The sequence below is a fragment of the Cebidichthys violaceus genome, unplaced genomic scaffold, assembly GCF_023349555.1.
Source record: "Cebidichthys violaceus isolate CVI_PGR_0920_01 unplaced genomic scaffold, fCebVio1.0.p SCAF_17, whole genome shotgun sequence".
Classification (NCBI taxonomy): Eukaryota; Metazoa; Chordata; class Actinopteri; order Perciformes; family Stichaeidae; genus Cebidichthys; species Cebidichthys violaceus.
This window is the reverse complement of record NW_027176340.1, coordinates 4,790,429-4,912,485: the sequence shown is the minus strand read 5'-3', so window position 1 is coordinate 4,912,485 and position 122,057 is coordinate 4,790,429. Positions and strand designations below refer to the sequence as shown.

The following is a 122,057-nucleotide window of genomic DNA, read 5'->3' as shown; positions in this document are numbered from 1 at the left end:
AATTATCTGTATGTTCATCGACCCCTTTCACATTGTCATGTCATTTGATACTATGATGAAAAACATCGTTCACATCTGCTCTGATTTTTTTTTTTTTTTGTCTTACTCTAACCCTGCTGCACGACATCGTCTTTTCATTTCTTAATCGCTGTGCAGATTCAATTTCATTTCTACTTTAGACAATGTTTCAAATCACCATTTCCAGCAGCAGGTACAAACTGCAGCAGGAGAGAAGACTAACTCAGAGATCACAGATAACTCGCCTGATGAGTCACAGACCTGAGGATGACAGATGAGACCTATCGGTTCACTTTGGGATGTAACACGACACCACCGCAGGAGAGTTCACTCACACACACACACACACACGCACACAGTCAAACATGACTGATATTAAGTCAGATAGTAAAAGCTTTCTGCAGCATTACTCATGTCCATTTTAAATCCAGTGGAACATCATTTAATCGGTTGCACATATTCCGGCTGATGCAATTCACAAACTACATTACATTACATTACATTACAGTCATTTAGCAGACGCTTTTATCCAAAGCGACTTACAATAAGTGCATTCAACATTGGTAATCAAAAGAACTACTAGTCACCAGAAGTCATAAGTACATTTCCTTTTCCAAACAAGCATCTAAGAGCATGAAGCAGAGCATAACTCAGAGCCAAAGTACAGTGCAGAAAAGAACTACAAACTAAGAACTACAAAATAGTTTCTTTCTTCTGTTAAGCACTGAGATCTTAAGAATTATATCTGAATATGTTTGTGTACTATGATCACAATGATGTTCCTTAACAGATGATTAAACATCTCCAACGATGTGCATTGTATGCGCAAGATAACAACTGAGCACATTGTATTCAACTTTGTGCAGGTCTGACATTGGTTGTACGACACACACTGTTCTTCTCTTTGGTCCATAATGTCAGCAGACTTTACACAGCCGTGACAACCTGGATTTCTAAACACTGTGCATTTGCTCAACCTGAAAGATAACCGAAATCAATCGTTACACCGATGTCAAAATGTCAAGGTCCTCTGTCATTCTATCGCTCACTTCTCCCCCCACTCCAACTTTCTGCCCAAACAGTCTGAATAAATCATGCAACATTTCCGACACTTAAAATAGTAACTCGACTTTTTGCGTGACAACTGTGTGCAAGTCAGCTGTTTGCCAATCCCTTTTCATGTCATTTCATAACACAGCACGAGCCTCCAGAACAGGGTGACACACTTTTCTCTTTTGTACTCTTGATTATTGAACAGAGCTCTCATACATTTCCAACTGCTTCAAGCTTGTGAGGTCCTGCTATCAGTCATTCACTGCTGTGTAAGTAGGAGAGCAGACTGACAGAGATGAAGCCAAACACTCTTGTCCCTGATGTGAACTGTAAATGGTTTTTAGAGCCGCAGGTTAGTCAACCCAGAGTGCAAACATCAATGTTCCGGTCCTTGGACAGTGCCAACACAGTTCTGAGAATCGGGTTAATTTGTAGGCACTTTTTGTTGAATTGTAGTTAAGTTTTCTCTCAGCTGTGTACAGTAAAATGTTGCAGCATGGATAAACCTCCACAGAGAAGTGTGATCAAGTTTAAGCACTTGTGGATATGAAACAAAGGATCTACATAAAACAATGCACAATAATGTATCCCAATGTTTATATATCCCTGCACATGTGAATGTATGTACAAATACAAGTTGCAACACACTTGTGAGCAACACACACACACACACACACACACACACAGGCCGAAGACACGAAGTAGAACAAGTTATACTGCTGGAAGGAGGGAGGATGAATCCTTTATTTAACCCTTCATGGTGCGGTAAAACACCTTCACACTGCAAGTGTTCAGACTGTGATAAGACGCACAAGCGTTTCTGCATGATGTAGTGAACTGAGGAATGTTGCCACCACCACAGCTGGTTCAACCCTGACCAGCCGCCCCCATCGTCGTTCAACAGAATCTCGTCGTTCCCACATTTCCTCCAGCATCACTGCCATAAAGCTGATCAAGACAGATGTCCGGCAGCACAGCTTAGCTCTCTGCTCCCTGGCTGCACGGCTGTCCTCACTCTGCACGGAGAGGCTGGCTAATAATTTGTCAGCCCCTGTGGGGTAAGAGGCCAGCATGTCAACAACGGGCCCAGTGTTTCTCAGGCCAGCGATGGAGATTAGAGAGCGGGGCTTATCCGGCCACTGTGCAGGCAAGGGGGGGGGTGAAAGGAAGCAAGGGAGAGAGGGTGGTATTCCTGGGTCTCTCTCTGGGAGGGAATCTAGCTCAGTGTTTTGCAACAGTCACAGCCATTTGGGACTGACAGAGGAAGTACTGGTGGCATATTATGTTTGCCGGCTACAGAACATAACACATGCACAAAATACCCATACGTGAGCGAGTATCTATTTCTTCATATCGCACATGGTGCTCCCTTGATGCAAAGAACCTCTGTGTTTTCTCGATCCGAGAGGTGTTGTGCAACAATGTTCCCTTCTTTGCAGGTCATAGAGCTAACCAATGAAAATCTACTGACAAACAGGCTCACAGCATGGAACATATGTCTTCAGACTCATTAGTGACCCAAAACATAGCAGAACCAAGAAAATAATGTCAGCCTTAACGCAGGTTGACTCCACTCCGTTATCAGTTGTTCAAACAGCCCTTTGCTACACAATGTACCTGCTGTCCACACAGCTACAGGAAGCATCACTTTCACCTCCATCACAAGCAACACAATATGCCTCGTTCTGAGTTTTCTCACCAGTTCCTCATGACTTAAATATTCCCCATCTGTATGTACAAGTAAAGTGCCAGATTTCACCAGCCCTAAAGGACAGACAATATGAGTCCAGGGGGAGGAGATAATATAATACACACACATGACATCTAGTGGTTGAGCTATATAAATGTACACACTCAGGGAGTGGGGGACTTATCATAAGCTTCACAATATCAAGGCAACCAGAGGACTAAATGTAAGTGTGAACCCCCTTTTTAGAGGATCAGTTCATCCAAGTTATGGACAGACATATTTTCTCACTTTCAATTCAATTTATTTTTGCAAAGCCCAAAATCACAAATGACAAATTTGCGTCAGAGAGCTTTACAATCTGTACACATGGAACATCCTCTGTCCCGGGACCCTCACATCGGTACAGGAAAAACTCCACCAAAAAAAAACCTTTAACAGGGTTGAAAAAATGGAAGAAACCTTAGGGAGAGCAACAGAGGAGGGATCCCTCTCCCAGAAGTGCAATAGATGTCATGTGTACAGAATGAACAACACAACAGAGTTACAACACATTAAATACATGTGACAGAAATGATTCATATAATGAGAGTAGTAAGCATAATAATGCTGGACAAAAAAGAAAGAACTGGCGAGAAAGCACTCCGGGGAAGAAGCAAAGCTAGTAACGTGCATTAATGGGACATGAATTCGTACAGAAGGAGAGAGTGGTGTGGTCAAGTTGCATTATGGGTAATGTATACAGCTACCACGTTTTCACAAGAAAGAAAAATGCAGAAAATAAGTGCAGCGCTAAATCGGTGGTGTAATCTTTTAATTAATTACAAGAGAAAATTATCTACAGATAAATTGATATTGAAAATAAATATTAGTTGCAGTTTTAATAGATATTGTGTGTGGACCGAAATAACTAAAATTGCAATATTGAAAATCTAAATAACATAAAGTATCCAGGTTTAACTTTCTCCACAGAATACTTTGCTAATGGGTAGGGAGGAGGTCGAAGTGGGCGGTTCAAATGTGTGAAATCAAAAGCAAACCGTAACCAAGTAGTTTTTTGTTCAAAACATAAACGTCTTTGAGAGTTTCAAAACAGCAAAAGCGCCCCGGACATTATAACGTTGATACTCATATATGTAAAAATTGGGATTCATTTTCATTTTCATTTGAGGGTTTCGATGAAAACAGTTGACAGCAATATACGTGGATTATCCAAAGTAGCTGGGACATTACATCTGAAAAATAGGTTGCTTTTGCAATTTTTCAATGCTGATGCATCATAAACAAAATCCCATTGTATTGTGATTGAAGCAGAAATCAATATCCAACTAAAATCACAAAGACGAGACGTATAATAACAAAACTATGTGCCACTGAGAAAATATTTAATAACCGTGACAACATATGGGTATGTTTGCATGTGTGTGATGCTGGAGCAAATCATCAATGAAAGTTTCCGTAGCTACGACACACAACAAGACAAAAGGTGAATTCATGCTTGAGAAAGAAACCTGCCTCAACCAACACAAGATGTTATTCTAAATCCACCGCCTGCATCCAAGAACAGAGCAGAAACACTGAGCCAACACAAGATCCAGTCAGAGACTGCAGTTTCAAATGTTTCTGCAAATAATGTCATTGACATTATTCACGTAGAGGATTGAGCCTTGAATTCCCAGCTTGCTGTATGAGAACAATTTGTAGGTGGAACAAGTAGACAGGCTGTACTGAAAACAGCGTGTGTCATCACCGGCCTTCTTACGTCAAGATGACTAACAAGATAGGCAACAGAATACCTCCTTTATGTCCCTGAACAAACCCTTCCTGTAACTGATATGTCTTTCAAGCAGTCTGGTTCACCTCAAAAGATAAATGCACATGAGACAAATGATAATGCAAGTACAGATATGTTGCAATCACGTATAATTACAAGAACCTGCAGCAGTGCACACTAAAGGTTTAAATGTATATTGTTAATGCAAAACTATTTGGGGGAAACTCTATACTGTGATATGCCAGGTCTCCCTTGAAAAAGAGATTTTTAATCTCAATGGGACTTTCCTGGTTAAATAAAGGTTTAAAAAAAAAAAATGACATGAAATCTAATGCAAAATGCCGCAGTCAATGAACAAAAACTACGTTTTAAAATGTCAATCAAATAATTAGGACAAAAGACAAATATGTCTATGCAGCATTTTTCCGCATAAACAACAACACTTTGAAAGCAATGTAAAGAACAAAAATAGACATCATAAGAGCCAATTGCACTGTACAGTGAAGTCATTCATGAATGTCAACTAAAACTGTAAGTGGTTGTAAATTCAAGTAACATTAAGGTGTGCATGGTAATTGCTTTTTGCACTGAGGCTTGCTCTGCCCGGTTTGGCAACTAATTCTTGACCTATTAATCAAATGACAATCTTGTGTTGACGTGTGATCGAGAAGAATACTTTTGCCCATGTGAGGCAGATAAACAAAACACTTCCTCAATTGACTCTGTTTGGGACTTTGTATGAAAGTGAGTATGCTAACATCAAAGAGAAATGCTCAGGAACAAAACCCAAGTCTTCTTTGTATAATACAATGAAGAAGTCTCTCTTTTGTTTCTATTTTTACTTTCAGCATCCATCATTCTGCCAGTTAATCTGTCATTGTGCTCCAATTAATTAATTACTGTGACATTTCTAGCCTGTGTCATATGCCATTAACTTCATTTCCTCATTTTCCTTCCTTAGAAGTCTTACTTGAGTGACGCAATAGACGACACGATATTATTCTCATATTTAGCCTTTGTTTGAGACAGTGCAGCATAGTTCACAGTGCAGATTTAAAAGGTTCTTACTGTACAAAAGGGTGTGTATTTCATGTAAAATCAGAAGAAAACAAAGCTCCGACACTCTTGTGTCGTGGTAAAAATATGAATGTCCTACAGCTAGAAGCTATTATCACACAAAAAATACCCTTTATCTGAGCGTGTCGGTGCTTTGTTTCCTCTGGCCTTGGTACTCAGAAGAACCTAATTATAATCTAGCAGAACATTTCTGGAGAAGATGATTTTTGTATTTATTTTATAACTCCAGTATCTCACATTTGTTCTTATTTCACCACTTTAATTGTTGTCCAACTATACATGTTAAAACAAGCTATGTGGATTTCAAAGCAAACAAGTAGCCTGGACCTGTAACAGAAGACAAATATTACGGCTTGTTCAATATGATGTTGTCCAGGGCCTTTTAAAAGAGCATTATGTCTACTGTCGGTGTATGCAAATGTCTTGGGAGGAAATATGCCAATGTCCTTGTATGGATGACAAACATTCAGTGTTGCATGTAAATGTGCATGCAAAAGCACCACTGAGGTGAATGCAAAACATGAAAACTAAAAAGTCAAAACATTTAATACAAATGATCATAATACACATCGTATTATGAGCTTTAACAGTATTGAGCTTGATACTTATTGCTGGTTTATCTTAACGGCTCACTGGTTGCAGTGACTGAGTTAATGTAGTAAACATTTTCCCTAAAATAAACCAGCCACTATAAGTAACATTCGCAAAGTGATAAATGTGAGGTTTGGCTGTGCTAACAACTCCGGGTGAGAAGGTAAAAATGCATTTACTGCACCTATCTCCACACAGATAGTTAAACCAAAGAGAATCAAAGAGAAAGCCAATGTCAGGAAAATGCTCCGGAAAAGATGAACACCACTTGTCCGACACACACGTCTACATACACACAAGGTGCAGAGTGAATCTTTCCTTCTTCATTGCAGCGCCTGACAAATAAGACAATAACGTCATTAAATAAGATGCTATCATTCACAATTCCTTTAGAATTAAGGATCTATCGATCTAGACATGATCACAATAATAGTGCAATTAATGCTACAGCTATTAAAGATTATCTTTATTATAAAATGTCATGTCATTTTATACCACAAATGGAAATGTGGGTGAAATACTATAAGGATCATTTCACATGTTTTGCAGTTACTTGGTATTACACCATCAGGTGGCCGGTAAGGGGAGGGGCCCATTGCACCAATTTCACTTTGTGGGTTTTCGGGTGAGTTTGCATACAACAACAGAAGTACTGACACATATGCGCGCTGTTCTCGTTACTTTACCTTCAGTCTGCCGGTTCTCTGCGTCATGGCTGCACGTTTCACTCTGCTGGTTTTGTGCTGGGCATTCAGACCGAGCTGCGGTGAGAATCCACCCGAATGGTTCCACAACATTTCTACCAGTCTCTTCAATTTGTCTGGTGACATTATGCTCGGAGGGCTCTTTCCCATTAACCAGCTCTCCAGCAACCTCAACCAGAGGAGGGAGCCTAACAACATCAGCTGTGAAAGGTAAGAGGTTGTGAAAAATAGCATTTTTGGGAAATAATTACCCTATTATTTGAGATTCTACACAAATACAGTATGTACGCTTAACTAACAAGTCTTCTTGTTTTTTTTATCTGCTTGTGGTCCCATAGTTTAGATGAGTTTGGACTGGCCCTCTCTCTAGTAATGAAATATGCAGTGGATGAGATCAATGCAAACCAAATTATGCTCCCTGGCATCAAGTTGGGTTATGAAATCTATGACTCATGCAAACAATCTGCCGTCGTTGTGAAGCCCACCATGTCTTTCCTCACTGCAAAATGGAACAAAGCGCTATCTGTGGAGTGTGATTACACAAACTATGAGACCAGCATATCAGCCGTGATTGGGCCTCACAGCTCAGAAATGGTGTCGGTCATAGGAAAACTCCTGGGATTCTTTCTGATGCCGCAGGTTTGACTGCGAATATGTCAGGTCATATATCTGCTCACGTTCACGTCCTGGGCTGATTTGACATTTCCTTAAAGAAATATTTCTAATGTTAAAAATTACAAAGTGAGGTAAAACATTTGCCTCTACAGTGTCCGGCAAAAAGTTGATTCTTTTATCTCAGAGGGAAGTGAGTAATACATTGTTAGAAAAAGGTGAATTTTGGCTGTATCACAGAAAAATATTAATTTGTTCTTCATTATTGTCAATCATTAACTGCTTTGTCATTTTTTACACTATAGTTATAAGAACAACTGCTCACTCAGTAAATGTGCATTAGGCCTTGTATTTCAATAATGGTATAATACAACTTTTCTTGCTTCAGGTAAGCTTCGGTGCCACCAGTGATAAATTCAGTGACAAGCTTCTCTACCCGTCATTCTTCCGCACCGTGCCCAGTGACAAATGGCAAGTGGACGCCATGGTGCTTCTGCTGAAGGAGTTTGACTGGAACTGGGTGGCAGTGGTGGGCAGTGAAGAGGAGTATGGGCAACGAGGTGTGCAGGAATTCTCCAAAACAGCAGAAAATATGTCTGTCTGTGTGGCCTATCAGGGACTGATTCCAGTGTATACTGACCCTGAACCAGCGATAGATACCATCATCAAAAACATCCAAGCAACAGAAGTTAAAGTGGTAGTGGTCTTTTCTATCGCAGATCAAGTTGAGGTCTTATTTAAAGAGGTTAGCGAAGCACTTTTGACAAGTATTACATGTAATTGGTGGATAGATCATATTCAATTCACAACCAATGATCCAATCCAATCTACTCCAGGTCATCAGGAGGAATGTAACTGCTGTGTGGATTGGCAGCACAAGTTGGGCCATCGCTAATCGACTGACATCGCTCCCCAATATCCAAACAATCGGCACAATCATCGGATTCATTGACAACACACAGACCCTGGACCTGCTCCCTGCCTACACACAGGAGCTCTTCACCAAACTGAGTGAAGAGAGGGCGAAGACCCCCCTTCCAGCACAAAAGTCCACAGGCCTTCCTGGCAATCCCTGCCCACAATGTTGGAACCTGTCACCTGCTAATATTAGCTTGGTGACAGAGCCTGCAGTGAAGCACCAAGCTTTCGCTGTGTATGCTGCCGTCTACAGTGTGGCTCAGGCCCTGCACAACCTGCTGGAATGCAATTCAACTGCGTGTATGCATGGACCTGAAACCAAAATTTTACCCTGGAAGGTGATTTCTTTTTTCTTTTTTTTTCCATCTGCTGTATAGGTGATTGTGATTTGTAACAAAACATTGTTTAACAACATTAAGATTATTTTATGAATACAATCTTGTTTTGCAGCTGTTGGAGGTTTTAAAGAATACTTCTGTAGAGATAAATGGCACACATTTAAAATTCGACAGCGATGGCAACCCAAACATGGGATACAATATAATTCAGTGGGTCTGGAAAGCTTCGGGTTTAGACTTTGAAGAAGTTGGAAATTTTAGTAGACAACTGTCCATCAACAAAACTCTCTTCAAATGGCACACTGTAAACTCTGAGGTAATTTCAAGAAATGTATTAAGAAATTATTATATACATTTGAACATGAATACTTTAAAAGTTTAGTGGTTATCTTCCATCTGATCCTAATCCAGTTTGGGTTCCTGAAATGTTACCATAACAATCCAAACTTTTTTAACAACTTTTGCAGGTTCCTCAGTCCACCTGTTCAGAAGCCTGTGGGACAGGCCAGGTCCGCAGAGTCAAAGGCTTCCATTCCTGCTGTTTTGATTGTATCGACTGTTTGGCCGGAACTTACCAGGCAAATAAGGGTAATGTGGTATCTGTCAAATACTTGATTTGTATTTAAAGTAATAGTGGAACATTTCAGGGAAATGTGCTTATTAACCAACAGCTAAATGAGAAGGTGTGACCAGTATGGTAAATGTATTTGTTTAGCTCAGCATAAAGACTGGAAACAGCACAAAACAAGCTAGCCTGGCTCGGTCCAAAGGTAACATAATCTGCCTAAAATAAAACTTTACATTTTCACATTTCAGTTTTTGTAGAGATTAAACAAACAAGATATTGTGTTAATTAGTGAGCTTTGGAGATGCTAGTAGGCAGATTTGCATTACATTCGGACACTGTTTCCCCCTGCCTCCAGTCTTTAGTGCTAAACTAAACCAGCCAGCTGCTGGCCGTATCTCCAGATGTAAAACACGGACATGATAGCGGTAGATGGTGTGCTTGTTAATCAAACCAAATGTCATGTTGTGCTTTGTGACTTATAGACGACATCCAGTGCACAAAGTGCCCTGATCGTAAATGGTCTCTGGACCGCAGCAACAATTGCACTGAACCCACCTTCTTCTATTTGTCCTGGGACACGCCTGAGGCTCTGGAACTGACCGTGGCTATGGTGCTGCTCCTGGTATTTCACATCTCAGTGGGTGTTGTGTTCCTGAAACACCGGGGGACCCTGTTGGTGACAGCCTCGGGGGGAGCCCTGAGTTTTGTGGCTCTGCTTAGCCTGACGGGAGCTTGCCTCAGTCTGCTGCTCTTCCTGGGGCAGCCAGGGGACTTGGTGTGTCGCATTCAGCTGCCCTTCACCTCCATTTTCCAAACAGCGGCCCTCTCCATTATCACATCCATCTCACTACAGGTGAGGAATGACAGGTAAAATGCAATAATGTAGACAACTGTAGGACAAAATATAGAGTGCACATTGTAATCTGGTTGCAAACTCGTCTTTTTAAACAGATTCTGTACGTGACAGAGTTCCCAAAGATGGCCGCCTCTCACCGGCACACACTAAGAGGCCCTGGAAGCTGGCTGTTTGTGCTGGTCTGCTGTAGTGTACAGGCTGGTCTCTGTGGCTGGTTTGTTCAGGAAGGGCCTTTGCTGTCTGAGTATGTGGCAAAAATGAAAATAGACTTTGTGAGAGAATTTCTGTCATGTCCAATGTCACCCTTGTCTGGATTTGCTGTAATGCAAGGGTTCAACAGCGCATTGGCCCTTATATCATTCATGTGCACCTTCATGGCAGCAAAGCCTCTTCATCAGTACAACCTCGCCAGGGACATCACCTTTTCCTCTCTGTTCTACTGCGTGATTTGGGTGATCTTTATTCCGATCTACATAGGTTTGAATGAGAGGAACAAGTCTATAGTCCATGTTTCTTTCTCCCTGGCAAGCAACTTGGGATTGGTGGCAGCCTACTACTTCCCAAAATGTTACTTGCTGTTGAGAAAGCCTGAGCTCAATACAGCAGAGCACTTTTGTACCTTCCTAGAGGGCGCTCCAGTAACACAAGCTCAGGAGGAACCACAACCCCGGGAAGAGTCAGAGACATAAACTTAAGATTTATGAATGCACTTTATGCATAAAAACTCAAAGAAAGGAGCTGTACAAGTCACATATCTTGTAAATTGTACATTTGTATGCTTTATATATGAATGTTTGTCTGTGTCATAAACTAGTTTAAGCCTACAGTATAGGCTCCTATTATGTAATATGAATATGTTATTGTGAAAAACATAACACATATCAGCTCAAATGTGTATTTTGTAATTTTCCATGATAATAAAGGGTCAAAATGTCTTGTTAACATTGCTAATATACTGATATTGATGCTGATATCTATAAAAAAAACATATACAATCTAAACATATATATAGATTTTTCAAGGCACTGCTTATACTTGAAATAACGGTCAGTGGTTATGTAGAGAGCATTTTAATGTGGCTGGTTGGAGGCTTTGAGCCAATTTCAACATATCCTGTGGGGTAGTTCAATAAATAAAAAGGCAATTTTTAAGCTCCACATATGCACAATCTGAATATGTAATCGAGTACAACAAATTATTATCTTGTGTTTATAAAATAAGATACATACATAGTTCTTTCTGGACCTTTAAGGCACAATTTAACACTGACACTTAACACTATTATTGCTACTTTTACTTAACCAGAGCCGTATAAAGAGAGCGTCGCATCAACGGAAGTTCAAAATACTTGATCGTCATGTGATTCACGTAGATTTCAGATAGTTCCAGGAAGTACTTGGCGGGTGATTTGAAAGCATAGATATTGGTAGAAATTGGTATGAACAGAAAGACAGAAATGCGCTTTTTGCTAAGTAGTCAATAAATGAATTGATTTATATAACAGAGCAATGACATGTGTATTTAGTGACATTCATTTTGTGTTTTTAATAGAACAGTTTGATAATATTTGAAGGTTAGTAAGTGTAACAGCTTGAGTTTCCTGCCTTGTTGACACTTTTTTGACTAAAGTTCCCGTGTTCAATGGAATAGTAAGAATCTGTAACACTTTACTTGATGTGTATTATATAATGTGAAAAAATATAAATATTGATGTGCAAATGTGTTGAGATTTACTATTAATTTCTATGTTTGACAGTGAATTGTTCCATCCTCGTTTCTAAGGGTCTCATGTCTGGTAAACTCGTGAGCTTCACAAGGACGCTCCTCCTCCTCCTCACAGTGAGTGAGCGTCGAGGACACTTTGAGTTCTAGCCATCCATTATGAGTAACCGCTTATTCTAGTCAGGGTCGCGAGGGGGCTGGAGCTGATCCCAGCTGACAATTGGGCGAAAGCATGCTACATCCTGGACAGGTCACCAGACTACAGGGCTGATACAGAAAGACACAGACAAGGACCCTGCCAGCTGATCGAACCCGGGACCCTTTTGCTGTGAGGCTATAGTGCTAGCAACCATGCAGCCCACACCTTGAGTTATTAAAGTTGAATGACGGGGACAAATGGCTTGCATCAAGTGTTTTGAGAGTGACACGTCTCTGTCACACAACTTTGAGTTAACACAGTTAATGAGTTAATCGAAATTAATCTTTAGCTTTGTGCAGTATTTGGGTCATTACAGTAGCTTGTAACAGTAAATAGATGTCAAAGAAACTAGTTTTTTTTTCACTTTTATATTCAAGAAATGTGACTTTTGTTGGTCTCAATGTAAGTGCATAGAAATGGACATGCAGCTAAAAACAGGGACAACAAAGCTGAACAAGGTAAACAAACATTTGTCAACTAGAAAAAGATGCGAATCATATCCTTAGAATTGTGAATAGCTGTGCAGTCAACTCCTAGAACAGTGTTCACACAGAAGCACAGTACTGAATCATTCTTAAAACCAAAACCTGTGTTATATTATGATGTTAAGAGGCTGAGTTTGAACAGAACATGCAGGTTTGAGGATGAATGATGATGACGACAGTGATGAAGGTGCAGTGATGATGGTGAGGATACAGGGATGAAGGTAAAAACGGGGAGCACATGGTACTATGACTGGGTGGTAACTGAAGTCTACTGAAACGTTTACCATTAGAATAAACTAAATATCTCTTCATTTTTCAATTACCATTATTTACGGCCAAATAATCAACACAGATATGTGTGGATCTGAAATGACATAGAAATACAAAGTAAATACGTGCTTTAGATTGTAAATAAACTACAAACATCATATATCAAATTAAATGAACAGCATTATTAAATACACCTGTATCAATAACCTAGATAATTAGCAAAGACAGAGGCATATATGTTTAAATCTACGATTTAATTTCACTCATACTGCCATCTAGTGGTAGAGAGGGGAAACACTTTCTGTAATAAGCTCTGCTTTTACTCAAGCAACAGTGGAAACCGTAGAAAAAAAGAGCAACAACTCTGCACACACACAATTATATTATAAATTAGATTAAACTATATTCTGCATTGCACCAAAAAATGCACTCGTTAATCTAAAACTGGATAAATATACAATATTAAACCACCAATAATCTACTAATGTTACCCTGCTATGTGCTTGCATAATAGACTATATATAAGAATGTCTTGCAGATGGTAATTCTATTGCTTTGGCTTTTATTTTTAAATACTCTTACCTTCGTGTCACCGGTCTTGCTTTGCATCTTTCTTTCTTTTTTTAAATAGAAAAATCGTGTCGTTATTTTGAGTTTGGATCCACACAACAAAACGTGCTCCTCTCAGGTTGTGTGTGGTACTGCAGACTCGGACCTCTTCACTCAACCTGTTTATTATGGACTGCCGGCCACAGGGCACTGAGCAACGGTTGCTAACAACTCAGGTTGCTGTGAGCCTGCCGTGTGTCCTGGGAAGTAGCACTGGGGTTTTTACTTTTTAAACATTAAACTGGTGAGATACATTCTTATTTGTCCTCAACAGCGGGCACTTTTTAGATACCTTTCATATGTTAGCTAACTATAATCAATATCTTGTGTGTCTTATAACTGGATATGATGCCTTGGATTTGCTATTCTGCTAGTGAGATGATCTTAAACCTAGATTTAAATATCGAGGTTTGATCAATCATATGCTGTAAAGATAGGAACATGCAGCAGTGTGCACTAATGGTTTGTGAAGATAAATGTGTTTTATTCATAGTAAAACTATAACACAAAGTATGCAAAAATAAAATATATGCATTTTCAAATGTATATTTCAAGTAAATAGATACAAGACAAATATGTATATGTAACATTTCCTCACTTAAACTACCACTTCAAAAACAATGTAAGGGGAAAGATTATTTAAATGTTCCCTCCTATCTTAAAACTTACTCTAGTGATGCAATATGCCACAAGATCAATGTTAATCAAATGCTGCTTCCAGACAATCACTGAAAAAATACATGTATAACTAATTTAGTCTCATATTCAGCTTGAGGTTTGAGAGCTGAATAGGAGACTAGTTTGGATTAAACTTAATGATCAGAGGAAAATGACATTTCCACAAGAAAAAGTTCAATATTTTCTGCAAACGTCACTTTACTCTTTATTTTTCATCCGGTAAAGCCCAGTGTAACCATGCCACGTGGAAGAACGGTCACTAGTGCCCGCTCAGACACCAGTGAGATGGATATTGATGGTACAGGTAATGTTGGTTATGTTGCTATCAACTGCTATCAATAATATTTTTGCTATTTGCATGGTTGAAACAGTTATAATGTGCAAATGATTTGTTTTTTTGAAAGCAGAATCAGAGATATCCAAACTGCAGAGACAGTTCAGGATCATGGAAGGAGATCGGCAGGCCTACAACTTTCAGGCCCGGGAGCAGATCCGCAAACAACAGTGAATAAGCACTACGCCTACATCACATTGTCAAATGTGTATGTGTGTGGGGTTTTTTTTTTTTTTTATTCGCCTGATTGCTTGTATATGTGATGTGGATGAAGGCAGGAGATAGAGAAGCTGCTGAAGGAGCAGGAGGACCTGCATATAAACCTTGGTGCATGTAAAAGCTTGTCACGCCAGCAGCAGGACAGTGAGGACACTCAGAGTCTTCGTGCTCTGCTGGAGCAGAGAGACATGTTAGAGGAGGAGCTGTGGAAAGAGAAGCAGTGTCAAAAAGAGCTCGAGAAAGAGGTGATTTAAGTCCGTTCACTCTATATGATACTATACATCATACAGTTTACTGATATTTCTTGTTACAAACCACAGTTTATGTCATGCAGATTACAAACACAGAGTTGAAGCTGGCAGAGTTGAGAAAAGGGGAGGTCAGCACTGGGGATACACAAAAGTCTAAGTTACGGAGGACCCAGAAGGCCATACGCACTTTGGAATACAAACTGGACAGAGTGAGTTGTGAAAGCCACTCATCACAAAATACCTAGAAAACGGATCTCCAAATATTATCATGTTATCAAGTTATATTGTTGTTCTTTGTCTGTTTTCAGAGGGCATAGCGTATCTTCACATACACTTTTATTATATTATTATTTTAAAGGTTTGTTAATGTTCTATGTCCTCTCCAGTCCTTGACTCGCTTCAATGAGCAGCTGACCAAAAACAGCCACCTGAGAGAGGAGCTGCAGACACTTCATATTGAGCGCATCCGTTTCCAGCAACTACACAACAAGCTGGACAAGGTCAGAGGTCACACCATACACGATTCAGAGACATGTTCCTAAACTGGTTTTCAACGCGTCTGCTGTTTTTTGTGTGTTGTAGGAACTTTACGACGTCCGCAAGAAAATCGGGGAAATTGTCAACTTGTCCAATGTTGCCTACGATACCAGGTCAGAGTTTAGACGGTTGTGTAACAGTATGTAAGAATCAAAATGATATGCACGTCATTATCTTATAAACCTTTGTGCTTCAGGTTGGAGGCCCAGTCCAAGTTGACCATGATGAGGGAGAAGGCAGTGAAGGACCTCGCCCAGTACAACACTGAGATGAAGGAACTGGAGAGGGTTATTGCACAAGAGTTCAGCCTGAAAGAGTTTATGACCACCAAGTGCAGCGAGAGGAGCGGGCAGGATGAGGGCCCTGAGATGGGACACAAACAACGTAAGACACGGCCACTGTGCTGTAGCTAATATTGCTGTTTTGACAATATCGATCATTATGTGAAGAGCAAAAGTGTTGTCGACGATAATAACGCCGGCAGCGATTTTTCAATGTTTATTCAGCTTCTGCTTTATGAATGCCCCGGCACAGTCTCATGCAAGAGAGAAGAATTTTGAGATGATTCAAAAGCCTGATGTAGCCACAAATGAAAATGATAATTTTCAGAAAAAAAATCGTAGAAAAAAACCATCGGAAAAGTTTCTTTTGTCTTGAAACTAACAAGAGGGAAACAGTACAGTCTGTCCTGCCAGCGAGTCCTTGAACGCTGTGTTATGACCTGGCCCAAGCGGCCATAACAAAAGACAGACATGCCAAAGAACAATTAACAAAAGAAGCATTATTTAACAAATTAAAGCAATCTAGACCAAATTAAAGGGTTAACTTAAGTATTTGAAATATGGGGCGTGGATATGAGTAAAGTCTGCAGCATGTGTGGTGCGCATGAATGGAAAATGTGGGTGCAGGTGTTGAAAAGGTGCATAAATGCGAAACAATAAGCAAGAGAAGCAAACTGCAGCAGAGCGGATGGTCAGCCAGAGAGCAGCTGACTCAAATAACCCTCAGGTGTTCCCAGTTGCTCTAACGAGCACCTGCAGAGAGAGAGAGAGAGAGAGAGAGAGAGAGAGAGAGAGAGAGAGAGAGAGAGAGAGAGAGAGAGAGAGCACTGACAGGTGAATCAGGCAGCAAGCTAGATGATGCCAGAGGAGTCATCGCAACTGTAATATAACCAAGCACTACACTGTTCACAGAGTGTGTTAACACACAGTGACTTGAGACTTGACATGGACTTGCTAAAAATAACTTGTGAGCACCTCTTGGCTTGAGAGGCTGGAGGGATGTGTTCAATTATTGTAGATTATAAAATGTTAGTTGGAGACCCAGTGAAATTATACATTTACCATAACTGAAAAATAGCAATATTTTCCTGTTTCCCTGAGTGACGTTGGTTTATATTGATTTTTTTTAGGGGCAAAATACAGTAATTTACCGTAAAGAAAAAAAAGTGTGTTTTTTTCATATTGCATTGCAAGAGCCTGTTTAAAGTGATCATAATAATAGATAATAATACAGTGCATGCTTTGAATTCCGTAGGTATAGCTGTTCTCAGCAGACTGGATGGCTCAAAGACTTGAGACCTGACAGTGACAGTTATACAGCTCTGATGATACTGATATGAAGGTGCTCGTTTGTCCAAGTGTCAGAGATGAAGGAGCAGAGGAGGATGGACTCGGGGGAAGAGTCGCTGGACGCTCTAGAGGAAGTGTTCGAGAGGATCCAGGCAGTGACGGGGGAGGACAACCTGGACATGCTGGTCAGCAGGTTCATCCAGGGTACGTCTTACCAACGCAGGTTTCAGACTCGCACATACACAAAGACAACACTTCTTACAGTCCTTTTGGCTCTGGAACTTGAATTCATTATTTAAGTTATGACAGGATCTGAGTTACAAAAATGTATGTTATTTGTATGTTTATTGTTGATTTATAAACAATGACACCATAATTACATCTCTTTCCTTTGACAAAAGATTATATATGATGTTTACATTTCTCTACCTTTGGAGGAACACTCAGGCTAAATTATTTTTATATCCCACTTTGGTAATAATCAGTTTCTGTTGAAGATATTTAAATGTATCTCTGTTGTATTGCTGTTTTGCTGTGTAGCTGAAGACCAGAACTTTGCACTCTTCAACTTTGTAAATGAGCAAAACAATGAAGCTGAGGCACTGAGAGATCATATCAACAAGGTGAGTATCTTTTCTCTATCTACTCGTCATTTTTAGCTTCACAAAATGTACCTATACTCCTGTTCAGTGCAACAATAGAGCAGATATACTTAATTCCTTGTTCACAAAGTTTACAAGCAACCAGTATGAAGGGCTTCAATGGCCGGAGTTATAGAGTTCTTACAAAATTCTAGTAAGTTCTTGGAAATTAAATGAAAGCGGTAATTTCTGCCTGCAGTTAGAGCAAGTGATAGGGAGCATGTAGTATTCAGTGCTGTTGGTTCACGCCAATTATGTATTTGAATGTCTATGTGTGAATGTGTGAATTTGCAGACACAAGCAGAGATACAGCAATTTCGAGTAGCAGGTTTGCAACAAGAGCAGGATCATCGCTCTCTGCTGAGAGACATTGATGAGCAGCAAAAGAAAAGCGAGTCTCAAGCTGAGGACTACGAAAACCAAGCCAGCATCATCAGCAAAATCCTGGACGAGATCAAAACAGGTTTGGCATACAGCTAGGAAATATGTCAATATTATATTGGGATATGAGACATGATATTGTCTTCAATTTTGATATCCTCTATTGCACAAATGTCTTTTCCTGGTTTTAAAGGCTGCATTACAGTAAAGTCATGTCATTTTCTGACTTACCAGGCTGTTCTATAATTGCCTTCCATTTAGTCATTATATCTACATTACTGATCACAATTCATCCAAAATCTCATTGTCATAAATATTGTATGTCAAATATTAAATAGTCAATGCTACAATGTAAATATAATAAAGTATTAGGTCAAAAATATTGTGATATTTTATTTTTCCCATAACCCCCAGCCTTAGTTTGGCAACAATTTATTTTACTGGTCTGTAATTTCCTCATTCTGTGTTTTTTAAAGACGTTTATCATTAGTAATTATTGGGGAAATAGTGTCAATGTTATATTAATATCATTTCAATTCATTCATTCCAATAAATAGGCAGCGTACCCTGGAGTCTTTTAGTCAGTGTTAAACAGGTCGGATGCAAAAATGTCAAATTTGTTTACAGGCAAGTATGCAATTCAACACAAATAAAGAACAATATCCAATAGTATATTTATAATTACTGAATATTTACATGGGTTTGATTTGAGCATTTCTTTCAAGAAATGTTCTTTAAATTTATCAAGAAACCACAGATATATGTATATATTTTCATCACACATAAGCAAACACAGACAGTTCCAGGTACTCCTGACTCTGGTCTTTCCCATCTCACAGGGGTGAACAGCATCTTCTCTAAAATGGGTTGCGACCGCTCAGTGATGGAGGATCTACTGGGCTCCTCTACAGGGATCAGTGAGAACAACATCATGTCCTACCTGGGTCTGGTGGAACAGAAGACCAACGAGCTGCTCACCATACAAGCTTTCCTCAATTCTAAAGTAACCTGTCAACCTGTGGTTCTGTCTTTACTTTCCTGACGAACGTTCCTGTCGTATTTCTGCCATGTGATGGAATGTGCCTCTGTATTTGTGACTATTGCAGGATCTAGAAAAGGACTACAATCCAAAAGACCTGGCCAAATTTCTTCTGGGTCAAAATCCAGAGCTGCTTCAGCAGAGTGTTAGCAGCCAACCTGCAATCAACAGGTCTGCCTTTTATCTGTTCAATTTGAAGCCCATGTGTTTATAATTAGTAAATACATTTAAACACCTCGGACATCAGGTTGATGAGTGTTTCTGTGTTGGTTGGACTCCTCAGTGTGGAATATGATGCAGAAGAGTCTCCCGTCACTGATGAGGAAGAACGACCACTTTCACAGGGGGAACTTCGCAAGAGAATATTAAAAGGGGTAATGCCACACTTAAGTGCCAATCCTGCACTCAGGTGATTGTTTGTGCTTTTCATCATGATGCATTTTTCCGGTACTTTGTTCATTCTTCTGGATATGATTCACAGGTTCTGCAGAAAGAGAGTTCAGTCCGGCAGGCAGCAGCCAAAGCCTCAAAGAGCAGTCAGCAGTTTGACGGCAGACGACGCTCGCTGGAGGACGCACTAATCTGACACATTGAGCTGATGTTTAAAATGGGATCCTCGTCTTCTGCATCTGAAGGGCCTGCTTTTATTGTTAAGCATACACATAGCAATAAACATAACAATGGAACCAGCCTGATTGGCCATTTTGAAATGTTGCAGCTTGCATTTGAAAACATTTAAAGCTTAATTATGTTATGCATGCCACCTTTTATGATGAATCATTGGCATGGCCTGTTCAATGCCTGCATGTTGGTGTGATTTGTTTTGTTGGAACTAATTAGGTTGAGAGCTATAAAGATGGCTTTTCAGATTCTGGTAACCAGCTGTCCTTTTGATGTAGGACTTGCCATCTGGCTTTGACTATGCAATCTGGTTGCAGTACAACCCTCCCGCACTGGCAGCGTTTCATTACATGATAGTTGCTGCTATGCTGAAACGGAAAGGTTGGGGGCAGCAGAACCTTTTGTAATTCTAATTGGCATGCTGAGCCCTTGAGTCTGTGTTTCCAAAAAGGACACGAGTAGCATTTAGCGCTTCACCGTACACATGGATTTTGAACACGTTTTTGTTGCTGGAATAATGCTGATTTTGCTCGGATGTGTTTTGCCGAATCATGCTCAGATGAATGTGATCAAATCAGTGTCAGTATATAAATAAACTGCTACCTTTCCATTCGGGTCAGATTGGTTAAATGAGTAATCTGTTCATACACCACCATTAACATCAGCCACTCGTCATGCTCAGTCAGCTACCTATTTGTAGTTTAGGCTTACCATATCATCTTCATGTGTACCAGTAATATCAGGAGCGTCTGTATCTCTTCTTTTTTTTTTTTTTTCGTTCAGTGTGGCCTGTAATGTGCAAGGATTTCAAAAAAAACAAAAAACTTCACTTTGATCCTCAGGAGTTTCATGTCATCTTATCCAAACATCCTGGGGCGGGCCTCTGGTGGGGAAAAGATGGCAGTCACTCCTGCAGAGAGCAGCTTCCTCTGTGCAAATGGCAAGGGGAACTTATTTTAAGAAGAAAAAAAATGTAACTGTGAAACAATTAACAAAGGGTGTTGCTATATTTAGCTTTAAAGGTCACCTTGATGCCATCATGGCTTCTTTTTTTTATGTATCATAGGCTGTTCAAGGAAAGAATGATTTGACAAGTGTCCCTGTCCAAACAAGAAAGAGACGTATCGGTCATTATGTTAACCATCTAACTTGAGTTGTGTGGTTTTAATTAGCTTATCTGTTAAAGGTTGTTTTTTTTTCCGGTTTTGACAGCAGCGGTTTTTGTGAAGTGAAACTGTTACTCTGTAAACCTTTACGACTGATTGACCAATGACTTGGTTTGCTCAGGATAATCCTCCTTGCAGTCTCAACTGTGTGGCTGTGAAAACAGCTTATCAGAGATAAAAGAGCGCTGTGGAAAGGCAGACGGGTGGCGATGGTGGGAGATGAGATGGAGGAGGCTGCTTTCTTTGAAATTCTACTCTCACTTAGCCCCCTCCACTCCCGACAAACGCTCTGTGCACACGGCTCTCCGCATTGCCATAGAAACCTTCCTTTTAATCACAACAGAAACCTCATTTCCTACTCCTGACAAAAGAGTCCTCATTGCCTGTAGAGACCGCCTGCATCAGCCATTTCCAAGGCCCGCCTCCTTCTGCAGGCTGTACCTACCAGCAGCAGCAGCAGCTTTATTTACCCGTCCCTCTCCATATAAGCACATTTTCCACCTTTTCTCTTCCTCTAACTTAACAGTTGCCTCATTTTTGCAGTGCACCTTCTGCTTCGCACCTTGTAATCATTTGTAATTTGTGTCTATTTTTTTATTTGAGCTGCAGGCTGTTGAGATTGTTGCAATAAGTTCAACTTATCCTAATCAAAAAGTAATAATTAACTGGTGCTTGGAAAAACCTACTCACCGAAACCACACCAACAAAGACATGCAAGAACAGGTACCGTTTCTCCACACTCGTCAAGAAACTACACGCTTGTCCGCGACCTATTTATCTGTTTCTCGTCAAACTGTTACATATGATCAACTGCAGTGTCCCATGTCCTGTAATAACCATAGTGTTACTCTCAGTCCCTCTCAATCTCTCCAAATTCTAATGCTGGAATACATTTGTCACAAGCCACTAGCAGTTTAATATGGATTGTAAAGTTCAACTTTCATCTGACTGCAGGCAAAGTTTTCAGTGTAATGCTCTCCACTTCCTATCTCTAGTCTTGTTCTGCTTTGGGAACAAACTGTGTTAGCACTTATAAAATGCATTGTTCCCTTTATCTCAAACAAGACTGTTATCTGGACCCAGAAAATACCCCTGTCCTCTGTCTGCCGCTCTGTCCTCCTCTCCCTCTTCTTTGTTTATTTGGGAATTTTGCCAGGTATTTCCCCAGCCAGTCTGCCTGCTGCACCCACAATGTTCCCTCCTCTTGAAGAACTGCTCCACCCCCCCACCCTCCCCAACCCAACTCTCACACCCTCCCACCCACAATCCACCCTTCCATGTATGTTGCTAAGCAACATGAGAGCTGGTGCATTTTCCAGCCAATCAAATTACTGAACATATTTTCGAACGGTGTTGAGGAAGGAACAAGCATATCACTTTTTTTTTCCCCCCTATCAGGCCCTTCATCAATTATAGGGTTTACACCTTGCAGGTAATTGTTGCTATATAGTTACGCTGCACACATATTTTAGAGAAGTGAGCCTTTGATCATTTCCAGTGCCGGTTCCTCCCTAGCTTGTACTAGCAGTGCACCACTGGGTGGCAGCAGGATCAGTTTCTATGTTGCCACACAGGCTGCACAAATCTTTTACTGCTGTTGCTAAGCAATCCTGACTCTCATGTCTTACCTGTGAAACATTTTTGATTTTTACAGATGTCCCTGCCACCATTTTGTCTTTGTTTTCACCATTTTGAAATGCACCCCACTCGAAAAAGGAACACAATTTTGGTTGCACTATAACATCTCTTCACATCCAAAATGATGAACCCTCTGAAAGATATCATTACAATTCAGACCACTGCAGAGACAAAGCCTGTGTGTTTCTGCTGGCAGAAGGATTGAGATACCCACCGTGTGTGAGATCCAGGTTTGGGTTAAATATTAGCCTTGAATGGCTTCAGCTGACTTCATCTCATCATGCAGGAGGCAGGAAATGTGCTCTTGAGTGATTAGGCCAGCAGCTCTTGTCTTCCACTTTACCAGCAGTGGAGCGGTCCATACACTCTGTGGGCTGAAATGTTGTGCAGCTTCCTGTTTTCTTTGTGAGCAAACCTCTGAGATATTTAGCATGGACTGCTTTTGATGTTTCAGACATGATCCAGCTGATCGAGTCCCATTCAAATATTTCTTAATCACTAATTTGTTTTCTTTTTTTACACTCTCCAGGTCCCTGTGTCCCTCCCCCTCCTTGATTCCCCTGTGTGCGAGTCCCTCATCTCAGCTTTGGTTGCTGTGCAGATGGCTCTTTGTTGGTGCTTCACAATGGGTCTAAGGTCAGTGTGCCTCATGCCATCAACACACTCAAACTTCTCCACTGCAGCTGGCTATATTTCTAGTTTATCTAAAATAATTCTCTAGTAAGCATCAGGGCTGCTCATGTGTATACGGTTATGTTGTGGTCTCGAATTAAGAGGAAGTTCTAAAACCACAGATGTAGCGCAGAGATAGCCTGGACCTTTCAGGCTGTAAACGCGACAACAGATGTCACCTTGTTTTCAAAAAACTGCACTACACCAGGGCATTCTTTGTGATCTCTTAAACACTCGTCACATTTCCTGATTCTTGATATGGCAGTTGAAGACCAGCTTCGGAGCATCTCTGAAACAAACCAGAGAGCAGAATATTAGATCAGCCAGAGAAATAGAAATGCAAATCTACCATCTGTTCTGTCTGATCCCAATCCAACCCTTCATCATTCAAGAGCTAGTGTAATGCTTACTCGTATAGCTTACCCTTTAATGATTGTGAGGATAACAAGATGTACTTTCACACTAGTAAACAAAGAAACATTCAGGCATCTCTCTCAGAAAGATCAGTGCAAATTGCACATTTACTAATCCGAGTTTAAACACTCTAATCTTTAACATCTTCAGTTCAAGGATCATATTTCGGTGCCAATATACATACATTTACAGACAAACGATAATGCCAGAAGCATAAGCAGATGTTATGTTTCGTCTATGTGAGAAATAGGTTTTCCCATTGTACAAAGTAAAATCCGCTGGGCACTAAAACTCAGCAGCAGAGGGCCGTGAAGTCTTGGTTGGGGTTTATAGCAGGAAGGAGCAGGTAGACTGAAAGGCGGGAAACTAGAAGGAGGAGGAGCATTTCTTGCAAAGCAGGAGGAATTACTGGAAATTTCCACTTCTCTGGCAAGGCAGTTGTAAGGGTGGAGCTGTAGGAGGTGAAATAAATAAGGTAGTACAGTTGAATTTCAGCAGCGCAGAGGGAAAACTGAAGCTACCCTTTCAAGCATATTTGTTGAATAAATTTATGAAACCTAAAAGACATTTTTTACATTATATATTTACATAAATATTGTATGTTAAATTCAAGGATTCAAGGATCATTAATTGATTATGATTATGCAACACAGGGATGCAAAACAAAATTCAGTTGTAGCCAATTTGACAAAAACAGTAGTACACTCCTTTAGTGCATTTCTTGAATTTGCATCATAAGGAATGTAAACAGCAGCAACAGAAACAATCATCTGGGTCAATAATATGGCCGACATCTTCACATTAAAAATGAAAGATGTGAAGATTACATATAATAACATCACATTATATGTGTCCTCAGTTATTATAACCTTTGATTGATTGATTAACTTTATATTTTATTCATATAACAATCAAAATGCACCCATTTTTCACTTATATCTATCTGATCACTGACACCTGTGTTCCTATTATGTGTTACTGTGTTTGTTCAGTTATGCACCCGGCTTAATATACTATAAGGCAATGTTGAAAGAAGAAGAAGAAGAAGAAATGTGGATGCAATAAATTACTAAATAATTATTATATGTTCAATTTCTGATACCTTTTGGGCAAGAAATCACAACAGAATGTCGGTAATGTATTCAGCAAACATCAACATAAGTGTTTTTTCAGGTTCTGGTGTTTTTACATGGGTGTAAAATAATCAGGATATCTTACTTGAATAAATCGAAGTCATCCCAAAATGTTAAGGAAATGCAATAAGATAAGACTTAAATGATCTCTGATGATACGGTGATGTAACACCAGCAATGATTCACTAACTCAGCTTAAGATAACCGACATATCAATATAAATATATATATATTAATGTATTGTATCTTGTTTTTTCTTCTTCTTCTTTGTGTATGTTTTACAGAGAAATGTAGTCTGCATGTGTGGTATTGGTTTTAATGCTGTGAATTATGTATTATTTCCCGGTTAGGAAGGTAAAGTGCTTGCTGACAGATGATATGTTGCACTGCAATCAGATGGTAGGACTGAAATATGCTCTTCATTTGCTATTGCTGTGTTGAAACAATAAATACAAACATCGTATAAATCTCTGCACATTTCAACATCTGTTGAATTTAAATACATTCTTTGACATTTCAACCTATGTTTTGAACATACAATTTACAAAATACATACAGTATCTTGGCTTCTGTAACTTGAGTACATAATACATTTACACATCTCTTCATCCATCTATTAATTTATTTATTTTCCAGCAGCTTTTCTGTGTCAACGTAGCTGTGGCAACACAGTCAGTAGTCACCCAGGTGACCTTTTCCCCAGCAATTTCTTCCAACACCTCCACCAAGCGCTCACAAGCGAGCTGGGAGATGTAGTCCCTGTGGCATGTCCTGAGTCTGTTCTGGGATCTTTTTCCATCAGAGGGGGACCCCCATCCAGTCTGTAGTTTGAGGTTTTCCAAAATTTCATCTGCATGTATTCTCATTGTTATTCTTGTCACTACTTTTAGGTCAGGGTCAACGTAAAGATGAACAGTCAAATAGCGTGCTTCAATGGTTCAGCCCTCTTGTCAGCGCCATGGTCTAGTAGCTTGCAATGGCTACTGATGCATTTTAGTGTTCTACCCACATTTGTTTGTAATGAGACCCTGAAATATCTGAACGCCTATACATATGGTAGTTTCTTTCCCCTCCCCTGGATGGGAAAAGACACCTTTTACATCAGGAGAGAATTTTCAGCCTCAGTTTGGGAGGTGGTACCCCTCCTACTTTACACCCAGGAGCAGTTGGCTGCTGTGCATCAAAAATGGAGCCAGAGCCAGCAGAGTTCATAACCCGAAATGTTCACAGAGCAACATCTCCAGACTTTGGCTGCTCCATGATATCCTGCAAACAGGGAAGGGGACAAATGCACAAACAGTGTGTTAAATCCGAGTGTACAGAGACCAATAGACTTTGATATTGGGAAACACGAGCTCTGGCATTTTCCAAATCCTCAAAACACCTACAGACTAATCCATGCAACACTGAAGATGCATGTCAACCACAGCAGCCCCAACTAGGATTTCCAGATCTCTTGGCACCCTGACTCTGAGGAGCTTTGGTTTACATTATTTGTGTTTCTCTCGATTATAGTTTTTCATATTACTTTTTCATGCTCCATGTAAATTGTTTGTGGTTGTATTCTTACTTAGCGTTTGTTTTTAATTTTGCCATTTTTTTGAAACATTTGTTTATAGAGTTATTATTGTTTACTTTTATACTGTTTCTTTTCTTTTCACTTTATCAGTTGAATCCTATATGGCTGCTGCAGTGACGTAAAATCCCCAATGTAACTGTGTAAACGTGAGCCCTGTAATGTAAACATTTTCTTTCATTTCATACACCCATCGCTCTACAGTATTAATGAACGTATTCATTCATTTGCTGTTTATTATTACTATAGGATTGCTGTTGTTTTATTTTGTTTTCTCAGTTCTTGGGTCTTTGTGTCATTATTGAGTGATATTGATGCACTTTTATTGTTTTATCACGTAAAATAAAATGTAAAGGAAAAAAATAATGGTTTACGTTTTGCACAACCATAAAGACATTTCAAAGGAATATTCATAAAAAAAATGCCATTGTTTTATTCAATACAGACCTTTAGTTTACAGAAAAGTTATTGAACATGTGACCCTTGGCCATGAAGTCCCTTTAGAAACATCCCTGCAGCTTTTATTTGAAAATACAGTATGAGCCTCTGGGGGTCTTGTGGCAGCACTACTAGTGTCCATGATGTCATTATGGTCCACAATGACTGTACTTAATTGTGTTACTTATAGATCAATACCTTTCTCCCTTACTGTGCATTGGACTGAAGCGTGCCACTGAGAAGTCAACTTCATGTTGTCCTGTACTCTGCAGGACCTGAAAGCCAGAGAAAGCCAGGCAGACCATGCAGGACACTGCTGTTCAAAACAAAAGAGCTCAGTTTGCCCCCCGCCAATGCGTCCAATTACAGGGACCCTTCCCCCGCCTAATCCCGACCCCTATGCTCTTTGATGGGCCTCACTTACCCCCGCAGCACTGACATTCCACAAGTCAGGTCAGTCCTTTGTCCTGAAGAAATGAAGTGACATTAAGGTGCTGCACATATATCCAGTTTAACATTAAAATAAATGTTTCCCCGAGCTATGGGAACTGATACGAAACATTTACTGTCAAATGCATTTGTATAAAAACAAAGAGGCTTTTCTTTTATACAGTATTGCTTTCTGTGTTTCCATAATTTTGAATAGCATCAAAAAAGTTTTCCTGTTCCTACTTGTGGAAAGTGTGGTAAACACTCCAGCTGTTGGCAAATGAGTTTTGAAGAAATCACCACATAAAGTGACTCTCTTTTTTGGCTTTTCCTTGACTGCCCTACTTCCTGCAACGGTTTGGTTCGCTTAATTACCTGCAGAGTGAAATAGGCTGCCCATAGATGGATTTTCTTTTTTTTTTTTTTGTTAAAGATTGGTGGCACATGGAAACATGTTGAGGTAGGCAAATAAGAAAAAAAAAGAGACAGGAAATGATCTCACAAACACTCCCCCTCTGATTGCTCCCATTTTCCAGTTACAGAAACAGAGTGAGTAATGCCTTCTGCTGCTTTGAGTCTGCTCCTCTGTTCCTACTGTGGATCTACTGAAGACCATTACATTGTGGATGTCTGCTTTAATGCTCTGTAGTCTCCACATGGTCTTCATTCCCCAAATAAAAGGGTATTACACTTCATGCAATGCCCAGATGAGTCCTTGCCTTTAAAGTGCAGTGACATAATGTCTTAAAATGCCAAACAATATACAACCAATGCTGTGTCAGTGTTATTATCTCTTGTGTGTAGTTTGTGATGAGTAGTTTGTGTGTATATATATACAGCATATATATATAGATATATATATATATATATATAGATATATATATATATATATATATATATCTATATATATATATAGAGAGAGAGAGAGAGAGAGATATATACACAGTACACATATATATATATATATATTTTACATGATGTATCAGAAGTTTTAGTATTCAAATTTGCAATATTTTAATATGCCCTTAGTATAGTTATGTTTGAACAATAGAATAATTCAAAAAACATCCTTATATGAGGCATACAATAAATCTCAAAGAAACCAGCTGGCACACTGACAACCCTTTGATCTCTGTAATTACAGTCTTTATGATCATATTTCAGCTGAATGTGAGGTAAATGGGGCCTGGAGGCTTCTTCAAAACCAGTATGAATACTGGCATAAAGAATAAGTGAGGCGGTTAAGGATTAGGCCCTAAAATTAGAGACTGAAAACATACTTGTGTTAAGATATCCTCAGTAGGTTTGTTGGGGCAAGGGACACAAACAGTAGTAAGGCTGTCTAGAAATATTTATAATCCATATCACCTGGGACACACAAATATGTTTTATAAACAAGTGGAAATGACTCTGTTGCTCTGACAACTTTCTGATAAGTGCAGGTAAAAGTTGTATGATCGATATGTGTGTGGGTTGAAAACAATAGAAGGCGTGGAAAATAGAGTTCTTCATGATTATTTTGAGACTTCATTGTAGGTCAGAGTATCATGGAAACAAATTATAGATTTTACCTGTGATAAAAAACAAAACATGATTTCCTTTAATTGAGGGACTGACCATGTGGCGGCTTAAATTACAACCCACAAAGTTGTGTGTGTTGCCACTTCCTTTGGTTTAACAGTTGGATGAGCGAGTGCAGCAACGGCAAAGAAAGTTCATGTCAAAGAACTTCTGAAGGAGAAGAAAAACAGACTGTTTGGTATATCAAACAAACCACTCTTGTAATAAACATGTTTTTTAATTAAGAGGGAAAGGGAAAGATATCTGAAGAAAAACAACCTTTAAATGATCAGTTGAAACTGGTTATGAAAAAAAGACAATAGTATCTCATCTGTGAGGTCTGGCAAATATCTTCCTAAGAAATACCCCAAGACACATCATGTATTCATGACGTGCATGCTGTCCTTTTTCATTCGTTGCATGTGTATATATAAGTGCTTAAGCAAGGTCACTTTGTTCTTTCCCAGGGGAGAAAAAAAATCACCTTTAATGGTACAATAACTGTGATTCAATGCGTGCTATAAATGTTTTCACACAGTACTGTAGCTACACACTCTCAGTGTATCACACATAACCCCATTACTGTCCCTGATACTCACAAATCACAAAGCAACACATTTATTGCGTAGCCTCTTCTCAGCACGTGATGCTTTTCCTTTTATTTGTTTCAAATATTGCCTTAAACAGACAACTAGTTTGACTAACTTATTGTTCTCAAATGATATGCAAATACCACATAAGGACAAAACTATAGAAGATGCTGATCAATTCATATATATTGATATCAAATTATCATTCACTGCCCATTTCAGTATTCGAATATTATAATAATGTGGATTTGTAAAGTGGATGTATAGCTCACAAGCTTTGCAGCTATGTTGTCTTTAAGGAATTTTGTAATAGAATAATGAATTGTTTAATTACGCTTGTTCAATGTGCAAATTGCAGTGTTACTGGTCCTCCATTTAAACAGTGAAAGTGTAAGCACATTTAAGCAGGAACACATTTTGTTACATGTGTTAAATATAGAAAGGAGGAGTGGCCGCAGTGTTTCAAATCGTCACATTATTCCTTTCTGTTTGTAATTTGAAACCCCATCTCTGCAGAGAAAGGGCGCAAAGACAAAAGATGCCGTTCGTGGGCATATGTTTAGAAACTTTTTCCCTCCATCTACTTGATTCAATGTTCCGCTGTGAGGAGGCTTTCGCGGTTCATCAATACTTCAACAACGGCCCATTATTGACATTTTAGGTACAAAAATCAAACGCAAACTGATGTATAGTAGGAAAACGAAGTCTGATACCTTGGTTCGGAGCTTTAATACAATTGACCAATCAACGACGAGATGGTCAGTGGGCGGGATACCTTGTCAAGATTGACAGGTTAACCCTCCAATCAAATACTCCGGTGGCAGACATTGTCCAATTGTGTGCGGGATCGACCCGCTGTATCCAACAAGAGTGGATTTTCAACGAGAGAGAAAAGCGGAGACAGGCAGACATCATTTCTCTCTCAGCGCCTTTGGACTATCCACACGAAGGCAAAGAGCCAAGAAATTAAAAAAAATACTCTTAACAGGAATATAATTATCTAAATTAATTTAGAAAATTAGCCATGGCCGACACAGCTGTTGACAAAACCGCAACTGCAGAGGTTACAGCCAAGGTTCGTTTCATTCCGTTTTTTTTCCGGTTGAACTGTCGTGTTAAAAAATATTTTTTGAACTTTTTGAAGTTGTATTATTTGTGTTCACAATTGGTTTGGCTAGCTCGTGGGCGGTTGCAGCGGCTTAACGTTTACCTTTTTAATGTTACTTAATTTTAAGTTCACAGTAATTGGGCAAAAAAAAAAAAATGTGAATTACCTAAATGAGTCTTATCTTGAATTGTAACTTGTCGACAAACCATTCACCGCAGAGGCGACGTGTTCGTTATCTTCAGCGTGTTCAGCTAAATATTGAGTCTGTAAACTCAAACGTGTGTGCGCGAGCTAAACGCGTCTTGTTGAGCAGACAAAGCGGTAGAATCTGTAGCTGCTGCTGTGGGCGGGAAGACACCGTTAGGTTAACGTTGCATTACGGGTTGGGATGAAAACGTTCAACATCGCCACTAATTACGTGTAACACAGTTTTTGCTTGAATTAGACTTTATCCCAGATATGGTAAACCAGCTTTCTCATTAAAAACCAGACGTGGTTAAGAAACGTGTGGCACTTCAGAATAAACTCTTTTGCCGAACCGTCACATTGATCAAGGGCCATGCTTTTATTTTGTAGGAGCTGAAGGAGAAGAAAGAAGTAGAAGTGAAGGAGAAGAAGAAGGAGGAAGAGGAGGAGAAGAAGACCGACAACGGGGACGCACCTGCCAATGGCACAGTGAGTTGGGAGACGAGGACCAGCCTCATGGCCTTTTGTCTTAGCAGCCCTCATCATGCAGGTGTCGCTGCACCCGCCTCCCCTTCCTGTTCAGCTGCTCTCCACACAGTGCTTTGTTTGGGTTGTAAAATGGGACAGATGTTAGCTAGCGAGCCTTTTGGACGTTTCCATTGGTGTCTCTAGTTTAGCTTTGCAGCTAATCCTCTGGGGAGTAGGAGCCCCACACATATGCCTTTTTTTTTTTTTTTTTAAGTGTCTCCACAGGGTGTCTGTACTTGTAAGACCTTGGGAGGATTATTTCAAATATGCTTGGGATTCCATGTTTTTATTTTTTCTTCTGTGCAACATTGCTCATATAATAAAAGCCCAATCCTGAATTTTGATGTTTTATTGGACTGACATCTTCCCTCTCTTCATTCAGAATGGTGCTGATCACAGTGACAAAGTGGAAAAAAAGACAGAAAAGAAGACCGAAAAAAAGACAGAGGAGAAACACAAGAATGGAGATGGTATGTTCACATTAAGCAGTGTTATTGGTTTCAGGAAAATAATTAAAAACAAGTCTCTACACGTCTCATTTTGTTGATTCCGATTTGTGTCATAAATGCAGTTACCCTGTGTGGCCTTTAGGTCAAAATTCCATTTTTTGACAAGATTCTTTTTTTTTTCCATGAATCTTGTCTTAATTACACTCAAAGTGAGGGATGTAGTTTCTGAAGTGATAAACTGTGCTTACAGGAGAGGCAGAGGAGGCGCCCCCTGCTGAGGAGACTGACGCACAGCCTGTGAAGCGTGCAGCTGAAGAGGAGGAGGTGGGTTGTCACCAGGCTGAAATATACAATCAGAATCAAGTGTGTTGACTAATCTGGTGAACTTCAGTCTTTGCTAATGCCTGAAATATTCTCCCCCCCCCCCCCCCCCCCCCCCCCATTTTTTTGTTTTTAATAGGAGAAGGTGGAGACAAAAAAGCAGAAGACAGAGGAGAATGGAGATTCAAAAGAGGCAGAAGTGAAGGCTTAGGTCTCTGCCCTGCTACTTGTTTGCAGCACTGTCCCACCAGCCTGGTCAACACCGTGTTGTAGAGCTTGTGCTTTCTGTACCTTTTGAGAAATATTTCTTTTTGTTTGCTCCCATGTTATCACATTGCACTGGAGTCCTTAAACATAGTGGCCCTGCATCCTTTTTTTTAATGAAATGTTATTTATTGGTCTTTAAAATTAGGTTGTTTTTTGTTTTACTTGGGCCACACCATGAGATCATTGTTTTCATTTCTTGAGGCATTCTATCAGGATGTCAGAAGCACAATCTCTATTATGTCAGTGCTGACCAGATGATTCATACGTACAGGCAGCTGCTCAACTCCTCCATGGCTCATGTTGACCTCTCAGATTCACTTCAGGACCAAAGATAAGTTTTAAGCAGGGGCTAATGGACAGTTGTTAGCATTATTAGTTGAGGCATCATTTTTTTGTGTTGAGCTGCTTGTTAATCCTTGGCTTGGCTGCCCTGTTAACATAACAGATGGTGCAAATGAATAAAGGGGCTCCGTCTTGCGCCTCCGTGATAAGACTGCTTGACCTTGTTTTATGGAGGCAGAATTTTGCAATGTTAATTAACCCCTCTTAAATCTTAACACTTTGGTCATTTGTTCTGTATGCATTCCACGCAAGTTTGTACCATTTATACTTTGTTTTTCTTACAGTTTCAATGAGTTTTATGTTATGGCTGGGTAGCCCAGTTTTGTGTCCAAGACTGCCTTTTTCAGAACCAGAATGACATTCGGTTACTTCAGCCACTGCTTTGTATATTCTGATTAACAAATAAATTGTCTTTTTACTTAAGTACATCTTTTTTTTGTGTGTATGTTACTTGATCATTAGTGCGTCTTAGAATCATGGTTTTATAAGTAGATGATGTCACTTGACCCAATTTTTTTCTTATCATGGAAAATGGCTGGCTTGGATGCAGGAAGGAAGAGGAATAATCTAATTCACTTGGTAATGGAAAAGGGTGCACAGAATGGATTCCAGTCTTGTCTCCTGGCTCCCCCGTGTGGTGAGTTTAAAGATTGCAGATCATTATTTCTGAAGTCAGCTGGAGTGACGACTGGTAAGGGCTGTAATGGTTATCGGTGTAAAAACAATAATTGACACAGGAGTCCAAAATGGCAAAATGATCATTTTAGTTTTAACTGAACCCTGAATAAAAGTAGCTTTCACAGTAAAACTGCAAATATTGAGCAATAGGTGGTACCATAAAACACAAAAACTGGGTTTGTTTCTTCTCAAGCAAGCTGCAACAGCATGATCCATACAGTTACTGTTCCCTCAGAAACATTAGCATGGCGTGCGTCCATTCAGTCCAGGAGGCTTAAATAGTAGGCAACTATTGACATTCTGCTGAGGCAGCAATTAAGACTGGCACCATAATGTTGGTGTATTCGGTGTGAGCGCCAGTCAATGAAATGTATCACAATGGTTGGCTTAAAACAGGTTATATACTTAACCTTTTGTTAAAGCCCTGAAGTCAGACATGGTGCCTGCAGCTGAGGCTGACGAAGCATACTGTTTGCTCTGGCACAACAGATAAACAAACAAAAACTACCATTGTGCTGATGAAGGTGGCTTCTTTAGGATGGAAAAAAAGAAGTGAGGAAGCTGGCTAACAAAAGTAAGATAACCACTGTACTGAGTTGATGGGCCGAGCAGGGGGGGGGGGGGGGTGGAGCAGAAGCCTACTACCTTAAGCATGCGCCCTAATGATGACAATAAGCACTTGCTGCTGGCTCTATGAACCCCCACAGTCTTTTCCTTCAATGTTGTCCACCTTCAGGGGTTACCCATTGTTCACATGAGTCTTCTCCCTGTTTGCTGTTCTTCTGTTTCGTTCGGTTTCCCACTGAATGCGGATTCACACCCCAGTTTCAACTTCTCCTCTTCCTGACAATGACAAGAATCACTGTCATTATTACAATGGCATGGCCCGGAGTAGGGTGACGGCTCACGGCTGTACCATGGCTTAGTGAGGGCCCAGACAGAATTTGCCACCAGCACACATTTCTCTGTGTTTTTGAAAGTGTGTGTGTACGAGCGTGTGCGTGTGTGTCATCCTATTAGTCATGGCTCTATGCTGTTTTAGTACGTAACTGGCAATTGTACTCATACTTGGGACTTGATTAAGAGTCAACCAGCACCAAAGTGTGAAATTTAGGGATAGCACACTGGTAAGTCTTCTAAAGATTGCTTTTTGTGGGAAGTGTTGTTTTTATCTGCTGTTAAAATGTGAACAATGTAAAGCCCTTCAAGACTCTTGCAGTGATTATGTGTTGTTCAGCTTAAATATTAAGTATGTGTTTGCTAAATTAAAGAGCTCTTGAATTAATGAAGGTGCGTTAACGGTGAGTGCGAGTGGACACTGGCAGCACATTCATTTATTCGGACAAAACCTGCTTAAGGTGTGATGCTAATATTCTAACTCAGAGAAACAGGCAGGTAGACATTCCCTTGGCCGTATGACCAAAACAAAACAATAAAAAAAATAAAAAAAAGAAGGCTTTGAGAGATTACATTGCAGCTCATGCAGACGTTAGGCAACTGATAAAAGGAAGAAATAGAGGGGGGAAAGCTGTGGTTAGCTTGTGCGTAGTGATCGACATTTCTATACTAAACACAAACAAGCAAGAAAAGATGATGCAAGATTTCACAGCAAAGAATCAGACAGAAGAACAGCTTAGGCGTATCTATCCTCCTCTCTCTCTCTCTCTCTCTCTCTCTCTCTCTCTCTCTCTCTCTCATCCATTTATCCCACACTGCATTCAAAAAGGTCACACATTCGTTTGCAAAAGTTAGGAAAAAAATGCATGAGCACACACACTGTATGAACACACTGGTCATGTATACACATATTAGAGCAGTGGCCAATGTCTGTCTGTCTGTCTGTCTGTCTGTCTGTCTAGCTCTGAGAAGAGCAGTGCCGATTGGTGTGAAAACGATATATATATATATATATATATATATATATATGGAATTGTGCTGTACAATGTGCTGCAGGAGGTGCGGTGTGTTTGTCCTATGGCTGCTGTGAAAGTCGACACACTCAAGACACTAAGCGACAGCGTGAGAGCGCGTGCCCCGTCGAGACTGCGCGTGTGAGGTAAAGTAAACTAAGAGACTTTTCTAAATGTGCACCAATAGTGGCTGGGTCTCGCTATCGGGGGGCTCACCCTCGGGGGGGGGGAGATGGTACACCACGAAGAGAGAGGAGTACAGGCAGCCCACGAATGACATCAGGCTTGAAAAGTACATCACTCCCTGGGCCCCACCCACCAGTGAGGTCAGAGGTCCCATCGCCACAGAGACCAGGATCTGTGCCAGGAAATACTGGCAGCTGAGCAGGGAGATGTCCACCCCCATCCCTCGTCTGGTCCCTTCCTCCGATGAGCCACAAAACTGAGGAACATATGCAAACAGTTTACGTATATGGTCATCCTCTGTAGTGCACCACAAATCACGACAGCGTTGAAGTAGTTAAACATTTTTGAGACGTGCGATTATACGCGTTCTTGCTGAGATTTAGATGAGAAGATTGATACCACGCATGCCTGTGCTCTCTCTCTCTCTCTCTCTCTCTCTCTCTATATATATATATATATATATATACAGCTACAGCCAGCATTTGGCTAATTTACATTTGCATTAAGACTGCAAACAGGGAAACAAAGGTGACAAAATCTGGCTATCAGTTCTTCTAAATGTCTAAAATAGTCAGGCACATAAAGCGTCATTGTTACACTTCTTTCTTTTTTTTTTTTTTACAAAACACAGTCTTTGTCTGTGCTAAGCTAAGCTAAGCTGCTGGCTCTGGCTTCATATTTACTGTACAAACATGTGAGTGGAATAGATCTTCTCATCTAACTCTAAACCAAAAAGGAAAATATCATAAAGCTCCGTATCTAGATACTGACCTGAGGGCTCTGGTAGTATTCACACAGCAGAGAGTAAGGCAGCGTGCATAGAGAGGAGAAGAGCACCCCATAGGTGACACAGAGAGAAAGTACCACATAGAGGTTGGTGGATAGCGTGGCCAGGCCCGTGCCCAAACCAAACGCCAGGTAGGCGAAAAAATATAGAGTGCGAAGAGAGAAACGCTCCTCCAGTTTCTCCAATATGGCTGAAAGTTGAAGAAGAATCCCAGGAGAGAAACAGAAAGCACACATTTATAGATTACCAAGGAAAGGAAGACAAAATAATGGCAAATGCTGCACTAACAACCCGTACATGTGGTGATTGCGAGTGTAGCTCACCTGAATAGAAAGCAGCACTGAATGCATAGATGCACATGCCCCAGCAGCCCATGCTGACACCAGCATTGTACCGTTGGTAAGCCTCAGAGTCGTGGGGTGCTTTGGGGTCTCCTTCAAACACAACCTCCCCCATGAAGTCAGTGTAGAAGAGCAGCATGCCTTCAAAGGACAGCCAGCCTAGAGAGAGAGACAATTAGTTCATATGAAATACAAGCCAGGCCGTTTTTTTACAGTGTTGCAGGGTTCTATGTGCAACAAATCACAAATTGTGATAATTCTCACCCAGGAAATGATTAGTGCATAAACTCCGCAGAGAGGGAGGCATCCTGTAGATGGCTACACACAGCAGCCTTATTGACAATTGCGACTCTCCAGTCTCCACATTCTCGCTCAGGTCACTCTCATAGCGCACCCCATTCAGCAGAATGTTTGCAACCTTCATCAGAAAAAGAAAGACACAGTGTTTAGAAACGCTGTGGTGGCTTCTACTGACTAAACGGGCTTCTAGCGTTTCCAAAATACGTGTCCGGACCTGCTGGCTGAAGGTCACTGTTCTCCTGCGTCCGTTCTCCAGCCCAACAATCTGGGTTGCAATAGGGTCCTCCATTAGTGCAAGACTCTGGGGTCGCTTCAGGATACCAGCAGAAGAGCCCCGGTGTGATCCTGCACCAGGCTGAGCCCCAGCTGTGACCTGAGATTGTGCTTCTCCCTCATGCTGGGGCGCTTCTGCATCCTCAGCTTCCCCAGCTGGATGAGACACCGCGTCGGCCTGGGTCTGTCCTGCAGGATGGCTCCCTGCTCCCTGCGTGGACTCGTCAGGAGGAGGAGAGTCCCCTGGCGGCAGGGGCACAGTGGTGGAGGCCAGGGCCTGTGGTGTCTGCTGACCTGTGTAGCAGTTTATGAGCACACTGTCTATATAGGAGGTTCCTAATGAAGAGGCAAAGTCATTGATGCCAGTGAGCGAGCTGTCCCTACTAATAAAGCTGCCGTATTTCGGAGTGAGGGGGCTCATGGGCGATATGGGGCTAGTGAGGCCAGCGCAGAGCCTTGCATTGGCACTGCAAGAATGGGCAAGAGGGTCAGAGTTATACGGGTGAGACTTTGAGAAATTGTATCTGTAAAGACCATCCTCGTCTTCCTCATCCAGTCCCAAAGCTGGGGGAACAGGAGGAGAGGGAGGAAGGGCGAGGCTGGGGCTTTTTAGATGAGCTTTGCTGGAGTTTTTGTTCTTTGGTAGCGGCCGCTCGGGGATACTCATCAGAGTCATGGCTGTGGCGAACACCAAAGTGATACTCGTAAACAGGTATATGACCCGCAGTTGACCTCCCATCGACCGTCCAAATTGTGTCTGGTCCCAGTTGATGCCACCCACAATGTAGCCAAATCCCCCTCCTAGTCCTGCAGAGCAAGATTAAGAAACAAAAAAACAAACATTGGTAATGTTATTTTAGGTCTCTTCTCTCCAAATTATAAGGAATATAAGTTATAGCTTCCACTGTGTAATGATAAAGCAACCCTGAGTTTGTACTGTGTAAAGTGTTTTCTTACCTGCCAGCAGTGCATGGATGTTCAGCCCCCGGTCCTGGTCCTCTGGACTGCACACATCCATCATGTAGGCGTGGCTCGGGTTGTCGGCTGAATCTGCACTGAAGTCCATCAGGACCACGCCACACACCGTCAGGACAATTCCCCACTTGTGATTGGATGCAGTGTCAGCCAGCGCACCTCCAATGTCCCGCCCGTTCAGCACCAGGGTTAGACCAAACAGAGCCCCTAAGAAGGAGGAAAGCAAGGCTCAACCGAAAACTCTGCGGGTGAGAGTTAACCTATACGTCCTCTGAGTGTACAGTCAATTTGCTAGGCATGGAGAGCAGTGCAAAGCTGTTGTATAATGTCTCCTGTGGCTCTGGAGGAGCTTTGTCAAATATTCATGTGACATCAACAAGGCATCTCGGTGTGGCCATGGAAACTGCAAACCTTTAACAGTAAACCTGTTTATAACATGGGTTGTAAAGTTTGTGAGACATTTGCAATAACCAGACAGGAAAGATCTAACAAAAGATGTGAAGCTCTAGCGTAAGTTCAGACAGGAAGACTATACTCATGCATGCCCAAGCCCATAGCTTATTTACCATACATCTGCCATCACTCCTCATGCATGCACACATTATTTCCTTGTTGTTATTGTTTGGGGCTGTCAATCATGATATCAGCTGTCTAAGATCAGCTGGTCTCTAAACAATAGCACAACGACACAAGGACATCATTAGCCTATCATCTTGCCGCTGTCTGTCTTTAAATATGACCGTCTCGCTACCTTCAGTAGTTCATGCTGCTGTTGCGCAACCCTCCACCTCCCCATCTCCGCCCAATCTTCGCAGATTCATCAGCCTCATCATCCTATCAACCTCATCAGCCACCATCACCACCAGTGTCTGGACTCCACGAGGCGATTTATATTGTTGCCGCTCAGGGCGATCACAACTCGATCACAAATCTCCTCGTCGAGTTCAAGCGCCAAAGAATTTCTGTGCAACTCATTAACGCATCATCTGTCATAATAAATGTTAACTACTAATCATTCACTTGTCTCTCCTGATTGAAGTGTATTTGAGTTGCATTACGAGAAGCATAGAATCCTGCCATGTCATAATATGGACTAAAAGTCAGGAGATCTTAGCCTCTGTTGCATCAGTTTTGACCGTTAATCTGTCTCTCTTAAGTCCCCCAACTTTACACAAGTATACTTACATACATACTGACATTTAGTATTGTACTGACTGGGCACAATACTTTTCTTACCTATAGCCAAGGCAAAAATAAAAGGTCTCCTTCGTCCAAACCGGGACGTACAACGATCACTCCATGCTCCGAGGAGAGGCTGAACGAGGAATCCTTCAAACCAAAGACAGAGAACGGAGTTAGAGTCTTAAGTACTGCACAAAACTTATTGCAACTCAAAATCACAAGATAATCATATATCCCTGCCTTGCTGTTCACTTACCCAGAATGGGGCTAATAAACCACACCAAGCTGTAGAATTGATCAGGCAAGCCCATCTGTAGCAGCACAGGAGTCACATAAGCCGTTTCCATGGCATAGCTGAATTCAATACCAAACAGGACGCAGCCATTGAAGAGCAGCTCTTGGAAGGTACGCCTTGGGGGAAGCTCACTGAGGTCCAACTGGTCCAGGGGACAGGGTGTGTTGGGCGGCGGAGGTGGTGAAGGTCTAATCAGCTTCCGGCGCTTTGGCTGTCTTTGGAAGTTGTTGGCTCGGTGACTGAGGTGCCGGGTGGTGGACGTTGGGAAGCTGGCTGTTTTGGAGAGTGAGCTCCTCCAGAGACCTTCCTGAGCTGTGGGTAACCTCCCTCCTGGACTGGCCAAAAGGGGGTCACTGGGGGTGCCCATGCCTGGAGATGACATTTCTCTCAAGCCAGCTTGCACTGCAGCATACACAAGGGTGACACACATTGTTAAGTTCAGACTTATTATAAGGGGGTTGATTTTACACATTAGAGGTCACTCAAGATCATCATAACGTAGCATGGTGGTCACGTGGGTAACTTAGTGCTGCTGATGGTTCTGTAGTGCTACCACGAGGACACTGCAGTCATCAGCAGACAGCGATGGCACAGCGATCATGGGCACGACGCACTGCAACCAATGCGCATGTTAGTGTTGTGCGCAAAAACCCATGTGCTCGGCGTGGCTGACTACAGCAGGGTAGTATGCGGCAGCGCTCTCATGAAGCTGTTTCCATTTTAATATTTCATGGAGGAAGCTCAAATCGGTCACAATGGAGCCGCTGAGGGTCACAGTGATGGCTTTCGAGGCAGTTACAAGGATTAATTATCATTATCGCTCAGATTTAAACTAAACATTTGACTGATATAGAGCCTACATGTAGCCAGGTAGCCGATCGATTGGGGGGTTTTTTGTCCGTCTTTTCTTCTAATAATCCTCGATATTATCCTCGAATTGACATTTGGTCCTTAATGTGAAGCCCACACACCCGATTTAACTGTGTTAGAAGATGATGCAGGCGTGCAAATTGAAACGTGAAAGATGATAATTACCTTATCGGGGAGGCTCGTCATTTATTGCAGCATACTAGGTAAACAGACCACGCATTGTGATTTATAAAAGAACGAAGGATGAATTACGGGAGTCATGATTGTTGTTTTGTTTTTGTTTTTTTTGTTTTTTTTTCCCTTTTTCATGCAGTCATCCCCCCGCTCTCTCATTCCGTCCCTTCTCCTTCCCCCTCTTCTCATCTCCTCCTTCGCCTCTTCATCCCGGTCTCTCCCGTGACGTCACGTCCCTCCCTGCAACATCAGCACCGCGGACGTTCACCGCTGAAAAAAACAACTGTCCGTCCATCTACCTGAATATAGTGTACTTCAGAACTGAAGTAAGATGATGATAGTCAGTAACTTCTGTTTGTTGACTGAATATTCGTTGTGTTGTAAGGGGCACATATATATACTTTCAAGCACTTTGGAAAATGTGTTAGATATTTGGTTTATAAAACTAAAACACATGCCTCACTTATTGGGGGAAATACCTCCAGAACAATAAACATTGTATGTAATACTAGAGGGTCGTCACTTGTTTAACACATTAAACCTTGGTGGGTCATTACAAACTCATGTTGTGCAGCTAAACATTGTTCAAACTTTCACAAGTTTACTTTAAATTCTAGTCAATCCTTAAGGTTTAAAAGATATCGAAGGCTGTACTTTTGGGAAATGTGCTTGTGAGGGACAAAGAAATCTAGAATATTCATTACAATAGTGGGTTTGAATGTTTCACTGTCTAAACATCATAGAGAGTAAAAAAGTATGAAATTGTCAGATAGTGCAGAATAACCATATTGCTTCTTTAAGACCAAACGGGAAAGCTGGGTTAAATGCATTTTTCTCCGAAACAATTCATTGTTAAATAATTTGTATTTATGCAACATGTGATGAAAAATAATTTAGAATAATATTGTCACTCAAATGAATAAAACTTATAACAAAAATTGCAAGCCATGCAAGATCACTGAAATACATCTTCGAAGAGTAAAAAAAGAGAAGACTGCAATATAACATTAGCAATACAATTTTAATTCAGCTATTATAGGAAAAATAACAAGTGTATTTAATTTGTGCATCTTCTGTTCAATCGGTGATGGTGAAAACAGGTGTGTATGATTAGGGAGTGAGCACTAGAAGGGAGAAGGATTTGTCAGGAAAAGCAAAGGTGACACCAATTTCATTAACGAGGTGTCAGTTCCATCAACTGACCCGGTAAGCCGTGACAATTTCAGAACCCTGAAACTAGCTCACCGAAATAGAGTTCAGTCCTTTTTTAATGTCCTCCATTACACCTGGGCTTGTCCTGCTGTTTGACATGCAGTAAATGCACCCATGGGTGTGCATTTAATTTGTTGTTGAATGGTTTGAATCGGTTTGGCTAATCTTAATGTCACTGAACCACATATAATACTCCTCTGACCAAATATGTGGAAAATGATTTCTGTTTTGGATTATGGACAAAAATGGAAAACATGTTAAAACAATATTTGTTTCTGAAATGGAGTATAAGTAAGGGGCAGAAGATGAAAATGCTTAAGTACAATGGTTAAATGAATTTTCCACCACAAGTGCCAAACGGGTTAAAACAGCAGAACCTATGGCTCTGGTTGGCTCAGGGGTTAATAGACAACAGACAGATGGGAGCAAACTAGCAGCTATGAAAAGCAAACAAAGGCCGTGCAATAAATCGTGTTACCTTTGAGCTCACCTGTACACACCTTGTTTACACATTATAAAAAGCTGCATTTGTTCAATAATCAGTCACCACTTTGAGTTCATGTTTAAGCTTTTTTTCATGTGTGGTGCTAGTTGCGAGGAACCAGTAAATGTAGAAAAAAATATCAATAAAATAGCCGATGTTTGCTCTTATGAAAACATCAGTATTGGTTGATTTTAAAAAGGTAAGATGCACGTGCAGACAATTGCCCTTCCGAAGCTCCGCCTCCATTCCACACAGACACACACCGCGCGCTGTAATTGGCTGACTTTCAGCGACAACAGAATCTGATTGGACGTCAGTGCTCAGGAGGCGTATCCGGATGCAGACGTTTTGCAACTGTTGTGCGGGCGTTACTTAAATATATTGCTACTACTGCAACGTTATACCATCATATTCCGAAGGGAAACTCTACTTTTGTTGTAGCTTTGTTCAGCCGGTGCAGTCCGTAGAAAATGGCAAACGTCGACCTCGTTCAACTCGGAAAGAACTTGTTAAAGAGCGGCGAGACTGGAGAGGTAAGCTGTAACGTTATAGGCGACGGTTTTGGTTAGAAAGCTACTTGCACTTCTTTGACCTTTCTTCATATGTAACGTCATTCGGTCGATTGGTTTGTATTTAAAGGGGCTCTCTTTGACTCTAAACTCGTGCTGTTAGATTGACTGGTTCCCCACAGAGAATCCCCGCTGAGACCTGCTGTATTAAAGCTGCCATTACCTCACAGCATTCACATAATTGGTGTCGAATGAGGCCTCGAGGGTGACATAATGATGAAACGCACGTGCTTTCAAATCATGCTCTGTTCGAGTCAGTGATGTGTGATTTCACAGATGAGTAGAATCTATCCATGCCCTTACTTTTTATTTACCACCTGTCCTTTGCATGTTTTGTGGCTTCACTGTGAGTCTTGTTTCTCTCTCCCCCCCCCCCCCTCCTCTGTGTGTGTTTCAGAGTGTAGAGCTCCAGTCCCTGTGGCAGGATCAACCGGTGGTGTTGTTCTTCCTGCGCAGGTTTGGCTGTCAGGTGTGTCGGTGGATGGCAACAGAGATCAGCAAGCTAGAGCCGGACCTGAGAGCCAGCGGCGCGGCGCTGGTGGGGGTCGGACCAGAGGAGTTTGGGCTGAAGGAGTTCATGGAAGGAGGGTTCTTCAAAGGATGTAAGCGGTACTTACTCATCTAAGACGAACACTGGTCTATTTTCCTATTCACATACCTAGCACCTATGAATTTAAAATCTAGTCAGGTATAAAAAAAAAAACTGTTTACTTCAACTGTGCTGCAACACCCTCATTGCAACTTTTGAATAGCTGCATCGTCACTCTTGCACAACCAAACTATGTAGCAGAAACATTAGTAGGGATGCACCGACTTGACTTTTTCAGTCCAGAAATCGACACCTGGGTCTAAAAGTGTTCAATTATTTAGCTGTATGTCTCTCTGTGTGGAGGAGACTGGGATCATTCTTTTATGTGAAAGGCAACATGCGGGCTAAACCATTGCTTTCCTAACTTTGTAAAACACACACACACATATCTATCTATCTATCTATCTATCTATCTATCTATCTATCTATCTATCTATCTATCTATATATATATATATATATATATATATATATATATATATATATATATATATAAAAAAATAATACTGGTATCCGATACCAGATCCAGCTGTTTGAGTCGGAATCGGGCTGACATCTGTATCGGTGCATCTCTAGTCACGAGGATTCAGACACGCTTATTGAGCTCATCGCTTTCGACTGCCAGTTCTTTCGTAGGATTGTAAATGACCGTCTATCATCATCTTCTTTTAGCCATTTATGTCGATGAACACAAGACAAGCTACAAGGATTTGGGCTTTAAAAGGTGAGTAAATCCACATTCCCTGTGTGTAATACAGAAGCTGTTTTATGTCTCATTTGTCAATCTCATACTTTTGAACGATTAATCAATTAGTCATTTTTTAAAGCAAAAAACATTTTCTCAAAAATATTGAGAAATATCTTTGGATTTTGGACTGTTGTTCAAATAAATGAGGACACTTGAATAAATCTCATTGGGCTGTGGGGAATTATAAGGTTATTAGCTAGCGCCGCTCATGCTAATCTTCTCTCCTTTGTGAAATAGTAGCTGCCTTGTGATGATATCTAACTGAGAAACTGATTGTCTTCACACTCAGATACACAGCCTTGAGTGTGTTACCTGCTGCTCTGGGGAAGAAAGTACGAGATGCAGCTGCAAAGGTATGTAGCTTCACAGTCATACAATTACTTCACGGCTCAGTCACAGGAGGAGGTTGCTGAGACCCTGATTTGACACTCTGACTGCCTGTTTTCTGTGCTGTATGCAGGCCAATGCTGAAGGCATCAAGGGGAACTTCTCAGGAGATCTGCTCCAGAGCGGAGGCATGCTCATTGTGGCCAAAGGTACAGTCAAAATACACCAGAGGGGGTATGAGTAAGGTATATGAATGGTCAAAGCGATGCATTTCCACAGTCTCTCCTCTAGAGGGCAATGCTGCATCACATCATTGTAGCTCAAACCACACCTCACCCTCCAGCGACTTCAGTGCTCTCCGGGGGCTGTCGACTTCCCTCACGTCCTTATTTCTTCTATCCACACAAGTATAAAGATTAAACTGCTCAATTCATTTAACCATCCAAATATACAGTCGTGTGTTGGATACCGGAGAGACGTTTTTAAAGGTGGAGTGGAGAGGCAACAGTCAGGCCAAAATAATTTTACAACACAGCAGTAAGAAAACTAAGATGAGATTCAACCACATCTATTAGTGTGCTCTCTTTTATGGGCGGCTTGGTCTCATGGAAAGAAATCAGCTGGAGGAAGTAGATTGCAGGTCATTCTGTCCTGATCTTGACTCCACCATTATTGGAGACCGTTCTCAGCCAGCATTAGCCCTATTTGAGCGCCTAACGGCTAGAAGGAGCTTTAGCCATAAATCTGAGACTATTTAGTTCTCAACTACTCAAAGTTTTTAATTAAAGCTTAGAAGTAAAAACCAAACTTTATTGCACAGGACGTATTTCTTTTTCATTTCTTCGTCCCTTTTTTTTTTTTTTTATCACCAGTACCACCTGGATATGAAATATGCATTCAGTATTGAATTGAACTCTGTGCTGTGTTTTATATCTGCTTTTATGAGTCATGAGTTCACCAAAGCACATTCATAATAATCTTTGATTGTAAAGTCGGCAAGCTGCTTCCTGAGCTGATTTTCTCCCAAATATATTTTGCTCTGCAAAGGTGGAGAAAAGGTCCTCTTGCACTTTATCCAGGATTCGCCAGGAGACCACGTACCTCTGGAGGATGTTTCCAAGGCGTTGGGTATCTCATCCGAAGCAAAAGCAGGACAGATGCCAGTGGTAAGACATCCCATAAACGAGGAAAGATGCACACGATTTACCATCTTCCATTATTCGTTTCCTTCCTCTGTCTTCTTTACTCCCCCTCTTCACCTTCTGAGTGATCTTTAAGCTGAATGGTTAAATACAATGGTATCACTGTGTTTACTAAACCACACTGAACTGATGTCATTTCATCGGTTTCTTCCAGCAGACTGTTGTACGTCAGTAGCAACACATGCATCAGAGAAGCCTTTTCAAAGACAATTTCACACTTATTACTCCATCTTCATGGTCCGTCAGCATCTGTGTCATCAGCCCCCCAAACCTTTTGACTGATGTTCTCAGTCTGTACGCAGCTGTACTTTTAAAATGGTCCGCAAGCACAAACGGTTATTATACAAATGCCCCGATCTGAGATTGACGGACACGGATGTAAGCATACATTTTGTGCCTTTTTTTTTTTGCCATGTTTTTAACATCGTGGCTATGCTCAACTTAATGTGCAGTAGGATGTTGTGAGAAGGAAGGGTCAGCATCGTCATGCCAACAAGTGATGGCCGTTTAGAGACTCCAACATAAAAATACTGCAGTGTATGTTCCATCTTTTAAGAAGAGAGAATGAGCCTTGTGCTTGATTCAAGTTTGGAAAATAGAAACCACCATTAATAATGCAGTCCCTGTTCTAAGCCATAAAATCACATTAAGAGAGAAATCGTTCGGGGGTCATGGACTTCATATCTTGTGTCCAGAGCACCAGAGGTTTTGTCCTGAGATCATCGGGGCTTTCAGCATGCCCACGACATCCAGCACATGTTCTCCAACGCCCACTCCCCCTGGCTCTGTTGCTCGCTTCCCACAAGACCCACCATGTCAGAGCTTTTGCAGCGTGTACAGTATGGCTTCCCCATGACCTGTCTGAAGACGAACGGATGTCATCGCCACGGCCCCGGGATAGAATAGACCTCGTTTATTTCTGAGGGGGTCAAAAAGTGGCAGAAACGAACGCGAGTCACAAGCTATCTGACACGCTTGTGTGGAAGAGGACCTGAGTGAAGTCATCGTCTGGTACGGATAAAACAAACGACTGTCTTCTTATTCCAACCTTTCCTGTTCAAACAGCTGATAGAGCTTGTTTACTTTACGTCACTACATTTCTTTGCAGAAATCTCTTTGTCTTAACTTGAGCACAATGATTCTGAGGCCCCATAAACAAGATGTGTTTAACGCTTCGTCTAACGTGGGCCCCTGTCCTGTGATTGGAGCGCTACTCGGCTCTCGCCTTATCTGTTCGGAACTCGCAGATAAGTTGGGAAAGTCGGCAACATTGGGCTTCGTGGTGGCCTAGTCGACACAAATACGTACCCACAACATCCTCGCTATGATCCCGTTTCTCACCGTGTTTCCTGACTACCTTTCTACTTTGTGAAGGCAAAATGCCCAAAAAAATCTCTAAAGTTTTTTACATGAGCGTTTGAGGAATAGATATGAAACCAGGGACAACAGGAAATGAGTTTATGCTAGTTTTCAGCTCATTCAAAAAAAAAATCCCATTTGATCAGCATTGTCCCTGGAAAAAAATAATACAATATTTTCTTCTTTTTTTTCTTTTTTTTTCAGTACACAATTTCTTCCACTTTATTTCAGAGATTTGGGATCCATAGAAAAACTGTTTTGATTCAGTGAAGCTTGACATCCTCCCGGATCCTTTTTCTTCATATATGTTCAATTCTATGAATCATATTTTCATATAGATCTATACTGTAATTATTCTCAACACACGTCTATAGCACGTCCAGGGAGACGGATCCCTCCTCAGGTGCTTTTCTTTAGGTTTCTTTCTTTTCTTTTCTTTTTTTTTCCTTATCAAATATTATTTTGGGGGGGCGATTTATTTTCCTGAACTGAATAGTCAAAGGACAGAGAGGATGTACAGATTGTAAAGCTCTCTTAGGCAAATTATAAATTTGTGATATTAGACTATAAATAAAACTGACTTGACTTCTCCTGTACCTTCTCTTGCAGTGCAATGATGATGTTTGTACACGATGAGGACAGCTGCACATCATACCAGATGAATATCTACAAATGTGAACGCTAAAATGGAGATTTGAAGTGCAATGTCAGCAAAATGCTCACGTGAACATGCCAATTGTCTTAATTGCTTGTAATTTCTTTGTGACAGCCACATATGTGATTGTGTTATCTGCAGTGAAAGCATCAGGGACATTCCTTTCATCAGTAATTGAGCTAATATTAGCTTTTTATGAATTTGCATTTATTACAATCTGTTTACAAAAATAAATGAATCATTTGTATGTGTCAATTATAATAAAAGTTTAAAAACTTTTCTTTGCTTCAGTCAATGAGCAATTTCATGCAGCCTTCAGTGGAGTGTTAATAAAAGGTGAGGTCTCTAACTTGATGGCATAGCTATACTGAGCATATGAAAGATCAATAATGAAAAACTACAGTGGCTCCATCACAAGACTACAGTGTTTTCTTTGCTCGCCTTCAACAAAACTTCACTTCATATCCACTGCTGTGTTGACTCTCCATCAATGTGTTGACCTGAGACTTAAAACTAGAGTAATGTATTTTTGTTAACCTCCAGTGTCTCTTTTTTTGTGATGGTGTCATCTCAGAGTCACACACTTATGTGCAATTGATTCTTTGGAATATCTTAAAACGTGAATGTTATCCTTATGTGCCATCATAACTCAGCATCCATCCTATTAGAACTAGAAATGTATTGCTGATGTAGCGTTTTACTATTGAAAGTTAGCTTAATATTATGGTGTCTGCTGACGTGGTCACATGCATGTTTATAACTGATAGGTAAGCATGACTAGGCCGTACTGCACTAGACGGTGTGACTGCATGCATACAGATGAACATAATGCCTTTGTTTGAGTGCTTTTAGGGGCTTAAAGTATCACAAATGCATAAATAGAATTTATAATGAACTAAAATGTCAAGAAGCATCGAAAAACACTTCACAGATGACATTTGTTTTTTCTAGAAATATATTCAATACAAATTACAAAGTAGAGACGTGAGATCTTTCTTGAGACAGTCACTTTAATGGCAATCTAGATAATTACATAGCAGCAGGAACACATAATAAAACCTCTTTAACGTCTAAATTCTTGCAAAGCAACAATCTTATTTCATAAATATTTATGTAGATAAATAAACTCTTCTGATGGGTATATAGATAAAACATGTTCAAATATAACAATGGTGTATTTGTACTTGGCTGGTAATTTCAAAACGACACAATGTCACCATGTACGTCAATGTGAAGCTAGAACTAAGGTAAGAAATGTACGCGTCTTTTCTTACCTGATTTGATTCCTTTATATGTAAATACTGCAGTATAGAACATCAAGTATCTACAATAACACATTGTATATAATGTACCCTTTTATGTTCAGTTAACATGTTTGAACAGTTTTACTCCTTTTGAGGGTAACAGACAAAATAAGGAGTCTAAGCTGTTGCCCGGGACAAATCTGTTACCGTACCATTTACCGACGGAATAGTTTGACATTTTGGGTGAGACGCTTCATCGCTTTCAGGAGGAGAGTGAGATGAGAAGACTGATACCACTCTCCATTGTTTTGACTGTTAAAAAATAAGGCTACAGCCAGCAGCCGGTTAGCTTAGCTTAGCACTAAGACTAGAAACAGGGAAACAGCTACTCTGACTCAGTCCACTGGGAACAAAATCAACCCGTTTAGTCTGTAAAGTAAAGTATTCAACTTATATTAGTCCAGCATATATGGGAAATTCTTGTTTTTACACTATCTTTTGTTCAAATTGATGTTCAATTGAGATACAACATATTAAAGGAATAGTTCACCCAAAAACAATATAAGTGGATATTGTCCCCTCCCCAGGCTCTCTATGGTCCCAGAAAATGCCAACTCGACCCATCAGATGGTTTGTTACACAGAACCTTCTGAGAGGCCGTCATTGGAAACTGAAGCGCGAAAAACGTCTTTTCCAATGAGAAAAGCCTTCAGTGTCGTTATTTGGTCCTGTCCCAATAAAGAACTATTCTCCAGTTCTGATATAACTGATGCTATTGCAGTATCTACGCTAACCTCTTTAGGAGCCGCAATTGTTCAGAACAAACATCTGTGTCGTCTCACACACACACCTAAACCACTGCTGTAGTTGCCAGTAGCGCCTCAGACGACGCTGACTGGTCCTTGTTCTGGCTTACCGAACACAAACGCATTACTTTAAGCCTGACCAGTTGGATTTTTATGTGATATATGATCCCACGATGCATACGTGATCTTGTTACATTGCAATAATCCAGCTGCTGTGCAAGGTAGCCATAGACCCCGTTTCTAGCTTTAATGCTTAGCTAATATAACCATCTGCTGTCTGTAGCTTCGTATTTTAAAAAATAAAACAGATGTGAGGGTGGTATACATTTTCTCCTCCAAGTGTTTAACTCTCACAATGTCGAGCTTTAAGATGGCATCACACTGTCACCACTTACATTCTGAGTTTGTATCAACGTGTCCTCTCCTCTCTGCTAAACACAACAGTATTTGCCAATATGCAAAGACTGAGAGACAGACTCAAGAGTAAAGCATCAATATGCACATTCAATTCAGCGGCCTCTGAGACCTAAAAGTCGGGTTCAGTTTTCCAAGGCATACTGAATGTGACTAAAGACGAGCAAACATTCAGAAGTGGATGTGTGTGTGTGTTTTTGTTTTTTCTGCTGCGTTTAAGGGCTCTCCTCAGCACAAACACGGCGGCCGTATGAGTTTTGCTCTGCTTTGATTCTCCTGTCATTACTTGCTAATAAAGGTAGAAAATAACAGTCCTGGCCCTGGCCATCTCTTTAATGACAAGCCCCTTACTTCAGTGTGTGTCTGCCCGCGGCTCGGCTACAGCGGTCACCACGCTTCAGCACACCGCTCTTCATCCTTTAATCTTACACAGCGCTGATCAATGCGAGATCAGAGGACAAACCACTTCATCTGCTGCCTGTTCATGTGTGAGTGTGTGTGTGAGGGTTTTTTTTTTTCTTCTCCCTTAGCATGTAATTGGCTTTACCAGAGGCTAAAAGTCCTGTTATCACTGTGTGATTGCGTCTCTTCTCAGGAGATTGTGTGGCGAAGGAAATAACAGTTTGTCTACATATATCGATCACCATGTCGACGTAAATGTAAACTTACAGATGTGATACAAGCAGACATTATAATATTCAATAAAGTAGGTAAGTGCCATCTAACAAATGTTAGAAGTTTTATATAACCTCTCAGTCAAAATCTGGTAAAAGGTTGCATGTGTGGAAGCAGAAAAACGAGAGGGAGCGAGCGTCAAACACAACACCCAACCTACTGTTTATCCAAACCTGTATCTAAACCTGGCAGTAACTATTAATGCAATAATGTGATATACATTGTTTTTATCATTATCACATCACTTCATCTCCAACACATGTTTTCTCACTAGCTAAAAAAGTCGCAGGCCACCAGTATTTTTCAAAACATCTGGAATATGGTTTCTAACATGACATACGTATACATTTCTGCAGTGAGTACTGAGCAACAATCATTTGCAGGACATGATAAAGAAACAGAAAAAAAAAAAAAGTATCCTCCAAAAAGTACTTAATAGCTTTGTAAATTTTAAATATCTATCCACTCTGCAAGTGTAAAAATGTTGAAAGCCGCAGCTCTCTTAGAATGTTAATTTAAGGTTAAAGCTGCAAAGATTTAACAGTCTTAAAGTCTTTAGGTAATTTGTTTCATGTAACAGTAATGAACAAACTCTTAGAGTGTGACTAATTCTCTTGTAGCTGTACTTCGGCAAAGCCCCGAGCTTCCATTTATTTCATACTCTTCAGTCAGAGTTAGATTTGCTCACTGTTGTTTCTTCTGAAGTGGCACACTGTCTGGAAAACAATACATCAGAGGAAAGACGCCAAAAGCAGCTCCGTGCCAAATGATAACGTCATATAAGTCACGAAGATCTGCACGAGATATATTTTTTTAAGGATTAATTCAAAAAGGCAGGCTAAGCATTTAAAGACAGCCGCATATGCGTTAACCTTTTTCACAAGGTCTTAGTTTTCTATGTGGCCTTTTTATTCATGTACCCACTCGTCATCTGCCGTGGGACACAGAAAAGAACAAGCGACCTACTCATCCAGAGACTTGGGGAGATACTTCTTTTTATAAGTATGTTCTATATGTATATGTGCTTTGAGCTTCGAAACTAGGATGTAGTCCAGGATGACATCTATTTTTATTACTATCTACAGCATATGCAAATATCTGTATTATCACAATCCCAAATAAATTGAAAATAAGCAGTGTGTCTCTGTGGGTTTAAGGAGCACAACTTGTTCTTTTGATTTGAGTTGCCCAAGTCAAGAAAAACATTTCCCAAGAATAAAACTTTCTACCAGACACGACACTTCTGCTTGGGGTTCATTCGACTGCCCTTTTGGCACTGAAAAGCTTCTGAGAAGGCTTCGAAATTCTGGAGAGATCCGAGCACCCTGAAGACAAAAGAAAAACAAAACATTATGATAAAAGATTCAATGTGTTGTGCATGGCAGAGGTCCAGCTCAGGGATCAGCAAATGGACCTGCTGAGTCCGGAGTTTTCATGCACACGTCGAATGAAAGGCACACCGAAAGAGGCTGGTGAGGAGACACGCAACATCTATCTACTGTGGATCATGTTGAAACTGAAACACATGATGAAAGCTACGGGAACTTCTTTGAGTTTAGCACAGTTAGCAGAATAAAAGTTCCCCACAGATTCTCAGTTCTAAACCAGTTAAACCGGTCCATTTAGCAGCAAGCTGATCATATGGCTTCACAAACAGAGTGCCTGTTTCTTTTTAATCATTTGCACTGCGTATTTGGATACAAAAAAATGCACAAGCAGAAATGTATTTTCCACAACAGATTCCAGACCACAATGTACTTACAAGTAAGTTACAATTAAACCAATCAAAACTACCTGTTAAAATATTGGTATTGGTTCTGATATACACTGTATATATCTGAACATGCTAAAGCTCCTACCTGTACTCCAAGGGACTGTGTGTGTCAGTCTTGATGGACTGGCTGGCGTACTCAGGCCGATAAGCACCACACCACACCTTCAAAAAAAAGTGATTAAATGAGTGGAGAGTAATCTACTTTCAAAAGCACTCATTGAAAGAAAGTGCTACACATTTTGTATTTTACTTCAAATATGAGTCCTGTTTATACTATAAATTGAAAGCACATCTAATCGTTTCTCTTGTTTGGCACAAGTTACTTTAATCAACCTCATTTTAAGTAAAATTCACCATCACAATGGGGAATCATTTGGAATACTTGTAACATTTGACCTGTTTAATTGTCAATGACAGTTTTCTGCTTATGCTTTACAATTCCTGTCACCGATCTGCTCTTCTTCACCCCCTGTGTGTGTGTGTGTGTGTGTGTGTGTGTGTGTGTGTGTGTGTGTGTGTGTGTGTGTGTGTGTGCGCATCTGAACACAGATTTGCTCTTGGATTGCTTCAGCCTCTCACCCTTTGACCCTCTTCCTTGGCCCCAGTGTTTACTTCTCAGCACCAAACACATCCACTAAAAAATGCACCTCCTGAACTTTGACTCTCGACTCCAGATGGAGAAATGATTGTCTGCTGAAATAATACAACCACCATCCCCTCATTATTCTTGCTTACTTGGGCAAAGTTGAGAAAGAAAAGTTGCTTGTGATCCATGTCTAGACCAGGTAGACGAGGCTCCTCACCCTCCATCTCCACCCACTTTAGATAAGCCTGTAAACACAAACACACACAAGCTAAACATTTTGGCCTTCTGGAATAGTAACATGTGGTTTTGGGCGACATCCAACCTTATATGCTTGACGAACGCCTCCATTGTCTGCAATATTCTCCCCTAAAGTGCTGATTCCACTGACCTGCAGCCACACAGATGAAACCATGAACACACACACACACACACACCGACATGAAAACACTCATTCTGGCGGTCACTAAATACATGGTTGACATTGTCTGGGATTACATGTCTCTGGGTACTTACGTTTTGTCCCCCCGCAAGCTTCCAGTTAAAGTTGCCATATTGTTGCACCATGCACTGGGACTGCTCTTTAAAATGCTCAGCAGAGTAATTACTCCACCAGTTTAGCATATTACCATCCCTGTCAAAATTACGCCCTGTGAGGAAACATAACGCATGAGGCAAAGTACTGTTTGCCAAACGTGATGCATCTAAAAAAGTGAATGATAAACAGCTGAAAATAACCACGATGAATCATTCGCGTCTCACCGTTGTCATCAAATCCGTGTGTGATCTCATGTCCGATAACCATTCCTATTCCACCAAAGTTAAGGGCCTGGTGCTGATGTTTACTGAAGAAAGGCGGCTGCAGGATTCCTGCTGGGAACACTGGACAAGCAACAAAAACAGCAGGAGTGAAAACACAATAAGCACTGGCAATAGTAAACAGGATTACACTGAGGTGTAACTAACTGTGTTACCCTAACAAAACATGTCTTATTGGTCTACAGAGGCAAAGCTCTCACCGATCTGGTTTCTGTTGGGTGAGTAGAATGCGTTCACCACCGCAGCACCAATGATCCACCTGAGGAGTGATTGGTTTATTATTGATAAAAGAGCATTAAACTGCATTTTCATTTGAAGACGCGAGACTGTAAAATCTATGAACAGAGCATATTTTGCACCATGAAATATTTAGACCTTCATTTTTTAATATTCTTTGGGGTTTATTTGATGAAAACACAGAACCTTTCTGTTGTTCTTATGAGACATCGAATGCACCATTTTAGAAAATAATTGGTGTCACGTTTTGGCTGAGAACAAGGCTGTTTACTATCTTAGAAATCGTAAGATGGAGCAAAAATGTATGACTGTCTTTTTTCAACCTCATCTAAGAAAGGGGGTTTGTGTTGTTTCCATGACATTTTGTGTCATGAGATCTCACTGAGAGCATTGAGCAATCATGGTGACCACCTGATTACGAGTCTTACTGATAAGGTCAGATGTATCAACAGCTTACAAGTCAGGGTCAACTGGTTCTCGGAGCTTCTTCAGACTCTTGTGTGCTTCAGACTTGAGGTTCTCAAGGATGTTCTCAAAATAGTGCTCTTCACTAAAATTCAGCTGGAATGAGACATTAGAAGAAAATAAAAACAGAGATCAGTGACATATTTCAGCTTTTTTTTCCTGCACCACTTGGAAACAGACTCAGCTCTTACTTACATGAGCGTACTCCTGGTCAAGCTTCTGGTTGCTTTCCTGCAGAATGTGATTCGGGTAGCCAATATGCTCCTTGATTGCCATGGCCTACATGACGTGCAGAACAATAAATATGGTAATACGGAATAACCCGAGATACACCGAGATATTTTCTCAGCTTGGTTGTAGACTTTACCTTCTCTCTTGCCTTCTCCTTTGAAGGAAAATCCATCCAGCTCAACTCCTCCAGTGTTTCCACATACGCTTTCTGGATCTTACCGATAAGGTCACTGACCTGAGAACAGTGTAATCGCAATCCCATTCAGAAACAAAATGTCATAGTTATGGGGTCCCAGATAACACAATGCATTTTGCGAACAAATAGATTTTGTTCACCCGACGTAATGAATAATGTATGTGCACAAAATGCACATGGCGAAGACAATGAATTTGGAATAATTGGAATTGCGATCACAATTATCATGTGTGTGAAAAGCGGTAAAATGCATTTGATGTTACAAAAGTGCACTTCATGTCCAAGAGCACAAAAGCGTAAAAAATGAATAGGGTATATAAATAAAGTCCATTTTCTTGATTTAGTGCCACATAATGCACATCGTTCCATGAATTTCTAACAGCAATGCATCATGTGACAATTACAGCTTTCATTCACAGTAGACGTAAAGTGCCACTGTGTTGGTAACTGATTTCCATGCTCTAAGGCAGCTGATGTTTCTGGTATGTTCAGGGGGGGGTTACAGACCAGAAGGACTTACCATTTGTTTACTTTCACCAGCAAAGGTTTCACGCACATACAGAGCTCCAACTGCGTTCTCCATGCTGCTCTGGACGTAGCGGACACATTCTCGCCACCATGCATCCTCCACAGTGGTCCCATAGAGAGTCTGACCGTACAGACACGCACACAGACCGTCAACACATCATCATTTTTGAACGAGTTGATTTTATTGTGCGCTGCTCTCATATGTCAGGCTCGTCTCACCTTTCTGTAACGGGCTCTGGCATCTTTGAAACGGCGACTTAAGCTATTAACTCTGTCAATGATGAGCTGCCAGGTGAGGTAGTTCTGCATAGTTCTGCAAACATAAATGTTTTTTTTGTTGAAGTGTTGTGCTGAATTGTAGCTATTCTGTGATAATTAGATTTTCACGGACTCCTGTTTGCGTAACTCTCTTGGACGGACCTGACACTGTGTTTGGAGAGAACGTCGTTCATCTTCTCAAGGTAAGGGGAGCTGTAAACCACCACCTCCTCCTCTAGCTGCACCTCAACGGACACACTGGACAGCACACCTTGAATGAACTGTGTCCAGTTAAAACCCTGGAAAACAAAAGGTAGGAGACATTGTGCATGTTAAATATGGTTTTAAATACCATATGGTTAAATATGTTTTAAATGGAAGTGTTCCCAGCTACTTTTCTAATTATTTCACAGAGGTGGGGGGAGTTAATAATAATGACACCACAGCCAGTGCAGCTTAATTCAATTTATATACAAGTTTCTGTATGCAGTATTTTGTGCCGTCGAATATAATCAGCTACATCTTTAAACAAAAGAAGGAACCAAGTCAAAAGGTAGAGCTAACCAATGACTTTATTATGCAAGATATATGCATCTTAAACACTTTAATGAGGGGTGTCTATTATACTTTGTACCTTGTCTGCTTCCTAAAAAAAAATATTGTAGATATAATAAAATTTTCTATTATTTTTAATTCCTATTTTTTCTATTTTTGTTAATGCCAGAACATGAATACCTGTCTCTGTCTTAATAAAGGCTGGTGAATCGCTAAAACACCATCAACACCAATGGTCTCAGAGTCTGACATGTTGTATTATTATCATAAATATATTTAATCATATAATAAACATTTAATGTGTGTTTGAGCAACGACACATTCACAGCAAGCCTTCCAGTGGCACCTTGGATTACCATCTGTAAGACGTTAACAATAAACAGTGACCCGATGGCACTTTGTGTAACACACAAGAGAGAAGTGGAATCACACGTACGTTGAAGCTGAATGTGCTCTGCAGCTCTCCAAGTGTCGTCTTGTAGTAGAGAACAGTGACATCCTGTCGCTCCTCTGCTGGTGATGTGGCCTGTCCAGCAACAAGAAGAGAACAGCCTTTTATAAACTCATGCTTGGTTAAATATATTCACATGTTGCTCTCCTTTCATCAGCAATGTCTCATTCGCCACGCTCCTCTTGCCAGACAAAAAAAAAAAAAAAATGGTTATAAGCTTGGCTTATCTCCTGTGTCCACACTAAATGTAGCCCAGTTTGTTGATTTACTGGAAGCAGGGAGGAGGTACTCGTTTCTCATTTGTCAATATTAATTATCCTGTTGTGGCTGGCACTCACATTGGCGATGTCTGTCTCCAGCTCCAGGACTTGCATCATTTCCTCCCACACACGATCGTCATCCTGAGTCAAGTTCCTGTCCTCTCGGGTTATCTTCGCAATAGAAACCATGAAATGCAGGTAGGCCTCTCGAACCTATGGTGCAATCACAAGCTAATCAGTTGTGTTCCAACTCAAGTTTGTGTTTGAACAATGGGGGTGAATGGAATTATATTTGTACCATTCAAATATGACTGTGGACAGTTTCTTCAATAGAAAGTAGTTTCAATGCAACTGTGACTTTGGATTTTGTAAAGAGAAGTTGTTGTTGAGTTTTTAAAGTAGGCCTATCGTTCTTTAACGATGTTAACACCACAAACTAAATCCCATTGCACTGTGGAGGATATCTCAAAACCAGGACAAATGAAACCAGAATGACAAGTCAGAAAGAACGTTCTTTTGTGATTTGGGTGGACTGATGGTTGAAGGCCTCACCTTTCTGTAGTTTCCATCATTGAAGTAGTAGTCTCTTGATGGCATTCCAAGTCCTGGTTGGTCAATCTAATCAAAGTAACCAAGAATAACAATTAAGCATTTGAATTAACTTTGATTCAATTAAAACAGTTTAACTAAAGGATATAGACGTCAATAGTCTATATTTTAAGTCCCATGAAATGACCAAAACCAACAATGAACAGATTTCACAAGGAAGAATTATCTGAATAGGTAAAGCCTGAGTCTAAAAACCTTTAAAAACACATCAATGAGCCACCGTGTTGCACTGGATGCTCCTTCATTGTCATGAACGATACCACTGTAGTTCATATCGAGTCCATCCCACAGTCCTAAAAACTCCCAAGCACACCAAATGTGTATTAATCCACCACTGAAAATGGTCTACAACAAATGTACTCCTGTTTGAGTAATGTTTGCTAAAATCTGCTGCTAGTTGGACCATATATTGCCTTTTATGAAAATGAAACTATGTATTTGTGACCCGTTTTAAAGATTTACATCTTCAGTGTAATGAATGGGTGTGAGCTGACGGCCGCAGACAGGGTAGGGGAGTTGGATACATACGGACTGTATAATGACGTTATGACTATGTAATTTGTTCTTTGTGAGCTTACATAAATGATGTGGCGCCGAGAGTCCCGGTCGTCCGTCCACACGTACATGTCAAGCAGAACCTTCTTGTGGAAACGAGCCGTGAGCTTTGCCAGTGTGTCCTCAAGGCTCCATGCTTCCTCTGCAAGTGCACAAAATAATGTCTCATAATTCAAACAGTTAGCTGTACAGAACTCTTCAATGTAGCAGGATGCAAAAACTCAGGCTCCCTCTCTGCCTCTGCTGCCCTTTTAACTGGGCTCTCTTGTGTAAATCTGTGTGTGCGGATGCAGCAATGTGTGGTTAATTCAGTTTGAGCCACCGTCCGTGATTGCATTTAATTAAAGCGGCGTGAGCCAGGAGCTTGGGGAAGAGCTGTGTGGACTATTTAAAGCGTCCTTCACAGTCCTGAGTGAGGACCTGCTCCTATACCCACTCACCACGCTCCCGAACGCCACACATGACTGCTCAGCTGAAGAGCCTCGACCGGCCCCCTTGATCCCGCCAACAAAGCTCACACTCGACAACTCGGAGCAAATATAGCTGCGCGGGCTCTGCGTGAGCACATGTTATCGAGTAGGAACATGAGTGCTCGGCTTGTGTGCGTACGGAACAAGCTGCAGACATTGATCAGAGTGTGTTTCTACCTGTAGTGGTGTTCCAGGCGTCCGACGCCACAGGCCAGTCTCCGATACTCTCAATGAGCTTCAGGAGGGGCTGGGAGTCACGCTGCTCTATGAGGCCTGCAGGTGAAAAAAAAAAAAACACAGCTTATGAAACATAACCACACTGTCGTCTTTCTACTATTCTGTAAGACAACATGCCTTATTGGGATTGAATGTTGTTGGGTTTTTTTTTACTTTGGAAACAGCTGTTAACAAAAACAATCCCACCACAAGAATAAACTTTAAATCTCAACTTTTGAACCAACATGGATGAGAAGTCCTCAAAGGGAAATTAGAACGTCTACATTCCCTTGACAACTGTGCAGCTCTATTTGCAAGTCTTGAAGTATTTTTTTTTGATTCCTCGAAAAATTTTAAAAAAATATTCAGCCTGCTGTAGGCAGTAACGTTGGTTCTTGTATCAGTCAGGAGACGTTTCACAGGTAAACTAAAAGTGGGATTGTTTTGACAGTCGATTGAACTTCAGGAGGCACTTCAGTCCTCTCTGGGGAAAGTTTCAGTTGGCAACATCAGACCTATAGCAAATACTGTCACTACTGTTTGGTGGAAAAAACTATTTAATAGTAAGGAGTGAGTCCTATAATACTGAAATAAGGAACATTGAGAAAAGAAGTTTGTCTTTGGAGTATGACGATAGAAACGCGTAAATATGTCACAGTAGAGGAGAATTAGCACAGCTGAAATTTTCCGTCACACACAACCGCTAGCTTCAGAGCACAGCGCCGAATAAAAAAGACACGTGCTTTAGCATTTCAGCGAAAATATTAAACAAACGGATTATTCCTTTTTAATGAATCCATTTATCCATTTCAATACAACTCATCCACGTCCAGGCTGCATCAATTGAATGAATTATATAATTAGTATTAAATCTCATGTACTTCTATACTGGTACGTACTGGAAAAAACGTAATAAAATATTAAATAATTAAGGGTCTCTTCTGGTTTCCATTAAATGTTCCTACTTTGGCCAGTATGATCTTGAAACAGGTATTAAATTGGATTCTATATGGAATTAAAAAGAGCTTAGAAAGTCTTAGATTTAACTTGTTGAACCCTGCAGTAATCTTGGCTGTGGAAAAAAAACAACGAACACAAGCTGTTTCTGTTTAAGTTTTCTCTCCTCTTCTAGAGGTAAAACACCCGTTTTTAGACAAAAGAAAGAGAGTCTTACTCTCATTCATGCAGGAGTTGTAAAGGACTTTGGCCTTCTTGATGGCATTTCTGTCCTGTTCATTCTCCATCTCAAGAACACCTGCAACAACAAAACACAAGCAGACATGTCATCTCTGAATGAAGCGCACGCATGGCTCTGAATGCTCCAGCCCATTGACCACCAAAGGTCAAACCCAGCTGACCTTTGAGGACAATCTCCAGCTTGTCCCTCAGAATGTCAAAGACGCTGTGGCGGGAGCTCGTCTCTGGGATAACGTGTCTCTCCAGCCAACCCCCGCAAGCATACTGGTAAAAATTATCGCAAGGCTTCACGGACTTATCCATGTTCTGCAGGAGCCGAGCAGCTTTTAGATATCACAGAGACAAGAGGAGGGGGGAGAGACAAGATTATGAAGATCCACATTTGGTCAGCCTTTCTGCAGCGATTGGGGGGGGGGGTTTGACTTTGTTTGCAAAATGACACAGCAGGATGAGCGAAGAAAAAACAGTTCCCCTCACCTGCAGTAACACAGTCTGCAGTTGTGCACACACTGTTGAGGCTGGAGCGAAACAGCTGGCCTGGAAAAATCAGCGTCAAAATTCATGAGAAAGCATGCAGGCTTTTTCACAAGCTACACAGCAAATGAGGCAAGTAAAAAAGACATTCTAAATAGTCTCGATCACTGGTGTAGTCTGTGTGTGTGTGTGTGTGTGTGTGTGTGTGTGTGTGTGTGTGTGTGTGTGTGTGTGTGTGTGTGTGTGTGTGTGTGTGACGGGCAATGTCTATGTCAGCAGTGACTCTGTTCTCTCACTTTTGTGCGGCACTGCTGATCAGGCATTAAAGGGAATTACAGTATTACAGTGACTATCAGAGGTGCAGGCTCCAATGTGACACATGCCAACCCACTTATCACACAGCGCTGCCTGTCTTCAGTTAACAAGCTTAAAGCGACCGACACTCACCTTCACTTGTTGAGCTCCTCGACACACTCGTTTTGTTAGATTGTTCTGAATTGGTTGGAAGAAAACATATATTTTTGGACAACATTAGACACAGCCGGGTCGACTTTATTCTAAATCGTAATGACAATTTAACGTTAAAACAAGAGGAACCAAATCAAGCATTGTACAGGGTTGTAACTGTGTTTCACAATGGATCTATTCTAAACAAAAAAAAAGATTCTGGACTAGCAGTTCTCTACTTGTGTGTAGATATATGATATGGCTTATTGTGGTTACTAACATTAACCTTTAAAAATCTCTAAGAAGGTTAACAGATGACACACGTGCGTCAGTATCTTGCAAAAAGCAACGTCATGTTCATATCTCAAAGCATTTCTAGGGTCAGAATCATTTCCTGTGTCAATGTCAGCTTGCAGTCACACAAAAAACTGAGCAGAGAAACGCTGCGGTGTCACTACCGCTGCCGTCTGTAATATGTGGATCTTTCCACATTAAGCTTGACAGAGCCATTACCTTTCACAATCGATGTGTAGAGGACTACCAGCCCGGCCAAGGCACAGCTGACCAACAGCAGCAGAACGGACAGACCGATTTCTGCAAAAGTCCAACGACGCTTTCCTGGTTTACTTGATTTCTCCATGATATCCATTTGGCTTTCGGATTTGCCCATATTCCTCCTCACTGCCGGCTCTGAGGGAAAGACACCATTGGAGTGTGGGATGGTCCAGGCACAGAGCTACGAGTGTGTGTGTGTGTGTGTGTGTGTGTGTGTGTGTGTGTGTGTGTGTGGGCTGTGCAGTGATCCATCAGTAAACTGTGCCAGCTGACCTGCAGTGAGTGAGCTTCAACTGCTGAACACCTACAACAACTTCACTGACAGGAGTTGTGAAACTGTTCTGGGCTCGTTGCACAAAAACTGTTTGTCGCTCTATGCGTTATTTTCGTAATGCAAGACATTCATTTTTATAGCCTTTTCATTACTAGTTTTTGAGCCTGTTGAGTCCACAAAATTGACCTGTTGGTCGTTTATTTCTCACCTTTAAAAGGTCACGATAGCTTTGGTAAAAACTGGGCCAACATTCCCTCTAATTTATTTTTTTTCCATCAATGCTATCTTAATGTGAGAGGAACTCAAAAGGAAAAGGACTTGGGAGATTTAGTAGGAGATGACACCAAGGTTGCATTGTCTTGCTCAGCTTTATTTTGCTGCTTAGGACACCTTTAATCATTGGTTCCTAACCTGGAGGTCCAACATTATTTTGAAGGGTCACAAGATGATTAAAGGGATAAGAAATAAAATAACATTGATATGATACAAAATGTTTATTTTTTTCTGACTTTTGTCTTTGTCATGTCAAATATTGGATACGTTTAGCTATTTGTCTCAAAATCCTTTAAATTAAAAAATTTGAGAAAGATAAAAAACACTGCTGACACTGATCAAAGCCTGTGATGAGGCACCACCACTATATTTATAATATACACAAGTCTAGTATATTATCTACAACAAGAAGGCCAATATGTTAATTGTCATTGTCCATTTACTTTGGTAGCTGTTCATATATTTTGTTATCTAAGTTAAAAATATGTGTTAAATCACTCACTCTATCGGGGTTTAAGGTAATAATGTTAGTAGGGGACAAACCCAAAAGCAGGGAGACATGCGGAAACAGAGGGTTGAATAACGGTGGCTTTAATTATAAAGAAAATGTTCAACACAAAACTTGCAGAGTAGGGGAGTCAAAATAAAATGTGTAAGAAAAAGTCCAAGAAAACAAAACTACTCAAAAGGGAACATGGCAGAGAAGAGCAGGGATCAAATCAGGGAACATACCAGTCACTCAAACCAGGCAGCAAAGCAGAGCAGGTAGCACAACAGACAACCCGACACAGAGACAGGGGACACACAGGTTTAACTACACTGGGAAGGTGCAGGTGATTAGACACAACAGGGTTCAATCAATGGCAGGAAGTGAAGTGAACAGAGGACACAAGAGGCAGGGAACGTCAGAATAAAACAGAAGAAACAATTAAACAAAACCCCAAACCGTGACACACTCAAGTGTATGAGTTGATTTAGGACATTGTTTCTCACTTTATCATTGAGCTCCATCTGTCGTTAATATGGATAAAGAGTTGTTGTGTATCTTGAATGTGCCATTTACTCTGGAAACAATTTTGGGAACAGTAAATTAACCATACAACTTACTTTCACTGTCTATTGTTGTTTGAAATATTTCACACGCCAGGCCTCTAGCCATAAGCCTACTTCAAGAGAGCTCATTTCTATGCATAATAATTATGTATGTGTGAACACAATATTTGCAAATGAGCATTTGTGCAGGGGACAAAATGACAATCACCCGTGGCTTTCAGCGGCATTGCTTTGCATCTATTCACTCTGCAGCACCTGTTCCTCCATAACTAGCCCCATTGCCCTATCATTAAGGCCTGACAGGGGCCGGGCTGTAAATCAGAGGTTCACACTGCTGTGCCCCATTAGCCCTTCCTGATGAATACTCATGGGCACTTATCTGGCACTACAGTGATGAAGAGCAGGCAGGGGCTTGTTAGAGCTTCACAGACATCCTCAGCCTCAGACTGCACGGAAATTGTCTCTGAGGCAAAACCCTGTTCTACTGCATCAAAGTCTCACATGGTGGAGAACTGGGCAATAATGTGCAGTCTACTGTGTCAATACGAAATTACTTGTCCAATGGGAAGAGTAATTCACATCTTTAAATGTCCTCAGATGTTAAGCTGTCCAGCATTTCTGTTTAATGTCTCCCTGTGTTAGAAACACCCATTTCTAATTGTATTAATAAGCAATCACAAACCCATGCATATAAAGACCATGGCCTCTTTCCATTCCAAGAGGAAGCGTTACACACAATTTTTTTTTAAAAGACACAAACACCTCAGACCCAATAGGGTGGGTGCTGGATCAAAGACATTGTTGAAACAAAGTGCTTTGAGAAAACGTTACACAGCATTATAATGTTTCTCACAGGAGCTGTTTGGAGTGCAGCTCCATTCGTTTCAAGTCCATTTTAATACAGCAAAACACGGACAATAAGGCGTCAGACTCATATCCTAATATTTTAAAGCATTGGTGATGTCATTATTATTATCATCATTATTATTGGTGTATCAATAATGCACTAATGCTACTGAATATCGTGTTATTGTATTAGTTGAAGTAGATAATACAAGAAATATAGAATAAAAAGAATTGCAGACTGAAATATAGTACTTCCTGTTTTTTTATCACTGTCCTTTACTGTCTTTTTACCTGATGATGATGTTGTCAATTTTTATTTTTTTATAATAATGCAAATTTTTATTTCATGGTTTTGTTAAAGAACTTTGTAACATTATTACAAACATGCTATATAAAAAAGTAGTATCACTATTATTATTATTATTATTAACATATAAGTTGACTTTGAAGCTCTTTAGCTGTATTATGATGACTAACACACACACACACACACACACACACACACACGTATGTGTGTATATATATATATATATATATATATATATATATATATATATATATATATATATATATATATATATATATATATATATATATATATATATATATACAGAAATGTGAACTTATTGTAAAACAGTGAGTAAAGTATAAAGAGGTAAAGTGAGTGTGGTCTGTGGTATGAAGATGTCTCTGGGCCTGGTGGTGTGGGACCAGAAGCATGAAAAAAAGTCTGACTAATTAAATTCCATAGCATCAGACTAGTTTAAAAGAAAAGAAATAGAAGAATTGAATGTGAACTAAGAACAAAAATAAAGATTGTAAACTGAAGTAGTTCATTTCAACTTTGAGCCCAGCGCATCATCAGACAAAAAGACAGTAAAGGACAGTGATAAAGAAGCAGGAAGGACTTTATTTCAGTCTGCAATTTTTTGTATTCTATATTTGCTCCTTCAACTAATAAATGATGATATTCAGTAACGTTAGTGCATTATTGATACACCAATATAATGATGATAATAATAATAATAATCAACACTGATTCACTATAAAATATTGGTTTCAAATTGACTTCATCAACAGTCCGCAGCAGAAATGGGACTCAGTCTTAACTTGGGGAACCAACATCTGTAGAAGATCACGAGAACGCTTAAATGCAGACAGTTGGACAGATTCACATAAGAAACACAATCTAACTCTCTGTCAACAGTGAATGGAGCGTCAATGCAAAAAGATACTGATCCGATCGGTGACACTGATGATTTAGTTCAGCTGTGTTAAAAACGTGGTCGTTCATGCACCGAGAGACTGACCTCAAATAACAGTTTTCTGAATAATGTCTCAACAAGACGAGTGAGGAAAGCACATTATATGAAGCATTGGCATGGTGTAATCTAACAGGGCAGAGGTTCAGTGTGTGAAAACAAAATCCTTTTTCTGAAAGTGAGACCGATCTGAACTAAATGTTTTCAGTTCTCCTTGTCTTAAGCACATTAGGATTACATTCAGTGACTGGTACTGTTCTCTAAACTTACTGCTCCAAACAAAACAAGGATTAACTCGCAGGTCAGCCTGCCAACACACTTTCTGTTATTCGGCGCTTTGCTACTGACCATATGGCTTCAAGTCTATAATTATGACAGCATTCATTTACCACATGAAAAAATGTCTAACCAGTGCAAAAGCATAGAAAATGCCGTAAAAATCTATCCTGGGACTGCTGACGATTTGACACGAGTGATGCCTAAAGGCTGCAGTAGTTTCAGGCGGCTAACTTTAACCACCTTCACTTCAACAGGAATGCAATCTAAAGGATCCAGAGGCTTACCTTTGTCTGTGGATGGTAGAAGTCCCTGAGCCGTTGCCCCCCCCCACAGCGCGCTAATATCTCAAACACCCCTGCTGAGCATCCACTCAGAGCTGGTGTGTAGAGAAATGAGTCTGTGCTGCAGGTTGAAGGAGACGTTATCCAGCTCAGTGTGCTGCTCGAGGAATGAGTGAGGCAGCAGAGACAGAGGGAGAGCAAGAGATGGAAGGAGGGAGGGAGGGAAGGAGGGAGGGAAGGAGGGAGGGAGGGAGGGGAGGCAGATGGGAGGTGATAGTAGGCTACTGGATTGTTTTCGATTAAAGTAAATGTTGGGTATGTGTGTGTTATGCGGGGTTGAGGTGATTTGTGTGGGTCAACATGAAGTGTTACAGTGAGCATCAATTCCTCTTTTTCTCCCTGTGGAGTGTCCACAGCTGCTGAGAGGAGAGAACATTCTGGAAATCTTGCAGAGAGATAAGACAAACATGTTCTTAAAGCACTCTGGAGACAGATAATAGGAACAGAGTTCCTAAACCTGTATCAGCTGTTTCTATCATCCCTGCAGCCAAACAAATTGTGGAGCTATTCCCTGCTGTTATCATAAAAACAAGCACCGCTCATCACTGTTGCCCTTGTCATCCCTCTCACGTCCAGGAAGAGCCGTCTTCAGGGAGATCTCTGACGCCCGAGGTGCTTCTAGGTGGGGATCTGAACCCTGGCCTGGTGTCAGATTGAAATGGCATGTCGCCAAGGCTCATTATCAGCCTGATTAACCACACTAATTAGCTGATGATAAAAAGGAAGAGTGTGTTTGGCTGACGCTCAGTTGCTCAGGTAGCTGCTTGTGCCCAAGACAAGATGAGAGTCAACAAAATGAGTGAATTGAACCCAAAATAGAACATTTAGTGTGTTAAAGATCCTTTATGTTGCTCACATGCCAACACATTCTCAAACAAATACACATGCATTGAATGTATTGATGATTAATGTCGCAGAAATGTTTGCAAGTGAAGAAGCTTGCAGACATTTAACAACAACATGAGTGATGGAGTGCAACACGGCGGGGAGTCGAGGTTTGCAACAGAGTTCATCATTTATTCATCGATTTTATTTAGCAAGGAGGATGGTTCAGCTCACATAGCCATTGTGTGAAGTGCAATATGATTTATTACCATGATATACCGAATCCTGAATTTGATGTTCCGAGTCACGGGAATCGAGAAGTTAATTACACGTCTTAAGGTTTATAATTACTAAGTAAATATCAAGATGGAGGGGTGAAAATAACCCAAAATATTGTTCTTTTTGAGGTTTTAGTCATTTCTTACATTCTATACCTACGATATTCATGTTTAGTGTTTCCTGTTTTATTTTTGCTACACACCTCTCCTCTAATTTCCGATTACTTCACTTCCTGTCTTTGTGTGTTTTGCCACAAGTTTGTGTGTTACTGTATTGAATTGTGCAAGTGGTCTGAGGTGTTCTGCTACATGTGTGTGGTTGTGTCAAATGTGCGTTGCGTTTTGACAAAATGAGCCCTGTTTTCAAAATCGTGCAGAACTTCAGGTTTGGATTGAGAAACCCCACAGACTGCAGTCGTGGGCATTCAAAGGCTGGAAGAAGGACATCCAGAATCCTGTCTGAGCCCAGCATGACCCAAGACTAAACCTTACTGTGGGTTAGTCTCCTGTAAGAGAGAAATCTTCCCTTATAATGCTCCAAAAGCATCTGGCAGAACCCTTATTCGCTATTTGTGTGGAAGAGGAGGGCCACACCGAGCCAGAGTGTCCCCAGAACCCAGTGAAGCTCTCTCAGGAGTGCTTTGTGCCCAGGGAGAGATTGGAGCTATCCAGAGTTGTGAAGTCCTTAAAGAGACTTCTGTGGAAGTGAACAGTCAGACATTTTAAAGAGCTGATTGACACAGGAAGAACACAGACACTTGTTCAAAGCAGTTATGTTTCATCTCATTCCATCTGCTGTGTCCATGGAGATGAAAGACAATATCCCACAGCAGATGTCTACATAAAAGTGCAAGAAAAAAATAAGAGAACTTACTCCTTTTGTGCTTTGTCCCTGACAAGGTGACAGTTGTTTATTTCAAGGTTAAGCTTTTTTTAAGGGACTGGCATGGTCGCCTCATAGTTCCTACCTAAGGGAGTGTAACTTCAGACTCCTTGTTTTCCTCGTAAATGCTATGTGGAGGTTATTTCAGGCACCTTTGCAGACGCAGTTTGCAAAGCGGATGATCACACAAAGGGAGAATTGTTTGCCCGCCGTGACTTGCGGCTTCAAGGTAGGCTATTCATGTTGGCATATATATTTGATCTAAAATGTCATCGTGTTTTGACCCTCAGGGCCACCGTAGTCACCTGCATGTTTTCGGAAGACTCTCAGCAGCAAGTCGTCTTTTCATTAAATCATTGAAACGCTCGCTGCCCCCTCATCACTTCATCTGCATTTGGGTCTAATCCTGTAATTCCCTTGAATACAGCGATCAAAAACATACATTTGACAATTTTGCAATCTTGGAACAAACCCTATATTGTGTTAAAGGAGAATCACTTTGTTTATTAATCCTGCAGCTAACAAAAGGTCCCAAAATAAATTTAAATATAGTGTGCATCATATTCACCAATAGTGGGACCAGTTTATCTTCTAAGGTAAGTCATTGTATGTCACATGTGGACACTGTCTTCAATGACTGCTCAAGATCCACGTGTTGTCCCTCTGGGGAGAGACGTACTCACAGGAATCAGAAAAAGGCTAAGAGAGCGCATGTAATCAAGCATAACGGTGTTAGGTCAACTCTCTGTCCCTCTGAACAATGAAGTCATCCAGCAAGCACTGTGGTAGGTGCACTGCAAACAGGAGACGCATACACCTGTCCACGTGACTGCTGTGAAGAGCCATGAAATTCAAGAAAAATGTCTAATTTATGCTTCTAAAAGCTGCTTTATTTTAGTCCCAGTTGTCAGGACGGCGTCTGTTCTGACTAATGTATTTCAACCTCATTCAAAGTAAATGAAAATCAGTGCTTTAAAAGGGTTGGTGTTCTTTCTTTCCCTTTTTTCCTTTTCAGAACGATGCTGCACTGGTTAAGATTTTTCTCACATTTCCAGGAGTCACGACCTTTTGCTTCCTGACAGTTGTGTTTTGGGCTTTCTGCTCTGTGTTGCTCCATTGTCAGCAAATGTGTTGCTCATTACCTAACTTCAAACAAGCTGCAGGCAAACATCAAACTTTGCTGCAGTTTCCAGTCTGGATATTGCATTTTACATACCCAAGTGCAGACACTATCCTCTGTTTAGAGGACACGACTCTAATTACAAGAGTCTAATTGCGTTTTAAGTAGGGAACCTCAAATTTGATTATTGGAGATTTATTTGCTGTGAGGCAGCGTATGTTTGTTCTCACACAGGCCATAAACAAATACTGGATTGCCTTGATTATTAGTAGATCTGATAAACAAGCTTGAAAGCTTTTTAATTAGAGCATTGATGATGAATGCCACTGTACCTATTTGATGGAGAAGGCTGCTCAACTTTGCTAAAAGCCTGTGGCAGAAAATATTGCTTGGAAACTGGAGGGAAGGATGTTGTTGTTGGATGACCATTTGTATATGTCGGTAAAAACTGTCTCATAACGAACAATGATATCAAATTACTGGTTGCGCAACATGGGCCGAATGGTTCCAACAGAAGCCCTATATATGAAAACGGCGTGTTCATATTTGTAGCCAGATTAATTAATCAGCATTTAACACAGCTTTTCATTGCTATTGTTTTTTTGCTTTTGCCTGAAATCACTATTTTTGAGCTTGCGGCTTCACAATAGTATTAATCACTGCTTTACATTTTCCTCTCCCTACATGTCAATTATGACTCGTGTAAAAATGCTGTCGGATTAGACCGGCAGCCAGCTTAACCAGCCCAGAATATTTGAGTTTTTAATTGCAACGCTTTAAGCCAAGGCTGTTTTCGAGCCAGAAGCTTATTTATTGTGACGAGGTGATACGATCGTACATTTGTCCTTTTCTTACAAATACCAACAATGCTATAGTCTTGCTTATATAAGGATGGTTTGCAGGATGAAATAGAGGCATTGATTGTTTGACGCAGGCGGCAGCTGAGGCAGTCCGTCTGTCTGACCAGACAGCGTTGGTCGTCCTTACACACTCTTGTCAGCTCGGTGGCGTTCTGTTAGATTCATTGTCGTCCCTCAGCCCCTAAACAAAGGCTGAGGCCTATTAAAACAGACGCAGTAAATCGAAGGAGGAGAATATACCAGTTAATCACAGAGAAACACACAGGTCATTAAGCACAGCAGTGACATAAAAGCCCTGACGTGAAGTCCCACTGCTGACTAACTCGGAGGAACCGGACTTGAAGCAAACCTCATGGTCTCTCCCCTCGTCTCATAAATCAGCGGCCATTAAATCACTGTTTCCAGGTGTGGTGTGTTGAAATACGGGCAAACGCATGCAGCGTGATTGCTCTGGACATTTTCACTGCCATTTTTTTTTTTTTTTTTTTGCTACTCATGCAGGACAAACCTGAGCGTGACCGAGCATAACTCTTTGGAACAACAACATCTAAGAACAGGCCATTTAAGAGGAGACTTGTCTACTTATGCAGCGCCTGCCATAGGGGAAATGTTAAGTGTGTATTAGTGTCAGCACATGTTTATGTGCACATGTGCTGATGCTTACTACTCTCAGTAAACCTGGTCGATAGAGGGAACATACAGCTTTTTTTTAAAAAGTCTGGTCTCCATTTGTGAATATTATCTGTAGCGTCCCAGAGACATTAAGAAGAACAAATCGTTTTTTCCTTAAATTACTTTGTCAAACTGCACAGAAATAATCGGGAAAATAAGAACAAAAGAGGGAGCAATGAAAGCAGCAATGAAAGCAGCATACTTTTCCTACTTTGTTGAAATAAAAATAAAAAATCAACCAGCCTTTGACTTCAGTAACATATTTTTACTTTTTAATGGAATATTGTTACATTGTGGCATTGCAACTTTACTTAAGTGATGGATCTGAATACTTGATCAAAATTGTTGTGGTTGTCTCTGTTTTTCCAGCTCACGGCAGAGTTGCTCGTGGTGCCAAATGCAACTGGATTGCTCTTATTCCCAACAACATCCTATTAACTCCAGATGAATCAGTCTCTTTGGTCACTGAAACGTGACAACAAAGTCTTTTACTCTCCACCTGTCCTCAGGTTGCAGCAGCTAGGACAGCGAGGTGGCAGCTCTAATCCTCCTTATCTTAATGGCATCCACCTCTATCTCTAGAGCGGTGGGGACAATCGACCCTTTCCCTTTCTTTATCAGCAAAAAACACTTCCACCCCCCCCTTCTCTTTCAGACCCCCCCCCCCCCTCTCCATTAGACTCCTCAGCTGGTCTTTCGCTCTCTGATATTACCTCATCTTGTTGTGCTTTGTCACAGTCTTACCTAACTAGTATTTATTTGGAGATGCCTGGTTCCGGGAAACTATTAGAAGCTTGTTGGGAGACGTGGCCACTGTTGAAAAGGACTAATGGCCCAATGTTTTTGACAGAACTCACACACGTGCGCACACACACACACACACACACCGCACACAGGGTGAGTGTCTACCTTGGCTCCCGGTTATTATCCTTTGCCTTCTCATATTCACACTGGGACAATTGCAGCAGCTCTTCAACAAGGGAGTCAGGAGAGACTTCTCAGATGAGATAAAAAAGCAGAGATTGACCCGATCATGTGGTAATACCACGTTTTATTTTCAAAACCTTCGCAGTGTGCTTTGTATAACCACAAACTCTGCTTTCAGGACAATTGCTCAACTCTACATTAGTGTAGAAATTGTGTTTTAGCGGGTATACTTTTCAAAGTCAACATGTCCAAAAGACAATCTGTGTACTTTTACTTTAAAACAGTATTTACTAAGGTGGATTTCTTACAGTTGGTTAATTGAAATAAATAAAAACCAATAGCTTTGCCTAAATACAATTTCACTGCATTGTCTTGTAATTTTCAGTGTGTCTCTTTTTGTCCTCCACTGGAAACTGGTGATAGATTTCGTTCTTTAACATAAAAACTCTGAAGCGAAAAACATATTAGATACACATAGTCTAATAATCCTGACAATAATAATTTAGGTGTGACTTTATACGAACCCCCAATGTTATACTGATCTCATTGTACTATTCAGGAGATCATTTTGTGTCCTGTTCTGTGCAGCGTTTTTTTGTGTGTAATTTAGTGTCAGCTACTTTATCATGAGGAAACTAAATAGTATTTTTTTTCACGAAAATCTTTGGGTGTATTCAGGACAAACAACTTTTATTTGAGAAACACTCCTGTTTACTTGTTACTAAAAGTAATTTAAAAAAGAATCCAAAGTTGTTCCAAAGCTCATTGATTTCCATTAAACAGTCAGACAGAAGACTGCAGTCTTACTAAACATTGTTTCATCTGACAGCATGAATATCATTTCCTATTGGACACCACTCATCACTACATATAACTGCTTCGTCAAACAACAATAAATGACACCAATATCAGACATTTAGAAAATGACTGAAAACTACCCCCTAAATGGTCAGGTAGATATATAGGAGACCTGAGAATCTCACCTGTGTTTTCACATTAATTCCCCTGAAATGAACATTTTGATGGATGATCGATGACTTTGCGCTCTTAGGTTTTTTTTCCTTCCTTTTGAGCTAGCTATTTCTGCACTTTGTTTGGGTGCAGTGACCTGTATGCAGGACAGGAGGATCATTTATTTTAAATGATACATGATAGTACAGTACCGTTTAAGTTATGAGTACATGAACAGGAAATCTTCTGCCAATCTGTCTAAACTGACTGGTTTGAGTTGATTGGGCTGAAATGCGGTGATCTCATGTACTTTCATGCCAATCTGATGGAAGATGTGGAGCAGTTTTCTGATGTTGTCAAGTTCCAGTCCAGATGAAGCTGGACTTTGTGATTAAGTGTTACATTCCTCATAGAAAACACACGTGAATGAGATATTTAAGATATTTTAAAACAATGTGTTCCACTTTAAGGCAATATTATGTACAATATGTCTTGGGATTAATCAGTTTGGTACATTGTTCTGTCAGACTGCGTGCAGATTTGAAAAGTCAGCTTTAGGTCTAACTAAACTACAGACAAAGCACCTTTATTGTGCTGAAAAAGTTAGTTGTTTTTTTTAAATGATTATACTGTTAGTACCATGAATGTACAATATAATTACACAGAACAAGACCGGACACAGAGACACGCGACACGCCTCTCTACACAATATATCCAGACAAATGTACAAATATTCATCGATGTGATTTATTCTTCAATATTTTTTGGCACCATTCTCCAAAACACACCTTTTCATTTCCTCAAAATAATTGATCTTTGGTGATATTTTGTTGTTTAGTCGAAATATGAGTGATTCCACTTTTTTCTTGTGTTTTTGTTGTTGATGTGTCCGTTATCTGTGCCTAATGAACGATGAAGCGTTCTGGCGGCAGGCAGTAATTGCTCGGAGCCCAACAGTGGGGGGTATAATTAGAGAGACAGGGAGGAGTGTATGACTTCATGACTGCCACCGTTTAATGATAATGGGGTGCAACTCCACACTACTGTGGTCAACTAATCATACTGGACTGGCCTGGACGGCTCTCAATGCAAACCAGCCATGACTGGAATACTAAGCAGCAGCTCGCCCACGCAGTTCCACACCATTTGCTCCACGGGGGATCAGGCATACGATTATGGCTGTGACCCTGCACCACCTGCGACACTGTCATTAGCGCCACCACGGATGGACAGGTTTTATGTAACTAAGCTAATGTCATCCAGCCACCCAGCAGAGGCTAACTACGTTCCACTGTCGCCATTTCTACAAGCACAGGTTGTCCTCTAAGTGATACAATGAGGAGAAAATCAACATGTTGATTCACCAACCAACATAAAGCCTACTGTATAAAGGACATCAGCGAGAAATTATGTTTGTAATGAGGTGGGCAAAATATTAAAAACACCTGCCAATATAATGTAGTTCAATTCAACCTCCACAAGCTCCTACACATAGTGAAACTAGAGACCATCATGAGATGTGATCACACCAGAGGTGGTCTCAAATTGGGACAGGGGCCCTTTTCCCACTTCCTAGCCCTCTACTTCTAGCCCCCTCGCTTAGACCACGCCCATCTATGAACTGGATCTTCATTTTGATCTCTACAGATTTGACACACGTGTAAAGTTTCGTGGCCGCCAAATCTGTCCACAGAGATATAAACACAAAGTACTCAAATCCGCCTCTGTGGTAGTTCCAGCTACAGTAAGTGCCCCCAGGACCACATTTTAACATAACGACACAATCACACTGATTTACAAGGTGAAAACAAGAGCCACAAGCTGTTACGCCTGGAAACAACATCTCTCTGACGGTGTCAATCAGAACTGAACATTATGATCTTTGTAGCTAGAATTTGTGGCAGAGCTTTTGCATTGCTTTGCATTAGATTTTACCGGTAATCATAAAGTGGCAACTGACTGTAAGATTCAAAAGAATGCAGTGACAAAAGTTAAAATGAAATTTGAATGCCACCGCCTATGACCTGCTGTCATTTAAAGCTTTTGTGCACATAGGGGATTGGTTAACTCCTTACCTGACATTTACAGATGTTCGAATTAAAGTTCCCTGTCACATGACATTTGTCCTCCTTCCCGACGAGGAGGACGTCAGACCCCGAAGAGGATTTTAGTAGCTTCCTGACAATGTGCAGACACAGTGGCATTTGTCTTCTGATGGTGGATAACAAGTGAATAATATATAGTCTGTCGCTATTGCTGTATGTCTCTGAGCAAGTATGACTTTAAATGAGTATTCTCATAACTCTTTAAAACCTCAACTGATCATGTAAACCTGGCTGAGCAGATGTCCACTCATACTTTCATGTTATTCCTGGGCTCATTATTTTATCCTGGCACCTCTTGCAGATGTCGTTGTAGGAGTTTCCTCTTTGCACCTTCTGGCCTGAAGTTCAGTCCTTCTTTCTACCTAATATGGTTTTCTGTTTTGTCCCCGTTATCTCGCCGTCTGAATGCTGTTTAGGCTCAACTTCAGCTTTGAAGGCTTGTTATGTCTTCAACAGACTGTCTTGTTCTTTGTTTTATTCCCTTGAGTTCAAGGATTAATTACAGTATTTCACTATTTTGCTTCATAGTTAGATTTAGTTGGGCTCAGTTTTGATTAAATTTGTTGAAAAATGCTTTGTGAATTAATTTGAGCTGACATGATAAATAAACAATGTAATTTTGTGCATAGACTCAGCAGCTCTCCTTATTAACAAATGGTGTAACATAATTGAGTAAGTCGTAATTTACATTTCAAGCAAGCTACACTTAAGTACAATATACTTGATCTCAACTCCACTATATTCCAGAGGAAAATATTGTAGCCTACTTTGTATTCCACTGCATTTCTTTACGACTGTTTTTAGCTCTGCAGATTCAGATTTTACTACAAAATGTATAATCATCTGATGTAATATGTTTATGTATTCTATGTGATCTGACAACTAGGACCTTGCCTAAAAGTAAAGGATAAGGGTGTCAATGTAATTGAATCAATCTTGTCAACAAATCCAATAATAGAACTAAAACCAACATCGACTTAGTCTGTGTCTCTGTCTGTCTTCAGTCCCCAGCTCATTGGCTCCTACACAAAATTGAAATCTCATTGCCATGTTTAATGGTTGCTGGACAACACTGTGGCACAGAGATATAATCTATATCAGGCTTTGGCCACAATACTTAAATCCAATGTTGGAATTTGAAGGCAATAAGAAAAATATAGAACATCACCAGACGACTGCTTTGAATAGAATATGATTTACAATGTGTTATTTATTTAACCGTGTTATTAACTAATCTACAGTCCTGACCAGCTTCAACTGTGTCCAGTCAGTGTCACTAGTTAAATAAACAGCGCCCTCTGTTGTTCAACCTCATGTCCTGCAGCTTAAATCAAATGTGTGTCTGCCCCTTTAAGATAAAACCTTGGACAGTTGCAAAGCATGATGGGTAGAAGGTTCACAGCCAATCACACCATTGTTGTCAACGCGTCGTTAAGAAGCTGTGTGGTGGAGACAGGTTTAAATCACTAGAGTACGAAACATTTGCTTTTTGTTTCCTTCTCAGTTAAATAACCGTGATTTAAACGTGTTATTTAAAAAAAAAAAATGTCCTCCGTCGACCGAGTAGACGTTTTACGAGAGCGTAACAAAGATTTATTGAACCAGTTGAAGCAGCAGCGAGAGAAACTGGAGCGGCTCGGCGACTGCAGTCAGAGCCGCAAGAGGGAGAGAGAGGACGAGGCTGAGGAGAGGAGAGTGAGAGAGGACGAAGCGGAGGAGAGGAGGGAGCGAGAGGACGAAGCGGAGGAGAGGAGGGAGCCAGCAGAGATCCTGACTGATGGAGACCGAGGTCCTGCCCGGGCCGCCCTCGCCAGACCTACAGTGAGATTTGCCGGTAAATAAAACCATAAAGAGAAGACAGAGGGTTGCTTATCACGTTACATTTCACCGCACGCCTGTGTCGTGTATGAGATGAATAAATCTGATCCCCCTGTGTCTCCATCAGATGCGCGTGAGAGACAAACAGGCGTCCGCAGCACTATTCCAACACCGTCTTTGACCTCGAAATACAGAAGAGTGACTGCTGAACATACAGCACCGTCAGGCCTGTTCAAAGACCGTAACAGACATCCTCTAGTCCACAGCAGGCTGCAGCACATGGACCCATCCACAACCGAGTCCTGTCTAGTAAATCACAGCAAAGAACAGGTAGGAAAACATATCCTTTAGGGTGAGCAGCACTGTTTACTCACCCCCAGGTGCGCTGGAAACCCACTGGACCTGTCTCTGCATGGTTTCTATGAGACGCAGGTGGAACAACAAGTAGTGAATTAAGTAGAACATGTTAACTCTAACACTCTGCTCCGCTTTGTTTGTTTTTGTAGAGGCAGGTTCGGAGTCAGGTCACATTTCAGTCTGATGAATGTGAAGAGACATCTGCCTCAGACAGGCATCGTTTGCAGCCGTTACTCGGGTATGACTGGATAGCAGGTACGCCTCATGGGTCTCCCTGTCTGCCTCGGTTCTGTCTTATACACACAGCCGTCTAATAGAGCCCTAACAGGTGATGTTTGTTCCCTCCAAGGAGTCCTGGACGCCGAGGACTCCTTGATCGAGCGCTCTGACGAGTTCTTCAGCGACCTGCGCGCGTTTCGGTCGCTCAATAAAGAGGAGTGTGTCCACAGCCCACAAGCGGAGTGAGTGCTTCCCCCTTTTTGATTGCCTGGTTTGCCTGTGATTGATGATGGCTTCATTAAATTACTATTAATTTGTTTTTCCTGATAGATTTCCTGAGGAGAACCATTCAGCCGTGCCGCTGCTCACTGACAGCAGCGGTCCAGAGGCTAACACAGATACTCATCAGTGTAAGAGGGGTCACTTATTTGAATAGACGATAGATCATTTTTCTTTTTTACGATGGCTGACGCAATTCTCATCTCTGCTCGCTCATCTTTTTTTGTCCAGGTACGTTTTCCTACAGGATTAACAGCAGACTGTTCCCTGTCCCACTTCACTCTCAGGAGTGCTGCCCGGTGTGCAAAGAGCACAAATCCTCCCAGGCCCACACTACTGCTGAACCGGCTCTCATCAGGTACTGATCGTGTGCACTGAAACGGCCTTTTCTGACCCCTTAGGAAAAAGAAGAGCACTCAACCCCTGAGTGAGGCTGAGATATTTCACACTGTGTTATTTTTCCTTGTTATTTACATCTGATAATCTGAAACAATTCCTGTCTTCACTTGTACCTCTGTGAATGTCACGGTCAAATATTGTACCAAGGCTGTGGGGTCAGGATCCTCAGGGATTCTCAGGAGTCACCCTTTCCCTTTTTTGAGGATGACTAATGTATCAGCTGTTGCATAACAATTCAAAAATATCAAAAATCATATGAGTGGCGAGTGAGGCAAAATTGTGTGTCTGTGTCCAAAAACGTGTCTATTTGAGCGTCCATATTGTGAAAATGTTTGAGAGTTCCTGCAGAAACAGTTTGGGTCCAACCCAAACTGTTTCTGCAGGAACTCTCAAACATTTACTTCAAATCAATACAATGCCTTTCACATGTTTTATCTTCATGTTTTTAAAAGATAACTCTGACAATAAACAATCAGTTTTAGTCAAACCACGTTTTACGACTGCGTTTTCTTTTTGTTTTCTTTGTAAGGGTCAGCATCCCTCGCTCCACCCTCCTGCCACCCTACAAGTACAAAGCTCATCGGCGATGCAGCTTCGACCCTTCTGATAGTTTGGGGTTACCGTCGGTGAGTGAGGGACCCCACTGCATGACCATTTATGACTTCTTCGCTGTGCCGTTTGCCCTCTGAGATCTTCACGTAAACCTAATGTTTAGTTTAACATTTTAAAGCGTACCGATCTCCATGCGTCTCTCTCTGGTCCTGTCCAGCACTGTCTCTCAGGCTGGTCGAACACCGGTCAGATCACGCTGCCGCCGCCCAGCAGCCTCGACCTGCGGGGCAGTCTGAATACGAAGAGCTCCACCGGGTCACAGAACGAGGAAGTGGAGGTGACACACTGCAGGATCTGTACAGTATCTCAAACTTAAATATTGTTTTCACAGGAGACATGTTGATATGTTATAGTAGGAACAGCACATGTGCAACAGTTCCATTAAGTGTCCCAGTAAGAAATAACAGTGAACCAGCATGCGCAATAGAAAGACCCTGGAACTGGCTTTTCTAAATGTAATGCACTTGTTGTTAATGTTATAAAACAATGGAAAAGATCAATGTTGAATCTTGTGAGGGCAGACATGGCACAGTTCTCATATGGTGGTTTTAATTTTTTTCAGGACTTCTCTGCACCCAAAGTATCCGGCAAAATCTCTGACCAGATCTCAGATGTGTCCCGTTTGGCTCGTCACAACTTCCAACACTTCTCTTCCAAAAGAAAACTAGGAAGCGTGTTTTACCCTTTGCACTGATAAGCGATCAGAGGTCTATTTTGAAGCGATAATGGTGGTTCCTGAGACATTTGACGCCGCCCAAAATGATTTCCTTTTTTTTCCCTTTATGTTTTGAGTCTTTGTATTGTATTTTTTATGTCAATAACATTTTCTGTAATAGCTCTGTTAAATTTGAATGTTAAAATTGGATTTTCTTCTTGAAACAAACAAACAGTGATCTCAAAAGAGAATGCATTGGCATTTTTGCCTAATCTTAAGTAGATAATTTTTTTTTTTTTAATGAAATGCCACATGTGATTAATTACAAGGCAGCTTAATTACATGGGAATAATTGAGTACATGACAGAGCAGCATATTTCATGCTTGCAGGAGTTTATTTGTCCTGATGTGAACAAATAATAAAAAGTTTGGACAGATTTAGACTCCACATGTGACTGTCAGCGGCCTCGTGGACATAAAGCAAGAGCTCATAGAGTTACGCCACCGTGGAGACGGTTTCAGAATCAACCTTTCTTTGTAAATTTCACAACATTGAGGAAGTCATTTTGAATCCTCTCTGTTACCCTTTACAGTTGTTTGCTTTGGCTCCCAGGCATACTTCTGTTTTTAATTTCCTTTGACTCCTGACTGGAACAGAAAACACTGAGGCTGGTGTACACACTGTACAATGCAATTCACAGGAAACATTACATTACATTACAGTCATTTAGCAGACGCTTTTATCCAAAGCGACTTACAATTCAGTATCTATCTACACACCGTAGACGCAGCTACGGGAGCAATTTTTGGGGTTAAGTGTCTTGCTCAAGGACACATTGACATGAGACTGGAGCCGGGGATCGAACCGCCCACCCTATGATTGAAAGGCGGCCCTGCTCTCCACTTAGTCACGGTCACCCCAAACCACAACCATCTATACTTAATGTCAAACACTTAAGCAATCCCAGCGTTGACGCTTCAGTGTTTCCAGTCTGTGTCTTGCCGGCTAACGTATTTGAAAAAGTTAGATAGTAAAAACAAAATGTTCGAGGGCACAAGGAAATGTAATTGTATTGTTATTTTTTGTGTGTTGTGAAGTTCAACAGGAATATAGTCACATCTATTTGTTTTGAGTTCCTGTGGAGTGTCGTAGCTGCAATACTTTTGATGTTGTTGCACAAACGGCTTGCTCAGCTCTGTTCTGGCAGGCAGATCGTTGTCTCAGAGCAGAGATGGCATCATGACATCAGAGCGAAGCTTTGTGTGAGATGAGGCTTTGCGATACTAAAGTTACATTTTTACCACAGACCGTTCTGAAGGAAAATGCTGCTTCTGAAACTCACTATGTCGTCATCATCATCATATCTTTAAATACTCATGTTTTTATGCTCTGCTCATTTTCATTGGTCAGCTATTAAAAGTTGCAGCTTTTATTTGAAACTACAACGTCCTAGTGAGAGATCAATACACTGTTATCCAACACTGAAGACTCAGCGGTGATCAGATGATAAAATGGGGCTTGTGTGGTAATTATCAAAGGGAGATCAACCAGGTGATTTACTTCTCTGGTAAATACTTTAGTCTGCAGATAATGGCCGTACCCGTTTGTTTTTCACGTTTTAGTTTTACTTCCTTTAAGTCATGAATAATACCAGTCATTTTTTTCAAAGCATGCTCTGCTGTCTTAGAATAAAATGCAATGCATTGTTATACCTCCAGACAGCCATTGGTTCCCATTTCACACAGTATAGAAATGAACAGGATTTGAAACTTGCTTACATGAGACCAATAGCAAAACTCACTGTGAACGTTATGCCTGCGTTTACTGTTTTCAGTTCAGTATAGCTGTCTTCAGACTGATGTGTAAAATCCGCACCGCGCAATACGCATTCAAGGATGTGACTTCAGCAAAAAAAAAGAATGTTCATATCTGCTTGAAGCGAGTTTCAAGTCTTATCATATCAAAATCTTAACCATTATGCTGTGCTTTTCGGAAATGCTCAGCATACAGTATACAAGGTCAGTAAACCTGAAAGTAGGCCAAAGTAGATCATAACAAAGGTTTCATTTCTGCTGGTCATGTTTTATGCTGTAGCAACCAACCCAGAAATGCACGATGAAAGAAATGTAGTATAAGAGACAATGCATAAGACAACAATGGATAACTGGGCTGCTCCTGTTGCACTTGAGAATGTTAAGAATGTGGGAGGGGGAACTTTATTGTCAAATGTCAACGTCTCATACAGGAACAAAGAGCGAGGCATCGGGTCATTAAACTAAGCAGTCGGTAGAGTACAATGCAGTTAAGCTTTGTGGCTTTGTATGACTTTATGTCCACGTGTTCCACGGGGGAGTTCACAGAGTACAGTTGGAGATGATGATAGGCTTCAGTGCCTTGCTCATTGACACCAGTAATGACAAATACTAGCAGTCACGAGAGAGAACTTAACCTGGGCCTCTAGTGGAAACATGAGACTTTATTATGTAACTGTCAGCTATATATCCCGCCACAGTGTAGAAACCCAACGGCACGGACTAAAACAATTGCTATTACAGTTGATGCGGCACACCAAGCTGGGCTTTGTTGAACTCCGCTGCATCTGAACAAAAAGAGAAAAACACATTGGTAGGGACTTTTCACTTTTCACTACCTGTCAGTGCTGCTCATTTCCTACAGATTCACACAAATGACATGAATCACACGGGGATTTTTATGCAGCCTTCATTCTATTCAAAAGAATTCATTAAGGACGGATTGAGATGATAAATGTAGGGTCTTTGTCTTTTACAATTTCAGTAGTGGGACAGTGTCACTGGCCTTCGATTAAAAAGGTTTACTGTACACTGTAGGTGTTTGTTTTTTTTGCAGTGATGCAGATCACCAAACGTTACAGAGAGAAACCCTTTAAGTACACACAGGTGATCTCCATTTAGTTATGTGATTACTAAAACCAGCGGGTTGCATGATGCGTTGTCCTGTTAAAGGGGGTTACTTATGCAAATATAAATGTGGAGATTAGTTTACTGTTTTCCGAAAAGTCACATATAATCTGTTTTGATTCAACTTCCAAGGGGGGATGTAAATACCTTTTACAGACACGGCGTTTTTACTCTAATCAGCGGCAGGTAAAAAATACAAAAAAAACACATTTATTTATTTTATGCTGTGTATATACAAAAGACTTCTACTGTCTGTCATGTGGAAGTACAGTATGAGTGTTCAACCTCATCTAAACTCTGTCAAACCTCATAATGTTAAGTCAATAATCAGTGAATGTAGGCTAGAGCCTGCCTGCTCACTTCCTTCCTCCAAACTCTTGACTCTCTTCAAGGAAATTGCTGCTGTTCGCACAGACTGCTGGCCCGCCTTTCTAAAATGATCAGTGCACACACTGTTGACCGTATCCTCGACAGGCTACAGTTGGCTTTAAAGAGGCAATGAAGGACATACTTGTACTGCTGGTTCTGCTGAATGCTCAAACTCTTAAGGTAGGTTTCGTGTCTGTCTGTGCGTCTGTCGTGCATGTTTGCAGTGTTTATCAGGGACTCTGGACAGGTTGGATATCAGCCAGCGTCCGCATTCTTCTGGTGACCAGCATACAGCATACTGCTTCAACACAAAGTGAATTGTTAGATTCAATTTCACTTCCTTGGATTTATTCAAGGAAGTGAGAAGTTAAACAAGCATAGTAATTTAAAAATCAGCTTTTGAAATATGTGTAAAACAATTTTTGTGCCATAAATCTTAAATGTAAATTAATACATTTTATCTTTTAAAGATGTTTCTATTCCGGCTTACTTTGTCACCCGTCATGGAGCAACAACAAAAAAAAGGAAAACTTCAAATTTCTTTGAAAACATTTCTTTTCTGTATCCATGCCAGTTTTGTCTGGTGTGTGAAAAAGTTACAGTAGAAACTGTTACTGTGGTAAACCTGTATGAATATTTGGTTTCAATTGCTTGGCATCTGATGCAGTTTCAGATTGAATATCTCATTGTTAGGACACCGGCAGTAAACCTGTCTTCTGTTGCCCGGCATCCTTGTGCATTTCTATGCAGAGGATGAGTTTGTTTAGGCATGCAGCCAGGAGAAAGCGGAAAACAACAGAATGTTCTCTTTGATAAGCTGACAGTAATTAATAATGGGGAGCTTCACAGAACTTTATCTTTGTCATCACATCCCGTGCTACCGGTGGTCACACCACAGAAGAAGTCACTGCTGTACTTAGGGCTTCCAGCTTGCCGCCTCTGTTTCCTGTTATACAAGAAATGCACTGCTACTGTCAGCAAATTCTAACTTCTTCATGTCATTGGAGGGCACATGGGAGAGACTCTTATGCGCAGGACAGGTGTGTCAGCAACTGTGCACTATGTCGTGACTTTTCAGAACACCGGTGCTGCAGTTCTAGCAGCTCTATTTGTGATATTTTGGGATGTCTGAAGGAGAGGTTGTAGCTGCATGGATGCCTGTGTGCATATTTCAGAGGGCCCCGCAGACAGGAAGAGATACTGTAGAGGTGAAATGCACCTTCTACAAATTCAGAACAATGGCTGCCTGTTTGACCATGCCTGCGGCTCAGGCCGACAACATTACCAGAAGGGAAACGGTGGGCGCAGGTGTGGGTGGTCTGCCACTGCTTTAAGCTCCTTTTTTACAGGTTCAACAATCAACAATTGAGTCATTGTTTAACTGACTTAATTGCCCCCCCCCCCCAGTGGACTCAATGCAGCTTTGTGTCAAAGCATTACCAGAAAAGACTTGAATGTTCTTCGCTCTCCTCATCTGAACACCACTAGATGAGTTGCTCTTGTGTGTTGTCTCTTTCCTATATAGGTCTGCTCTCAGCCCTATCAGGCAGACTCAGATGGAAACTGTCTCAACTCAACAGAGTACTTGTTGGACGATTTAAATCTGTGCTGCAAGAAATGCCCCCCTGGTAAGTGATGTCCTGTATACGCAGCAAGAACTGCAATTTCTAAAAACACTAATACCGCTCAGGTACATGCTGTGCTGAAAGATGAAGCTGTGTCGGTGCAGCAAAAAAAAAGGTGAGAGAAGGGTTTTAGTGAAAGCCTGGGCGTGGAGGTGTGAGTTTTAACACCAACAGTAGCTCAAGACATTCATCACTTTCCTTGTTTCATCATAAGTGACTACATGAAGCAAGTTCATTGTGCACATTATTCACTTGAGGAAAATAATTTGTTTAAAGTAAGGCTAGACCGATAATTGGTCAATATATCTCACACGGTATCAGTGCATGTGTGTAAACTGATAATTGATGAGAAATTGCACCACATAAAAGACAAAATAGTGTCACTTAAACATACTTTGTCCACCAAAGAAAAGTACATTTTTGAAGTGTCAAATGTCCCATGCGGTGTAGCATGCGGTGTAGCTTGCGAAGCCCCATTCCTCCTAGTTACTGTTGCTTTGCCTGTCAGATGCCGCTCTCACGACACAGGGTCCTATGACTTCAGACAGAGGAGGACAAAAGCAGCTCAGCAATCGTTGATTTGATCGTCTTAAATGACAACTGTCATCAGCAGATTTTATCCGCCAACTAGCTGCTTAAGCTAATGTTAGCTTCATGAGTTATTTGTCATGTTCTTATTATTCGTTAGATGTTTGAAATAAATCTATCTAATCGTTTTGATCTAGCCTAATGCTGTTTGTTCATATACTCGCATGTTGTTCGCATGTTTTACTTAATGTTAGAGAAAGGCCTGTAGGATGAGGACCAATCAATGTGTTCGGCACATGTAACACTATCTTGGGTAATTTTGTTGTGATTGCTGGAGTGTAAACTTCAAATCCAATAGAGCAGGACAAAGCTGCTAACATTAGCCTAATAGCTCCCAAGATCAACTATACTGTATAGTGCTCATTGTGAACAGGGCTGTTTTTTGTTATAATGTAAAATAACCTGTCACCCCACAAAGAGCAAAGATACAGTTGTAGCTTATGATGCACAACAAGTGTTTCACTTCGCAGCATTGCAATGTTGGCGCTCACGAGGAGTGGGAATCGAGACACATTCGTCGAATGTATCCACATTAGTACAGACACGTTCTCGGTGTGAATTTTCCCTGGAAGTGTTTTCATTAAATCTGTTCTCGCCACACCTTCCCAATCTTCTTGTAAAGATTTGGGCCATAAAAACTGCTCATTATTAAAAATTAGTAATCAGTTACCTCCCACGGCATAAACTGCATATAAGTGTTCTGTGTCTGTATCACCGTTTCATTTTGGACTGTGATTGATAACACTATTTTAGGCGTGAATATGTGATATGTTTTAATCAAACCAACATTAACGGCAACGCACAGTGAAAATGTATGAGGAATAATATGAAATGTATCTTTTAATCTTTACACTTTTTGTCTGTTGGTGAAATTTTTGGAGTTACAATGCTTGTGAGCTGTTATAAAATGCATATAAAGTAACTAACAAGAGGCTTTTCATTCATCTATGTTCTAACAGGACAGCGGCGGAAACAAGAATGCTCTGAAACCAATGAGACTGTGTGTGAACAATGCCCAACAGGCCAGTACTTGGACAGCTGGAACTACGCTAAATACTGCTTCGCCTGTCCCAAGTGCAAAGAGAGTCAGTAGCTGCACTAATGCAATTTAAAAAAAATATATATATATTGTTTTGCTTTATTTTTTTTTAACGCGTCATTGTTCCTGTAAGCAAAACATTATTTTCTACATACAACCAGCCAAAGGTCTGCAGGAGGCTCAGAGCTGCTCCTCTACTGCAAGGTCAAGATGTGTGTGCCAACCTGGGAGGTTTTGCATCATGGAATTTGATGACCCGTACTGCACAGCATGTGAACCGTACAGGAAATGCAGACTCGGTTATGGAGTGTCTGTGCCAGGTACAGCAACTGCTATTTTTCAATTGTTTGTGTGTTTACCATAAAATACATATATATATTTATATATATATATATATATATATATAATTATTATTATTTATTTTATTTATTTTTTTAATTTAGACATAAATGCTTTATAAGATCTCAATGTTATTTAATTATATTTATTGCAAAATTACAAATGTCAAGAACAGGTTTACAGTTTGAAGAGGTTGGACTCCTGTTTCATGGGTCAACAAGACGCGTTTCATTGACTATCAATCCACCAATGTTTTTATATATCGTAATAACTATATCACATCCATCATACTATTGGTTACATCTGTCTCTAAGGTCTATATCAACCACATCTATTGTCAAACCTGTTACATACAGTATGCATCATTAAGTTGTAATGAAATGGGATATGTCTGACAGTGAAATGTTAGTAAATGGCAACATGTTTGGGTGTTGTTCTCTTCTCAGGGACAGTCGACAGTGATGTGAGGTGTGAACAGTGCCCCAGAGGGACGTTCTCAAACACAGTCTCTTTCACAGACCGCTGTCTGCCCCACACTGAGTGAGTGAAGCATAAAGTCACATCTGTACGCAGCTGTTTGAAGCTCAGATCTTTGATTTCTCGCTCTGTTTCTCCCCAGCTGTCACGGGAGGGTCGTTGTCAGAAATGGCAACGCTACCTCGGACACCGTGTGTGAACCTCAGGCGGTTATATCCAACACGTTGCCTCAAACCTCAACACAAGGGCCTCCCACTGAGCTTGTGTTCACCACTACGAGCTCAGCGACGAGCACAGCGGCGAGCACAGCGGCGAGCACTGCCTCAGCAACCTCATACTCCAACTCTCCACGTGGACCGACAGACACCACACTGTCTGTTAGCCCGTCTTTTTCAGAGGCGGTGTTCAACTCTTCGACAAAACCCCCGCCACCAGACACAGTGCCTGGCAGCACACTGGGTACGGTAACTGATTCTGTGTTTCTAAGCAAGTCATGGTGAGAAAACTGTGAGGTCTAATCAATGTCATCTCTCTCCTTCTGCCTCCGTGTTGCGTCTCTGTTTACCTCTTTCTTAGCTGCAGTCATTGCCGGTGTCATTGGGTTTTTCCTTTTTGTCATCGTTGTCATCCTGCTGTTCCTTTGTAAACCAGTCTGGAAGAAAGGTAACTGCATCCTGTAAAAAAAAAAAAAAAAAGTCCATTAATCTTGTTCTTGTTTTGTGGAAAAGCTATGATTGCATCTGAATGATAATGACCTATATTTGTCAACATCTTTATCAGGAACTGTTTGTTTCAAATTTTCACTCCCTTAATAAACATTCACATTGCTTTTTTTTCGCACAGACGAAGAAGGATTTAATCCTAAAGTCGATGCAAATGGAAATTGTGAGAGTGGTGATAAAGTGAGTCTTTTTTCTTCTTGACAACCTTTAAATATAGTTGTACAGAATACTGAGAATCAACCTCTTTCTGTCTTTCTACTACAGATCAATCAGGGTTATTTTAGGGAAACCCAGCTGAATTATATCAAAATACCCTCACCAGAGCAACAGTGTCTGCTGCAGAGAGGGGAAGCCTGCAGTGACCACAGTCAGTGCAGTAACAACACTGAAACTTTGACCGGAACGGACGGTTCCAGCAGCCAGGAGTCCGTCGGCCCTTTGCTATCCACCGTGGCTCTTCACAATCCACACTCTGCCCTGTCGGAGCCCATGACTTTACTTTCCAATAAAGAGGCTGTCCCCCCGCAGCCCAGCGTCCCTGCACAGTCCTCCTCTCAGCCCACCAGCCCACAGGTCATCAGCCCCGTGACCACCAGCCCCCACGTCAACGTCAACATCACTTTCCACATTGAAAACAGGTCTTGTGGGACACCGTCTGTCACGCCCACAGACTCGATGCAAGTTGACTCTACTCTCCCCTTTGGAGAGGAAGAGGAGTCATTTAGCATCCCGAATCAAGAAGCCGGCAAACAATCACTGATGTCAGTGCAGGAGAGCGAAAGCTGCAGCGCACCTGCGTGAAAGACTGATGCATCCATTTGTTTATTTCTTTCTGTCATGATACAACATTGGCAACAACCTGACTGGCAACAAGATGCACATCATAGCATGTTTCTTATGAGGACAACCAGACTAGCTTAAACCTTCTGTTTCCATATCAAAGCCATCAACTGTCAGTGTGTTTATATATGTATATACAGTAAATACAGATGTAAATATTGTCTTTCCTTGAGCGATGTGGTGAAAATACAAGTAGTAGCAAATATTAAAAGGGATATCAGTTATGATCTACAGTCTCCAGTCATTATTATTAGTTAATGAGTATGTATAAAGAATACTCGAACACAGGTCGTGCAGTCAGATTCTTACTTATAAAGACATAATAAACTAAGTAAATTAAATGTACTTCACAAGTAACAAGTACTCATTAGGCAGCTGAAAGGCTGTCTGTTTTGAGTTATGACTGTATCATAACACAACTATACTGACGCATCTCTGTGGAAGCAACATTTTCATGTTGTAGCTGATCATTGTGGAGCTAATTCTAACTGCCTTATGTATTTGTGGCTAGTTTTATTATAAGAATGCATTCAACTTTTTTTCAGCTCATACAATATTTTGTACCCAATATAATAATAGGCAAAGCAACTACATTTTTACTGTAGTGGAGTTAATTGCACAATATGCGATTTGAAATGTAGTGGCGTCTTAATATAAAGTATACGATTTTGGGACTCACAATAGCTGGGCAAAGATTAAAAGATTTTACAACACATATTAACCTGATTCTCTCACAGCTCTCATGAAGGAGCCTCCACCTGTACTGGGAAGAATAAGGTGTTTTCTCCTGACACCTGCTGGTTGAAGGTTGACACTGCAGCCTGTGGAAGCCGGCTCATAAACGCGTTTCAGTGAACAGTGACAGTACATTTTTATAGCAACTTCTACACACTTATTTTATTTGTTTAAAAGCCAAACAGCTTCTTATACAAATCCAGTAACAGTTCGTGTATTTTAGCGTGTTTATTTGTTGTAATCAAGGTAGCTAAGCAGCGATGATAAGCAGGAGGTGAGGAAGTCTGAGCCACTCCATTAATAGAGGGAGTTCAACTTTATATTGTCATTTATTAAGCGTCATATCCCCTAATTAAATCACTCATGATCCTAAATTTAACAGACATCTAATACTATTCCCTATTGACTTTCCCTCTTGTACGGTATTTGTCGATGAACAGCTGTAATCTAGTAAATATTATGTTTGATAACACCCCCATCGATCAATACAGTTGGTTGCGTCTGTTGCCGCTGTGAGCTGCTCTCCTTCCTGAAAGACACTCGCATTGAAGCCGCGGATGTCGCTGGAAAGAAGTCGGTGAGTGAGTCTTTTTAATTCATTCCTATTCATTTCTTTGCTTATGTATTGACAAATGCAGATACCTTCACCCCTCACCTGTTCACCCCCTTCTTAATATGTAGCTTATTGAATTAGTTTGGTCCCGTTTCGTGTCTCTGTCCCCTCTCATCCTCCCGCTGTGGTGTCGTGGTCCTGGTCGGGTATGTTTACAAATCCAGCTTGCAAGCAAATGTAGAGCAAGCCAATTAAAATTGTCTGTATGCAAAGTTACAACACAAGTGTTGTCTCGACAGTTGTAGATGGTAAGAAGTTAAAAAAAAAAAAAAAGCTCAGTCCGGGCTGTTGAATATCTCCTAACAGTGGGAATTTAATAGGAAGCTTGTTAACAACGGGGTGGGAGGAAGACAGCAGCGGAAATAAAACCGCTGCAGGTGTTTCCCTGTTTCCTTGTTTCCTTGTTGGTTGGTGCAGACAGTTTTCTATGGAGATCAAACAATCCTCCACAATGAGAGGTGAAAAGGATGTAGCCAGGTGGAGAAGTATTTAGATAAAAGTATCAACATATTCAGGTGTTTCCTCAGGTAAGGAGGGAGCTAACACACATCTGAGAAAGCTAAATAGAATTCCATTACAATTTAGTTGTTTTTGTTAAGAAAGTAAGAGGTTTAAAAGATCAACCTGGTACTTCTGATATTAGCTTGTGCACTTGACACTTATTAAAAGTGCTTCCAAATAGGGCTACAACTCTTTTGATTATCTATTAATCTGCTGATTGTTTTCTCAATCCATGAATCGTTTTGGTCTGGAAAATGTCAGAAAGTGGTAAAATCTAATTTTCCCAGAGCCCAAGGGACATCTTCCGTTTAGTTGTTTTGTTCGTCCAACAGTCCAAAACTGTCCGAAAGATGTTGAATTACAAAAAAAAGCTGTGCAAACGAGCAAATGTTAAGATTTGAGAAGGTGTAGCCTGTGAATTTGTTGGTATTTTTGCTTAAAAAGTGACAGACAGCTATCACAGCCCACTGAAATCCCTTAGAGAGACATTCAATGTTTCCCTGGCTCTCATTGAAGTGTGTTCCGTTAATGTTTAACCGAGAGAATCTGCCCTGTTAATCATTTGTTTGTTGTAAAATACATTAGCCCCTGCACCAGGTGCATCATTTGAGATTAATGGCACCTTTATTGTTTTTGTGTGCCATATTTCAACAGACAGAATAAAGGTTTCTGAAGATCTTGGCAGTGAACGCCTGAAGATTAAACCAAAGTACACTCGGACCCCGGAGCATTGCCCCTGTAGATGCCGCTCGGTCTCCGTCTTTGCAAATGGCTTGCTGCTTGAAGGACGAGCTCCTCTGTTCCATCTGCCTCAGCATCTACCAGGACCCCGTCAGCTTTGGCTGCGAGCACTACTTCTGCAGGAAGTGCATCACCGAGCACTGGAGCAGGCAGGAGCTTCACGGAGTGCGGGACTGTCCCGAGTGCCGGAGGACCTTCACCGATCCCCTGCTCTCGCCCAGTCTCAAGTTGTCCAACATTGTGGAGCGCTACTCGGCCTTCCCGCTGGACGCCATCCTCAACGCTCAGCGGAGCTCCTACCCCTGCAAGGACCACGAGAAGGTCAAGCTCTTCTGCCTCACCGACAAAAGTCTGGTGTGCTTCTTCTGCGACGAGCCGGCGCTGCACGAGCAGCACCAAGTGACGACTATCGACGAGGCCTACGAGGAGATACAGGTCAGTGTCGGCGGTCGCGCTCTTGACGGCTCATTAGCGAGGATGAGGCTGACATTTTCTTAGAACCCATCGGCACTCTGCGCCACATTCAGGCAGTTGCACTCATTCGCCCCGTGGGAGCTGCCCAGACAGTTCATCCTCAATCCTCTGCTGCCACAGAGCAGCTTCGCTGAAGCCGCTTGGGGATTTTGTGCTTTGCCCAGGAGTACTTTGAATCCAATAGGTGCTCAGGAGTGAAACGTATCTCATTTGCTTTTCCCTCGCTGATGCCCACATTACCTGGCACATCTGTGAGTTCAGTTGGGTTTCATTCCCTCTCTGAAATAAAGTGAATAAATGTAAAACCTTGCCTGCAACGATTTTTTAAATTACACGTTTAAATTAATTTCACACGTTGAACAACAACAAATGCAACACTGACGATATGGATGCACTGCACTTGATAGTATTAGTGTCATATTGTTCTCAATGCGTACATTGGAAGTATTGCGGTATGTCTCGGTGAATGGATTTTGACATGCGAGTGCCCAGGCAGACGTGTAAAACTGATCCCATGAAGTTCAGATCAATAATATTTCTCTTGACAGTGACTTTGTAGACATGAGCTCCCTCGTGACGCTTACGTTAACGTGTCACATGTCTTGACACTGAGTCATATTTTCCACATTAACAGGAGCAGCTCGGTGTTTGCGTTCCTCTCTGTGTTTGGATAATTCCATTCCCACAGAGCCAAAATCCAATAACTGTGAAACAAAGCTCCTAATCCTGTTCCTTCTCTGCTCCAGTATGCAAAGCAACACATTCCGTCTCATTTAAGGTCTCCCTCGTTCCTCAAGTCCGCTGTTACCGATGTAGATGTTGAGATTTGGTTTCCGGTCTTCTTGGCAGACAGCAAGGTGAACTTCATGATAAGAAACGGACCAGAGTGTTGATTGTTGACACTCTGCGATGCAGTCTTGAAGGGATTACACTCTCCTGTTGCAGCAACACGTTTGGATGTCACACTAACATAATCTGTGCTTTAGTTTCACACTTGTGATGATTCATAACATTGAGTTTAATGCTACGCGATCGTCTTCGCCACACATTTTTTTTAAAAATGCCACAGACGTTGTAACTTTGAGTGTTACTTTAAAAGTCCTCCCTTGCTGCAGAGACTGTATCAATGAGATTGACTATTCATTACCCTCACCAGCTACACCCTCCTGAAAGTGTATCTTTGACACCGGCGAGCTCAATTTGCTCTCACTGCTGTGAATCCGTGAGCAGGATCACGTGGAGACTGCGGCTGAACCATAAACTCAATCTGATGCAGAGTAGTGAGACAGAATTGATGGACGAGTTTGTCATTTATTGAGAGATTTCTAAGGTCTGGTGTCGGCCGGATTGACAGCCGTTGGGAAAAAAAAACAACAAAGCCAATCAGGGTTTTGTAAACCGGATGAAGAATTAGGAGCTCGTCTTTCTTTGCCAGAGCCGGAGAAATGTCCGGAAAAATGGCAACGTGAAGAGTAGTTGTACTCGTGTTACTGCAGCTTTTACGTTGACTGAAGTTTAAGTTGCGGGACAGATACTGTTCCTGGTTATTAGTCATCTAAACTGCTGATTACACTGGATTTACTTCCTTAACAGCAACAGTAGCGGTGTCTTTTTACACTATGAACACGAGACCCATCACACACACCCTTACTTCCTCTGAAAACGTCGTGACATGTACTGCTTTTGTGTATTTGTATATTATCGCATAATGTTTCTAATCATTTACACTTCTTCTTCGGCTATCTGATCTTATTTTTCTGTGATTTTTTTTTTGATGTCATATTTCTTTACTTTGCTGTTCTGACACCTGCATCTAAAGAAATTGCACAATTAATAAAGTCCGAATCTGTTCAGGCGTAATAAAGAAAAACTCGCAAACGATAATCGGCACATAACTGAGTGAAACAAAATGTCTTAATTACGAGGATTAATATCAATTGCTTTTAAATATTACCGTATTTTTCGGACTATAAGGCGCACCGGATTATAAGGCGCACTGTGAATTAACGTGTCTATGTTCACACATAAACCGCACCAGATTATAAGGCGCATTAAGCAAAACAACACAGTCCGGTAAATCAAACTTTATTCAACTCAGTTGTAACAACAAATACCGGTACAGAAAAATACACTCACTTATCGATTCATTCCTCTTCCACAAATCCATCGAATTCTTCATCTTCAGTGTCTGAGTGAAACAGCTGTGCGATTTCGGCATCAAGAATGCCCGAATCCCTCTCGTCATTTTCCGAGTCAGTCTTGTTGCCGTTATCGGTACTTGGCTGTTCAGTGATGATTCCAGCTTTCGTGAAAGCTCGGACGACAGTTGCGACCGATGGTTACTTGTTGTGCTTATTGATCGATTTTGACTTTTAGTTTAGACATTACATTCCTGTTACGGGGCCGATCAGGTAGTGACACGGCGTACCGTAATGCTCCGAATAGCCATTGAGCGGAGCGGCTTCGTTGCTTACCAAAGTCGTACTTATATATTTCGACAGATTTTTGAGCGCATTGTACCACATAAAATCGATCAATAAGCACAACAAGTAACCATACATAAGGCGCGCTGGATTATAAGGCGCACTGTCAATTTTTTTAGAAAATGTAAGGATTTTAAGTGCGCCTTATAGTCCGAAAAATACGGTAGTTTTCAGGATTGTTTTATCGATTGAGGGGAGAATTAAAACAAAAGACAATTCTCTCAGTAGAATACATGTAAACTTCGTGAGGCTGTTAGTGGGTAGTATAGAGCTGCAGCCGTGCCCTCCTGTGTTCTGCATTGAATAGAATTACCAGCGCTGTGAACATCAATGCTCTCCTCCTTAATTTCCAATCAGGCTCTGCTCTGGAAGCCTGAGAAAGGTCAAAACCGTGTAATCTTGGAGCAGAAGTAATTAGGCCCAGCACAAGATGTTTCTCTTTTCTTGGACACCAGCTTGTCCCTCTGCTTGGAGCTCTTTTCAAGGCAGCGTTCTGGCATTTTGTATTCTGGCAGGAGCTTTGGAGGCTTCCCAGATCGACAATACTGAAAGAGAGTACGAGCACACAGAGGCCCCGTCGGAAACAACCCCGTCCCACGACGGGCTTGGCACGCTCTCCTTTTTTAGATCTACAAGTGGGGTGTTTTGTTAAGCAACGTCTCATCACTTCACCAGGCGAACATCACAACAAGGCAGCAGACGGTGTAATTAAGGAGCCCATATAATTATTTCTTATATTTGTCAACTTCCAAGTTTACTTTATCGTTTTTATTTTTCCCTCCCAGAGCCGACGGGAGCTGTGTGTCGGATGGAAACGAATGTGTGAGAGCTGCGCCTTTTAGCATGAGGCTCGACAATGCTGAGCTAAAGTGCCAAAACAACATGGCGAGGATGTGTTAAAGTGCAGCAGCAATCAGCTCCAGTGTTTTGACTATCTGCCAGCATGGTGACCTCCTTTTTAAAATGGATCTTAGAGTTTTTTTTGTTGGGTGGGAAAGTCTGTAGATGACGGGGGGGGGGGGGGGGTGAAGGTTTTGGTAGGGCGAGAGCCAAAGCTTGTTTTTGTTCAACACTTTGGCTCATTGGATTCGGGATTGGCGAAAGTTGTCTCTAATTCTATGACGCTTACTCCTCCGCCTCTGTTAGCGTGATATAACTCAGCATTTGTGTGGCTCTGCAGAGCTGTGACTCGCTCACAAAGAGGAGGACGAGAACTTGTGCGGTCTGCTTTAAATTTGCCAGATACTCTGTAAAGAGTCATGATTTTGTTCTGTGGGAAAGCCCACGAAAAAACCCCCCCCTGATGTCTGAGTAATAATTGTTCACTGTTGCTGTCCATTTCCCCGGCAGTGTTTGCTTTTAAGTTACGTCATCCTACTCTCCACATCGTCCGCTAGAGGAGCAGGATGACACGGACATGCCCTCCATCGCCTTGTCGTTAGTAACCCATCTCTCTACAGATATCAGAACACTGATCATTAGTGTGTTTCACAATCCAAAAGCTACTAGGATGACAAAATCACATTTTAAACATCCATGAGCTAAGCCCTTGGATGGGCCACGTGATGAAACACTGAAACATTAAAACGTAGTCTGTCGTGATCCAGAACTGCAGAGTGTCGGCCAAACTGTTCCGATTTCTTTTTTGGTTCTAAATGTCATCGCTGTCAATACCTCATCTCATGTGTGTTTATCATTCATGGCTTGTGTTTTACATAAGCTTTAAACTCACTGTCACAACACATTTGAGCACCAAAAGCCTTTTTAGATGTGATTTACTCAAACGGACCAGATTCCCAAAAAAAAGGTTTAGATTCACACACTCCTGTTACGTCATGGCACCACTGCTGTCGACTCTGTGTTCACAGTGTGTTTCGGCTGGCCGGTGTCCACTGACGAGGCCGGGCCTGTAATCTTCTTAGCCTGGCGTGTCACTCCGCTGACCTCCGACCCCTGAGTCTTGTTGCTGAGTTGAGAGCTTTACCTCCTGCTGATTTTGCATCCTTTTTTTCCTCCTGTAAACGCTCCTGCGGGCCAAATCTGTACCGCACAAACACATCCAGCACCCGACCGTTGCAGGTTGACACACACACACACACACACACACACACACACACACACACACACACACACACACACACACACACACACATTTGGCACACAGTCACCCAACGCATAACTGCTTGCTTGCTCAATATTTCTTAACAGATAGACATTAAGGGGGGGGTTGGACGAGGATTTTGTCTGCCGCTTGACATTCGCGTCAGGGAGCGTAGCTTTCACAGGGAACTAATGCATTCTGATGAGGGGTTTTATTCCAGCAGTCATATTGGACCGCCGTTAAACACCATTTAAACATGATGTTCAAGAGCAGAAAGCACTCTAAATGCAAAATCTCAATTAAAAATAAAAAGGAAATCTTCTTGAACTAAAAAAAAAATTAAACTGAGCCACAATCAGCCCTCTCAATCTCCAGATTCTTAATACACTCCAAGCAGTCTCATCATTTTAATCCTCTGTTATTTTGTTGTGAGGTTATTTTAGCCCGTCAGTCTTACTTTGAACTTATTGAATGAGGTTGGAACCAGACTTCTTATCTCCAGAGCCACATCTTTTACCCAGTACAGCGCTCTATGTTCTGGGAGATAATGCCTTTTTTTTCTTCTTTTAGGCAACATGGTTAATGGTGATGAGATTACATCCCTCCCTCAGTCGCGCTACACTTGGAGCGCTGGCGCCATCTTAAATAGAGGTTGGCTGGACGCTGTAACCTTGATTGAAGCTGGACGAAGCCGCGCACTTATTATCGCACCCGCTGTGACCTAAAGTTGGCAGTCAACTGCTGCGGAGGACAAAGTGGAAGCCGCAGCAGCCTCCGTGGCTTAATTGCGATGATGGAGGCTGTCAGCGGGGCCGTGTGCGACCGCAGGACAGCAGAGCTAGACGGACCCATCCAGCTGTCTGCTCTGCCCTCGGGACGCGTTTCCGCTCTACTTGACAGCGATGTAAGACCAGATAAGAAGGGAAGTAAGACTGCAACCCCTGGTTATCCATGCATATTTGGGGTGGGGGGTGGGGGTGGGGTGGGGGCTTAACTTTGTTCCACAGAGTATAGATTTTATAGCTGCTGTGCAGTAATGCTGGTCTCAGTTCGCCTCAAGCCCACGCAGCTGAAGAATTAAATGATTAGTGGTGTTGAGTCGCCCACACAGACCTGTCACTCAAAGTGTCCAGATGCACCTGTGTGCCGTCCTCCATTAACGCCGTCCTTACACCTATTTCTTCCCTCCTTTGTCAGACAACAAACAGAGGGGGTTAATCATGAAACCGTATTGTGTGTTTGTTTTTTTTCTCGCCTGCCTCGCTGTATTGCAGGGGTTGGTGTTTTGGAAAAAGGGAAGGAATGAGCATCCTTTTGAAGTGTTCCTCTGGTGGTTTTAAAAACATGGCTGTCTTTCACTCTCCGACTGTCAGAGCCCAGCCGAGAGCTCTCTCTCTCTCTCTCTCTCTCTCTCTCTCTCTCTCTCTCTCTCTCTCTCTCTCTCTCTCTCTCTCTCTCTCTCTCTCTCTCTCTCTCTCTCTCTCTCTCTCTCTCTCTCTCTCTCTCTCTCTCTCTGAGCCTGCCATCACCACGCATGGCCGTGCTGCTGCAGTAATGAGTCAGGCAATTTCAAGGGCACCCACGGCTGCCATCTCCCCTGTGGCTCGCCTCAGACTGCTCTCCTTTTCTCTCTAGCAGCTCCATCTCGCTTTCTCTTTTTGTTTCCCTCTCTCCTGTGTGCCGTCTCCTCTCTCGGTAATCTTCTTGTTTCCGAGGTATGTGCTTTATTAAAAGCCAATGATCTCGTTTGGTCACCGATTCTTTTTGGGGAAGCTATTTCCCAGTCACCGCCACCCTGCTAGTTTTCTCCCCCACCCACCCAACTAAACGAATTTGTCCAGCTTGGCGGTCAGTCAGGGTGGTGTGGCAGAGAGAGAGGCTGCGTCCATGCGGAAATGGAGCCATGGGGGGGAAAAGACAGAACAGTCATGTTCCATCAGAGCGCTGGCATATTATCCTCGTCCAGAGAGAGGCAGTGGCTTGTTTTGCACTTACTACTGATTCCACTGATGATGCTTGAGGCAGAACAGAGCGGATCTGCATGTTTACTTCAGCCCATGCTGTTGTGTGATCAGCAGATAAACCGCTGCATTGGTTCACTCTGGCTTTAGTTAAGTGAGTCGGATGTCGATACATCTGTTGTGCATTACAAATGTTTATGTCGGCTTTCTGCACAGAGGAGTCGGTTTTTGCAGTTTGATGTGTTTCCCTGCAAGTAGTTTTGATGGGGGGCAGGAAACGTGCAAGGGAAAGATGTTTTACAGCAGTGTACTGTAAAGAGAATACAGCCGGGGCTTTTTCAAATAGTAATTTAAGGCTAAGATGATCGTAAAAAGCTTAACAGGTGTTTCTCAAAAGCATATAAACTAATGATACTAATGAGTCAGTCTACACCTGCCTGTAGATGGCTAACGGCGTCTTAAGAAGCTCTTAAGGCTTTTACGTTTTAAGTAAAATGAGTTACATTACAGTCATTTAGCAGACTTACAATAAGTGTATTCAACAAAGGTATTCAAGAGAACTACTAGTCACCAGAAGTCATAAGTGCATCTCCTTTTTTAAACGAGCATCTAAGAGCATGAAGCAGAGCAAAAGTACAGTGCAGAAACAAACTAATACCAATACAATAAGTGGAAGGCTCAGGGTAGTACTTCTTGATGTATATGACAGTAATACTCAACACACAAAAAATAGATTTAATTTGCGCCAGTTTTTGTTGCCATTTTTATCTTTTCCATCCAATACATTTATCTTTGCCCGCAATACCACTTTCCAGAATGTTTTTTTTTTTTTTTTTAGTCTCCATATCTTCTCTTTTATTTATGTATCTATTCTGTTGCCACACACACACACACACACACACACACACACATACTGTAGGTGTAATGCAAATTCAACACACTATAAAATGATGAACTATGGAAAGAGTAAAAGACACCATATAGCCCAGATATTCCCAAAAGGCATTCGTTTTAGAAGTTCACTTGTACAACCTCAACAATAAAACGCCTGAAGAGGTGTGTGTGTGTGTGTGTGTGTGTGTGTGTGTGTGTGTGTGTGTGTGTGTGTGTGTGTGTGTGTGTGTTCTGCAGAAGTGTCTTACGTTTCTGTTGAAATACACAAGCACCCGCATGTGATTCTTTCTATGATTCATTATGAATCAATGCATTGTACCTGTTGCATGACATCATTAGTGGCACGCGTCTGCCAGTTGAACCTGTCGGTCACAGGGGTGCTGAGCGTGCCGTAACTGGTCTGGCAGGCCCGGAGAGGAAGGATCCACGGTGGAGAGACTTAATGGTCATCTTAGTGGATGAAAGGGGAAGTGCTGTCCTTAAAGTTTTGCAGCTTAAAGTGAGGCTTAATGCGGAGCTCGGGCCTCCCTGAAGTGAGGCAGATCAGCAGGGAGAGCCGCCTGCACACCAGTGACACCGCTATAAAGCTTTCATTAAATGAAAAAGACCAGAGAAAGACGTCACTCTTTCTCTCTTAGAGGTAGAATAGTGGTGAGTATGAAATGAGAGTCTGAGGAAGATTGCTTTTGTACCGAGACAATTTCAGATTTTAGTAAATGTTAAAAATCCGCACGAGTGGTCGCATTATTAAGGATTCTCTGCTTCTATAGTGTCGTCCCTGTCAGTTTGATATCCGGGTGGATGTGAACCGCTGCACCCGGCCGTCGCAGCCATGAGGCTATGAGCCCTGCGTTGCTTGATTAGCTGGGGAATTAAGACGGATTACAGCCATTGTTCTCAGGGGTTTTGGGCAGGGCCGGACCGGGGCTGTAATCTCCTGTAATTCCCTGCGTTCGTGATTTGCCGCAGATGATTTAATTAGAGCTGCTGCCGATAGGAGCCCTCCTTTTTACAGCTCCCAATCAGCCAGACTCAGGTCTGACCCGCTCCCTGAGATAACAGGTCACTGGAAGGGGGGGCCTGAAGATGTTTACCTGTTAAATACCTCTTTTGTCTAAATGAGAGGGACTGCAGATGATTGATAGGCAGGCAAGTGCTCAGTCTAGTTTTAGCTTTGGGATCAGAGGGGGGGAAAAAAAAGCTTGTTAAATATTGAGTTTTTGTGAGAACACCCGTTGAAAGTGAATAAAGGTTTTGCATGACTGCCCTGGTTTGGCCTGCGCAATGATTGATATCCCCATTAGGTGTTTTAAACACCATAACTCCTAAATTGCCTGTTAATGTGATGTATGGCCAATTCAAGTTTCTCTGGCCAGGTAATCTTAGAGCTTGTTTATTTCCCACAATGCATTTAGCGTGCATACAAGGTCAGGCTAATCAGTGGGGAGCAGCCAGCTGTGTTGTCTGTCCCTCGCCCCGGTTCCTCCACTCATCATCGCTCCACAGTCTGCACATTAACGGTGGTTTCCTGCTCCAGCAGCTGTTCACAGTTTAAGCGTTTAGCAGCAGCTCTTATCGCTGGGACTTACAATAACTGCAGCTGTAAAACAAGTGAGCATTCATCAAGCGTCAAAAATCGTGAACTGTCGGAGTGTTTAGAGGGCTGTGAAAAGTGTTCCAGCTTGAATCAGGAAAAGTCTTATCGGCACTCTGGTATGTTGAAGTGACAGAGAAAACTCCTTTTGAAATACAAAGCACGCCTCGGTGGCTGGTTTTAAAATGAATTAAAGGCAGAGCCGTTTGCTTGATTGTAAGTCCTTTTCTCTTTTGGCTCTCCGTCCACACTACTAAAAACTACTTAAAATTGAGCTTTTTGGAAAAACGCCATCCAGAGTGATTCAATCTGAAAACATTAAGCATTTTAATGTGTAAAAGAAAACTGAGCTTTTGAAAATGATGTGACCCTGATTGGGGGCTTTGTGGCACTAAAGTTAAGAAAATGTCGATATGAAAGCACAGCTTTAGGGTTTGCTGACCAAAACGGGACGAGAAAGAAAAGATGTACCTGCTTTTCTTTTGTGTCGTTGTTTAATGTGTGGCCAAAGAGATCCTCACACAAACTCCCTCAAAACACCAGTGTGGACAAACGTTGACTTCACGTTCAAACGATACGTGGTGAAAGATGAGCATTTCCTCAGGAGGCTGTATTAGCTTCTGTTCCACTGTCAGATATAGAATATCCGTCTTTCTGAAAAGCTGAAAAAACGAACGACTTTCTGTCCATATTTTAAGCAGAATTGGTGTCTGCTGCTGTGCTCTGCGTTTTGATTTGAGTCGTGCCATTTTAACAAAGATGAAATGACAAAGCCTTCAACAACTACAGCTCCCATGTGTCGTCTCGGTTGAAGTGACGAACCGCTCAATTCTTCCTGTCCAGCACAGCAGTAGATACGCGGCACAGTCGGCTGGGAGCCCAGTGAAAACAATCCACAGCAGAAAATTGAATTGTCTGGCTGAAGCAAGTGAAACAGAAACAAGCTTTAAAATTACCTTGTCTCTCTATACTGTGGTAGTATTGATTAATAATGTACTCGCTATTCTTTATTTTCTGTATTTTGTTTGCACAGCACACAATACTTTGCTGTGTATACGGCCTTGGTTTGCCTATAATTAGGATTATATATATATATATATATATATATATATATATATATATATATATATATATATATATATATACTTTTTATATATACACATACACACACACACACACACACACACAATGTATTTTTTCTGCTCCGTGCTCGAGCTGAGCCTTAATTTTACGTTTCTTTTAATATGAAGATCCAGGCTTCAATATGTAGATTATTGGAACTCATCAGGGGATTTAATAACATGCAGACCTGACTGAAGGCCATACTTAAAATTCATGGCGGCTTAACTGCCAGCTTCTGCAGAAACAGCCTGTTATTCTACAGTGTGACTTGACAAAAGAGGTACACGTCCCAAATATTTATTTGATGTCGGGGGGAGGGGGAGGGGGGAGGTGGGGGGTGTGCTGCGTGAAGGAGAAGCAGTAGCACACTTTATTTGGTCCGAGCTGCTGGCGCGCTGTAACAAACACGACTGCGTAGTGCAAACACAGGAGCTGTAACCCAAGAGCTTCCAGCTGCGCCCATGCCGCTAAGATGAAGCAGAGGCAAACACATCTGTTTGTTATCCCTGCCGTGTGGCGCTGACTCACATGCAACCACATCATGTTGTTGTTTTTTTTGTTTTTTTTCCCCACAATGTGATTTGTGCGCCTGGCACATTGCTACACGGTTTTAAATTAACAACATGTTGACTATTAGGTTTGTTTAATCCTAAGAAGCTTTTCTTTTCTTTTTAAAAAAAAAAAAAAAAGATGACACAAGCTTGTATTTGGTTGTGGAGAAAATCTGCTGGCAGTCATATCCGTACATATCCAAGGGTCATTTTCAGGGTGTGTTTACTCAGTGTGTCCTCTGGCTGAAGTCGGTGTGCAGAGGGAAAGAGGTGATGGTGCGAGCAGGAAGTGCAGGACAACACGGCGGTGTTGTTACGCCAGCATGTGAGTTTGTTTTCTGCATAGTGTGGGGGAGCTTCCAGTTAAACAGCTGTTTAAACTAGCTGATGATCCTTGAAAACAAAACTAGAAAAGGCTAAACTAAAGAAAGCGTGGATGGGCCAGCTGCTGAATTTTTGAGGTTGAAGCTTTTGACATTATTTGAATGCTGAAAGAGTGGAAGTTGTGCGACAATCAAAATATTAAATACGGAAAGAAGCTGGAAAAAGCTTTACAAATATAAAGATATACGGTGGGGTTTCTCCACATCCAGGTGCAGCTTCCAAATAAAGCTTCTCAAACCAGATTTTCTTTGTTTCGGGTTGTATTTGATCCCACTGGCCTAAAGAAAGTGCATTTTTGGTATGTGACATTTCACCGGTTGCCTGTTTTGGTGATGTATAGCTCTCTCTGAGATTAGCATCTCGCTCTTGACAGGGTTGAATAATGGCTCTTCAGGGATGGGTTGAAACTGGTTTCTGTGGCGAGAGTATTCTGAAATTACATATTAGGCCCGTGAGCGTTTTAAAGCGTCTGTCTGTCAAATACATTTCCACCTTCAGCTGCAAAAGAAACGTGTGTTTACCTCGGACTCGTATTTGAATGGCTTTGAGCTCGTTGTGCAGTAACAAACGGCGAAGCGCTGAGTGGCTTCTGTCGAGCTGGTGACTCTTTGCAAACAGCAGGCGTGCTCTTATCGCGCGACACTTCTCGGATTTCCACTCCAGTGCCAACAACAAACCCCTTGTTCCTCTTAAACGGCTTGTCCTGCACTGTGTAGATTATCAAACTTAACGCTGACGGCTCTGAGACCTGTCTGTCTTTCTTAAAATCATCAGACATACAGCTACTTTGCGTCCCTGGTCACACACACACACACACACACACACACACTCTCTCTCTCTCTCTCTCTCTCTCTCTCTCTCTCTCTCTCTCTCTCTCTCTCTCTCTCTCTCTCTCTCTCTCTCTCTCTCTCTCTCTCTCTCTCTCTCTCTCTCTCTCTCTCTCTCTCATCACTACTCTTTAGTTCAGTGTGTCGACCTTTGTCAGCCAATCAAAACACCGTATTAAAACCGACATGCGGCGTTGTTGTTGTTGTTGTTTGGGGTAAAACATTAGCATACTCTGTGCCCTTCCTCGCTCCAGGAAGTGGAGCAGCCGCCTCTGAGCATTCATCATTTACATGACGTGCCCTATATTCACAGGACTGGAGGAGGGCCGCCAGGATCCACGCTGCCGATAATCCCCACTGCTGCCGCCGAACGTTTCCCGTACGATAGATGTAAACGTGGGCTCGTTTGTGATCTGACCCGGGATCAGTCACGGCAGACAAATAACGCTGCTGATATTGTAGCAGTATATTTATTTAAAATGCTGCTTGTTAAGTTGTCAGCTAAACGTACTTAATGGGTATTGAAGAAATTAGTGATTGCACTATAATTACAGTTGGAGGAAAATGGACCCTGGAAATTCTCTTTAAATTATTTATCAAGCAAAAATGCAAAACATTCTTGGTTTCAGTTATTTCTTTATGACAATTAGCTGCTTATTTCCCTTTGTTTCATCATTGTAGACTAAATAGCTTTGGTTTTGTTTTTTACTCTTTGCCAGTCAGAAAAAACTATCTTACCTTAGGTTTCAAGATACACTAAGGTCACTTCGGATGTTAGAAAATAGTCAAAAATACTTTTCACAAGTTTCCATAGCCCAAGGTGACTTCTTTAAGTTTCTTGTTTTGTCCAACCAACAGTCCAAAAAAACAAATAAGTTCAATTTACAGTCATGCCATACAGTGAAAAGCAGCAAATCCTTACTTTTGAAAAGTTGGAAACTTTTGCTTGACTTTCAATTCAATCAATCAATAGATCGTCAAACTTGTTGGCATTTAATTTCATGTCAATTATTTAAACAATCTTGTAGACTTTTCAGCTCCAAACCGATGAGTCAGAAATATAATAACTTTTAGTTGCGGTTCTAATAACGATGATCTTTCATGTCTTCAGTCCGGAGCTGAAGCACCTGTCCTGCGCACTGCGCAGACCGTCTCAGCCTGCCTCTGTCTCACGAGGACAGATGTTGGAGGTCTGTCCTGCAGCTTTCTGAGCTTCTTGCTGTGCAGTCGGCTCAGCTGGCCTCTGCCTGCTCTGCTGACTGAGCTCGGGCTGCGGGGATCCTCTCGTCCCCCTGGAGAGGCTGCAGGCTCTGCTGATTCTAGAGGAAAACACGGCTGCGGCATCTAAAGCCGCAGCTTGAGCTCAATTTGATGTCTGTGCGCAGATGCACCAGAGTTTGCAGCATTTTTTTTTTTTGTTGTTGTTTTGTTCTGCTTTTGTATCTTTTCACAAGTTCTTGTTGCGGTTGCCTCCCGGGGCAAGCAGCCGTCGTACCAGACCGACAGGGGAAACATGTTTGTGATTGGTCTCAACTACATCGGCCTCTTGTCGCGAGAGTGATGACTTGTGTATCAGAAATCTTTTGAAGGGCTGCGTGCTTACACAATGTGTTACTTTCCCAGAGATCATTGGTGCTGAATGGCAGTCCTTGTAAGAACGGTGCGTCAGAGATGACATCACGGACCTGTGCCAGGACAGGTCCACACACAGGCTGGTCGCCATGTTTCATCAGGACAACCTGTTCATGAGATGGTTCACTGTTGGTTTCATTTGTGTATTTTCACTCCTGGCTCTTTTGTGTTCTAATTAGAAACCACAGCACTTTGTAGAATTCCACTTCCTTTTGGTCCACTGGCAGATATGTTATCTTGGCTCTCTGCACTGCTTTCTGTTTTGTTTGCATGTGCCATGTTTACTTTCTGCTAAGTCTAACAATGACATGAGTTTTGATGTTTGCTCTTGATGTTTTACTAATTTATTATTTTCTCCCTGCAGCCAGAAATCTAATGAAATCCCACGCGGTTTAGCAGGAGTGAATATTATGAAATTTAACAAAATTTGATTAGAATATACACATGCATGAAATGTAACTTCTGCATTTAACCCATCACCAGCTTATTGGGAGCAGTGGGCTGCTGAGAAGCGCCCGGGGTGCAGTTAGGGGTTCAGTGTCTTGCTCAGGGACACTTCGGCACAGGAGTCGTAGCAGCCAAGGATCGAACCGACGACCCTCTCTACCCATTGAGCCACGGCCCAAATGTTACAAAAATGTCAAAAGTCAGATGGACTGACACGTAGCTCATTGATTGGACGGTTTTGGTGATGTCATCCTGCAAGTTTGTGGTCGCTACAGTCACTTAATTTACAAAATGTTGGTCAGGGACAATAACTTAACCTTAAACCTTCAATAAAGAATCAACTCTTTCATGAATAAAGTCAATGCATCGCTTCTCGCCTGTAAACTCAACGATTAGCACACAGATTTAACAGCAGTGTAGCTTTGAATTCATGATAGAATAACATCCACTGTCCCAAAAAAAACCTGTTGTGGACCAAAGTCTGACCCCAAGACCCTACTTGTCAGCCCGGTTTATAAGACCACGCTCGAGTTCAAGCGATGATTTCCCACCACAACAAACCAAACCAGATCATTTGATAGAAGTGAACCAAACATTTGAACGCTTGTGTGTTGCTTCCATGTAATATCCAAGCCGATAGCCTTGAACGCCGTTGCTTCAGCGACTCTGTTCCTGGGTTTATTATGAGCATTGTGTCGTGGATGACATATTTCATACCCGGTCCATGTTGCATTACAACAAGCGCATGAAGCTCACAGCCTCACTGTAGCGGCTGAACGGTGTGTTCACTGCTTTGTTATTGGCTGGCGTCCCGTTTACCCACCCGCTCTGCTCACTGACAGAATTACACCCTCAGCTCGACGAAGGTTATGCCAAACTGTCCTTGTGAAAATCACTCGCAGTACATTGAGTGATTGTGGGCTCTGCTGGGGTTTGAGTCCCTATCTAATGGTAAACAGATGAAAGAGATTCCACTTTAATTATACGTCTAAGTAGCACATTGGCTCTGCATTCTGTATGTCTTCCAGTCAGAAGATGAGCTGCAAGTGTAATTTGTTATATGTTTATTTCTTTCCTTTCATCAGTGCCTGTGAATAAAAAAAAAAAAAAAAAAAAAAAAAAAAAAAAATCCCTGGAAGCTGGTCCTGTCTGTGTGTAAGAGGAAGTTTTTCCGTCCTGTAGGCTTTTTATTATTCATGCTGTGGCACTGCATGTTGTTTTGTTCAATCTTCTTCTGGGCTGGCAGTTTCAAGCCAATAACGCTCTTTCAATCCTGAACGAGCCGCTGAATATAATCAAGCTCGCAGCTGCAAGGAAAGTTTTTGAGGAATTTTTAAGCCCCGTGCACATTTTTGAGTCTTGCTGATAGTCCATTATGTATTCATTTATTTACTCGTAAATATCTGCCAGAGCTGCTAACCTGACGGGGAGAGGAAGCGGAAGAAGGAAATGACAGCATGATGAAATGTATTTCAAATTTAAAATCCCCCCCCCCCACAGCCATGACCCCCATTTCCCGCAACTTGATGTCCTGGGGAAATGTCATGTCAGACTTGTGTTGGCCAGACGTGATGGACAGGAGAGAGACGCCTCTATTCACAACACACACACACACACACACACACACACACACACACACACCCACCCTGTCGAGAGTCTTTGTTTCGTCACATCTTAAAGCTTTTCCTCGAGATGCCACTGAATCACATCCAATTCAGATCCCAATTCCTTGCCCGTGAGTAGTAATGGACACTACAGCTGTGGCTTTTTTTTTCCCTCAGTTTCGGCTATATGTCATCACAGGAAATCCCCCCCCCATCTGTAGGATACTCAAAGGACGGTGTTTGCCTCCAGGAAGATTAAAGAGGATTATGTAATAACACGTTATGGGCGAGGTTTATGGCCTTAAAGTGTATGAAGCTTTGCCTGCTTGAATTCAGTTTCAGTACACATTCTACAGTGCATTTCATTTTAGCGACAAGTTGTCTTCAGAGTGGATGTATCCAGTTTGTAATGCAGAGGACGATTCAAAACTCCCGGACAATGTGAATCCAAAATGAAGTTCCTCATTATTTTGGGTTTAAGATTTCATGTCGATTGGTCCGTCTATTGGCGTGGCGGCAGCAGTTAGAGTCGCCCCTCTCTGGTCAGTCAGTCAGTCAGTTAATGTGCAGCAGAAGAGTGGAGGAGCATGTTTTCTCTGCCAGTCTGTCAGTGTTGGTCTGTCTCAGTGTGTGGGAGCGGCCTTTGACCTACTGCAGACAAGCGTGTGGTGATGAGGCGGAGAGCCTGCTGAGCCTGCCGCACTCCTGTCATTAGCATGGAGAGTCACGCTCCCCCTCTGCACCAACCATTGTTTTCCACTGTTTCTGTCCTTGAGAGGAAACATGCTTCATGCCCAACAGCCCACATTTGCTCCTTTTTTGTTCATTTTGCAAATTTTCTGATACATCACACATTTTTTTCCCCCCTCTCTACCATAACCTGTTTAATCTTCGAGATGGATAAATTATTATATATGTTTCCTGTCAGTGGAGAGCTATTCTGGCGTTTATTTCAGCCCGGTAGCTGAGTGATGTTTGCTTTATTAGCCCTGCTAAGCTGACAGTTCTATTTGGTGGATTTTTGCCGCAGTTGGTGTTCAGGGGAGGTGACACTGTGTGACACACGGGTTACATGAGCAGAGGAACCAGCAGCAGGAGTGGCTTAATGCTGGGGGGGGGGGTTGAAATATGTTAGGCTTGTTCCTGGTTGTTCCCTTTGTTTCAATTTTCTATTTTCCCCTCAATTAGAGCAAAAGGCAATAATGCCGTCGTTACTGCCACCACATCTATTGTCACTTTATGTGGAATGTGGCTTTTGTCCAATACATTCACTTTATTTTGCAGTTGTATTGTGCATAATCATTTGTACTTTTGGCCCATTTTTTGATTTACATTTTTGGAAACTCACAAAGGTATCATTTCAATGATTTCAATGTAATGGCATTCTTCCCTGAAGTTCATTTTTTACTGGGGGGGTTTTTTCATAAACTTTTGTTACCACTTTTATTAATGAGAAGAAATCCAGACCGTCTAGATATTTCCCAGAATGCAATTTAATCACCAACAACACTTTTTATAGTCTGGCACCTTATTATATGCTGCCGTACTTCAGACTGTGTAGTTGTTCTTTTGATAAGAAATGTTTTTTTGTATATTGTTGCTAATTGTAGTCACAGAAGTTAGTACTTCCCCTGCATGCCTGAGGACGATGGCTCACTCTCTAGTCTATAATGCTATATTGTCACAAGAGCCAACATGTGTCCCATCAACAAAATTGAAGGGTTTGAGCGAGACACTGAATTTCAAACTCTCCATTTCGTTTCTCATTATTTATTCAGTGTGAAAATATCAGCCAAGCACTGCATAACAAAGTGCTGTACCGTGAGCCTTGTACTTGTACATTTGTATAAACAAGTCTCTACTTCAGGGAGGGAATCTGCTAAAACTACTTCTATCCTAAAACCTAAATCTGAGTGCGCCGGTTGTTGGCACTTGGGACCTGCACAAAAACTCTGCACCATTCGTGACAGCAGGCGTCCCAGCCAGCTCCTGCGGAGCCTCTTTCCCGCCTTGGGGAGACTTGAAGGTGGCTGAGTGGTGCAGGTTGTGCCAGCGTGTGCCTGACTAGAGATGAGACCCAGTTTTCTCCGACACAGCCCCAACATCTCCAGAGATTGCGTTTCATCTCTTTCATTTCTCGCTCTCCATCTGCCTAGCTTGTTTTGTAGCTGAGCCTTAAATCGTTGCTGCCTCGTACCCGAGCAAAGAGAGCTGTTACACAAATAATACAATTTAAATAAATTGGAATGGAATTGCAAAAATATCTGGTTTTGCTAAAAATGTTCATGCGACTGGCTGTTTTGAGACATTGTTTGAGCAGAGGAGAAGTGGAGCATTTCAAATAGAAAAGGATGTCGTACAGTATTTAATGAAATCCTCCAAATACATTGAATGTATTCTCGTGTTCCGTTGCGCTGAGCTCCAATCATCAGTTACTGACCTGTTGTTTGTTGTGCTGCAGAGGGAGATGAAGGAGCAGCTGGCCACCCTGCAGGACAGTGAGAAGGGACACACCGAGGCCCTGCAGCTCCTGCAGAGACAACTTACTGAGACCAAGGTACCGAAACACTTCTGCTTTTTAAAACGAGCAATTCTCGTTGATAGAGCGGCACCCGCGGCAATCAATCAGCTGCATGCGGCTGCAAATACGATTAGTTTTCCTATCTATATAGTTCATAGAAATGTCAGAAAATGGTGGAGAATGGCCATTACAATTTCCCAGAGCCTAAAGTGAAGTCATACTTTATCCCACAACAGAGAAAAACATTCATATAAAACAGAAAAGCAGCTAATCTTTAACTTTTAGGAGCTAGAATCAGGGATTGTTTATCATTATTGCTGGATACACGACTTAAGAGTGATCAATAAACAAACTAATTGTTTCAGCACTAATTGTCAGGTCTAGAGCTCAAACAATCTATTGATTAATAGATCAACAGAATTTATCAGCTCAACTGTTTTCATTATGGATTTATTGTCATTTTCCAAGCAAAAATACCAAATACCTCCAAGTTCTAGCTTCTTACATGCACTATCATATATTATACACTATTGATATTTGTGTTTTGAAATCTTGGGCTTAAGAAATGTGTGATGTCTATTCTTTATTGTATTCATTATTTTCTAACATTTAAAACAATTAATCGAGAAACAAGAAAATAATTGGTAGAATTCCCATTTTTATTGAACGAGTCATTAATTAAACACCAACGGATGGGATCGGAAGTCAGTCATAACCGACTGTGTGGATATTTATTCAAACAAGACATCCGCGCTTGCATCTTAAATATCCAAATGAGACGGTAATACTCACTTAGTAAAATGAGTTCTCATAAAAAATGAGCAGGAAATATGCAGTCTTTCAGTCACTGATTATGAATCTGTTCTTTCAAACCAATTCTGACCAATCGATAAATTCCGACACACAGACTTGGTTTATTGAGCGGCTGTTTGGACACCTTGTTTTTAAATCAGGGGACCGTGATCCTCCAGTCAATATGTCAGCCCTCCACACATGTACGTCTCTTGTCTCTCCTGTAGCGACAGTGAAGAGTCTCTGGCAGAGATGATGGCTCAGCCGTCAGCGTTATTTTTCATTTAGGGAGTACATTCATCTTTCTCCTGTTCCTGTACCTGCTGTCCGACGTCACAGCACCACTCTTTCTTCCTGCCAAAGAGAGCCGGGCCCGGTGCATCTCAACCCGTCCGTTGACTCACTCCGACTGCTCGATGTAGGCCTTTCAGCCGCCCCCCCCCCCCCCCCTCCTCGTTGGAATTGAGCTGATCTCATTAGATTTACATCCATTTGCACAGAGTGCTCTGCCTGGAAGGGAGCCGCACTGTGACCACATTGATCTCTGATGTGTTTAGGTAGCCGACAATGAAACGTCTCCCTGCATTTCTTCGTCTAAATGTTTGTCATTTTTATCCATTTTTTCTTCACCTGATTGTTGCTAAAGGAGTGCTCCAACTTTGCATTTCTATAACATTGTCAGACTCGTAATGGACAGTTAAAGAAGATAAAAATCAATGTTGCAGAGCCAGAGAAATTTATCCCACACATTCTTCATCCGTGTTGAAGCCTGGCACGTACGTTACCCATAATGCAACTCCACCGCTGACAGTTCAGTCGAAGATTCATGCGTTTCAGTAGCTGAAGCCTCGAGCAGAGATGAGGAGGTACTGGGGTCACTTCTCTCGAACTCCACACCCCCACATTTTTTTAGTCTTCTGCCCCAACCGACGCTGACTCAAGTGACATCATTCGAGGCAATTTATCAGATTTCACTCACAACTTTATAAATAGCAGTACCTGTAAACCGACTTTGATGTGTAAAATCATTGGGTTTCCCCTTTTAATGTTGATGACCGAGACAGTTTCTTATACTAATATTGAGATGAAATCCCCGCAACAGCCCAGCTGTCATTTAAAGTGAATGTTCCCGCCTTGCACTCCAATTTGGGTCCATGGCTCGCGTGTGCTCTGGAGGGTTGTCGTCTGAAGGATAGACATTGTGTCCTATTCACAGGCCCACCAGGGATTCACTTGATAATCACATGCTTCCCTGTAAGGTAGCCAGCCTCCTGTCTCCAAGGGCTGCAGACACCCTCTCAGTGCCTCACAGCCCGCTGGGCCAAAGCAGCAGTAACATCACTCAGAGACTGATAGCTGGGCTGCTGCAATCCTCCTCCTCCTCCTCCTCCTCCTCCTCCTCCTCCTCCTCCTCCTCCTCCTCCTTCTCCACACCACCGGTTTTCGACACTCAACTAGGTAGGAGGGCTGCCGTACAGCCCACCTTTAATGTCATAGCGCTCATGCTTGAAGAGAAATGGTCGTCTGAAAGGTTTCCCACAGGCAGAGTGAGAATACCTGCCCCTGGTCTGTGAGCGAACAGGAGGAACGCGCCTGCTGTTTGAAGGATTGATTGAATTTTTCACCCACTTTAATTAAACCTCAGATCACAGCTCCTAAATCCTGAAAAGATCAGAGGAGTGTTTTTTTAATTCCCAACAGACGAATTAAGCCAGGTTCTTCTAAATTTCTTGTTTGGATCATTTTATCTTGTTCTGAAGCTGCTCTTTGATGCGCTGATTTCATTTTATTCTACAAACACAAGTGTGTATATACGTTTTTGACAGGGAAACTTTTAACGAAACGTCTGAATGAAGTCCAGTCTTTGCTTTTCCTCAGATGCTTCTAATTGAAAGGCTCTCATTCTGTCTCTCTGACACTCCGATGATTCATTCTCTTTAATGTCCGAGCTTCCCATTTTCCCTCTTCAGTAACAAATCAGTTTCTTCTGCTCTCTTTAGTCTGCTGTCGCCTGCACACTGCTCGGCTCTGTCTGTAATGGCTTCAGCTTCTCTGTCCGGCCTCCGGTCCGGTAATCAGACGTCTTCACGGGCCGTGATGTCCTTTGCGACCCCGTCCTGGTCGTCTTTTTGGGTTATTTCTGTTACAGTACCCTGTTGTTTGTTTCTCCTTATTAAAACAGTTTAAAAGCTACTTTGTTCTCTCAGTGGAAGGTTGTACACACACACTCGGAGAGAGCCAAAATCTATAGAAATTGAATCAATGAATGAATGTTAATGTAATATTAATTGGAGCACTTTGTAAGCCCTTGAATTACTGACCCGTGTGTAATTAAGAGTCAGGCTATTGTGACTCAAACACTTAACAAACCCAGCTAACTATGAATAACTGGCTATAAATAGTCTGGCTGTTTTTTTTTTGGTTTTTTTTAAGTAAACCACCTGTTTTTTTTTTTCCCAGTCCTCAGCCAAGAGTCTGCGCGCAACCATCGGCGACGCATTCGAACGCCTTCACCGCTTCCTGCGCGAGCGTCAGAAGAGCATGCTGGAAGAGCTGGAGATGGACACGGCCCGCAAGCTGGCCGACATCGAGCACAAGATCCAGCGCTACAGCCAGCAGCTGCGCGACGTCAAGGAGGGCATCCAGATCCTCCAGGAGCGCCTCAACGAGACGGGAAGGCACGACTTCCTGGAGGGAATAGCCGTCACATCTGAGAGGTGCTTCACCTGCTCTGAGTTTGCTAAAGCAGTCCCAGTATCGTCACTGCAGTCCGATAAGAAAAGAAATGTGGTTGTAAACACATTTGCTTCAAGAAGGATCAGGTTTTTATCAACTCTTGAAGTCTTGCATCAACACTTTAGCTAACTGTAAGATATTTGCTGTCATGTTAGAAGGATTTTATCTCTCGACATGTGTGCTCTGCTATTGCGAAATGTAAAAGTTGCTTACATTTTGGAGAAAGTAGAGATTTGAGCAACAGCATCAGATTATCCCTGAACAGATGGTGCATTAGGCCGGGAATAAGCCAGCTGTAGTGTTTAATCTGGGAGGGGTACTTGAGGACGATTTTAATTGAACAGTTTAATATCTTTGAGCAGATTAATGAGGTTGAATATAGAGCTAGCAAGAGTGACAGAATGAAACCTTTTTTTTTTTTTTTTGTTGGTATTATTTCTTCTAAACTGGAGGTGGATGTTTTGTGTGAGAGGAGATTGTAAATGTATGTAAATATGATGGACAAGCAGGTATGATCAAAAACTGAATGGTACTCACAGAAACATTGTAATATTCATTTATTTTCATTCCTTGTTGTCTGACAATATACCATGAAAAACATAATGCACAAACGTAGACAATAAGGTCCCTTTTTCAGCATTATTTTCAGGATCTCGACGCGGTAAGCAACCCACTCCACATCTCTCGTCTGAACTCTGGACCACATGTAGGAGTGTGCTGAGTGATTCATGTGGAGGTTCATATTGAATCATTTTGTAGTGGCGTTAGAGCTGACCCCCCCCCCCTCTCCCCGATGCATTCGTCTCTGTTGCTTGAGATTCATGAAGCAGTTTGTCAGCTGTTCAATTTCTATAATGACACATTTCAAAGTCACAAACCAGGGTATTACTTGGAGCAGCGACGTTGTGGTTTGAACCAGAGGCAGTGTTATTAAGGGAAAAGCAGCAAATTGGATTTAGACCATTATTGATCTGTTTTTTCTTTTTTCTTTTTTTTTATCCATCCCAGGATTAAAGGAAAGATACATGAGACCAATCTGACATATGAAGACTTCCCGACATCCAAGTACATGGGGCCCTTACAGTACACAATATGGAAGTCTCTCTTCCAGGATATCTCACCAGGTATGTGACCATGACTGGAACAGGAGATTTATGTTACGCAAACAATGCTGGCTAGTAAACATACATTATATACTGTAATTTAGCGTAAAGCACTGCACGAGTTAAAGGGATGGTATACTTATCTGCTTTTATTTTTGCCAAGAATTGGAAGAGAAGATCAATACCACTCATGTGTCAAATCCAGCGCTGCAGCCAATTAGCTTAGCTTATCTTAAATGCTGGAAACAGGGAAACGGCTAGTATGGCTCTGTTTGAATGTAACACAATCCAGCACCTCTAAAGCTCACACTTTATACCTCCTCTCTTTATTCTGTGTGGTTTTACTCACAGTTATGATCTGATGTATTTCTAGGCCAGGTGCCCATTTAAAACTACTAATTGCTGTTTCTTTAGCGAGCTTTAGAGACGCTGTAGCAGGATTTTGTTCCCTTTTAGACGGAGCCATGCAAGCTGTTTTTCAGTCTTTATGCTAAGCTAAGATAACCATCTAGCTGGCTGTAGACTTCTATTTAATATAACGGACAGATGGCACAGGGGTATCAGTCTTTTCATCTCGCTGACGGCAAGAGAGAAAAGAACCATATTTTCCCAAAATGTGTAAATGTAAAAACAGGAGTGATCCTGCCCTGAATTAGGGTTGTATGGAATGCTTTGAGGACGACGATGCCCTTCTGTGTTTGTCATTGCCTAGAGGAGCTCTACTCCCTCTGCAGCACAGCCATCACTCACTCACAGGAGATTATTTAGAATAATGTGCAGAGGTATTTTTTTACTCCCTCAATCAATTCTCCCATTTCAGTCTGCCACTGGGGGGGGCAGGGGGGCAGGGGGCCCAGGCAGTTTTTTGGTCTCCCTTGACTGGCTGCCAAATGGAACAATTGGTTACGATCCATCACCAGCGGTTGCCTGAGACGAAATAAAGACATTCCTCCCATCATCCCTCGCTGTCACTGATGGGTTAGCGAGAATAACTACCAGACGTGCTTTCTTTCTTTTTTTCACCCTTCTCATGTTCAGCAGGAAAAATGGTTTCTCCGCCGATGTGTGTACGCTTGCAGGTTTCTCTGTATGACACAAAGAGGCACTCGGGTTATGAAATTTTAATGACTTGATTGTAACAAACACTGGAGATGTCATTGACTAGAGAAGGCATTGTCCTCTCCGCTGGCCGGGCGCCAGACGGTTCACCTCCATTTATCCTGATATAAATATAGAGGACCTGAAAGAATGCCTTTCCTGAGAGCAAAGAGAACAAGCTGCTGTTGTTCAGCCTGATATGGTTCCCTAATAAGCAAACATGGATGCCGATTCGCCCTCCCTAAAATCACATAACTGCACTGAGAAACGTCCTCCTACGGGCCCGGAGCCCGTGGAGCGATCTGGAGCAGCTCCTCCCATCGCTGTAATTACTGCCTCACCGCACACTGTATTATTGGCGCCCTTCCTGTGGTCTGATATTGCTCAAATTGAGCTACACTAGTAGCCTCTGGAGAGCACTTGACTTTGAAGACTCTAGTTTATGCATGGAGGTAAAACCGATTATTAAAAAAAAAAAAAAAAACGTTGCTCATCTTCCTGAAATAAAAGTCGGTGGCGTCGTGTAATAACAAGCTGTCAGTCATCTTTTACCACGGGGCATGGCTTTGATCACCTCCTCTAACTGTAACGAGAAACTGCCCACAGTGAGGCGACCCATCCAGAGTAACCTGGACTTCTGTAAAGATACAATGCTCGTCTTTTTTTTTTTTTTTTATGTCCTGTGGTGGGAACAGATCTACTGCTGCGCCCCCGTTGTTGCTGTGTGACGAGCTATAAAAATAATTAGCATTTCACGACTGTTTTCAGCGCTCGAGTGATGCGGCGAAGCATCAACCGATCATATATTTTGATCCCCCCCCCTCTTCCGTTTCATCTTCCCACTACATTTTAACGACATAACTACGTGAGCAACACATCAACGAACGCAGCACAAGGCTCATTTTGTAACGTCGCCCACCGGTTAACTTCTGGCTGAGGACCATTGTTGCAGCATGTCATCTCCCCCTGCACTCTCTCCATCCTTCCTATCTGTCTCTATTGTCAAAACTATCAGATAAAAGCAAAATGCAAAGACATTTCACATTAAACGCATACAACTTGAGCAGTACAGTCTCTGAGGAGCTGAGAGGACGGGCAGCTGAGTGACGGCAACGTTTACTGGACTGAACTAGTTTGGGCTCCGTGAGTGAGAGGAGACGGGAAGAAGGCGGACTTGTTTTTTTCATTGATTTTATTTCCCACCGTAGTCCATGCTGGATAAGAAAACAAAACCAAAACCATTTCCAGTGACCTCCTGGTCAAAGTATTTTCCGTGTATATTTTCCTTTTTCTCTGGGAGCGTTTCGGCGATCGGTTCATAACCTTGACCCCACCTCTCCTGTAAAGTGTCTGAGCAGCTTGGATGTACTGTATTTACTCACTGCCTCAGCATAAAACTGTTCACACAGCATCTGCAGCGATTTAAGAAAAATGAGGCTCTGAGAATGACTGCAGTCCTCCTCGCTTTTCTGTTTGGCCAAGCTCAGTCGTAACATATTGATGTGTTTGTTTAGGTTTTTCCCCTACTTACTTATATCCATGACTGGCCTGTTTATCTAGGCTGACTGTTTTCTCCAAGATAAATGCTGACTCTTTGTGCTGAAACTGTCTCGTCCTCAGTGCCGGCAGCGTTGACCCTCGACCCCATAACGGCCCATCAAAGACTGATCCTGTCAGACGACTGCACTATAGTGGCCTACGGGAATCTCCACCCACAACCGCTGCAGGACTCCCCGCGCCGCTTTGACGTGGAGGTGTCTGTGCTGGGCGCCGAAGGCTTCGTGTCGGGCGTCCATTACTGGGAGGTGATGGTGTCGGAGAAGACCCAGTGGATGATCGGCGTGGCCCACGAGACAGTCAGCCGCAAGGGCAGCATCCAGATCCAGCCCAGCCGCGGCTTCTACTGTATCGTTATGCACGACGGCAACCAGTATAGCGCCTGCACCGAGCCGTGGACCCGCCTCAATGTAAAGAGTAAGCTGGAGAAGGTGGGGGTGTATCTAGACTACCACAAAGGCCTGCTCATCTTCTACAATGCAGACGACATGTCCTGGCTCTATACCTACCGGGAGAAATTCCCCGCCAAGGTCTTCCCTTACTTCAGCCCGGGCCAGAGCCACGCCAACGGCAAGAACGTGCAGCCGCTGCGCATCAACACTGTGCGCCTTTAAGAGCTGCGTCGCACGCCTGTGGTCCAGATTGTCCTGACAGATAATTCACAGGACTTCAAAAGATTCTTCAGAAGTCAATTTTTCAAAATGTTTAATAGGGTGTGTGTGAAATGTTTATTTCTTTCAGTTCAGTTAAGAATCGTGCTTGATGTTGCTCTTAAAACCCGCGCTGTTATTTTTGTGTGACTTGAAACGACCGTACGATAATGGCGTGCACTTGAGCCTCATTCCACATCTTTAATTGAAAAGAGGACACTAAGTGGAGACGGAGGGACCCCTGGGCTCTTCTGGCGTCTGTGGCAGTGATATCAAATTAAAAAAAAAGAGATTTCCCCCTCTTAAAGCCCCAGGCCCACCTTGCACACTCTCAGGGGGGCACCGCTCTCCTTATCAAGCCCCAGGCTGGTCCGACTTGGCGACTCCTCTCTTTCCAGGCAAGAGGACACTGAAGACTGGGTCAGTCTTCTTCTCTGTGCTGTACAGTCGGCTTAGCTTTGCGTGTGGAATGTGTTTGACAGCACTCGGCTTTCGTTTGGCCGGCAGTAGACCTTGAACTCCGGGTCTGTTGGCACTCTTTGCTCCCGTCTTGAGTCCATGACTTTGGTTCCTCCTGCGGGTCACGTCCACGTGTGTCTGCTCAGTCTTCATCATGGCGAGGAAAGCTCTTGTTCTATGTGCAGCAGCGATTATCCACGTCCCTGTCCACCGCGCAGCCCTACCCATGTGTGGTAAAGAAAGTCTGTTTTGAGTTGGAGGTTGTCCAGAAATATGCTGCTACTGATGGAATGAGGATTTGCATGTTTGTATATAAAGTAACAAGGAAAACAGTCTCTCATCATGCTGGCTCATGTTTAAGTTTCTGCGCCGAAACCTCAAATATGCGAGTCATCGGCATACGCTATACCTGTGGGGGTTTTCTGTCCCCTTCAGTGTTGAATTCAAGCACATGTCTGCTTTCGGTCGTGATGTTTCATCATTTTTGTCTTCAAATCAAGAGAACGTTAAACCATGCAGTCTTGAGTAGATGGCCCCCGTGAGATGGAGACCTCTATATGCTGCTCACACCGCTGTGCTAGCCTTGGCCCTGGGCTATGAGGTGGACCCTGGGATAACTTTGCTGCTTTTCACACGCACATTGTTAAAACCCAGGGTTAGCCTAAGCCCGGGGCTGAACGATCCACACTGCACTTCTACTAGCCCGGGGGTTAAATGTCGGTTGGAACATGTGACTGTTTACATTCTAGTATGATGTGTGACCACTCCGATTGGACAACAAAAACATGACGCAAATCCCATTGCTTACTTCAGCCCTGTTTCACACTGGCCACTTTTTAGCCCCGTGTTTAGTCGATTTTCAGGAGACAACCCCGCAAACTGGAAGCTGACCCGGCTCCGGAGCAGCACATGCAAGCCCTAGGCTAAAGTCGGGGTTAGGCCTCTTAGGAATGTCCCGGTGTGAAAGCTCCCTCAGCCCCCGGCTAAGTGCATTGTGAAAAGCCCTATTGTTATAAAAGCTTAACTTCTCAGATTTGGAAATCTAAAAGGCTAAAAGATGAATTATTGCTCTAAAATTCAACAGAGACCGACTGATATCTCTTATTTGAAATCGTATAATAATAAATGAAATCAAGCCGGATGCTTTGGGAAGTGGCAATTATCAAGGAAAATGATGATGGATGGACGCTAATTATGCTATTCCTGTGCGACTGGTCATTCCCAAGGCTGCTGCTGCGTGTCTGAATCTCTGATAGTTCCCCTGAGGCTCACCCATGTTTATTTCTTCGCCCCAGGTGCCTCAAGTGCTCTTGTTCATCATTAGTTGTACGCAGGTCCTGCAGAATCTGCTCTAAGAGGCTGTGCTCGTTCAGCCAGGTCCGGCATATTGAGAGACGTATCCGTGGGTGGACATGTGCACGGTTTGTAGGTTTGTGCAGCCCGGTTCAGCGATCATTTTTAAAACCAGTTTTGGTTGTGCTTGCTGAAGCCCATCTGGCCCTCCGAGCATACCCATGTAGCAGCCAAAAGTGATTATTTCAAAAATACTTCAGAATCAGATAGAACTTTGGTAAATCATCTCACTCTTCCTTTGTCGCTGTACATCTTTGCATTTGTGTGTGTGTGTTGTCTGTGTTGTCCATGTAAAAGAAAATTGGGGCAGTGCCCTTGTTTTTGTAGGATGTGATTCCGATATGTGCAGTATGATGCAAACTAGGGTCAAATGGTTACGCAGCTGCAAATTATTGTTGGCATTTCTTTTAACTTGGACAAATCTGCAGGAGCCTGTTTCAAGAAGCAGATCTACAGGTCTTCTTCTCTGGGATTTACTCAGTACATTTATCCAGATCACTCTGTAAATCTGTTTTGCAAAACTGGATTCATGTAATTTTCTGTGATGATCATAATTACCAGAAGGTTTCGACAAACGGGACAGATTAAGTCTTTTTACTTCTTTCTGATTGAGACTCTGTTGTCCTTGAGGAGTAAATCCAAGCCACCTGGTGCTTCAAAACAAAAGCTTAAATTTGACCCCAGTTTGCTGTGTTGCAGACTTCTGTGGACTCTGCTTCATTAGAGACTTTCTGTTTGAATGTTAAGAAGGAGATTATTGTCAGGTGGTGTTGGGTTACTGGTGATGGTGGTGGTAATGACGTGAACTGTTAAAACGATTTATGATGATAACTATGACACTTTTAATGATTATAATGATGATTGTGTCGTTTGATGACGGCCGCTGTGCACCCATCATTGTGTGAACACACTTTAGTGTGCTTTAGCTGCAGCTGAGGTTTGTGGGTAATGTTTTAATGTACAATAAATTACTGCAAAAAAAAAAATCAGCCTGTCTCTTTATCTTTGTCCTGCTTGCATGAAAAGACAGTCTGCAGTAGCCATGACTGAATGAATAACTGATAGGTCAAACACTGAATTGTACTGTTAAATATGGATGAAGTCCTGTCATGGCCTGATCCACTTAATAAGGTCCGATTTCAGCATGCTAGACTGAGGCATCCTTCATTTCCAATCTGGGGGTTCGTAGCCTCCAAGCGGTCGCAAGTTAGATCTCAGGGTTTGTGGGATGAACAATTTAAGAGATATGAAAAAATAAGTTGTATGCTACATTAAATTAGTCATTTTTTTCAGATATTTCTCATATCTTTGCCATTTTCTTTTGAAATATTGGATGGTTTTACCTGCTCAGGCCTCTAAAACTAAGAATCTACAGCCATGCTAGTAGTCCAGTAATAATGTAAACGTATCTAGAATTGCAACAATAGCCATCTTAAAGGTATCCTCCTTGACATACAAACGGTTGACCCACATTTTTAGGTGAAGTACCTGCACGACAGCGGCTCTGTGAGGCTGTGCTTGGGCACAGTGATGCTTTTGAGCTAAATGCTAACGGCAGCATGCTAAAAACGCTCACAATGACAACATGCTGATGTTTAGCAGGTGTAATGTTAACCATGTTCATAGAGCATTAGCATGCTAGCATCAGCTAATTAGCGCTAACACACAATTGGAACATTAGTATTTGGTATTATTTGGTACATTTGGTCATAAACCAACAAATTACTCAGTTTCCCGAGGAAGCTGAGATCTTTTAACTTGCGCAGCAAGATGTTCAACATATTCAATAAGTCTGTTGTGACCGGTGCACTGTACTTCACTGTAGTCGCAGCATTGGAGTCGGCGACAACAACAGACTTAGTGAACTGATTAGGAAGGCTTTGAAGTTGTGGTGGAGAGAAAGACACTGAACAAACGGTTACCCGTTACGGATAACCCTGACCCCCCCCCCTCTCAACCACCTACTGGACGGACAGCAGAGCTCTTTCTCTAACAGACTGAGTCGTACAATATTTCCTGCCCAAGGCAATAACCCCCCACAACACCTCAGCTGTCTAACAAATACTCTCAGCTTTATAGTTTCTGTCTAAAACCATACTTCACTCTGTTTTACTCCTTCAATAACCTGCACATCATTATACTCCCCCGCTACCTTATTTCATTTCATTTCAAACAAAACTTATGTCACTCCAATGTATACAGTAGTATTTTATCCTATTTTTATATTTCAGATTCTAGTTGTTGTGGTTTGGCGTATGTACATTGTATTTGAATATATTCTTCATGTTGCGTATTTTATAGATCAATATCTTTAGTATTGATATGTATATGTGTATTTACTGTTGCTGTGGATACAGCTGTTACACAATATTGGACAAATTAAAACTTTGACCTACCGGTGGCACTAGATCAAAAGCCAGGGGAGTGTCTGTACAAAAATTCAAAGCATTTATCTAATTCAGATAAAAATCACTCTTTACTTAAAATGCTCATAACTCCTTAAAAATGCTGTCTTTGAGAAGTTTGACATGCTTCATTTGAAAGGGTCATAAGCTAAAATGGTATAAAACCAGTGCTGTAGAGGACATGCCACGTGTCAGTTTGCTTTAATACTGACACTGGTGTTGTGTTGTTACCTTTAGTCAGAGAGTGAACATGATCTATCCTGTTAATTTGAGAGCAAGATAATTAACAGAGTTGAAAATTAAACTCTCAAAATGAAACATCAGGGAGGCAAACGAATCCTCTTTGAAATGTAGGACGACCCTGCTTGTCAATACCTGTTCCAGTTGAGGAAGAATTTCATGCCAGGCATTTTTGTTGAGATGTGCCAAACTCTCAGTCCTGCTACGCCATCCAGCTGGGAGGTGGGAGGTTGTGCACTCTTTTTTTATTACCGCTCTCTATTTTGGCATAGGCTGAGGGCCAGGCATGTGACATGATGAATAACAAGATGTCTGCATGGGTTCAGTGTTCCCTCACTGCGGGTGAGCTGCCGCTTTCAATAGGTCCTCTTCATTTGCCATCTGTGACTCGTTTGAATGACTGGTTGTTAGACTGGTGGGAATAAACTATCATCCAGTTTGAAATCCTGATAGAAAGCTCAAATCTGAGTCATGCACTGCGTCAGAAAACCCAGAAAGTTGTTTTTTTTTTCCCTGTGCAACTTTGTACCCTTCTGCTTTGTTATTTC

General features: G+C 41.7%; 9 protein-coding genes and 1 long non-coding RNA gene across 14 annotated transcripts; 7 read left to right on the top strand and 3 right to left on the bottom strand.

Moving 5' to 3' along the window:
• The first annotated feature begins 6,896 nt into the window (after nt 1-6,896).
• tas1r3 (taste receptor, type 1, member 3) lies at nt 6,897-11,843 on the top strand. Its single transcript, XM_068711722.1, has 8 exons — nt 6,897-7,114; nt 7,243-7,543; nt 7,905-8,261; nt 8,353-8,772; nt 8,885-9,088; nt 9,240-9,360; nt 9,823-10,193; nt 10,292-11,843. The coding sequence occupies exons 1-8, from the start codon at nt 6,912-6,914 to the stop codon at nt 10,883-10,885; spliced, it is 2,571 nt and encodes an 856-aa protein (XP_068567823.1). The 5' UTR covers nt 6,897-6,911; the 3' UTR covers nt 10,886-11,843.
• Nucleotides 11,844-13,646: 1,803 nt separating this feature from the next.
• odad1 (outer dynein arm docking complex subunit 1) lies at nt 13,647-20,355 on the top strand. Its single transcript, XM_068711720.1, has 15 exons — nt 13,647-13,725; nt 14,385-14,463; nt 14,567-14,663; nt 14,768-14,957; nt 15,047-15,172; nt 15,350-15,463; nt 15,546-15,613; nt 15,697-15,884; nt 17,141-17,275; nt 17,612-17,694; nt 18,007-18,175; nt 18,933-19,096; nt 19,200-19,303; nt 19,416-19,506; nt 19,614-20,355. Exons 2-15 carry the CDS (start codon nt 14,397-14,399, stop codon nt 19,716-19,718), a joined length of 1,701 nt encoding a protein of 566 aa, XP_068567821.1. The 5' UTR covers nt 13,647-13,725; nt 14,385-14,396; the 3' UTR covers nt 19,719-20,355.
• Nucleotides 20,356-30,260: 9,905 nt separating this feature from the next.
• Nucleotides 30,261-32,993, top strand: si:ch211-222l21.1 (prothymosin alpha). The gene is made up of 5 exons (XM_068712277.1): nt 30,261-30,444; nt 31,054-31,152; nt 31,574-31,661; nt 31,891-31,964; nt 32,101-32,993. Exons 1-5 carry the CDS (start codon nt 30,394-30,396, stop codon nt 32,170-32,172), a joined length of 384 nt encoding a protein of 127 aa, XP_068568378.1. The 5' UTR covers nt 30,261-30,393; the 3' UTR covers nt 32,173-32,993.
• Nucleotides 32,994-33,317: 324 nt separating this feature from the next.
• slc45a1 (solute carrier family 45 member 1) lies at nt 33,318-40,936 on the bottom strand. Of its 3 annotated transcripts, none has more exons than XM_068712275.1 (10): nt 40,533-40,936; nt 39,459-39,899; nt 39,257-39,349; nt 38,003-38,227; nt 36,987-37,852; nt 36,737-36,890; nt 36,455-36,631; nt 36,116-36,321; nt 35,375-35,600; nt 33,318-34,091 (listed from the first exon to the last, which is right to left on the bottom strand). In XM_068712275.1, the coding sequence occupies exons 2-10, from the start codon at nt 39,877-39,879 to the stop codon at nt 34,063-34,065; spliced, it is 2,397 nt and encodes a 798-aa protein (XP_068568376.1). In that variant the 5' UTR covers nt 39,880-39,899; nt 40,533-40,936; the 3' UTR covers nt 33,318-34,062. The 3 variants fall into 3 exon arrangements, with proteins under 3 accessions (XP_068568376.1, XP_068568377.1, XP_068568375.1); XM_068712276.1 differs by having other exon boundaries at nt 35,478-35,600; nt 40,533-40,935; XM_068712274.1 differs by having other exon boundaries at nt 33,999-35,600.
• Nucleotides 40,937-42,575: 1,639 nt separating this feature from the next.
• Nucleotides 42,576-47,964, top strand: prxl2b (peroxiredoxin like 2B). The gene is made up of 7 exons (XM_068712273.1): nt 42,576-42,770; nt 43,204-43,408; nt 44,067-44,118; nt 44,432-44,495; nt 44,603-44,678; nt 45,517-45,635; nt 47,640-47,964. Exons 1-7 carry the CDS (start codon nt 42,708-42,710, stop codon nt 47,664-47,666), a joined length of 606 nt encoding a protein of 201 aa, XP_068568374.1. The 5' UTR covers nt 42,576-42,707; the 3' UTR covers nt 47,667-47,964.
• A 726-nt stretch (nt 47,965-48,690) lies between these two features.
• On the bottom strand, nt 48,691-66,115 carry mmel1 (membrane metallo-endopeptidase-like 1). 2 transcript variants are annotated; one of them, XM_068712271.1, is made up of 24 exons: nt 65,976-66,115; nt 61,663-61,839; nt 61,150-61,194; nt 60,706-60,765; nt 60,390-60,551; nt 60,206-60,286; nt 58,993-59,088; nt 58,369-58,487; nt 57,734-57,799; nt 57,260-57,394; nt 56,907-56,996; nt 56,078-56,214; nt 55,877-55,970; nt 55,650-55,778; nt 55,070-55,168; nt 54,898-54,981; nt 54,695-54,798; nt 54,201-54,259; nt 53,944-54,063; nt 53,698-53,831; nt 53,507-53,572; nt 53,334-53,429; nt 52,684-52,760; nt 48,691-52,149 (listed from the first exon to the last, which is right to left on the bottom strand). In XM_068712271.1, exons 2-24 carry the CDS (start codon nt 61,817-61,819, stop codon nt 52,050-52,052), a joined length of 2,310 nt encoding a protein of 769 aa, XP_068568372.1. In that variant the 5' UTR covers nt 61,820-61,839; nt 65,976-66,115; the 3' UTR covers nt 48,691-52,049. The 2 variants fall into 2 exon arrangements, with proteins under 2 accessions (XP_068568372.1, XP_068568373.1); XM_068712272.1 differs by lacking the exon at nt 65,976-66,115 and having other exon boundaries at nt 61,663-61,860.
• A 9,976-nt stretch (nt 66,116-76,091) lies between these two features.
• miip (migration and invasion inhibitory protein) lies at nt 76,092-79,429 on the top strand. The gene is made up of 9 exons (XM_068711719.1): nt 76,092-76,487; nt 76,599-76,801; nt 76,978-77,083; nt 77,178-77,289; nt 77,378-77,457; nt 77,558-77,684; nt 78,255-78,351; nt 78,495-78,614; nt 78,900-79,429. Exons 1-9 carry the CDS (start codon nt 76,199-76,201, stop codon nt 79,029-79,031), a joined length of 1,266 nt encoding a protein of 421 aa, XP_068567820.1. The 5' UTR covers nt 76,092-76,198; the 3' UTR covers nt 79,032-79,429.
• Nucleotides 79,430-81,451: 2,022 nt separating this feature from the next.
• Nucleotides 81,452-87,499, bottom strand: LOC137873838 (uncharacterized). Its single transcript, XR_011103256.1, has 4 exons — nt 87,411-87,499; nt 86,935-87,043; nt 82,444-82,599; nt 81,452-81,592 (listed from the first exon to the last, which is right to left on the bottom strand). It is a non-coding gene; the product is annotated as an uncharacterized lncRNA (long non-coding RNA).
• Nucleotides 82,362-88,158, top strand: tnfrsf1b (tumor necrosis factor receptor superfamily, member 1B). Its single transcript, XM_068712266.1, has 9 exons — nt 82,362-82,481; nt 83,827-83,929; nt 85,474-85,599; nt 85,715-85,873; nt 86,339-86,432; nt 86,512-86,828; nt 86,946-87,032; nt 87,213-87,271; nt 87,356-88,158. Exons 1-9 carry the CDS (start codon nt 82,431-82,433, stop codon nt 87,890-87,892), a joined length of 1,533 nt encoding a protein of 510 aa, XP_068568367.1. The 5' UTR covers nt 82,362-82,430; the 3' UTR covers nt 87,893-88,158.
• Nucleotides 88,159-89,216: 1,058 nt separating this feature from the next.
• Nucleotides 89,217-119,850, top strand: trim62.1 (tripartite motif containing 62, tandem duplicate 1). 2 transcript variants are annotated; one of them, XM_068712268.1, is made up of 6 exons: nt 89,217-89,243; nt 90,435-90,956; nt 109,057-109,152; nt 112,369-112,625; nt 113,653-113,768; nt 116,466-119,850. In XM_068712268.1, the coding sequence occupies exons 2-6, from the start codon at nt 90,549-90,551 to the stop codon at nt 117,014-117,016; spliced, it is 1,428 nt and encodes a 475-aa protein (XP_068568369.1). In that variant the 5' UTR covers nt 89,217-89,243; nt 90,435-90,548; the 3' UTR covers nt 117,017-119,850. The 2 variants fall into 2 exon arrangements, with proteins under 2 accessions (XP_068568369.1, XP_068568368.1); XM_068712267.1 differs by having other exon boundaries at nt 112,369-112,730.
• Nucleotides 119,851-122,057: the final 2,207 nt, after the last annotated feature.

Bases quoted from the DNA above. Each gene is read 5' to 3' on its own strand.
- tas1r3 (XM_068711722.1), top strand. From the start codon at position 6,912: ATGGCTGCACGTTTCACTCTGCTGGTTTTGTGCTGGGCATTCAGACCG. The intron at 7,544-7,904 runs GTTTGACTGCGA...TTCTTGCTTCAG, and splicing joins GATTCTTTCTGATGCCGCAG to GTAAGCTTCGGTGCCACCAG. The intron at 8,773-8,884 runs GTGATTTCTTTT...CTTGTTTTGCAG, and splicing joins CCAAAATTTTACCCTGGAAG to CTGTTGGAGGTTTTAAAGAA.
- odad1 (XM_068711720.1), top strand. From the start codon at position 14,397: ATGCCACGTGGAAGAACGGTCACTAGTGCCCGCTCAGACACCAGTGAG. The intron at 14,958-15,046 runs GTGATTTAAGTC...TATGTCATGCAG, and splicing joins AAAAAGAGCTCGAGAAAGAG to ATTACAAACACAGAGTTGAA. The intron at 19,507-19,613 runs GTAATGCCACAC...TATGATTCACAG, and splicing joins GCAAGAGAATATTAAAAGGG to GTTCTGCAGAAAGAGAGTTC.
- si:ch211-222l21.1 (XM_068712277.1), top strand. From the start codon at position 30,394: ATGGCCGACACAGCTGTTGACAAAACCGCAACTGCAGAGGTTACAGCC. The intron at 30,445-31,053 runs GTTCGTTTCATT...TTTATTTTGTAG, and splicing joins CTGCAGAGGTTACAGCCAAG to GAGCTGAAGGAGAAGAAAGA. The intron at 31,662-31,890 runs GTATGTTCACAT...CTGTGCTTACAG, and splicing joins GAAACACAAGAATGGAGATG to GAGAGGCAGAGGAGGCGCCC.
- slc45a1 (XM_068712274.1), bottom strand. From the start codon at position 39,879: ATGTCATCTCCAGGCATGGGCACCCCCAGTGACCCCCTTTTGGCCAGT. The intron at 37,853-38,002 runs GTAAGAAAACAC...CTTGCTCTGCAG, and splicing joins CATCCATGCACTGCTGGCAG to GACTAGGAGGGGGATTTGGC. The intron at 36,632-36,736 runs GTGAGAATTATC...CTCTCTCTCTAG, and splicing joins ATGCACTAATCATTTCCTGG to GCTGGCTGTCCTTTGAAGGC.
- prxl2b (XM_068712273.1), top strand. From the start codon at position 42,708: ATGGCAAACGTCGACCTCGTTCAACTCGGAAAGAACTTGTTAAAGAGC. The intron at 42,771-43,203 runs GTAAGCTGTAAC...TGTGTGTTTCAG, and splicing joins AGAGCGGCGAGACTGGAGAG to AGTGTAGAGCTCCAGTCCCT. The intron at 44,496-44,602 runs GTATGTAGCTTC...TGCTGTATGCAG, and splicing joins TACGAGATGCAGCTGCAAAG to GCCAATGCTGAAGGCATCAA.
- mmel1 (XM_068712271.1), bottom strand. From the start codon at position 61,819: ATGGGCAAATCCGAAAGCCAAATGGATATCATGGAGAAATCAAGTAAA. The intron at 53,832-53,943 runs GTGAGACGCGAA...GTTTCCTCACAG, and splicing joins ACACGGATTTGATGACAACG to GGCGTAATTTTGACAGGGAT. The intron at 52,761-53,333 runs GTAAGCAAGAAT...TTTTTTTTGAAG, and splicing joins TCTTTCTCAACTTTGCCCAA to GTGTGGTGTGGTGCTTATCG.
- miip (XM_068711719.1), top strand. From the start codon at position 76,199: ATGTCCTCCGTCGACCGAGTAGACGTTTTACGAGAGCGTAACAAAGAT. The intron at 76,488-76,598 runs GTAAATAAAACC...TGTCTCCATCAG, and splicing joins ACCTACAGTGAGATTTGCCG to ATGCGCGTGAGAGACAAACA. The intron at 78,352-78,494 runs GTGAGTGAGGGA...GGTCCTGTCCAG, and splicing joins ATAGTTTGGGGTTACCGTCG to CACTGTCTCTCAGGCTGGTC.
- tnfrsf1b (XM_068712266.1), top strand. From the start codon at position 82,431: ATGAAGGACATACTTGTACTGCTGGTTCTGCTGAATGCTCAAACTCTT. The intron at 82,482-83,826 runs GTAGGTTTCGTG...TTTCCTATATAG, and splicing joins TGAATGCTCAAACTCTTAAG to GTCTGCTCTCAGCCCTATCA. The intron at 87,272-87,355 runs GTGAGTCTTTTT...TTTCTACTACAG, and splicing joins ATTGTGAGAGTGGTGATAAA to ATCAATCAGGGTTATTTTAG.
- trim62.1 (XM_068712267.1), top strand. From the start codon at position 90,549: ATGGCTTGCTGCTTGAAGGACGAGCTCCTCTGTTCCATCTGCCTCAGC. The intron at 90,957-109,056 runs GTCAGTGTCGGC...GTTGTGCTGCAG, and splicing joins AGGCCTACGAGGAGATACAG to AGGGAGATGAAGGAGCAGCT. The intron at 109,153-112,368 runs GTACCGAAACAC...TTTTTTTCCCAG, and splicing joins GACAACTTACTGAGACCAAG to TCCTCAGCCAAGAGTCTGCG.